Source organism: Ruditapes philippinarum, unplaced genomic scaffold (assembly GCF_026571515.1).
Source record: "Ruditapes philippinarum isolate M1 unplaced genomic scaffold, ASM2657151v2 ctg1892_1_1_1_1, whole genome shotgun sequence".
Lineage (NCBI taxonomy): Eukaryota > Metazoa > Mollusca > Bivalvia > Venerida > Veneridae > Ruditapes > Ruditapes philippinarum.
Window position 1 is genome coordinate 202664 of NW_026867047.1, and position 109230 is coordinate 311893.

General features: G+C 32.8%; 6 protein-coding genes and 1 long non-coding RNA gene across 7 annotated transcripts; 3 read left to right on the forward strand and 4 right to left on the reverse strand.

Moving 5' to 3' along the window:
* The first annotated feature begins 7931 nt into the window (after positions 1 to 7931).
* LOC132734625 (baculoviral IAP repeat-containing protein 3-like) lies at positions 7932 to 13717 on the forward strand. The gene is made up of 5 exons (XM_060721417.1): positions 7932 to 8092; positions 8285 to 8581; positions 9045 to 9269; positions 12718 to 12797; positions 13601 to 13717. Exons 1-5 carry the CDS (start codon positions 7948 to 7950, stop codon positions 13715 to 13717), a joined length of 864 nt encoding a protein of 287 aa, XP_060577400.1. The 5' UTR covers positions 7932 to 7947.
* An 8505-nt stretch (positions 13718 to 22222) lies between these two features.
* LOC132734639 (natural killer cells antigen CD94-like) lies at positions 22223 to 33178 on the reverse strand. The gene is made up of 5 exons (XM_060721430.1): positions 32941 to 33178; positions 28602 to 28768; positions 26620 to 26747; positions 24668 to 24789; positions 22223 to 23345 (listed from the first exon to the last, which is right to left on the reverse strand). Exons 1-5 carry the CDS (start codon positions 33002 to 33004, stop codon positions 23140 to 23142), a joined length of 687 nt encoding a protein of 228 aa, XP_060577413.1. The 5' UTR covers positions 33005 to 33178; the 3' UTR covers positions 22223 to 23139.
* Positions 33179 to 35255: 2077 nt separating this feature from the next.
* Positions 35256 to 42839, forward strand: LOC132734638 (periostin-like). Its single transcript, XM_060721429.1, has 6 exons — positions 35256 to 35622; positions 36042 to 36265; positions 37685 to 37874; positions 38167 to 38268; positions 39258 to 39365; positions 42663 to 42839. Exons 1-6 carry the CDS (start codon positions 35430 to 35432, stop codon positions 42758 to 42760), a joined length of 915 nt encoding a protein of 304 aa, XP_060577412.1. The 5' UTR covers positions 35256 to 35429; the 3' UTR covers positions 42761 to 42839.
* A 2627-nt stretch (positions 42840 to 45466) lies between these two features.
* On the reverse strand, positions 45467 to 75444 carry LOC132734626 (uncharacterized). The gene is made up of 14 exons (XM_060721418.1): positions 75342 to 75444; positions 71945 to 72114; positions 71473 to 71635; positions 70546 to 70712; positions 68199 to 68329; positions 63059 to 63412; positions 62524 to 62723; positions 59199 to 59385; positions 58326 to 58431; positions 57610 to 57747; positions 56668 to 56766; positions 47974 to 48065; positions 46529 to 46653; positions 45467 to 46174 (listed from the first exon to the last, which is right to left on the reverse strand). Exons 2-14 carry the CDS (start codon positions 72105 to 72107, stop codon positions 46111 to 46113), a joined length of 1989 nt encoding a protein of 662 aa, XP_060577401.1. The 5' UTR covers positions 72108 to 72114; positions 75342 to 75444; the 3' UTR covers positions 45467 to 46110.
* Positions 52227 to 55901, reverse strand: LOC132734622 (uncharacterized). Its single transcript, XR_009626348.1, has 3 exons — positions 55791 to 55901; positions 54480 to 54592; positions 52227 to 52994 (listed from the first exon to the last, which is right to left on the reverse strand). It is a non-coding gene; the product is annotated as an uncharacterized LOC132734622 (long non-coding RNA).
* A 5418-nt stretch (positions 75445 to 80862) lies between the features above and the next one.
* On the forward strand, positions 80863 to 97104 carry LOC132734617 (prestin-like). Its single transcript, XM_060721409.1, has 17 exons — positions 80863 to 81446; positions 81752 to 81862; positions 82113 to 82348; positions 82542 to 82706; positions 83251 to 83412; positions 84347 to 84429; positions 85288 to 85435; positions 86047 to 86160; positions 87016 to 87093; positions 87625 to 87720; positions 91228 to 91334; positions 91549 to 91618; positions 92370 to 92576; positions 93337 to 93537; positions 94549 to 94603; positions 94968 to 95089; positions 95824 to 97104. The coding sequence occupies exons 1-17, from the start codon at positions 81122 to 81124 to the stop codon at positions 96166 to 96168; spliced, it is 2625 nt and encodes an 874-aa protein (XP_060577392.1). The 5' UTR covers positions 80863 to 81121; the 3' UTR covers positions 96169 to 97104.
* Positions 97105 to 98985: 1881 nt separating this feature from the next.
* Positions 98986 to 103090, reverse strand: LOC132734618 (glutathione S-transferase A-like). Its single transcript, XM_060721410.1, has 3 exons — positions 102879 to 103090; positions 100839 to 101076; positions 98986 to 99474 (listed from the first exon to the last, which is right to left on the reverse strand). Exons 1-3 carry the CDS (start codon positions 103050 to 103052, stop codon positions 99209 to 99211), a joined length of 678 nt encoding a protein of 225 aa, XP_060577393.1. The 5' UTR covers positions 103053 to 103090; the 3' UTR covers positions 98986 to 99208.
* Between the last annotated feature and the right edge of the window lie 6140 nt (positions 103091 to 109230).

Consider the following 109230-nt stretch of genomic DNA (forward strand, 5'->3'; position numbering starts at 1 on the left):
ATTTTTTTTGTCATTAACTGTTAAATTTACTGGGATCCCAAATAAAAATAGGGATCCCTTTATTTTTTTTAATCATGATGAAAGGTCAAATGATTCTTCCACAATAGTTATTATTCTTTTTTAAACTATTTATTATAGAGCTAATGAATATATTGTTTTATTTATTAGTTGTGAAATTTAAAAAGATCAGTTTTTATTATTTTTATGGTACTTACTTTCATAAGCCTTCGTGATATAATTTCTCGCATCCGGACTCTAAACAGTGATTTTATTGAGCGATAAAATCACTGTTTGGGAGATATTATTTCTTAAATAACACACACTTCGGTCCTTTTCTGTTTAATAGGTGGTTTTAGAATATCTTATTGTTACTTCTATGTCATTGGCCCAAACAGAAGGTTACAAACCTTATTATAAAATATTGACTGGTCGAATTGCATTCTCTATATTTGAAATCATATGCAATGGTTACACGTGATAGTTTGTTAACAACACGTGCGCATTAAACGAATTTTACGTTTGTTCTTTATGACTGAATTATCACTTTTAAATAATTCGAGACACATGTAATGATGAGTAAATAAATAACTTTACTAACAATTAACAATTACTTTTGTTTCCTGACTGTTCATAAAGTCGATGAACGCCTGACCTTATTTTCTTCTACATGCATTATTTTTTTCTTGCGCTTCATTGAGACAGACGAAAGTTGCTGTTTTGTTTTTCCTTATTCGCCTTTTTATTTTGTGAATTTAATATGAGGATATAAAATATAGGAACACAATAATTGACTAGTTAACCATTAAATATATAGAGGATATTTGTTTGTTTGTGTGTAAGATGAAATTTTATTTCATCAAGTGAGCTTTAACTGTATTCTCACGAGTGACGTAGCCACTCGTGAGAATACTGTTTTAAAGTTCACAAAATGAAATAAAATTACATCTTACACAACAAACAAACATATTTTCTTTTTATTTTATGCTAAAAAACAACTTAAAACGAAATTTCCATAATATTGACGTAAATATTTAAATCTGTTTTCCCCATTGAGAGCCCCATTTAGTCGGAATTCTCATTAAAACAAGAAGTCTTGAGCTGAAAAATAAATCCGACAATCAACGTTAAATGACAGCGACAGTATTTATTTTATTTAAAAAAATATGAATGATCGCTTGTTTTAATAATAAAAACAAACAATTCTTGTAGGAGAAAAAGTCCAACCATCCACCCATATTTCTGTTACTTATTGCGAATTTATATTAGACCTGGCATTTTTAAATGTAAGCGGCAGCCATTTTTTAAAGTTGTGTATTTGATGGGAGGAAAATAATTGTGTTTGATTCAGAGGGATATCATTTGGATTTGTTAGTCATACACCTTTTTAAAAGAAAGAAAACATATTTGAGGATTGTAACAGACTAAAAAATAAGTGTTGACAGATGTGAAAACATTCAAAAAAAGCAGCTAGGAAAATGGAAAACTTGGAACTTGCTCAGGAACGCTGGGTGGTTTACTTGTTCTACGAGCTGATGGCTGTCATTGCTTTTCAATTTTTCATAAAGCATACGGCAGTTATTGCTCGTAGGATACTTTAATATGCCCAAATGTCATCAAGAGCAGTTTTGCATGTGGAAGGAATGTATTTTTCAGACTGTAAAAATGAAACAAAAAAATTTAGAGACGAAATTTGGTGATTGGAATTTGAATGAATAGAAGTAAGTTTTCTTCTTTTTATTACTTTTGACATTTAAGTTATTTATCAATTTCAGCTTTGCTTTTTCTTTAAACAGCCTGACATTGTCAGAATTGTTAGCAAAAATAAAATTGAGTTACCACATGGGTAAAATGTTCCCAAGACGACGAAGACAGACGCGCGAAGTTCAATTCAGAAAGAAGAAAACCAGTAAAGACAAAGTAATGACCTGTAGCGAGTGCATGAAAAATAGAATGGATTTCAGCTATGGACTCAAAACAAGTATGGCAGGACATCGGCAGAAGAAATTTCAAGCTCGTAGAAATAAAACAAGAATAACTTATACAAAGGTAATAATAATTGAAGAAATAAGTTGACAATTTTGTAAAGATACGGATCATAAAACAGTGTTCGCGGTTGGTCAAAACTACTCAAGTTCTTACAGCTTTAAAGATAAAACATGAACAATTAAAACATATATTTCCTTGAAAGTTCTTTCAATTAGTCAAGTATGGTAGTTTGCAAACCATAAATGCTGATCTGTGGATGTATTATAATTTTTGTATCGACTCTACAGAGTAGTGGCTAGTGGCTACATACAGGGATCACTTCTACATCGTCTGTCTGTCCGCTTGTACGTCCGTCACAACACTTGTCTGAACTACTCCTCAAACACTTTTGGTGCATTTTCAACCAAAATTTGCGGTTTTGGTTCAATTTATTTTTAATGTTTGTCCGGACTACTTCTGTTATAACACTAATTCAATTTCAGGATTGATCTGAAGTTCAAGAACTTCAAGTACTTTGGCATATTACATGGGTTTACCGATTAAATGATTTTGGGCTGAGTTATTGTCCTATAATACAACGCTGTTTGGCTTGTTAATGATTTTGTGACTCTTGCTACACAGTAGCTGCAACATGCAATTGGCTATCATTAGCGACACATATGATCACTGATCGCTCCTGTTAATGATAATGAGCTTTTATTTAAATCACAAACGATGAAATGATGCTTTTCATTATCAATTTATAAGCACATATCTTTGCAAACTTGAATAAATGAAGACGAAAATACATTTGTTTATTATATATTCATTAGACTAAAATAAAAAGAAACATTCTAACAAGCATCGCACAATCGCACATTGACACATTGACCAACCAAGAAAACAAGTATCATCATATACAGAAGGAGAAACTTGTAACAAGAAACAACGTTAATAAAACGTTTGAGTACACCGCCCAGATCAATCAGGTAAAATCGAACTTGTTGTATGCATTTTATGTACCAACACTTAATATCCCCAGTCTGTTGAATACAATTTTATATAACATTAAGAATTACTTGTTGGGCATTTTGAACGCATATATGTTTTCAAAAGCCAACATTTGATATCTGTTGACAATTACAAAAACACTGAATTCAGGAATTATGGCATTTATTTGATAGATATTCGATGTAATAGATTGAACAGATGGACTGCAATAAATGTATCGAATTTATTAAGATAAATATCATCACAATTTATTGAAATTCTTCACACAGAGACCCTTTTGCAAAAAACGAAATTATTTGGATCTATGTTTTATTTTAAATGCTTATAATGACTTACCTGTAAATATCTTTTTTTTATTTTGAAGCTCCCGCAGCGGTCTGAACCGACAATAGCAAAGATAAAATGTGTTAAAGATGATAACATGATAGCTCAACATGATGCCATTTCGCATATACAAAGTGGTTTGTATTAATTATTCTGTTTGTTCATAATGCAGTCGGAAGCATTTCATGATGGATAATACTTTATTTCATTTTATTGATATATAATTAGATGATTTTTAATAGGTAACAACATTAAGTTTTCATTAAATTTTCATTTTTACCTTCAATAGAATGTTCAAAATGGATCCCGCGTGTTCAAAGGTCACGTTATTATACCTCCATGGCAATATCAAAACAAATACAGTTTGTGCCTGACGTTGAATCAAAAGTGTGGAATGATCATATATATGTTGCCCCTGTCTTCAGACATGAAAACGAACCGGAGAGAAGTCAAGAAGATCAATCTGAACCAACGAGATCTGAAATTCAAAGGGGGGAAATTGTCGAAGCATGCTCACATGAATTTAACACACATGTTGATTTAGCTACGATACAAAATCAAAAGCATCTCCCTTTAGATCTACCAGGGTCAGAAAGAGCACTTCAAAATTGTGCAAGTGGGGGCCAAGTTTCAATGGATGGTGGTTGTTTTGATAAAAGAAAAGTCAGTCCATGTGACAGTGTTCACCCAAAAACCCTACATTGTAACAAAAGTGCTATGCCTACACATTCACAAAAAGATGATTGCAGTGAAGTTACAAATAGAACAGAAACATCCTGTTCATCATTACAAAATGCTATGCAGCCAAGTAACTTACTTGATCGTGAAGTTAATCAAGCTGAAAGTCTAGGGTTTGAGCCATTAATGCATATAATTGACAAAATAGCAGACGGAGAAAGAGTCCCTCCTCAAATAACAATGCGTTATGAATTACTCCGATTTTGCACTTTAAGATCATTTCCAAAACACAATAAGCCGTATATATCAAAAATAGCTCAGGCAGGTTTTTATTTTGCTAACACAGATGATGAAGTTGTTTGCTACTGCTGTGCACGTAGAAAAAGTAATTGGCGCGAGGATGATGTTCCTTCAGAAATACATCGAGAGTTAAATCCTAACTGCAGTTTTCTTTTAAGGAATTTAGAGGTGAACGTTCCTGTACGAATGTCAGAAGTATTAATCCAAGACAGTAATAGATTAACATATTCTCAAATTCTTCAAAATGCCAACCAGACTAGATCAGCTTCTACCAGTGACACAAATGGTTCGACAAGCCTCTCTAGTATAACAGCAAATAAATCTGCTCCAAATGTGACACAGGCCATATCATCACCTGTTGTTTCAGCAAACAGTGAAATATTTCGAAATAGATTGCAGTCAAGAGCTCATGATAATTTTGTAATGACCTCATCAGCGAGTTCATTTGTACTGGAGCACCAATCAAATAGTGTCACAGCTTCAAATGGTATCCATGTCTCTCCAGTTCTGAGTTCAAGTTCATTAAGACCAACGTCTCAACTATCTGCTCAAGGTATGTTAAATATAAGATATATATCTAAATGGTATAGATACTTATGTTTGGAAAAGTCAATATTAACCTCTAAAAGCTCTTTATAACTTTATCTATGGTCATGGTATGCTTCAGAGATCTATATTATTTTTATTCTTTAGAAATCTCAAACATGCGATTAATAATGTTTTATTAATGGATTTTAAGCATGTTAGAATTGTAACAACTGAAGAAAGTATGTTGAATGTATATTTATGTGTCATTAATGTAGCAATTTAATAAAAATAAAATGGTATTTGACATCCATACAAAATACTAATTTATTATAATTATAGTATAACATCAATTGCAAACAGAGCAAAAGAAGCAAAAAGTTCCTTTTTAACAGCGAATATGTATTTTGGAAACTAAGAATTGACCAAAAATCTTATGTTTGTGACAGCAAATTTCTATTTTTGAGACATTATGGGTTTTCAAGTAATGTAATGTAGATGTGTAAATATGTTAACTGAAAGTTCAGGTGAGCTATTAGTATCGAAGGGGGAGGCTCTGGTGTCTGTAGTACGTCGTCCGTCGTTATGCGTCAACATTTATCTTCTTCTCTGAAACTACTGGTCAATTTTCTTCCAATTTGGTCTGTAGCGTCCTTGTGACAGTCACACTTAAACTTGCACATACCATTTCAATTTGCCCCTTTAAGGGGTCAACAGATATAAAAATAAAAAAAAAAACTTTAAACATCTCTTTCTACTGTACTAATTGATGAATGAACACCAAACCTTGTCTGTATTAGGTAGTACTTTATGAAATTTGCTCATATTAACTTGATTGACCCTTTAATGAAAAGGGGCCGCTAAAATAGACAAACATACCATCTTCTGCTGAACTAATTGATTGATTACCAAATTTTTCCCGTAGCATTCATAAGTAGTCTTTTATTCAATTTTGTTTATATTCATTTAATTGTGACCTCTTTTAGGGGCCGCTTAATTTCAAATAGAAAAACAATTAAACATATTCTCCAACCGAACAAATTAATGGATAATCACAAAACTATTTCTGTAACATTCTTAGGAACACTTTAATGTTTGCGATATGCCCTTTTTAGGGGCTGCTAAAGCTAAAATGTCCTTTCACTTTTGGCTTTGTATAATGAAAAGGAGAAAAGACAAGCACTCTCCGTATGGTCTCAACAACACATGCAAGGCATGTCCCTCTTACTTTGACTCAAAATTTGAAAGCAGATTCTCATTTGTTTGCATCTGAAGCCATGCGGTTTAGGTCATTGATTTTGAACCACTTGAGCTCCAAGGTGGGTATTCTAATTTCGCTAGGGACTTTTGAATCTTTCACATAAGGAAACTATCCAGCTAGCTTACAGAACATCGGTGGTTCTACTCGGGTGCAAGTTTGTTTCTGGAATAATGCAATAGAAAGGCACATGAAGTCTTCCTTCACCAGTATAGCTGAAAAGTAGCCATATGTCGTCCTTAATGACAACTGAATTTTAGTTTAGTAATGGGGGTGTTTTTTTGTAAAAAAAACAAAACAAAAACAAATTAAAACATGAAATTTCAATTAATGTCAATTATGGGTTTATTATTTGATTTCTTTTAAATTAGATCTACCATTCATTTTCAGGTTTTCGTAATTGGTCAGAAGACGATGATCCTTGGATCACACATAGTATATGGTCAAAGGATTGTTTATTTGTTAAACAAGTGAGAGGTCAAGAGTTTGTGAATATTGTACAGTATTTTCAGAATGTAAGTTTCTAATATTTTTCCTGACATTTTTGTGTTGGAACTATTTTTTGAAAAAGACTGATTAAAGAATCTGCCTTGTACTAAGTAAATATATCTTCATGTACATGATTTATTTATTTAATTGTGTTTGTAATAAATCTTTTTATTGCTTTGAGACTGCATACAAAACTATCATTTAAGCCAATATGTAGATGCCTTTAAGATATTAAACTGTTTACCTTTTTATTTTAATTGGCAAAATGGAAACTTCCAGACTCGAGGTGCAAGTCCTATCGGTGAGATTTGTTTTTCTTTTTTTTTGTTGTTGTTGTTGTTTTGTTTTTTTTGTCAAAAAAAAATGAAAATTAACTAAACAACAGTGAACAGTTGCTCTGATAATATTGAATACATTCTATGACAAAAATTTTGTGTTTCATTGCAGTTTGTCCATTGCTTTTTTATTTAAAATACTCAATTTTTTTTCTCAAAAGACCACCTTTTGGGATGCCGGTCGGTGAGTCGTTCGGTTTTGTCTGTCTGTAGACGACATGGTTTCTGCTGATTATCTTAAAAACTATTTATCACAAAGTCTTCATATTTCACATAATGATAACCAGTAGATGACCCTGTTTTATTTTAGGGTCATTCTGTCAAAGGCTAAGGTCACAGGAGCCTTCCATGTCAGAATGGTTTCTTCTGAGTATCTTGAAAACTATTCATCACAAAGTCTTCATATTTCACTTAGTGATTGGTCATAACTAGTAGATGACCCCTTTTGATTTTGGAGTCACTTAGTTAAAGTTCAAGGTCACAGAGGCCTTAAATGTCAGAATGGTTTCTGCTCATTATCTTGGAAATATTTATCACAAAATATTAATATTTCACATACTGATTAAATCATAACTAGTAGATGACCCCTTTTTGGTCACAAAATCTTCAAAAGCTTGTCCGCCCAATGACTTAAGAATCCTTTGAACCCCAGTCTTCATATTTGGTACCGAGATTAGTCTTGATTAGTTGATGACCCCTATTGGTTTCAGGATCACTAGTTTAAAGGTCAATGTCACAGGGGCCTTAGATGTAAATATGGTTTCCACTTATTACCTTGAAAACATTTGATCACACTCTTTATTTTTCACATAATTATTGATTTGTCAAAATGTTCAAAGGTCAAAGTTTTTTATATTTCACATATTGATTGGTTATAACTACTAGGACATTATTTTTCTTTTTTTTCATAACTGAACACTACCATGTTTCCATTTATGGCAAGTTTTTATAACAAAAATACCAATAATGTGAGTCAACAGCTTAATATGATGTCATATGTGTCGTTCGATATTTCTTGTTATAAAAGTGTTAATAGGATGTTTATATTTCAATAATTAAGACATGTACTTTCTTTATCAAACAGGGTCTTCGTCTGATGCTGATTTAGAACGCCAAATGCATACAGATGCTGCCCAAAGTGTACTAGAGATGGGCTACACTCCACATGTCATACGAAGCGCCTTACGTGCATTGAGAGATGGAAATGGTACACACATTTAATTAACTTACATTAGAAATTATAATTTGTTTTTTATTGATATGCTTATTATGTAACAAAGCCTGTTTGTATCACAAAAACACTATAAACATTTACTTAGTATTAATGCACAATCATTAATGTGCAGAAAAAAATCTTGTTTTACATGAGGATAAAAATATCATGTTTATATTTTAAAAGATGGGCGAACTTTAAACGCCACAATTTTGATGGAGAAAATCTTCGAGTTAGAAGATGAAGCATCGGCCAATGATGAAAATAACCAACCTGTCCAAGGAACACCTCCGAACCAGTCAAATGCAATTGCTCAAGCACCAGTTACAATTAACAATAACACCCAAAGCCAAAGAGTATTAATTGATACTGGTTCAGCATCATCAAATTCTGCAAGGACTCAGTCGGCTCCAGTAGGGGATAAATCCTCCCAAGCATCCTTAACAACAAATGCAAGCAGTGAAGCAACCAGACCTCAAAATAGTATGTAAAACATTTAATTGGTTTCCCCTTGGATGTGACTAACAAATTATAGAAAGTTGTATATTGTATAGGCTAAAAAAGTAAAATTGTTCGAAGATGAATGAAAATTAACTGACAAAAGGGGCTACAGCTCTTCAGTATATGTATTTTTTGGTAGGTTGTAGAAATAAACAAACCAAACTTTATTCTAAATTTTACATAAATACGATAAGAGGATATACACCCAAGCCTTAAGTCATATTGTAAAATATCAGTATGTTTAATAAAGTAGTCAAAAAATAAAGTATTCAATGTTTTTTTACTTAATAATTGGTAACAAATAATAAATCATGAGTCACAAAATGTGCTTTAAAGTTGGGAAACTGTGCTCAAAAAGTAATTGAATTTTGAAATTAAATGCCTGAGTGAATACATTGTAATCAGTATAAAATTTAAGCAAATGTTATTTAATTTTCTCTTTTAGAAAAGTCACAATTATTGGAACAGAAAAAGCTCAAACAAGAGAATGAACAGATGAAACAACAATCATTGTGTACCAAATGTAAACAAAATGATGTATGCATCGTTTTTCTACCATGTGGACATTTAGTTACATGTGAAACTTGTGCACCTAAGATTAGATACTGCTCGGTAGAAAGTTGCGGGAAATATATTAAAGGCACTGTTCGGGCATATCTAGCAAAAACTGGTAAGGTCTACTTTGCGTTATATTCAATCAATTATATATTGAATAATATATTTCTTTGTAAAATGTGTATTTGTTATGTTGAGAAACCGATATATTATTGGCGGTTTATATTATAGTCTGATTTTATTGACCTGTCAATTATGAATACATTATAGGACTCATTTAAATATTCGATCCCACTTCGGTTTGGTCCGTGTAGTTTACGAGAATTAATGTGGAGTATATTAGTCATGGATTGAAAGTCACGCCAGCTTAATGTGAAGGTTTTCGTTAATTCACAATAGGACAGTCGGTAAAGAGAATGCCTGATAATTGAGAGGTCTGTGGTTCGATCCTAACTGTTGCCATTGTTTTAATACTCTTTATTTTTGCAGCATATTTTAATGGAACAGATTTGTAGTGTGTTTTACGGCATTGAAAAGACATTTATTGATTTTACTCCGTTTTAATTTTAAACATGAATTCTTAAAAAAACATGTTATTTAAAAAGAGTATATACATAACAAAATTAAGTAAAACATAATCAAACAATACGAACAACATAAAATGATCATATATAAATTCAATAATGTTGGAAGTATTACTAAGAAAAAACATGGACCAACGCGGCCTCGAGCTTAAAACACGTGTAGCACTTAGATTATAAATTCGTGATTTACCCTATTGGGCTATAACGCTGGGTACACTTAGTTTAGAGATAGAAATTAAATTAAATTCCATCGTACAGCGTACATCTCACGGAACTTACCGAACATCTCCCGAAGATTAATATACTGTGTGCATCGACCGTGTAATCAGTATGTAATTGACAGGTTAATAAAACCAAACAATACTAGAGTATTTTTTGTATTTATCAAGTGATATAGAATTAATATAGCACATATGTTACGTTACGTAATGTATTATTTCAGTTCATTTCTATGAAATTCTTCTACATAATCATATTACATCTGACTAAAGTATACTGTAAATTTTGATGCCCTTGATTGTTTACTAAACAAGCAATTATCATAGTATTGCAAGCAATCCATAAGTCCCCTACCGGTTAGAAATATGGATTCTAGATTTATAAACCTTGTCATATTATTACGATGTGGGATTTTAAAATAAATCCTATAAGGAATGAAGAAATTGGAGTAAAAAATACCAATACCTCGAAAAAAAATCTAAGTTCAAGGGGGACATAATTCTGGAAATAGTCTTGCTAGAGTATTTAACCTTCCCAAAAATGTTGAGTGAAAATAAGAAACATATATATGAAGTTTGAAGTAGATACATTAAGAAATAAAGAAGTTATTTAAAAACGACAACATTTTTTTCATAAAAATTCTAAGTTCAAGGGAGGTAATTCTGTTACAAATGATTGACAACATCATGTCTTATAATAAACTTTTTTGTAAATAAATCTAAATAACTGTCAACATTCAAATGAGGAAAATAATTTAATTTGCTCTTATTCATTTAGATGTATCTTGCTATAAGAAATAAATGAAAGATATTACTCAAATATGTTCAATATACCGCAGTGGCCAAGTTTGATTTATTTTAACCACAGAACACATATATAACTTACTGCTTTACTTGTATATGTTTTAAAATCTGTGTAAATGTATTTCTCAATCCTATTTTCTCAATTTAAAATGTTCACATTTTTCAGGAATGAAAGAATGAAACAAACAAAGGAATGGATACTGGATGAAACCTATAATAAGGCCTTCACATGTTTATTATTTTTAGATCATAATTCATAGTATCACTGTTTCATTTGCTAAAATTTTAAGCGAACGCGAAGGGTATTTAGAAATACAAAAATACATTATCAGCCATATAAAGACAGTTACACTGTCTTACACTGCTAGTTTAATATCCATTTATTTCTGTTCTGTTGAATAAATAAGTATATTGATGTTACACAAGGTATAATATGAAAGGGTATACACTATTTTTCAAACCATTACTATTATCCAATGATTACACTTTTTTTATTGAGAAAGCTTTTTGTAAATAAAGCTATGTCAATTTGTAAATAAAGGTTCATGTATTTTGTAAATAGTTATTTGTAAATAATGCTATTTTGTAAATAAAGTAATTTTGTCATTTTGTATGTATTGGACCGGCGAGAGCCTGCTAGTCCCCGGGTAACAATTTATACTTCTCAGGATGTATATCTCAGTAGTAGGCCTATATAGCGGGTAGATCCTAGTTTAACTTCTATATGTATTCAATAGTCAGGGTATGTTGTAACAGGAGGAAGGCAGTAATTAGTTCAACATCTCATTTATTCATCATCAACATCATTCATTCATGTATACACAGTCAACAGTAATATAAATAAAACATTTATCAAAATGGGTACATATCAGGAAACCACTCCGGTTGGGTTTGTTTACCTTAGTTACATAGATAAATGTTCTGTACAAGTTTATAAATACTTTTAATTTATACGTTTATTATAGTTATTTTAATATGTGAAATATATTTATTAAATGATTCTGGGTACTACCTCTCCAGATGGATATTTTCTATAAGGCATTGTGCATATAGGTTGCGTCTGTAAAGCGGACAATACAATTGACCAAGTTCAAGACAAAATCTGGGGTATTTATAGGAAAAGGTCACATGACCCTTTGAAAGAGTAACGTGACTTCATATAATGACGTGCTGAGTACCCAGATGTTTCATGTGAGGTATTTGATGACGTCACATTGTCATTCTAGGTCTCCATCTGGAACATTCGGAACTGCCTCGGCTATTATCTATAATAACCTCGGAAACAATACGGACTGAAAATAGTTCTACCACGTGGTTTCAGATGTAAACAGAAACAGAGATAATGTAAAACAAATGTATATATTTGACATCTTATGTCTGTTCCGGTATTCTTATGCTTGAAAATATGTCTGACAACAATTTGTTATCTAAATATGCCCACTGATGTTCAATTTTAAACAAATCCAAGTAAATGTCAACAGGTTGGTTCTTTGTACTTTCGGTTTCTACAACCATAATGATAAATATATAAATAATGTATTGTTTGATTTTGTACCTATGAATTCATTTATTTTAGGTGGACTTTTACTACATATATTGGAAATAAACTTGTTAACAACTCCCAGCATTAAATTACTATTTGTTTACATGTTTAATTTCTTAGCGTAGGTTAGACCGGAATAGCGCATCCGTGCTGTGTATTCATACTATTGTGTTCGAGGTCCTTATCCGACGACTGACGGAAAGGGCCGAGTAGTTGCGATTGCATCTGGAATTCTAATCAGTACCAACTAATAATGGATGAAACACAAGGCATGACACAAGTTTTATGAGTTATGTAGCAATAAATAAGGGATTACAAATAGGCAATATGACGTAAACATCAAGTATTATACATATCTTAATAAATCAGAATAAATATGATAACTGTCAACAAATATTAACGTGGTTTCCGTAGTTATAAAAAGTGTCGTGATGTTTGGACGAAATGAACTTCGTAACATTACCCCCATCCCGCAAAGGATTCAGAGTTATAAGGTAAGTATGATTTATTAATTATATACAGAAAAAAATGGGAATTTATCATGTGTGAATTTCACGTCGTACGAAATTTTATTAACGTTTTCAAATTACTTTTCTCATATAAGCTTTTCATTTATACACCATGGTTTAACAATAATAAACAATTACAAATAAAATACGTGTATTCGTATGATAGGGAACATAGACTGTAAGTCTGAGTGTCTTTGATATTTATCCTAAGTTACAATAATGCACAAATAAACATTAGTTTCAATACAATTTAAATTGCATACATAGTATGAAGTTACGCTTTAATAGGTACATACATTTGTAGTTATTTAAAGAAATGTTTTACATACATATATGATAGTATGAAAGTTATATTTTGTTACCCTGTATGGTATAGCCATACATGTAAATATTTTATCAATTAACAATTAAATTATACAACATATACTGATATAACTGAATTTGGGCGAGATTAATCTTCATGTATTAATCTTAAACACATGTTTAAATTTCAGTAATTACATTGGTTTGTAGAGCATCCTTAATGAATCAGTACTTTTGGTAAGTAATACTATCTTAATTATTAAGTAAATAAATATCAAATTTTCTAATTACTGAATTATTCTAACACAATGAATTCCAAGATTATCAGACTGTAATCATTCATCATAAACAATGTATAGAACAATTTATATAAAATAATACATGCTAAACATTTTCTCATTTATACACACTGTTACACATAAATATAATCATTTACTCTTAATAATCACTTATTCACACAAAGATTTTTATTTTATGTTTTGTAGGATTTTGGTAGACATTTGAGACAGGTGTTGTTTTTGTTGAAGATACTCTCTGGCCACAAGAGTTCTCTAGGCATAGGTATATATGATGGTATGATATCCAACAATGAGTTCACATAAAATTATGGTTTAAGCATGCTAAACTTATGAATACGGAGCAATACATAATGTAGTTATACTACATATAAAAGGCTACTAAGGACAGCTACCTCTCAGCACTTCAAGGTTGAACCACTAGGAGTCTTTCACCTCCATCATTATTCCACATAAATTTAGATATCCGATGGTGGGTACCGCCACAGAACTATACAAGTCATGCCATAATAATACATTCATTAACAATCTTCTATATTATTAATACTTATTCGTTAACTATACTTAAGACTCAAAAACTATCTTTATACTGTCATCATAATATAAATGAATATATGTTAATGATTAATAATCTTGTACATGTAGGAAAAAAAGTAGGAGTCTATCCATCACAGGGCATTAGATACATAATTATTTAATATGAGCCGTTTTACATTTATTCATAACCATAATTGGACTAGATTAGCTGAGAGGAGTGAATATGCCAAATGGTTTATTTTTAATTTCAAACGGCTGCACTTATCTCTCAGATAATACTTTGAATAAAAGTTGTATCATAGTTTGGGGACCTTTCTGTTGAAAAAGTGTCAGAGTTAAATCGCATACATATACATGCACAGTGCGGTAACTGGAGTGCAGGTATCAGTTACCCGCACTCCAGATAATGCCCGTTGATTGGTTCATTTTTGCTGGGGTTTACATATTGTGTCGGCAGAGAAAGGGAAAGGGGCAGAACTATCATATTCAAATGCTCGTTCATTGGTTATTTTTTTCTCGGGTTTCATATTATGACAACAGGGAACGTGCTGTCATGTTTGACTATGATACAAAAGAGAAAGAACACCAAAACACTCGGCAATCTGATTTATACTCGGGGGGCTACGCCCCCTCGTACAAATCAGATAGCCTCGTGTTTCGGTGCTCTTTCTATTACTTATGCTAACAGTCTAGAGTATATCTCAAAACATTCATTATCCAACACAGCTTAACTATTTGTAAGTTAGCTAAAATATATAATATTTAAGGTTCACCAATAAAATAAGCGGTAGCTCAACGTATTATAAAAATTTGAGAAAATCTCTCGTACAGTAAAATATATTAATTTAATATACCTAGCCTACTTTTTGTATTAATTTACATAATAATTTTAAGTTTGAATAGAACAAAAATGTCTTTGTAATATACATGTACAAGTATATTGTTAATATTATGTTAATTTTAGTTACAGAAAGATCAAATGTTTGGACTGGTTCTCTTCCGCTCCCCAGAAATAACAGGTTAACATAGAGTGAAATGGTAAGTATACTTAGTGATAAAGAGTGAAATTTGGATTTGATCTTTCTTTACATATATTTTTGTTTACAATTTTCTAGTTTACTGCTTCTAATTTAGTATCTTCTTCAAGTCCTTGATGAGTTCTTTAATGTTGTAGAATTTAGCGTCTAATACACTCTCTTGTATTGTTGTCGGGTTTGATGGGAATAGTGTTGTTGGTATATGGCATTCATTTCTCAAGTAGTTCAGGATAAAACGGAAGTGGCATGGTTCTCTGTCTATAAATATACAGTTCTTCTGAATATTGACAGGCGAATTTTTTTTAGTTCCCGCCTATGTTTAATTGAATGAATTATTCTTGTTGTCTTTGAATAAGTTGGAGTTTTTCGTAGTCGCTTTCCATTTGGAATGGGTCGTCTGTTTCTTCTTCGGATTCGCAATCACTGGGTATTGGTGTTGTTTGGTATTCTGATATCACTATTTTTGTATCACTAATGTTAAATTGGTTGTCTATTACTTCTTTCAATATGTAACCTTCAACATTTTTATTTGTGATTTGTTCTTTTTGTGGATTAGATTTCCTTAATATGCTGAAGTTATCTGGTGTACATTTTCGTTGTTTTCTTTTGTTATTTTCAGGGTTTTTTACTTTGTTTCTGTTGTTTCTTTTTCATCTGTGTGCCCCCTTCTGTTTGGTGGGGGGGTTTGAAGGGGAGCGGAGTCCCCCTCATTACCAAGAAAATTTTGGACATGTGACAGGCTAAAAATGGCCTCAGGCCGATCTTAGTGGCTGGGTCATATGGGGTTACGTTCATTGAACGCCGCCTTTCCTTGTTGATCTTGTTTATCATGTTTTAGGGTAACTAGTAACAGACGCTGAAAAGCATTTAACTCTATCTCAATTCATTGAATGAGAAGTTGCAGCACTTTGAAATCAGTTTTGATGAAAAAAACAATGCAAAATAGTGATTTTTGGCAATTTTGAGACGTCCCCCGTTGCCATGGTAAGAGGAAATTTACGATTGCGCATGCTGTTACAGAGGCTATGGTCTGGTCAACATTTGTGCCAAGTTTCATCAGTATTGAAGCATTTTTCAGCCGTAAAAAGTTGCCCCGTACTTCACTTCAGTGTTGTTATATTTTCTGGTCCTTCGGGATCATTGATGCCAGCACTATTAAGTGTTGAGAATTTAGTACCGCTCAAGCCGGTGCTAGGGGGCGTGAGGGATGTTGCACTTATTCATTATCCCTCATGTACAGACTCAATCAAACCGCGTCTGCAATTCTTGTGTAATTTTGTTGTGATAAATGCTTCCGAGGGATCACTTTGTTTCCAGAATTTTGTACTTCACAACAGCAGGTGTCAAGTGCCGTGTGGCAGCCGTAAAAAGTTGCCCCTTACTTCACTTCAGTGTTGTTATATTTTCTGGTCCTTCTGGATCATTGATGCCAGCACTTTTAAGTGTTGAGAATTGAGTACCGCTCAAGCCGGTGCTAGGGGGCGTGAGGGATGTTGCACTTATTCATTATCCCTCATGTACAGACTCAGTCAAACCGAGTCTGCAATTCTTGTGTAATTTTTTTTTGATTTATGCTACCGAGGGACTACTTTGTTTCCAGATTTTTTTTTCTTATAGTCCATGCTAGAAAAATATTTCTTGTTTGCTGATGACTCTAACGATTGGTCAATTCTAGGTAAAGGATGTGAGTCAAATTTGACTTTGCCATTGATTTTTTGAAAATCGATACTGTTACAATACTTACAGGTGACAGCCATGGGCTCTGTGCTTGTTCAATCAAGTCTTGTTTTAATAATTTCTGTATCTCTTTTTCTGCAACTTTCCCTTTTTTTGGGGTAAACTATACGGGGTTTTGGACATGAAGCTTTCTCCGGTAAACATAGTGAAATTTTATAATTGCCTACCAATGTCATTTCAATTTCGAAAAAATTTTTTTTGATATTCCCGTCAGTTAAATTTTTTAAAACTTTGGGTTTTTTATCCCTTTGGGCATTCATTAGAAAAATCCCATTTAAAACCCCCTGTTAATGTTTATTTTTTTTTTGGACTGTTTTTTACTTCTAAAATTTTTTTGGAAAAATTGAACTGGGTTTAAGATTTGGGTAGTTAGGTAAATTTTTGCCCTATCATTTTTGGGATGTAGTAAAATTTTTCAAGGTTTTTAAAAAGGGATAAAAGCCTTTTTCTTGGGCTAACTAATCTGGGTTCCCCCAAAAAAGTCATGGTTTTTTTATTTTTTAAAAAGAATTTTCCCCCAACAATACCTATACAATTTGTTGAATAACAAACTGTCCGTGCTGACTTGTGCCCTGCCCTGTTTTTGTTTGGGGTCCGCCTGGGCTCCTTGCCACTGGTTCATGTTGCTGGGTCATATGGGGGTTGCATTCATTGAACGCCACCTTTCCTTGTTGATCTTGTTTACCATATTTGATAAAAATCGACCTGATGTGATGATCGTATTTCAAGGTCTTCTGTTATGATGGTATAACAAGGAACATTTTAATTGGTTACGCTGTAATAATGAATTATTTCTCCATTTAAGTTCATAGTCTGGTCGCTTAATCGAAGTTCACATTTTTGTGTCATTATAAAATCTCTTCCTTAGAGTGCTTATTGTTGGATATCTGCTACATATACTGGTACATCAAAGTTTTGTTCTCCTATTTTAATGTTAACTATAGTTTTTCCATGAAAAGGTGCTTTTTCGCCAGTTATTCCGAGTAATTGGGCATTTACAGGTTGGATTCTTGGTTTGTCTTCTTTTGGCCTACTATCTTTTGGCCTACTATCTATCATTTTCTTTTGTAATATAGTCACTTTAGATCGTGTATCTATTAACATCTTTGTAGGCTGATTTTGTATAAAAGTAGATAAGAAACATCCTTCTTGACTTGCTTGATCTGTAATTTCATTTATTGTCTGTGGCCTCTGTTTTTCTGTCTGCCTGTGGGCCTCAAGAAAGACTGGTTCTCGTTTCCCGACACATTAGTTGTTTGTCTGTTGTGTGTGTAGAGTTCCTGTTAAATTGATTTTCAACGGAAGTATGTTGAAATTGATTTCATCTACTCCGGTCTCTATTGCTTTGATGTCTTTGTTGTTCATTTCTTGTGAAAGAGGAGGGGTAGTTGTTCTGCTTTTGATTCTGTGTCATCCTTTGAAACTGCTGGATTAAGTTTTGTAACGAGTCACAAATAGATTTCAGTTTATCCTGATTGTCTTGAAAGGTTTAGTATCAGATTTTTCATTCCAGTAGCAGCTACAGTTATTGATGGATGTCTTTGTTGGTCAGCTGTACGAAAAGTTTCTAGGCGTATGGCAGTTTGTTCAGCTTCAGATAAGGTTTTTACATTAGCTTCTCTTAATTTCATTTTCATCTCTGTAGTTTGCATTGCATTTATTAAACAGTCAACTGCAATTGTGTCTGTCCATTGTGGTGGGGCATCTGGATAAGCTTGTTGGCTTAACTTCTTAATACTGCGGGCAAGTTCTGAAATTTCTTCACCATTTTAACGTACTCTTGTCCTTATGTGTGTTCTAAAGACTTCTACTTTATTTAGACATCTATATCTTTCAGTAAGCTTTTAATGAGCGTATCATAGTCCTTCTTTTCTGTACCATTTAATTCAGTCAAAAGTGATCTTGCATTGCCACTTAGACAACTTGCTAAGTATAGCCCGGTTGCATTGTAGTTCCACTGATTAATTTCACAGCAAATCTTGAATGAATCAAGAAATTCATATAAATCTTCTTTTCCGTCAAATGTTGGTGGTTTTATCTTCATATTTAGATGATTTTCTGTGTAAGGTGTGTCCTTCTGCTGGTTTAAGAGGGGAAAATCAATTTCTGGATCAGGAAAGGTTTCTCGGTTAGTATAATTCAGTATGTGGTCACTCTTAGTTTGTTGTGGATATTTACTCTTTTTCAGCTTCTCAATATCTTCTCCAAGACTTAATAGCCTTGTTTGTGTTTCTTGATTGTCATTGGACAGGGTCATTTTTATTTTTTGAAGTTATTTCTTCTATTTTCTGTTCTAAGTGGGGGTAACTGGGGATTTGTTCATCTAAAAGGGTTTTTTCATCTGGTTTCTATATCCTTTGGATTTTTCTAAATCCTGGGGCTGATTTTTCCCCATTGATTATTTTATGCAACAAATTTACTTTAACAGGGTTTAGTGGGGGAAAAGTATAAAAACTGTCTGATTTAAGAAAATAGAAATAACCCAAAGTTATAAAAACAAAACGCCCCATAAACCTTTTAAAATTTTCATAGTTGATTAAGGGAAAAAATTTGCATTTTAAAACAAATGATACCCTCCACAAAATTTATTAAAATTCACATTATTTTCATAAAAGTTTAATACTTTGTTTTTTAGGGGGATAGCAGGAGGGTCCCCCAGTAATTTTAGATTCCGGATAAAGGTTTGAATTGGGCAAATTTTATGTATTAGTCACATTTTCCTGAGATCTAAAAGGGAAAGATTAAGCTTTAATCCATTTTCCCTAAGCTGAAAAATCCAGTCAAGATTGTGGGGCTCCCAAAATTCCCCGGGGTGGATGGCCCCTTGTAATGTCCTTTTTTGTTTTTTATAGTTTCATTTAAAAAATTTGGGTTGGGCCCTCCCCTTTTTTCTTTTTATATCCCGCATTTAAAATCCATCAAAAAGGGTTTTCCTTTGGAAAGGGGTATCTGGATTTCCGATTGGGGACAAATTGGGGGGAAAACTGGGGACAACGGGGTTTATATTTTTTTAAAATCCCTCTTGGATGGGAATTTTAAAATTCTCAGGGAAAAATTTCTCATAGTTTGGCCTAAAAACGGGGAGATCAATTAGTTGAACTTCTATATTTATTTAATAGTCCGGGTTTTGTAACAGGAGGAAGGCAAATAAATAGTTTAAACATCTCCCTAAAAATTTTTTCATCATCAAAATCATTTTATTCATGGTTTTAACAGTCCCAACAGTAATATAAATAAAACATTTATCAAAATGGGTACATATCAGGAAACCACTCCGGTTGGGTTTGTTTACCTTAGTTACATAGATAAATGTTCTGTACAAGTTTATAAATACTTTTAATTTATACATTTATTATAGTTATTTTAATATGTGAAATATATTTATTAAATGGGGTATATGCTTAAACATTAAATATAATACTTATTTGATAAAAATAATCTGAATGCTGCGTGACATAATCTCTTTGACATTCATAATAAAATAGCTATTCTTTTCCAATTGTTAAAGCCGCTTTTTAAATTATTATATATATTATTATAAATTTTTATATTATTCAGTGAAATTATTAAGTATGTGATACATTAGAGGTTTTTTGTTTGTTTGTGTTTTGCGTGTTTTTTCTCTCTATGTAATATAATCCCTGTCACATTTATGTTATAATACCTATTCTTTGATACATATTAATGTAGTTTCTTTATTTTTTTGTTTAATGTAATGTACTGACATGCTTATTATATTAATCAGTCTGTGATGCATAAGAGCTTTCTTTTTGATCGCATTGTTATACAATCTTTTGATATTCATGAAAGAATACTTGTCATGTGATACCATTACATGCTGTTTTATATTTTTATAAGATGCACTTCTTAAAATATTCTATAACACTTTACTGTGACACTTTAAGTAGTATACAAATTATGTATTACTTTCACTTTGAAGAGTATTTAAAAGATACAATTTACAACTTAGCTGTAATGGGGAAACCAAGAGTCCTCTGTTCAAACTACAACAAGTGTGTTGTTTTTTTTAGATTTTTCTGTGAACCTATTTTTTGTATCTCCTAGGACCTATACTATATTATCATATGTATTTATAGGCTTAATAATGCTACTTTTGATAACAAGTGTAATAAAAAAAAATTAAAAGTATTATAAAAATAGATGATAAAGGTATAAGTGTTGAAAAAGAACAGAAAGATACATTACATTTATATGCATTTTTCTACAATGTAATTTATGTAGTTTCATAGTTAGTTTAACGTTGTTTTTATGTTGCTTTATTTTTTCTTAAATAAAATTTTTAAAAAAATCAATAAGGATAGTATTTTAACTATTTAGAGTTTTCTTATTTCTGCAAAAGGAACCCTTTCAATATTCATGTTTAGGTTGTCCGTAAAACATACCCTGTGTGACAAAAAATGCTGAATATAAAGGTATTTTCTAGGTCACAAATTGCTGCACACTATTTTGCATTAGGATGTAATATATTATTCTCCAATAAAGAAAATAATCATGTTCAAAAGCATTGAAAAGCAAGGCAATATTCTGCCGTTTATCTCGTCAACAGCTTATAATATGCAAATTGTTATTGACGATAAGTTAATGACAGAAACCAGGACTTACGACTGTTTCATAGAAGCGCAGAAAAAAGATGTACAAAAAAAGAAGTTGAACGGCTATGCAAACACTGAGTAATAAAAAGTAACAAAGATATAAAGTAACAAAGATATAAAGTACTGAAATATGTTTAATAAGCCATAAGTACAAAAATAAAAAAATGTTTTTGCACACCCGTAGGTCAGCGTTGAAACATCTAATATCTATTTTGAATATGAATCTGATCTTAAATATTATTTTTTAGAATTTCATTGTGTGTCATCTATTACAGTTAAAAGACATTTATTGTATTTGAGAATATATTTACAATAGACAAAGAAATGCAAAATGTTTGTAATATTAATATCTGTTATCAGCAATAAATCAATAGAATTCTATTCAAAACATAGACAATTTATATTGCTGATTTTGATTAGAAATTACGTAATTATTTCACAGTTCACAATTACGTATGTTCAGACTTATGCCAGAATGTTTGGTTCCGCCATTCAAGAAATAATGTTTAATGATTTGTCAACTAACTGTTATTCAACTAATAGTCAGAGAACCCATTAAAAGATCACTTTTCGAGCTTGCAGTACCATTCTGTCAGGTCAGGAAATATGTGTATGTGTAAGAAGTTATATACCCCGAATGCCTCTTTTGGTGAACAAGCTTTCGTAGTTTATAGCATGACAACACTATAACAAGACCCATGACAATTAACATAACAATGTACATGTCATGCTTACAATGATTTTTAAAGAAACTCCATTGACGTGCAAAGCTTAAAAACTTAACATTGGAAATTCTTACAAATGTGAGCTGGGGCACTTTTAATAGAAAACTATTCAAGATATAATTAGGAAATAAACTTAAAAATAACATTTCTATTCTTCTGATTTCAGTGAAAAGCATTGCCACACTTTTCAATTTCGGGTCATTTTTTCACAATTAGAATAATCATTCAAAGATGTGGTTCTATCTGTCAATTATTCTCCCTAAATTTTGTGCAGTTTGTCAATTAGACTCAATTAATGTGGTGCTGTCTGCAAGTCAGACTCAATAAATGTGGTGTTTTCTGTCAATCTGTTTCCATAAATTTGGAGCTGCCTGTTAATGGCATTTTGTGAGTAAGTAGCTTTAGTTCTACATCTAAAATAGTATTTACGAATTTTCTAAAATCTAAATTATCTAACAAAGCAAACCATCATGAAAAAATCAATATTGACAAAATGTATTGCACAGAAATGATAAAAGAAATTAAAAAAGCCGGAGAAACTGATAACTTACCGGGTTTTTTGTCTCTACGAACTGTCAATTTTCCTTTATTCTGCCCTCCACATTCCAATTCTCGCGCGCTATAAAACTTAAAATGACGTTGGACTTGGCATATTTCTTTTACAAAAAGCTCGAACATTTTGACATTAGAACATGTTTTGTGAAAATGGTTTTCCGTAATCATGCATATTTTACTAACGGTGGAGTGTATTTCTGTCAAATTTCCATTCATTTACTATACATTTTTTTATCCGCATTCAAATATAGCTTCAGATAAACTATGTTTTGATAATTTCACCATGGAATTGATAAAACAATAATTTCACTTTTCACATAAAAGCATATAATACATACAATGTATATATCTACATATATCTATAAAGTGGTTGAAATACACTGTTTATCTCAAGGATAATTGTATATATTTACAACAAAGGTTAAAATCATATATATCTATCAATGGTTGATTGGCAACTTAATAGAACTGTATCTGATTTATTTATATATGCTAAAAGGTGGGATATTTTGACCTTTCCAGCATTAATATGTAAACTTAAAAATATAAATCATGGTTAAATTACCAGTTATTCTGTCTGTTAGAGGCCCTTTGTTAATGACTGTTGTAGTGTATGATTCTGTAATTGGGTTTGGAGTTTGTTTATCGGTTGAGGCTGAAGTGGCCTTTTCTGTTGTTGTTGTTGTTGTTGTTGTTGTTGTTGTTGTTGAGGTCGTTGAATCAGTCGTCACTAATAGAAATATATACAATAAAATATGTGCTGGTCAACAAAAAAAGCAGACAATCTACTGATATGAAATGACATTTTATCATATCTAAAGATTCAATTTTATAGGTGTCGGTATGATATATAATGTAAAAACAAAATGCTTGAAATATATTGATCATTTGCCGGATATAATATTTATTATTTACAAAATGAATATCATAAATTAATTATTGGCCTGATATATTTCTACAAAATGATTCTAATATATTGATTATTTGCCTGATACATACATGTATATACGAAATGACTCTAATATGTTGATAAGGGGGCGTCCATGACCACATGGTTAAGGTCGTTGACTTCAAACCATTTCTCCTCTCCGTTATGGGGTCGAACCCTGACAGAGACTGGATTCTTTCATGTGAGGAAGCTATCCAGCTAGCTTACGGAACGTCGGTGGTTCTACTCAGGTGCCCGTTAGTGCCTGAAATAATGTGCGGAAGGCACCTGAGTTCTTCCTCCACCAGTAAAAGCTGGAACGTCGCCATTGACCTATACTGTGTCGATTCGATTTAAAACCCAATCAAACAAACAAAAAAATATATAGACTATTTTCCTGATATATATCTACGAAATGATTCTAATATATTGATCATTTGCCTGATATATATCTACGAAATGATTCTTATATATTGATCATTTGCTTGAATTACCGATATATATCTACAAATTGAAATACATTGATAATTTGCTAGAAAAAGAGTATACCTGGTGTTTTAGTATATCAGTGATTCATACAGAAAACGTGTTTTTATTTGTCAAACGGTAATTACAGTAGAAATAATAACATAAAACTCGTGTAAAGCCAAAACATTCAATAATATTAAACAAATTGCATGTCAGCTAAAAACAAACAACAAAAAAAATATTGAATGAGTGTGCGTTCAATAATGAATTTATTGCACGAGTTGAAAAATATAATTGAATTCAAAGAGTTCAATAAATTCAGTAATGAGCTTACACAAATTTAATATTCTGTTTATCACATACCCAAAGTAAAGACCGTTTAAAGTGAAAGAAGAGTAATTATTCATTGACGCGCCTGTAATATAATGTATTGAACTCGTTGAATAAAACAATAGTATGCTCGTCAGAGGCTCGCATAATATGATTTTATTCAACGAGATCAATAAATTTAGTACATGTATTAAACCTACACTCATTCAATATCCTCTATTTATCTGATTTATTTATATATGCTAAAAGGTTGAATACTTTGACCTTTTCAACATTTATACGTAAACTTAAAAATATAAATTATGGTACTTCTTGGTCTCAGTTACCTTTAAATTGTTCACATATGTAAGGTTTCTCTAGTTCACATTCCACATTTTCCAGAGTTCCCCTGAAACTATAAAGTCCGCATCTTCCTGTGTGAAAACGACCTGGACCAGCTGCCCATTCACTGAAATATATTGATCAATATTATTTTTTAAACAACTGGGACAGTTGCCAAGAAGTACATATATTTGATTATCCGATCACTTATTCGGAAATTTTCAAAGTCAAAATAGAGAAAATATGAATCCCTAAAGAAAGCCCAACACGGCAAAATTGAAAATGTTGAAGGCTCGGTTTGATTGAGCCTGTTCGTGGACGGTACTGTCAAGTGCAACCTACCGTCCACGCCACCGGCAAAGTCAAAAATTTTCTGTAAAATTCATTGTATATACAAATGTATGTGTAAAATTAAAAACCCAATCAATTATAAAGCAATAGTGCTAAGTTTACAGTCAGTATAAAATGTAACTACTGAGGAATTAATTATACATATTATATAAACATATAATATTTACATATTATTACAAAACTCGACATAAACATATTATATTAACATATAAATACATGTTATTTTTAACAGAAAGCAAAATAGAAGTATATTACTTTTTGAATACAGTGAATAGAACTGATATAAAATACATTCTATTGTAAAACAGTGAATAAAATGAAAAAGAAATGTTAACATACAATAGCATAAGTTTATTTGTCTTAAGCATCAAAAGCTCTTAAGCATAAACAGATAATTACATAATAGATTAAATACGCTTTTCAAATAGTGCAATTATCTACAAATAAATATTTACAATTAAGTGAAAGTAGAGATACAGAAAAAAATCAGCAAAAAAGCATCAACAAAAAATTGTCTTATTTCATATGTAACATAAACCTTAAACAGGCTTTTGTGTAAAATGGAATGTTTTTTATATCAAGAGCATGCCTCGTAATTATTGTTTTGTTTGTTTAATTCAAAAGTTCTATAAATTTGCTTGGATGTTCGTAAGAATATTTCTTAATTCTTTTTGCATGTATGCAAATCGTCATATTTTCTACGTTTAAGAATAAAATGGAATCCTTCTTCTATGTCAATATAGAAAAGTCCCTTTTCTTGGAATTTGCTTTTCTGAGTTTCTTTACTTTTTCAATCAATAAATCGTTTGGACTAAGTCGTATTTTATAGTGTTCCGTTTGGACAGTCGTGATTTCTAATTAAGTCTGTTACCGCGATGCACGATGGTGAAAGCGCGATGGTACGATGGTTAAAGCGCGATGGCACGATGGTGAAAACGCGATGGTACGATGGTGAAAGCGCGATGTTACGATGGTAAAAACGCAATGGCACGATGGTGCGATGGTACGATGGTGAAAAGTCAACGGCACGATGGTGAAAACGCGATGGCACGATGATGGAAACACGATGGTACGATGGTACGATGGTGAAAACGCGATGGTACGATGGTGAAATCGCTAACATCGCGTTTTCACCATCATACTATCGCGCCATCGAGATTTCACCATCGTACCATCGCGTTTTCATGATCGTACCATCGTGTTTTCACCATCGTACTATCGTGACATTGCCCTTTCGCCATCGTACCATCGTGCATCGCGGGTACAGACTAAATAAAAAGTCACAATTGTCCAAACGGAACACTGTAGTATATAGCAATTTCGCGTCTGAATTTTTTAAATATTCAAAATAATAGACCTAACCAGCGTCTCATGGAAAAATCAAGTACAGGGTATATTTATGAAATACTAAAAAATAGAGAGATTAACTTCTTTTTCATGTTTCTATTTTGAAAAGTTTACTTTTGTATAAATTTTTCTGTGTTTTGTACATCCTACTTTAGTTTTGATAAGTTATTGTAAACAATGTAACACATTAAAAAATAATGCATTTTATAACCTTCAAGTGTATAAATCTGTATAAATATATCAATGGAAACAAACGTACGGTATGTTTGCATATTGCTCGTCATTATCCAACCACAGCCAGGAGTGCCCAACTTCACGTATTCCAATCCACCAATAGAGTAAGTCCCTACTACGCACATGTCTCCTCACTAAAGGTTTCAACTTTCCCTGAAATACATCGAGTAAAAAGAAAATAGCATACACACATGAACCATGTGTGGGTGATGATTTAAGAAAAATATGTCAAGTTTCAAGTAAGTTGTAAATAAAATTTTTAAGTTAAACATTACTTTTATGAAAATATTCTATGATCACAGGAGAATTTTTGAAGTTTCTTTTTTGCCAGTCAAATTTTATCTTATCTTTTGGACTGACGTTTCTCAATGACTGAGCTATTACAAAGCAGTGTCTGCTTTTATAACGATGCAAAAGCAGGAAAAACTGATAAAGCAAATATACAAAACAACAATAATATGTCATGTAATCATGAACATACAAAAATACAATATGACAACAGAGCATGTAAAGAGCATTTGTTTTTTATCAGGTGAGTTATTTGAAAACATATACAAATTCTAATCTTAAACACAGAGTGCTAGACATTAATTTGGCAACTTCATAGAACATTGTATACCATATTTTACCTAGTGATTCTTACTATCCCACTGACCCTATCAAAGCGAAGGACAGATGCTTAACCAGCTGAAAAACTTACTTTATAATTTCCTTTTATATCCTCTAAGAAATAAAATAGACTTCTAACCTTTATCATAAAAATTACACATAATAACGGAAAAAAAGAAGAGTCATGGCATTTAAAACACTTTTACTAAACTTCACGTGTGTTTGCCTAATTTCTTCAAATTTAAAAACGACCTCATACTTCAGTAGAATAAGTTAAGATATTAAATATTTTATACTACATGTATTACAAATGTATACAGTAAAACATTCAATGCATTTAGACCTTTGCCAATTAAGTGTTTCTGGTTTGAAGGAAAGTTGCCAATATAATTGAAATAAGTACCAAGTTGTAAGTACCTTTTCAATTCACCTTCGTTTTTTTAAGTGTCAAATCATCAACAAATAACAATGTATCCGTATCATGAATTTGTAAAGCCATTTTGGATATATTATAATCAGCGTTGTTAGTGTCATTTCGAGGCTGTAAACAGTCGCCCCGTATATTCAAGATGTTATATTTCCTATCCTTAAAGATCGTTCAGCACGACATTATTTTTGTGCTTGTGGTAATTTAGTTCTTTCTATTCGGGTATTTTCTTGTTGGGTAGTTCCAGTATATCTCACTTGAATACTGTTGAATCACTTTTATGGTACGTGGCCTGCTTTTTAAATTTATCTTATCTGTGATATACAGGCTTCATAACCTCTGATCCCTTTCAAAATTCTATTTTATTTAGTTCCGGCCTTTGTTTTCTCGTTTAGGGCACGAGGCGAAATTATCCCCCCTTGCTTTAGACAAATGACATGCCTGGAGAAAATCAGATTATTGACTGCAACATTGTACACGTATCATTTTTAAAATGATTAAAAACATAAACGTAATAACCATAGCACCTTCGGTTTGTTTGTATGATTTGGTTTTACTGAGCACCAAAACATATGGTCATATGGCGCCGAAACAGAAATGATGATTTTGGCCAACATCGGGCGTTAAAAACTGAAAGTAACGCCAGGGGTCAAAACCATACCTGTGGGAGCTTTGAGATGCATAGACTCCAGTAATTCAAAGCCATTTAGTAAACTGCCTCTTACGACCACACAGAGATAAATGGTGGATGCAATTCTGATGCCTCAACACGTAAAGGCAACCCTTCAGCCAGAAGACGCACCAGTAGATTTGGCTATTCTGAATGCAAAATGATCCGTCAGGATAAATTTGACTAACGGAACCAGACGTCATTTGTGATGCCATTCATAATTTAATGTAATATCCAGTAACTGTACAAGCATAAGGGAACAATCGCAAATTAAACATTCATAAATATTATAAACACTTACATTTTCTTCTTTGTCGTTAACACTGAGAAGGTCAGCATTCATACTTATACAGGAATCGCGAGCTTTTTGCCAAGTTAAAAATGGCTTCGCTTTCATGAACTGTACACACGTTCTGTGAAGCTTTTCCCATGGTGGGTCGCACTTTGGTCCTTCAGTGTCTGCAGAAACTGTAAATATATAAATATATGTATATATGTATACGGATTTGATTCATTTATTCCTGTCATATCTATACATGTATATGATATTTGCTAGATTATTGGACACATTTTTGAATAGCTAAAACTACCAACAAAGAATTACGAAAATATAACATTCGTGTTCATGCTACAAACGAACATGAAAGGGTCACTTTAGGTGAAATTAAGATAGGTTATTTTTATTTTGTACAATATCAAGTTCGGTCCCCTGCCAAGATCAAGTAAAATATAAGTGTATTACATGAATATGAACATGCCGCTTATAAACATCCAACACACCAACGAGTGTTTCTATATTTAGCACAACATGGTTTTGATTGGTTTTTAATAATAATGTCGGAGTGTGGATGGTTGTGAAGCATTGGTGAAAACTTTGTGTTTACGATGCACCAACACAAAAGACGTCATATGGCGACTTTCAAGATTTTCTGCCGAAGGAAAACCCGTCATGTGTCCTACAATGCATTATTGCAGATATGAGTGGAAGCACCGAAGTTCCGAAAGCTACATGTAGCTGGAGGCGTCCTCACATAACGACTCCGAAGTCCCTGGCGGGATTCGAACCCACAGCGACGAGGGACAAGTGATTAGAAATCAACGGCCTTAAAAACACTCGGCCACGAAAATTGGTTCCTAAACAATCAGATTGTCAAATAAATAGACTTCGACATTGTTTTAGAGGAAGTATTGAATATATTATGATGTGTCAAGATAAGATATTGTAATAAAAGTAATTCAAACTGAAAGATAAATCATACAATTAGTATCTGCAATTGTTTTTGCTGAACATGAATTTCATAAAAAAATAACAAATGAAATTCATCTTCAAGAATTTTGCATACACGATATTTCTCTCATTACTAAGTATTACTATTTGATTTGTGCTCGCGACCGGTTTTATTCATTTATAAAGTCGAAATCGTTTTAATGCAGTTTTAGATTAATCATATTGAATCTTTATTATATTCTTTAAATCCAATATTGAAAAGAAGTCTATAAGAGAAAAAGTACGCAAATTGGTATGTTAAAGTGTGTTTTTGTTTTCGGTTGTGTGTGTGTGTGTGTGTGTGTGCATGCGTGCGTGCGTGCGTGTGTGTGTGTGTGTGTGTGGTTTACCATTTTCATGCATGGTGTTTATCATACACTCAGTATAATTGTCATGCATTCCGTTTTTAATTTCACGATACTTGACTCTTTTTTATACTTTTTCTTTCCTATATACATTTATAATAATAATAATAATAATAATAATAATAATAATAATAATAATAATAATAAAGACTTTATTTAAAGAGGCAACATAGTTAGGCACGCCCAGTCTTCCCTATGAGGCCTCTATCAAAAATGTACATATATACAGTTACAAACAAAGATTTATATAAACAAAGAAAGAAAACTTAATGTATACAAGTTATACAACATAGAAAAGTAGAAGTAATTGAAAAATGCAATAAGAAGATGAATACAAACATTTTGAAAGTATGCAATTGTACATTTTATGAGACATACATGTATATATGTGATATTAAAACATAGCTAGATAATTTGGTGCCCACCAGAGAACCACCATTTAAGATAATTAGTTTTGAATTTTTGTAAGTTGGAAGAATTTCTTAGTATGTTTAAAGGGAGGGAGTTCCAAAATTTTGAGCCTGAATATGATAGGGATTTTCTGCAGAATTCAATTTCTTGGTTTGGGGACTAAAAGAAGTTTTTGTTCATATGATCTTAATGATTTATTTTCTGTATTTGTAAAAAGATTTTGCATATAATCAGGGAGAAGATTGTTTAGGGACTTGTATACTAAAATGGCCTTTTTGTAATTCACTCTATCAGAGAATTTCATCCAGTTCAATTCAGAAAATAACTCATCAGTAGGCGCATCAAAATCTTTATCAAGTATTATTCTTGCTGCACGTTTTTGAAATTTAAACATGTCGTTTAAGATTTCGCTTATACAAGAGCAACACATCTCGACAACAACCAAAATGTTGTTGCTCTACAGAGGTATATATACATGTGAGCCGCGTCACGACAAAACCAACATAGTGCGTTTGCGACCAGCATGGATCCAGACCAGCCTGCGCATCCGCGCAGTCTGATCAGGATCCATGCTGTTCGCTTTCAGTTTCTTTACTTGTTATACGGTCTGTAAGCGAACAGCATGGATCCTGATCAGACTGCGCGGATGCGCAGGCTGGTCTGGATCCATGTTGGTCGCAAACCCATTATGTTGGTTTTGTCATGACACGGCTCATGTATGTAGTTTTCGTTTGATTTTTTTTTTAAAAATAATCATAATCATATCATTTGCTATTATGAATGGAATGAGAAAGTTTATGTTTTTACAATATTTCTTTAAAAAGAAAATGGATCATAAACGTCTGTGAAAAGACTTAATTTACATAATATACTCCCTTTTGAATGAATCTAATTTTAATTTTAAATCAAAATATGTACGTTTTTGTCTGTTTTATACCCTGTCTCTAACCTGTGGTTTTGTTTATGTTGTGATTTATTTGTGTGTTCTTTTTAATTTTGTGTCTTTTTTAATTGTCTCCCATTTAAAGAATTTCTCTAGAAAGTAACGGAAAAATAACAAATCTTCATAAATCAACATGATATAGCGCTGAATTCTGAATATATTGTTTATGGCATTTCCACTCGTCTGCTGAAATTGACAGGCCTTTGTCACACCAAAAAACCACTTGTATAATGCATTTAATATTGGAGTCTTCAAATATCTCATGTTAGTCTATAATTATTTCCGTTCTGTAACAGTGTCCAATTACTGTTTACAATAAGAATATCCTGTTTTTGTACATGTATATAAAAATAGGTTTTTATCAAATGCACCAAAATGTCCTTATCATTGAACGTTGTGATTCTTTTTGAAAAGAAAAAGCCTTTTACGAATGAGATGTTGACTAAAAGAACTAAAAAATTAAATTTTTGTTTATATGAATGTGATTTTGCCAAAATAAATATTAGGCATACATCTGTACTGGAAAAAAACACTGTATTTCGGTTTAACATACTAAACATTAAATAATACGTACAGTTTTTATCTGTTTTTTTTTTTTTTTTTTTTTTTTTTTTTTTTTTTTTGAGAAAAAAAAAAATGTCGTAAAGAAATAGCCTGAATTTTGATTGTTTGTTTCCAACACGCTAGTTTCCACTTCACTAGCCCCCCCCCCCCCCCCCCCACAAAAAAAAAAAAAACTTTATTTTCAAACAGATGAAGCAAATAAGCATTCACGTTTTAATTAATGATTAACGCATGCACCACGATAACTAATATAATCTACATGTAACAATATCTATAAGAGTTCACAACAAGCACATTCATGTACATGTATAACTTGCACATGTACTTAGAAATATTCTCGTACAATGTAAGTATGTTAAAACTAAGCCATCTGTTTAATTACATGCACTTAACAAAATACAGGATAGAATCTCCTTTAAAGTGAAGATAAAACTGTTATAGAAAAATAGAAATTACGCCTAGTTACAGAAACACGTTGTTCTACTGCTCTAGAAAAAACTCGTTCTAAAATGCCAGAGAGCTGCTTTGCAGAGGTAAAACGTAAAAATAAGTGCACGATAAATGAAAATATTACGAATTTTAAAACAAGATGTCATAATGTCATAACATGTGAACTACTGTCCATCAACATCTGTTATTTTTTTAGTTCATTATGTCATCATTTAAATCGCGGTAAATGGTGTTACACTTCTTTTTTTTCATGTCATGTTTCAGTTAAAGTTTCTACATGTTATGCTGCTAATTTAAAATATAAAAACTATCTTTACCTCGAAACGCAAAATTTAATTTTTCAACAAACAGGAACATTTAGAAAATGATGATTGTTTCACACGTATGCACAAATTTAACGGACTATTGTTGCTTTTTGAAGAAATATGTAAAATGTTGTTCTGTTTTCGTAAACATTTAGAGATTTAAAATATTTTGCACACAAATTTTGTTGTTTAGGTGTATGAATAAAATAATATTTTAACACTGGCCACATGAAAATATGCCATTACCGTGAAATAAGTGTTGACGCGGAATTAGTGATGTTGAGTTAAATAGAAAAAATAAACACAAACGATAAAATAGGGATTTCTGAGTTTACCTTCTGTATATTTACACATTAAATTCCACACAAGTATCCAAGCTAACCACGTGTTTTTCGACATTTTATTTGTTGTTGTTTTATATGTTTGATATTAATTCAAATTATTAATGATACAAAACGTTTGTTTAAACATTTATGCACATTTCAAAGTAATTCCACTGAACATAAAATACGTTTATATCGTGAATAAACGCTGGAGACAACTGAAGTTTGTAATGCATGCGCCGAAATATTTTGAGAGCTGTGTTTATTAGATCATAGCTGTAACTTTCAATCGCTGTTTCATAATAAAACAGCTGCTTCCGTGGTATAATTAATGATTGTATGGGTCGCCTTTACGTTAATTAATATGCCAATGATACATATCAATTTCATAAGTTAATTCTGGGACAAAATAATACCGGTATTTTCCGGTATTTTTGTCCTATTGTCCCTTTCTAGCCCTTGACTCACTTTATTGGTAATTTTGTTATAGAAACTTGCCATAATTGGGTACATGTAAGTGTTCAGTTATGGAAAAAAGAAAAAAAAGAGACTTACTAGTTATAACAAATCAATATTTGAAATATAAAGAGCTTGACCTTTGAACTAGTGAGCCCATTATGACTAATAATTATGTGAAATATGAAGACTTTGTGATAAAAGTTTTCAATGTAATAAGCAGAAAACATATTAACAATTTAAGGCCCCTGTGACATTGACCTTTGAACTAATGATCCCAATATCAATTTACATCTTCTACATATACATTATCCAGTATGTGTATTATGAAGACTTTCTTATAAATAGTTTTCATGATAATGAGCAGAAACCATGCTGACATTAAAGGTCCCTGTGACCTTGCCCTTTGACATAGTGATCCTAGTATCAATAGGGGACAGCTACTAGTAATTACCAATAAATATGTGAAATATGAAGACTTTGTAATAAATAGTTTTCCAGATAATGAGCGGAAACCATTCTGACATTTAAGGCACCTTTGACCTTGACCTTTAACCTAGTTTCCCTAAAATCAATAGGGGTCATGTAATAGTTATAAACAATCAATATGAGATATATGAGGACTTTGTGAAAAATAGTTTTCAAGATAATAAGCGGAACCATTCTGACATTTAAGACCCCTGTGACCTTGACCTTTGAGGTAGTGACCCCAAAATAAAAGTAGTCATCTACTAGTTATGACCAATCATTATGTGAGATATGAATACTTTGTGGTAAATAGTTTTCAAGATAATAAGCGAAAACCATTCTGACATTTAAGGCCCCTGTGACCTTGATCTTTGAACAAGTGACCCCAATATCAATAGAGGAAATCTACTGGTTATGACCAATCAAAAGGTGAAATATGCAGGGTTTGTGATAACTAGCTTTCAGGATAATGAGCGGAAACCTTACTACAATTCAAGGCCCTTTTGACTTTGACCTTTGACTTAGTGTGTCCAAAAAACAATAGGGGTCACATATTAGTTATGACCAATCAGAATGTGAAATATGAAGACTTTTTGATATGTAGCTTTCAAGATAATGAGCGGAAACCATACTTTTAAGCCCCTGTGACATTAACCTTTGAACTAGTGACCACAGCATCCATAAGGTTAATCTAATAGTAATGACCTATCAATATGTGAAATATGAAGACTTTGTGATAAATAGTAAACAAGGAAATGAGCAAAAAACATTCTGACATGTAAGGCCCCTGTGACCTTGACCTGGTGACCCAAAACTCAATCTAGGTCATTTACTAGTTATGACCAATCAGTATATGAAATTTAAATACAAGATAAATAGTAACCCAAAAAATGAGCGGAAACTATACAACCATTCGAGGTCCCTGTGACCTTGACCTTTGAACTAGTGATCCCAAAATCAATAGGGATCATCTTCTAGTTATTACCAATCAATATGTGAAATATAAAGACTTGTGATAAATAGTAAGCAAGATAATGAGCGGTAACCATTCAAACATTTCAGACCCTTGCGACCTTGACCTTTGACCTAGTGACCCCAAAATAAATATGGGTCTTCTACTAGTTATGACCAATTACTATGTGAAATATGAATACTTTGCCTACAACTGCCATCCTTTTATTATTTTACAAGCTTAAAATTAAGTGGGTAACTAGCTATTACGTGACTAGTTAACCTCTTAATTAACTAGTTAGTTATATGGTTATCTGGTGGCATAAATATGCCACCATATAAAACTTTATCTCTCTGTACTTTCTAAATGGAGTCATTTGTGACAAATTCTTATCACGTGTTTCAGATTTAAAGTTATCTTAATTTAACGAAGCGCTCACGTTCCGAAGTATGAGTGAAATTCGTTGCATAACGAAAATACCAGTCGTTACGATTCTATATACTGAGTACATGTTTGTAAACACTTTTCTGTCATATGTAGACAATCGGGTGGTAGATCAACAGTTCGACTATCAAAGGGCATCTATCGAGTGTTTATAGACAGTTAAAAAAGGAATTAGAACAGAATGAAATTTTCTTCTATTATTTTTGCACTTTGTTTGCCATACTGTTTTGCTGAAAGCAAAACTTCTAGATTCGTACTTAATAATCACAATGCTGACGGAAAAAATATTGTAAAACTTGCAGAAGAGTTAGGAGCTACAACTTTAGTTTCGTATATAAAGGCAGCTGGTCTAGAGAGCACTTTGACTAGGACAGGTGAGTTTTCTGTACTATTTTTATTTCAAAGGTGGAGAAAACAGCATGGAATTATGAAACAAAAACTCGAATTTATAGATAATTTAAGAGCGATCAATGCATTTACTTTGGTTAAGGAAGATATTTGTAATGCACTATGTGACAAAACACTGTGGTCATAATAAGGGAATCGTCATTCAAAAAAATGTATTTCAACGAACCTCAAAATACAAGAAAAAGAAACTAATATCAGACGAAATAATAATTTGATTATGATTATGTTAATTCATTATAGATAATAGAGGATTTAGGGCAAAATCTTATCTTTCCACAAGTTTGATACATACACTGTACATGACACAATTGACCAAAGAAGCAATGGTCACTAAAACCGTCATTGTATGAATTCCAAGTCTAAATTTGTATATTTTGTTAATAAGGACCATTCACTGTGTTTGGACCAACAAATGCAGCATTTGAAGCTCTTCCTGCTGACGCCAAACAAAAGCTAACGACTGACACAGAGCTTCTTAAGAAAGTTTTGATGTTTCATGTTACAAGTGGAAAAGCATATTCTAGCCAACTTTCTAACAACCTGATAGTTCAATCACTTGAACCATCGCTTAGTATCAGAGTCAACATTTATGGCAATGACTCTAAGAAAGTACGTAGCCATTATTTTTTTATTTAACAAATAAAACATGGTCTTGAGGGAAATATGCAAGTTTACGGACTGATTGGTCAGACTAAGGAAGGTATATTGCCCGAAGCGCAGTTGAGGGACATATACCTTCCGAGGTCTGACCAACCAGTCCGTAAACTTGCATTTTGCCCGAAAGGCCATGTTTTATTTGTTATATTATACCGAATCTAAATCCTTTCATCCCTTTTGTTGCTGTCATTTTTACTATAAAAATTTGCTTTCAAATAATAATTTATTTGTTCAGTGTGTGAAATAACTCAATCCCTAGTCGGTTTTTTATTATCATTTTCAAGCGATACAGCAAAAAACATCATGCTCTTCTTGTGTTATTCAATTTTTGATAATCAAATTAAACAGGCAAAAAAAACCCGAACTTTAAGATTTTCGCAAACTGTATAAATAAAATTTATAATCAATTTAAAGACAAATCATGACTTTTGATCAACATGTAATAAATTTATGTGAAACAAATTCAGTAAAAATAATTATTATCAACAAAATAAAATATTACAGCGCCTTTGCATGCGCCCTTCTATATTTAATATGACGTCATCCAGTCCATATAAGAATTATGGACCGACCCCGGTCTGTATGCGGTTTATGGACCGGATGACGTCATATTAAATATAGAAGGGCGTATGTAAATGAGGTATAATATATACCTTTAGATTTTATTATGTTTATTTCTATAGAGATAGCACAAAACTGTTCATCCTTTAAACACTTCATGAGTATTTCTTTCTTTTGGGTGCAAGATACTTATATTACAATTAAAAGTCTTACTGAGACCTCTTTTCGAAGGACTTAAGGTCAAAACCAGCAAAAAAATCGGGGGAAAGTCGATTTTTGTTCCTAATAGTTTCGTCTTTAGTTTATGGAAAGGTTATATATGTATATAAGAAATAGGTACATATTTATTGAAGAAATAGTTAACAGCTTTTGGCTTCGGTCCATTAAATGTTTGCAGGCTAACTGATTAGTCACTTCAATGTTATGAGGTCCAAAATACTTTGTGCTGTTTCAAATATTATACCGCACTTTCCTGGAAAATAATGATTAAAGTTTGAAATTAAATTTTTTCATTAACAAACCGTTTTGTAAAGTGTACTGAAAATTGTTGTTTTTATTACATGTTTTTTACCAGTTTTGAAATTCTCACGGTTACAGGCCGTTCAATTTAGCGGTCTGACGAAAACATAATTGTACCCTCTCAGGCAGTCACTTTCCCTTTTTGTCGGACTTGACGTCATCCTGAGAATTATACTATTTCAAATCACGCTAGAGTAACATATAAGGTATACTCCTTTTTTAAAACCGGATTATGTTCAAATTACATGTACAAAGAAGTTTTAAATGCAGATTTTTTTATAACAAATCTAGGTTGTGACGGCAGATGGCGCTGAAGTAGTAATGGCGGACCAGAATGCGACAAATGGCGTCATTCACGTAATTGACAAAGTGATGTATCCCTTACCTAGTGAGGATATCCTAAATAGTTTAGTTCCATACAAAGAACTAAGCACACTTCTGTTTGCTGTTGTGCAAGGGCAACTAACTGGTCGTGCACCTGGTATGAAATATCTTTTGTACTTTTTGTAAAATAACTGTGTGAGTTTAAAACAATCCATATATATACCAGCATGTAATTATTTAAGAACATAGTATATTGATGTATGTATACGCTATGGTGTCTACTTGCAATATGACCTCCGTCACTGCTTTCTTTAGATCTTATATTGCATTACAACTTATATTTTATTACTTCACTTTTATTTGCTATCAGCACATGAAAAGCTTTTTCATTATTCTTTTTTGTAAAAGTATAAAACAATTACTTTACTTGAGTGTTATTTCATATCCAGGAATCGGATCATTTACCCTTTTTGCACCAACCAATGCGGCTTTTGACAAACTCCCACCAGGTGCATTTAGTGACCTTTTAAGCAACCAAACAGCACTTGTAGGTGAGCAAACATAATTTGATGCTACGAAATATTTAATTAATATAGGAATGCATTTTCATGAATCTAGTTTGAGTGTAAAATTATATTTGATCTGACTGTCTAAGAAGTATTAGTCGTGCTTCAAAATGTTTCCTTATTTGAGACAAACCTACTCTATACAAGGAACATTTTATTATGCTTTTTAGATTTTTGCAATCATTTTTCTATGCCCGACAATTCTACCATTATTGTTTTTGTGTGTCAACCAACTTGTTTTCTTGTGTACATTATTATGTCCATCAATTCCGCTTTAGGTTTTACCTGCGCCTATTATTTCTACGATTCTACCAACAGTTTTTTCTATACCCATCAATTCTACCAAACGTTTTCTTCTGCGTCTATGAATTCTACTAATTGTTTTTTCTATGTCCATCAATTCTATAGGAAGCTTTTTTTTCTTCTTTTCTGCGTCTATCAATTCTTCCAACAATTTTACTATTTAACATCTTAATAATCTATTTCGATAAGTTCTATCAATATTTTTTTCTATGCTATCAATTCTATGCATCCGTTGATTCTACCACAGTTTTTTTTTTTCTGCGTCGCTGAAATCTACATTTTTATGTCCATTAATTCTACAATAAGTGTTTTCTGCGACTGTCATTTATACCACCGCTTTTTTCTTCTAATCCGTAAGTTCTACCACAATTATTTCTATGTCGATCAAATCTACTTTCTCTCCGTCAATTCTACCATTTTCCTGCACTTTTTTAAGTCCCTCAATTTTACCATAAGTTTTCCTGTGCCACTCAATTCATTTATGTCATCACTTCTTATGTTCATCGATGCTATATGTCAACTTTTTCTTATATAGAATACAATATTTCAAATAACATTAATTCAGCTTATTCGATCTTTTTAATATATTTCAATGTTTCAACTTATTTTACATCAGACGGCCATGTTTCAAAAATCAGTTGTCATCATGATTACAATAATCTGTTTTAAAGATGTCTTGAAATATCACGTGGTTGACGCATGTATCTACAGTGCCGGCTTTACGTCTAGAACAGCACAAACACTTGAAGGAAGATCTGTGGCAATTAAAGTGTCGTCTGGTATGATTTTACGTTTTACCTTATTTCCGTCTATTTTCAGTTGAAAGAACTGAATATAAGAAGAGTTTTCATTGGTCATTTTACAAAATCAGTTAAAAATGAAATTTGGGAATTTCATTGGCCATTCTTAAATAAAATGTAAAGGATAGCTCTTGTCATTCTAATACAGGTCTAAACTGCAGTGTGTAAAGGACAGTTCTTGCCATTATGAAATAAAATGTAAAGGATAGTTTTAAAATAAAATTTACAGGATAGTTCTTCAACTTTCTAGTTAAATAATCAGGTATTAACGCAAAAATTACATTTTGCCTTCTAACCTGACTTGTACATCTTGGATTCTTACTATTACATTTTGCATTATGACATGCACACAATGCATTCTGGCTTGCACATCTTGCATTATGACTTGCACATTTTGCTTTAAATTGCATGAATAGTTCGTTTTTGACTATCTTCAAATTTGTCTACGTTAAAGTTATATGTTTGAAGTTCAGTTTAATTATAATGATCGTAAATTGTCTACATTTAATGTATACAAAAATAGGAAACCTATGTTAATCGATTATACATGTATAGATAATACATTGAAGCACGCACTGTGTGCAATACAACAAGGCAGGCTCTTATAATTCTAAAATCATTGATTTGAAAATGTGCAACTTGTCAATGTCAGCTGGAAATATAATTTGACCCACAGAGTTTCAGTAATAAATGCAAAGTTTAGTATATTTGTTTACTTTATTTCCTCCATAGTAGAAATGGAAATTTTAAAACAAAGGGACGTAACTTGGTAAACTGAATACGGACTATACCGAGAATATAAGTGTAGCGTCACCTGTTAGCATAATATGGGTGTCGAGTCGTATTAAGCTTGCTTCATTCGGCTTTCGGTTATGCGTAATTCTACATTATGACATTCGTCATTCAAGCTGAGTAAATATACCCAAATACAAACAGTTGCAGGTTAAGTTATTGAATCGACAAATGAATAATAATTGATCGTTAAACAACGATATCAACATACAATTAAGCAAGACGCACACAGCATAAAGGATAATGTGCATGTAAAAAGCAACATGTAAAAGTCGGAATGCAAGATGTACAAGTCAGAATGCAAGATGTACAAGTTAGAATGCACGATGTAACGTAAGAAAGCAAGATGTAATTTTTGCGTTAATACCCTTCCATACAATATCGTAATTAATCGGTCATTTCCGGAACGTTTTTATTTCTTTCACAATTTTCACAATCTTCGGTATTCAATAATATTTAACCGTTTATAACCGGAATTAGAACAGTATGAGTGATTGTAAATAATCTAATGTCCAAGATTTTGAAATAACCGATTTGCTACAATATTGGCCGATGTTAGCATTATTTGGCGGGAAAGCATTATAGTAAGACTCCCTTAAGGTGACAACAGACACTTTCCGTGGTACTCACATTAATGTCATTTAAACCAACTTATTTTAGTAATAATTGTTATTTATTTAATATTTGTGCATTAAATGTCGCTGATCATCATAAAAAATAACATATTTGAAAAAAATGCCTTTGTAAATGATTGATTTTTAATAAAAATCCTAAAATTTTAAAACGTCATATCAAAGTCATTTTTTATTTTTTTATAATTCCCTTTCATGTGCTTTAAACCGCATGTTAATTGCTTGATTATTAAAAAAGTTATGCCGATTCAAAGTTAGTCCGACCCGCATCAAACGAAGTGTCATAAATCGGCTGTTCTCTCTGGGACCCCTACGTTTCACGCTAAATAATTGCATAATACACAAATATCGCACCAGAGAGGGTCACAGGTTGCGGTAACATACTCTAACAACATTTTATGACCCAGTGACATCTGACCAATTAAAAAGTTGCTGATTGATATCAGTTTATAACAGAAATTTCTACAAATCTTAACGTGATTTACTAGTATCGGTCGCACATGTCACGTGACTTTCGGTAAAATTTGAGGCACTCGGTGGGGGGAAATGGAACGTATTTGCGCACCGCTAGCGGGGTATTTAATTGTTTCACTTTTGAAGTTTCATCAGCATTATTATTATATTATACCAGTGTCACTCTGTCTGTGTATTCGTGTATGAAATTCCGTCAAAATATAAATTAAAATAACAAAAAACTGAGCTTCGGACGGTATATTTAAAGGCCACGGTATATGTACAAATAAGAACGGGATATTATATATTTTTTCCTCCAAATTGATATAAATGCTTCACATATTTTAATAGAAATACAAGGTATCACTCAATCATTATGATCTGATCTTCTTGACTTCTATTATCATGAAAATCATCTATGCACGGTATAGATATCCAGTTTCTACTGGGATATACAATAAATTCCATACTTTGTCCCAGGTTTATTAGAACTGTGTTCGATTTACTGGCGAACAATTTATTCAAAGCATTCACTGATAATATATATTAATATCTTTTTTTATTGATTCATAGAGAAATAATCATCCTTAAACAATCTAAAATGGTTTAGAAATTTGTCAAGGACACCGTACCACAAGTCATATAGGCGTTCACATAAAAAATGTTGTCTGTTTTTGTTGTTGTTTTACTTGACATTGTTAGAAAACGAGGTTGAATGTAAAGCAAGCCGTTGAATCCGTACAAAAGTCCATAAACTCAATGTAATATCTATCAGTTTAACGGGACAGACAAATTATTTTCACACATTATGGATATTTTAGCAACTATATTTTTAATCAACCCCGTGGTCGTGCGATTTGACACTATGCTTAATTATTTATGTTTCATACATTATGTTACGTACATTGGCCGACAATTTCTTATTTTATAAAAAATGCCAAATAAAAGGTAGACGATATTCATAAAAGATGTACGGTATTTGTACGATACATGAATTACGAGCAGTATGGACCGGTAATTCACTGATATATGGAACTACCGATTTCCCTCATTGATGCCTCAACAGGGGGCGGAGCGTTATCGATAATTGACAGGTTACGCGAATAGCAGGTAAAAATGGTACAGGTACCGTTTTAAAACGTTTGAAAACACATTTTTCGGACTAACTGCTTCCAAAATTAAATCACGAATGTGTTCAGAAAAGGTTGATAAATCTACTAAGCAAAAAATCTCATTTTAGGTATTTTCAGTGATAATTGACTACGTTGTCACCTTAAGTCGCAAAGATTTATTAAGAGAAAAAAAAGATCAATGTGTGTATTTATTTCTTTCTTTCAATTCTTTTTTAATTTCAAACGAATGGTACATAATTATATGACAAGTCATTTTTCTCCTGCAGGCGATGTTATGGTAAACAATGCAAAAGTTGTGATGACAGATATTCCTATGGCAAATGGTGTTATTCATGAGATAGACCATGTTTTGTTACCACCATAGTAAAAACAGAAGAGAATTTTAGTATATGTATATATGTAAATATATTTGGCTTTGACATTTATACAATAAATATATTACAAAAGGGCTGCATTGTTGTATCGCTTTGTAAAAGATTCACTGTATAAAGCAAACAAGGGGAAATCGTGAATTATAAATACATTTAATAAAAATTGTAAACTTGAATCTTATCTGTTAAGAAACAAAAGCCAAATCTCAGACCACTAGCACCCGTTTTAGTTAAATACAATGAAACAAAATAGGGAAAAGTCGAAATTGTTTGCTATGGTATTGAACTTATGGAAACTTACAATAACTAAAATGTATGGAATCAATTTCAGATTAAATGCAATTTATTATTGCTCATACTCTAACAGTGTATATACTGAATTTCTTGTCATCCTTAATGTAAAAGAAGGTTTGTTAGAGTTGATAAATTACTGATAACATGACTGTATCTTCGTGGTTCAACGTGGTGCACCATCTAACCTTAAATTAAAAAGTGTATGATGCAGTCCGAATCAAAGCATTGAAATCCCGATGATCTTTGGAAGTCTCTATGTCATTATCTTTGAAAATCCCAATGATCTTTGGAAATCCCAATGATCTTTGGAAATCCCATGTCATGATCTTTGGAAATCCCCATGTCACGATCTTTTGAACTTCCATGATCTTTGAAAATCGCCATGATCTTTAATTGCCAGGATCGTTGGAAATCCAAATGGTCTTTGGAAAGCCCCATGCCACAATCTTTGGAACTCCAATTATCTTTGGAAATCCTCAATTTTTATGGAAATCCCATGATCTTTGGAAATTTCCATGCCACGATCTTTGGAAAGTCCCGTGCTATTATCTCTGGAACTCCTATGGTCTTTGAAAATCTCCATGATCTTTGGAAATTTCCATAATTTACATCATTCATATGCATGAACGTGTGAACCATAGACAGTTTAATGGCAAATAACTCTTGATATTCTTACAATGTATGTCCAGTCAATGGGATATTTATATATTTTGATAATGAACAATAACGTATATTACTTTTTTCAGTACATATCACATCATATTCATCAAGTGAAAAGTTCATATTGTATAATATAAGCCAGTATGTATCAGAAAAACAAATGAAATTAACACAATGTCCTCATTGGATATTTTTATTTCAAATAAACAAGACAAACATTATTTGAGCCGTGCCATGACAAAACCAACATAGTGGGTTTGCGATCAGCATGGATCCAGACCAGCCTGCGCATCCGCGCAGTCTGATCAGGATCCATGCTGTTCGGTATCAGTTTCTCTACTTGTACAAAGGTTTGTAAGCGAACAGCATGGATCCTGATCAGACTGCGCGGAAGCGCAGGCTGATCTGGATCCATGCTGGTCGCAAACCCACTATGTTGGTTTTGTTATGCTGTCTGGAGTTATACTGGTCGCAAACGCACTATGTTGATTTTGTCATGGCGCAGCTCATTTTCCAATTTGTTTCTACAACTACGATTCACATGTACAGTACCTTATTCATCCAGTTTTTAAGAAAAGAAAACAATCCACCTCAACCTATAAACGAGGACCTTTAATTTCTTAAATGGATTTGAAGAAACAATTTTTGCACGAATCTTTAATTAACCTATATGTATTTTCAGACTATAAAGATACTTGATTTTTCATATAGTCTATCAAAATGTGTTAAAAAATCAGATTTTTTCTATATTTGTAGGTGCAGTGATCCCTTGCAAAACTTATCATAAAGACCGAAAATGTGAAACATTCCGAATAACGTAGTTAATAAGCGTTGATAAGACGCTCTACGAATGATAATAAAGCGTCTTGAAAAAAAACACCATTATGAGAAGAAGTACATTGTCAAGCACTTAATATCTTATAAACTTTTTTGAAGATAATGGTATATAAAGAATAATAAAATTTAAAACTGATGACTGATACAATGGCATTTTAAACGACAATTTAACATACATATAACACACTTAATATGATAAAGCACATAAGAAAAAAAGAAAACAAATACATCTAAACTGATCATAAAATATCCACTTTCAAAAATCTTCATAACTAACCATTATCAACAAACATTTTTTAAGTTCCTAGATTCTATGTTAAAAAAAAATATGAAGAACATTGTGAAAATGTACGGTGACAGTTTGTTTATTTAAAAATAGCCGGCTGACGATAACAAATAGTTAAATTATTTATATTACAAATATACGCATAAATTTGACAGCCTGAAACCTAATTTCGAGCCGGATCTTTAAAAGCGTTTTTCTTATTAAAAAAGTATATTCGGCGCTTCCATACATGGTTCGTCTTTACACAATGTGCTTATACTGACTAGATTCACATTTTTATTGAAAATATGTTGTTTGTTGTTGTTGTTGTTGTTGTTGTTGTTTTCAGTACTCTTGTCGATATTTTTATTCATTTTATGAGTCGTCTTTTTATAAAGAGCGTGAAAATGAAAATCGCCAAATCTATTACCTTAATAAATGTAAAATGAAATGAAATATGGATAAAACAAAACAAGACAAAAAATAAGTGTGTGTAAAAAAAATAAAATCTGTAAAGGTCCATTAAAGTTACTTCTCTGCGAATTATACAGAAAAATAAAAGAAAAATGCATAATTCATTCACAATGAAATATATCAAAATCTTACTAGCTAATTCTTAATTATATTCCACTTCGTGTTCCATAGAAGTGTGCGCTAGACAGAAACTTTGCAGTAGTCTGCTGATGACGTCATGCATGATGACATAAATAGAAAGTGGATATTTCATTTTGGACAGTATATACAATGTAAAAAAGTCATTTTTCTGTTATCGTAAGAAAGTTGCAAGTTAAAATGTATGTGCTCCAAAGTAAAGTACAGTGATCGGAAGAAGTACGTTCTTGTAATCGCACGACAGGATACACATTTCAAATTGTAAACTATCTGCTCGCAAGACAGGGTACAGTGATTTCGTTTATACACTGTCTTTGTGTTATGATAATTATGTTGAATAGATCTATAGCTTTAAATTTTCAGAATTTAATTTAATAGGTTTTAATGAATAACGTTTCAAGAATGTTAAATATAGATAAATTTAAGACACTAGTTATATTCCTACCTTTTCAATATCGCTTTTGAACAGTATTTTCTATGATCGGTGATAAAGATCGCACTTCAGACATTCAAAAAAACTTACTGTAATCACGATGAAGATCATACAAACTGTTACAGAAATATATATTAAAAAAGAAACTAATTCATAAATAAATGACAGGACTCATGATATAAATTAGCAGCGCATGCGCAAAATATTATTGTTCGTTCTGACATCATCAATATATGTTCCTATCATTGAATGCTCCCAGGCGTGACAATTTCTTGTTCATCCTGTCCACCGGTGCCGACTTCCAAACTGAAAAATTCAAAGAGACATAAAGATCATTGTAAAATAATCCACAACTAATTTCGAAATAGATTTTGTGTGCATCAATATAGAATAGATCTATTTCCTAAATAGTTTAGAGGTTAGGTGTTGTGTTATTTACGAAAAATTTGAGACGGTAATTTTTGTAGTTTACCCTCAGAATCACGGCAAAATATATTTTACTGTTTTATGAAAAGCACTCAATAAAGGGTATCAGTATTTCATTGCATACTGCATGCACTCGCAGGGTGGCCAGGCGCGTTTATTTACTGGTCCCTTCACTGACGTTCAAACCCAACCTGATTTTCCCCAGACCGATACTTTTATATAAGTCATACCTACACTTTTTCAGGTTCGGCAAGGTCTTGAACCGAATGGTCCGAGTCCAAAGGCGCGAATCCTTCCTTACTGATAAGCCAATACGTGCGTACGTTACCCTTAAAAGCCATCATCAAGTCATGGTCGTTCTGAAAATAAAAATTGAAAAAAAAAATAAAGTGTTATTGTTCCTGTATTTAAAGATGTAAATTAAAATATGTTCCTTGTGCATTTTTATCATACTTATAATACTACATAACTTGAACTCATCATAAATAAGCATTTACAGCCGAAACACCATAAATGGACTTATCCATCGTTCATAGTGGACAAAACCATTAATTATTTTAAGAAAACTTTCTTCAAAATAAGTACTGACTAACTGAATACCGAGCAGAGCAGACTATGATCAGATCATACAGAAGTACCGACTGTTTTTAATAAGCACTGGTCACATGTGTAGAATATGACCCGTGTCACAACAAAACCAACATAATGGGTTTGCGACAAGCATGGATCCAGACCAGCCTGCGCATCCGCGCAGTCTGATCAGGATCCATGCTGTTCGCTATCAGTTTCTCTACTTGTAATAGGGTTTGTAAGCGAACAGCATGGATCCTGATCAGACTGCGCGGATGCGCAGGCTGGTCTGGATCTATGCTGGTCGCAAACCCATGTTGGTTTACATAAAGTAAGTAAATAAGTATCTGTTTCGTTAGAATTTAATTTAATTTGAAATTTTGAAATGTTCTATTTTTTCTTGCTGACATACAAGACCCAGTTTCTTGTCTTTCGAAGCAATATTAAAAAAATTATTTGATGGTCTTAGCCGGTTGTTCTTAATGATTATGTAGCTAGTGTACTTGCAAGAGTTTCATATACATGTACATGGCCTGTTTTTTTATCATTGATCAAGAGATAAGATGCCTTAAAGGATCTCCATTGAGGTTCAAAAACATAAAACATAAAAGTTGAATTTGTTACATAAATCAGCTGTGGCTCTTAAAACAAATAGATATGCAAAAGATGATTAAGAAATATACTTAGTATTTTTCTGCTACTCTTTGTCGGATAAGTGTGAAAAGCGTTGCAACGCTTTTCAATTTTGAGTCATTTTACACAATTAGAATAATTGTTCTGGACAAACGGAGTGTGCGAGTGAACTGAAATTTTGCACACAATTGTTTGGCTTGGACCTTCTTCAAATAAAACATTAATCTACAAAAAACAGTTCGGAGATGGGAAAAAATCGGAGATGGGAAAAAAACGTCAGTGGAGTCCCTTTAACGTCGGAATTGAGAATCTACAAGGATTTGATACCAGCTATAATATACATGCAGAATGCTCATCCAAATAGTTTGATCAGATTTCTGGACAGTATTCAAAACTCAAAACTGGACACGTCTTTTTTATAAATTAGGTTAAGAGAGGGTATTGGTTAGAAATATTTCTTTTTATAAAGTGCAAACCTTTTCTTGAAAGTTTTCCCTCTGACGAAGTACAAAACCACCAAGTTCTGTTAGAATGTTAGCTGTAGTTTCGCTCAGATGTATTTTACAAGCTGAAAAATGTTAGTGAGAAAAATATTTATCACACACCCGTGCAGATTTAATGTCAGGTAAGGTATATATTATGACGTTACGTCATTTGCATAGTTGAATAGAATAATTATTATCACATACCCGTGCAGCTTTTGCAACTCCATAAAAGTGATAGCGTAACACTATGAGCGCGTTAATGAAAAAGTGATTCTTTTTTACTGTTAAAAGTGCTTATTTTGAATATGTGATAAATAGAATATGATATTCGTAAATGGTATTTACTTAATTTATTGAACTTGTTCAATAAAATAATATTTTGCTCGCTAGAGGCTCGCATACTATAATTTTAATACACGAGTTTGATAAGGTCAGTACTGAACAATGCCTTTTATAACATGCTCGCCAGAGCCTGCATAATATAAATTTTTTCAACTCATTCAATTAATTCAGTATTAAAACTAAAGTTATTCAACATCCTCTATTTATTGACAACTAATTTAAATACAAATCAAAGTGCTGAAGGCACTGCAGTTGGGACGTATGAAGGATCAAATAACTATTTTTTCTATTTCGGGGCAGATAATTCAATGAGTGAAGGGTGTTGCCGGTTGATAAATATAAAGTGCACAATTCAGTAAATGAACAGTAGATGATACAATTATTCTATGACACACATGTTAAATATAATATTTAGGTTACATGTACGTGTAGGTCCATCATAAACCGTTATTGGCCTTTTTTGACAAGAGCAACAAGTGAAATTAGAGCTACCAGAGGAAACTGCAAGCTTGACTATTTTAACACATGACATTATAAAGGGAGACAAAGCTATGAAAAAATAATCAATTGTGATATATATCAAATTTTCTGTATCAGTATCAAGTAAACACTCAAATGGTCAATATTTTTTGCATCACATTATATGAATGTGACCATGTCATTAGAACTTATAATGGCCTTTGTTTACTGCAATTCTCATGCTAATCTCTTTCACTGTATAACGTTTATTAAGTTTCAATCAAATTCCTTCAATATTTTAATCCTCTCTCTGAACAGTATCATGAAATATATACGGAGATAATTCAAAAACTAAGTAATGTAGAATTTTGGTTATTTGACAAAAGACTTCTGCTCACTATATAGTCTCTACAACTGTATTTAGTTTGAGTGTGATATCATTGAAAAGATTTACTCCAGACAACCATTATTTTAAAAGTTGTTGTACATGTATTTTAAGAGATGATAATTGTAAAATTAAGCTAGAAACTAGAACTCCGCGAATCGGATGTGTCGCCTTGTGAACAATGTAGTTTAGGAGAAATGGCCAGGACAAAAATGAAATATGAAAAATAACAAAGGGCAATAACTAAAAAAATAATAAGTGCAGAGCAGCAGTTTCTGAACACTGCACTTCTTATCAATAAGATCTATCATTCTATGATGGTTCAAGTCCATAGCTTTCATACTTGAGGAGAAATGACCAGGACAAAAATAAAGAAAGAAAATCAACAAAGGGCAATAACTCAAAAAATAAGAAATGCAGAGTACCAGTTCTTGTGCACTGCACTTCTTCTTAATGAGATCTATCATCCTATGAAGTTTCAAGTCCATAGCTTTTATACTTAAGGAGAAATGGCCCGGACAAAATTAAAGTATGAAAATAAACAAAGGGCAATAACTCAAAAAATAAGGAATGCAGAGTAACAGTTCTTATGCACTGCACTTCTTCTTAATGAGACCTATCATCCTATGAAGTTTCAAGTCCATGGCTTTTATTCATTAGAAGAAATGGCCTGGACAAAAATAAAGTATGAAAATTAACAAAGGGCAATAACTCAAAAATTAGGAAGTACAGAGTACTGGTTCTTGTGCACTGCACTTCTTCTTAATGAGATCTATCATCCTATGAAGTATCAAGTCCATAGCTTTTTTAGTTGAAGAGAAATGGCACGGACAAAATTAAAGTATGAAAATTTACAAAGGGCAATAACTCAAAAAATAAGAACTGCAGAGTACCGGTCCTTGTGCACTGCACTTCGGGTTATTAAAAGAAGCATGCATACCAAGTTTGAAGTCAATCAGACTTATAGTGACTGAGTTATGCTCCGGGACGCCGACAACGACACCGACAAAAGTAACCCCTATATGTCACCTTTTCAAGGCGACACAAAAATTAGGGTTATTTGAAAAAACACTTTCTTTCACTTGATTATTTTCGCTGTGTAAAAGTTTAATCAAATTTCATCAACTCTTTTTCCAGTATTTCTCTGGACAAGCATAATTAAGTACATGTATAATAAAGGTAGATAATTAAATAAGAGGGCCATGATGGCTCTGAGGTTGCTCACCTGTATATACCCCCCCCACCCTGCAGGGCCAGTTTTAACCCAAGGGCTTTTATTTGAACAAACTTGGAAGACATCCATAAGAAGATGATTCATGCTAAACATCAAAGCTCTAGCTTATTGGGTTTTTTTAAAGAAGATTTTTTAAGTTTTTACTAACACATACTGTTAAAAACAATGACAACCCTGGAGCAGGGCCAGTTTTGACCCCAGGGCTTTTATTTGAACAAACTTTGTAGACACTCACTAGAAGATGTTTCAACTTATAATATAAACTCTAGCTATTTGGGTTCTTTAAAAAAGATTTTTGAAGTTCTTACTATATGCATATAGGGAAAATCAATGATCCCCTTGGGCAGGGCCAATTTTGACCCCGGGGCTTTTATTTGAACAAACTTGGTAGACACTCATTAGAAGATGTTCATGCTAAATATCTTAGCTCTAGCTCTTTGGGTTCTTTAAAAGAAGATTTTTTAAGTTTTTACTATTTGCATTTAAAGAAAATTAATGACCCCCTGGGGCAGGACCAATTTTGACCCCAGGGCTTTTATTTTCACAATCTTTGTAAACACTCACTAGAAGATATTTCATGCTAAAATATCTTAGCTCTAGCTCTTTTAGTTCCTTAAAAGAAGATTTTTTTAAGTTTTTACTATATGAATTTAAAGAAAATTAATGACCCCCTGGGGCAGGACCAATTTTGACCCCGCGATTTTTATTTGAACAAACTTGGTAAACACTCATTAGATGATGTTTCATGCTTAATATCTTAGCTCTAGCTCTTTGGGTTCTTTAAAAGAAGATTTTATAAAGTTTTTACTATATGCACATAGGGAAAATCAATGACCCCTGGGGCGGGGCCAATTTTGACCCCAGGGCTTTTATTTAAACAAACTTGGTAGACACTCACTAAAGGATGTTTCAAGCCAAATATCTAAGCTCTAGCTCTTAGGGTTTTTTTAAAGATGATATTTAAAGTTTTTTTCTTTCGGTTCCCATGGCAACCAGAGTTCAGCATGGAATTAAATTCTTTGCACAATTTTTAAAGGTGACAGCCAAAGGAACATTCTTGTGAAGTTTGGATGAAATTAGCTTAGTGGTTTATGAGGAGATGTCATTTAAAGTAAAAGTTTACGGCCGGACGAAAAGGGATCACAAAAGCTCGACCTGTCACTTTGTGACAGGTGAGCTAAAAACTAAGGAATGGAGTTATGGTTCTTTGACACATTGGAAAATTCGAGTCGTTCAAGTTGATGTAGATTCAGTGATAGTTTGGAATAAGCATTTTTAACTTAAGGGATATAATTAAAACATGAAGCAAGGTAGAGTTATGTTTCTTGAACATTGCACTTCCTCTTAAAAGTCTCTATCACTTTGGGAAGTTTACATAAAATCCCTTCAATACATATCTAGTTATATTCATATTTCGGACAAGAGTGTGAAGGACAAATGTCTTCCTAAGTACAGACTATGTTTTTATCAACTAAAATCTCAAAATCACCATTAAAAACATATTTTCCTCCCATGAGCAACCTTTTTCCCCAAAAGTACAAGTCTGTATGGAATGAACACAGATATTTATCCATAATATTACTTGAGTCCATACCGACAGATGGTTAAGACCGCAACTTTATTCCCTCCCTTTCAGGAGCATAAATTATAATAACATGCTAAATCTCTGTATAGTTCTATATCAGATACCAGTATGATGAACCTTACTTTTGTACCATTTAAGTTATAGCAAAATTCAGCTTTCATTGACATACAGAAATGGGTCAGCCTTTAGTCCCCTCTTAATGAAAATATAAGGGGACTTATAACAACAATTTATTCTCATAGTTTCAATTCTCAGGTTTATTACTTATCATTACACCAGGCAAGCTAAGATACATGATAAAACCACAGGCACTATATACCACATTTACCCATATACGCTCATAATACTATATATAAAGAATAAAGGTCCCTAACGAGAGAAAAATATCATGCAAAACAAACAAGAACTGTTCGGTAAAAATACACCAGATCACTATTTTATTTTTGTGGTTGTCTCTAGGAATAATGTATCCTATCATAAACACTTTTTACTTCATCGAAATCCTACAAAATGCTCCAAAATACGAGCAAGTTTCCAAATTTCACTGAAATGTCATTGCATGTCGTTTTCGACGTCCAAGCGATGCGTGTAAACAAAGGTGAATTCTGGTCAATTTCTACAAAATCAACGAATAACTGTTAAGATTTCGACATACTTTCTTTAAGGCAACTTGTATACAGTCAAACTGCGATGTCTTTACTTCACAACTGTCCGACGATAACGCTAACAAGCTAAAAAACTAAAAATAATTGACAGCTCCGTTCCATAAAGTAACCATTTCCTACATTACCGCACTGAATATAAGGTAAAGTAATGATTGGTTAAGCGGGAAATCCGAGTTTTAACATTTTCCTTCAACACAATGTTCAGACTAGCCCTCTAAAATACTCCAACTAGTCCAAAGTGTTAATGGTGCCTATACAGTTATGATCACTACATCTGGAAACTTGAGATTCCCACCGAGTGTGATGCTTATCTTCATTCGCTTGACAGTGACACATGTCCACCTTAAAAAAAAGCAATAAAAATTATATGAAGTGCAATAATTTGCAAAAAAATGCTTATCTTATTTGTCTCTTCTTACATTTATAATGCAGAGCACTAGATTTGTGTGTCTGTCATACAAAATGACTTTCAATAATACTATTTAAATATATTTGAAATACAATTTCTTTAATAAATACTCATAGTAATACTAAATTCCTTTTTTGTGATATTTTTTCTGACACATATGTGCAGACAGTACATTGTGTACACCGGTCTTACTGACCTGTGTGAAACCACTCTAAGCATGATGGAACGCACTACTTTTACATGGCAGCTTTAACACCGAAGTGATAGAACAAAACGGAAATCGTCAAACTATCAAATTTGCACTTGCAATATTTAACTCTGAAAAACAATGAGCCCTTGAAAGCAATGAACAATATATTGTGTTTTATTAATAAAATTGTCATCCCTACGCAGACTTCTTTATGTCAGAGTTATTTTTACCCTCATTTGGGGTGAGTAATGCGTTGTGAGAGACTGGTGTGTATACAATTCAGACAGTATACAATTAATTTGTTTCGACGGCATACAATTTAAAGGTATAATTACTTATTGGCTACAAATAAAGTAAATAATGGTTAGTTTAATAACCAATCTGAATGTTTCAAAGATTATCCCTTCAAACTTTAAAAACAGTCTGTCAATTAAATAGATCTTAGCAATAAAGGCACACTAAGAAGAAAACTAGAAATGTGTCCATAGGACACGGGGATGCCCCCACAAGCCACTGTTCTGTCAATCTTATGACTCTAGGTCAAATATTTTTTGGACTACATGTGCCACAAGTTGAAAACTAAAATCAAAAAAGGGCCATAATTCTCTATAATTTGGTCGCAGCAAAAATTCCTTCCTTTACTACCATCTACACATTAAGGTTGTTCATCCCTGGAAGTTTAAGCAAAATCTGCCATCCGGTTTAAGAGGAGTTGCGTTCACAAAATTTCTACATAGTATATAATGAAAAAATCAAAAAAGGGCCATAATTCTGTTAAATTTGGTTGCAGCAAAAATTTCTTTCTTTACTACCATCTACACATTAAGGTTGTTCATCCCTGGAAGTTTAAGCAAAATCTGCCATCCGGTTTAAGAGGAGTTGCATTCACAAAATTTCTACATAGTATATAGTGAAAAAATCGACAAAGGGCCAAAATTCTGTAAAATTTGGTCGCAGCAAAAATTCTTTCCTTTACTACCATCTACACCTGAAGGTTGTTCATCCCTGTAAGTTTAAGCAAAATCTGCCATCCGGTTTAAGAGGAGTTGCGTCCACAAAATTTCTACATAGTATATAAGTGAAACTAGAAATGTGTCCATAGGACACGGATGCCCCCACACGCCACTGTTCTGTCAATCTTATGACTCTAGGTCAAATATTGTTTTCATTAATTTTTTTTGGAAAACAGCTTGGTTTGTGAAATATACATTAAATATTATATAAGTACCTGTTGTTTGTAATAATCTTCTAGTCTTTCTTTAATCTTATACTGTACTTTTTTTCTAGCTACATGTACCAGCCTTTCCAAGTGAATATTAAAGTAAATGATCTTTTATTTCCCTGAAAATATGAATTTAGAGATTTCATTTTCAAATTCATCTAATACTACTCTCTTAGTGTGTGTATATACAATGTATATATGTGTCTATACAATGTATATATATGTTCACACAATAATATGATTGTGTACAGCATGTAATGACATAATTAAAATTTGAAAAATTTATGATAATAAAATATTAATAATATTTCTTCATATTACTCCACAGTATTACCACTAAAATAGAAAATGTTCTATCATTTTATTATGATATTTATTTTTTACATGTAGATTTGTGAAAAAAATGTGAATATCAGTAGTGTCAAAAATTGTTAAATCATATAAAATGTCTAATTAACACTGATAAATTACTTCAACCATGTATTGAGAACAAGTATAGATCATTTCCAACAGTCTTGCTGTTGTGTTGACATTTTCGCGACATGGTTGTGTGTCTGCCTTGTAATCAAGAGGTCTGGGGTTCAAATCCCTTTAAGTGCCTGAAGATTTTTCAGGTTAACAATTATCAAGGTGGCAGTGATTTTTTTTTCAACTTTCAAAACAACCTGTGGCTTTATAAATGGGAAACTATAGCTTGATTAATGAGAAAAGAGGAAAAATTTCAACCACTGAAAATGGAATTTACCCATACATTTAAAAAAAGTGTAATTCAATTTAAAGGGGTTCCATTGAGGTATTTTGTCATGATGGGACTGAAATATTTTTTCCAGATAAATGTACCATTTGATGAATGTTTAGAACACTAATCTTTGTACAAACCTTTAGATCATTTGCGCACTTCGTTTTTCCAGAATAATTATTCAAATTGTAAAAAGATGACCCAAAATGAAATGGCTAGACTTTAAATAGATATATATAATAATTTATAAAGGTCAAAATAAAATTATTCTGAAATATTTAAGAATGTGCCCCATTTGGTAGAGACGTAACGGCCGTGACAATTAAGACAAAAAAAATTGTAGGCGTATATGCCGGTTTTCCTGTAAAGGCAGACATCTGTGTAATATCAATTTGTAAAATCTGTCGATTTGCAGTCTAAGTATGGTCGAAATGTCTTGGGTACGAAAGACTCGAGATCTCCAAATTACTTCGAAATTCTTTACGAAAGTTTTAGTCCTCGGAAACAAATTGGCATCAATAAATAAACTTAATATTATTATTCATCAAATTCATAACATATTTTGCTTTATAACTTACCTTATGAGCTTAACAGGCTGATAATTATGCTCGTGAAGTAGGTCAAAAAATATACCGGAAGTTGTTGGATTCATTTAACCTAATTATCGGCTAATTCAGAGACGAATAGATGATCTACATTTCTATTTCAATATCCACTTTGCAATTATAAACTACACAATTTATCCGATAAATAATGTCTTTTTCAAAAATTTCTGGAATATAATACAAAAAAATGTGATGATAAGGCGGATGAGTAAGTTAAATATTGCAAGCCGTCAAGCACTATGACCCAATTAATTTACTGTCCCATTCATAGAATTATGTGACCTTTCAAATTATATCCGCTACGTTTCTAATACCGTAATTCAAGCTCAATTGCACATTATTTTCAAAAAATAAATTTCTTGTCTCCTCTTCTGTTCGCAATAAATCGAAGTTTTCAGAAATTCAGAGCACTATTTTTCACTCGCGGCGGTTATGCGTCGGTCATGGTCGGGTGATCACTATGAATTCAGCTTACGTTGATATGTTAGAATACAATATAGCATATAGAGTGGCTATGAAACGTCACAGCAGTGGGCGTTACCCTGTATGGTTGGAAATTTCGGGTTTGTAAGTGCACTAGTTGGGACTACGTCCCAACTAAAAAGCATTTGTTTTCAATGTTTGATAATAACAACATGAGTAAGTGATTTCCATTACCAAAAAGCGAAAAGAAAACTGAATAAACGAATCGACAGCACATATGCATATTCACTATATAGCCAATCGGTTTCGACAAAATATGTTTCGATATATAGTTTTAAAAATATATTTCTAGTTCTACTTTTGTTGGCATGGTTACAAATGCATTGATATTCATGACATTAAATAAGAAACTTCGCAAAAAACATACGTTTTCCTAGAGCCTCCATTTTTGACGCCACATTGACGGCTTCACCGAACACACAGTAATGTGGCATCTTAGTTCCTACCACACCTGCTACCACGGAACCTGAAATAATTGTCATAATTTTCAAGATTCGACCAAGAGATAAAAAAAATGTTTACATAGTTCTAGTCTCGATGGTTGGAGAGGAAAGACGCAATTCAATTTGTTTTTAAATAATCTTTGTTAAGTTATTAACTGCAGGAATGAAGCATAATTACTTATAACGTAAGAAAAAAACAGTGGGCGTAGAACGACCAACTATAGTTGTTCAAAACCTCCATATTCATGCTAATTTTCATCAAAATTTTGAAAATGTATTTCAAAGTAAAATATTGCGAAGTGACCAAAGAAAGTATAGTGTACATTGAAAAGGGCACTTACAATCCATGTTAAATACCAGAAAGAGGTCATATATGCAAAAGTAGCCCTTACTGCGTTAGTAACGCAGTAGAAATAAGGTGATAAATACTGCAAAATCAGTCATTAATCGCACATAACGTGTAAATTACTTTTTGGATTTTAAATTTTCTTAATTTTTTTCAAAACTTTTATTTCTGTCAAGTTTGATTCTCTAGAAAAATTTTGGCTCATCTGATAGCATGCATCTTTAAAACGTGTTTTTCTAATAGCGTACCACTGGCTGAGTTTTTGAAATTATTTTCGTAAGCGAGAATAACCATAAAATGTAGTTGGATAAACGCTATTGAAGACAGTTTTGAGAAACAATCGGTACTTTTCAAATTTAGGCCGCCTTTTAGGGTGAAATTCTACGTCAAAGACTAAGCAAATGTAAAATCCGTGATCTGCAGATTATGATTAGAAGGTTACAAACTCTTTGGTTGTGGTTAAAGATGACTCGTCAATACACTTTAGAATGCTTAGAAAAAAAGTAGTACATGTACTGACCACTATGGCAGCCGATACGTAGTCTGACGTAAGTTCCGGGTATGTGTGGAATCTCCATCCGGTTCACGTGCTCCAGAATATCCAATGAAAGAGAGGCAATCTCAGAGGCGTGCAGTTTTCCGTTTGGGTTTGGAACGCCTAGATAAATTGAATGTTTTTACTTTGTTTAATTATGTAACGTCTTATAAAAATAAAGAAAAGTAATTTATATGATAGAAAAGGGAAATCTTTAAAGAACGTCCAAACCAGCAAAATTGAAAATGTTACTCGGTTTGAATTAGTCTGTATATGAACGGGACTGGTGGTCTAAGATACTGTCCATGCCCCACACCCCGGCTTAAACAAATTCGACATTTAACATACAGTAGTAAGATTTTTGAATTCAGAAACATTTGAAGCTGTGCTAATATGGCGGTTATCATTGAATCTTCAATGTCACACATAAGACTTAGTGTCATTTAATGAAAAGCGACGTATTGCCTTTTAGTGAAAAAATGCGTGAGCCTGAAACAAAAAATAAATGGCTGAAGCCATATTTAGTATTTCTGAGATTACTTACAAAAAAGTACCAAAGAATGGACATTATGTTTAAATACCAAGAAAGCTCAAATATACGATGATTGCGCCGATTATTCCCGATAAGCTCACGCCAGTCATATTCAACAGTCAAAACATTTAAGATTATTTGAATTAGGTTTCAAAAAAATGAGATTTACCTGACACAACAAGATAAGCATCGCCAATCGTTTCTACTTTATATACGTCATATAGCTCTATCCTGTCGTCCAGACACGAATAAATGGTGTTCAACATTTCAACGATCTATAAATAGAAAATTAAATTGTACTCTTTAAAACTGGGGGAAATAAAGTATATATATGCTATATAGTTTCCAAAAGGTTACTCATCGTACTTTGCTTCTGTTTGGTTATTGGCAATTAGTACTATTATAGAGCTTGCATGGAAGTCAAAATACTAGTTTGTTTGCATTTTTTGTTACTTTTTGTGTCAAATAATTTCAAATTCAGCGTTATTTTCCCCAGGTGTTAAGTTTGTTTGCTTAATTGGGTTTACATCATACCGACACCTTATAGGTCATATGGCGACGTTCCAGCTTTACTGGTGGAGGAAGACCTCAGGTGCACTTCCTTGCATTATTTCAGTTACGAACGAGTACATGTACCCGAGTAGAACCACTAATGTTCCGTAAACTTACTTGATAGCTTCCTCACATGAAAAAAAAAAAGTCCCTGTCGGGATTCGAGCCCACAGGGGTGAGGGGCAAGTGACAGATGATAAGAATTTAACATTCTTTAAACCTTTATCTTAACATTATAAAACTCATGCTTGCCCTTTTTAAAGAAAGAAAAAATATTTGTTTCTGAGGCATAAGGTGCCTTTAAAAGATTCCGAAAGTTGTTGTAAACAATAAAAGGTAATTTCTGAAAAAATATTAGATTTGTATTCAATACAATAAAGAAACATTTCATCGCAGGTCCCGCCTACCTTCATCTAATAAAAATACATCACTGTTACCTAAGTACCAATAAAAATGGGTATGTTTTAATCTCTGTGGATATTACATGTACCTGGAGAGGTGAACTTCTTGAGGAAATCTGTGTAAAGCCAACAATATCACTGAACATTATCGTCGCGTGCACAAATTCCTCTGTCGTCACTTCCTGGTTCTGCTTCAATTGTTCTGCCACCTGGCGGGGTAACATCTGATACAAGAGTGTGTCCGTCCGTTTCTTCTCCTTGCTTAGAGCTTTTGTTCTGAAGTATAAATAACAAAATATTGAAAATTATTCAAGATGTTTTATTCTTTATAATGATACCATGTTGTGAAACAGTTTAGAAATATTTAGACACTATATACATGTACCAATAATGCTTCAGTCACACTACACCGTATAGCGTTAACGGACGTCCAACGCATAACAAAATTTTCAATCCGTCCATGTCCGTTTGCATGCGTTTCTTTTCCGTTTATCATGCGGCGTTTGCGCTTCTTGTCCGGCGATGTCCGTCGGTGTTCGTTCCGTTCGTAGAAAAGTTTGTTCAAAATTTGGCACGTAAACCATCGGATAAAGTTGTCCGTCAGATGTACGGTAACCATGCCCTGGTATGTGTTTTGTTCGTTACTCGTACGTTCTTTATTCTGTACTTGGCAGGTCCGAGTCCGTTTTGTCCGGTGGACCTGATTCACGGCAGGACTACTAACGGACATGCAGCGGATGTAACGTATGTTAAACGGACGATAACGAACAAGGGGCGTATAAATAACAGACATGAATCGATGGTCCACCGCACAAAACTGATGATGAATAAAACGAGGTTTCCCTGGTTATAACTGTCATATATTTTCCTGCATTTCAAGTTTAACGACCTTCTGAAACTTTGATGGTTTGAGTAAATGATCCACATATCCGCCTGCAGTATCAAGCGACCGTGATCCAGGCACGTCTTGACCTGTTGGATGCGAATGTAGATATTGTCGCTTATGAAAATAGGAGAAGAAGGAGGCGACTGCGGAGGTGGTGGTCAAAGGCTTGGCTGAGTCCTGAGAGACGTCGAATGTTTGGTCTCTACGATCAACTTATGATGGAGCTGCGGAGAGAAGACCAGCGGTCATTTACGAACTTCATGAGGATGCCTCCTGAGATGTTTGATGATATTCTTGAACGAGTGGGTCCCAGAATAACAAAACAATATACCACATACAGAACACCTCTTGACCCTGGAATGAAGTTAGCCGTTTCACTCAGACATCTCGCGTCAGGGTCAATTTATTCCAACATTCGGTTTTTATTTGCTTACATGATTATTTCTTCTTTTAAAATCGCATTTTTATTTACATTTTCAGGTGTGCAGAGCAATTATGGACGAGTATGTGGACGAGGTCATGCCTTTGCCAACAACAGCTGCTGACTGGAAACGCATTTCAGATGGCTTCTTGGAAAAATGGAACTTTCCTCACACTTTGGGTGCGTTGGATGGCAAGCATATTGCCTGTAAGTGTCAACCTAGTTCCGGGTCCACATATTTCAATACTCCATTGTCCTGCTGGCCCTCGTTGACTACGAAGTTACAAGTTCTTTTGGGCCGACATCAGAGGCCGCGGTGCTGCATCTGATGCTCAGTTGTGGAACAAGTCCGGTCTTAAAGCTGCAACTGAGGACGGGAACTTGACCTGCCGGACCCCGAACCCCTGCCACACGACACGCAGGATGTGCCATTTTTACAGACGGAGTTTCTTCCTCAGTAACTTCAATGGTTTCTTGTTCATTATCAGGGGGAGGAGAGGGTGACCTTGGAGTATTCCTCCGTCCCCTGGCATTAGTAGCCTTGGCTTTTGGCATTTTGGATCACGTTTGTGATCTTTGAGAGCGTGGAAACTATTATGACGAAACGAAAAAAATATCGGACTATTTATACCAGTTTTGTCCGTCACGTGACCGGTAGAAATACGCTCGTCGAACCTTCAAAGAACGTTTTGTCAGTTCTTCATTCGCTCCGTGTACGTTTTGTGCGGTACAAATCCGTTACTAGTAAGGTGATGTCCGTTATTTGTACGTCGTTCATCCGGTATATGTGCGTTGATCGTTCGGTCATTGTGCGTTTTGTACGTTTTATGCGCCCCGTACAGCGATCATGAGAGCACCGAGCAGCAGCGGAAAATGCTTTGCATCACCGGATAACTTTCAGCTGCATTTTTCTTTGCGTTTGGCGTCCGTTAACGCTATGCGGTGTAGTGTGACTGAAGCATAACATCCAAAATTGCGGCGACGACAAGACTTTGACTTGCTCTTTCTATCTACATGATCTATCTGTCTGTCTATTTGTTTGTCTGTGTGACAACTTAAACAATTGCCTTAACGTCTTCATTCAAATAGTATTTCAAATGTCTGTCTTCAAACAGTTACTCTTTTTAGTGTACTGAACTATGACTCTGACCGATAAATGACATTGGCATTCAATGTTCAGGCTTACAGGATATTCCACCATAATTTCATCCCTTTTTTCTTATTTGAGATGATTGCATTGTGTTCTTCTTTTGTTTTTGTTGTAGTTTCTTTTTTTCTTCATTTTTGTTTTTTAATTATGGTTTAATTAATATATGGACTTAACTTTCGCTGTTTTCACTTATTAAAGACTGTCATGTGAATCTTATAATGACTAGTGTTTAATATACATGTATTTAATTCATATCTATCAAACTAATTATGCTTATTTGAAATAAAGAGTATACATGTCATCTTATTTATTTTCAGTCCTACCCTTCTTTCTTTTATATGAGACATAGGAAGTACATCTCCAGGGAAGATGACACTATCTAAATAGTAATAAAGGATGTTTTATGTTATTATTCAATTCAATTTATGTAAGTTTAATTACAACATGGACTCTTAATGTCAAATGTTCTGCATTATATGACTCGTAAATGAATAGAAATTTCAATTATCAAATTTCACTATACTAAACGTGAATAAATATGCGTTATGTAAGCTAAAGTAAGTTAGCTTATGTAAGTTATGTAAGTTAATTGACGTCACGTCTATTAACATGTTATTGTTCAACCGATAATTGCTCATGATCTCTGTTCATAAAGCGCGTACTTAAGCCTTAGAGTAGAATTCAAGCATTGTACATTGTTTTTTTTCTGGTGTGTGTGGGGGAGTTGCTGTAGTTTTTATGGGGGTTTTTGTGTGTGAGTGTGTTTTTGTGTTTTTTTTTATCATTTCTGTGGTTTGTTTGATTTGTTTTAGTTCAGGTTTTGTCAGACAGGCAGACAAAGAGGCAGACCGTACTAGATTACTTTAAATTGAGTTGCCGTTTGTCACCTTTTCAATAAAGAAGTTCAATGCAGCCATCCGTTTCGGGTGGCAATGATCATGTTGAATTCATACATACCTGTCTGCTATATGTATAGAACATCGTTGAATTTCAACCGTGAGACTGTACACCGCATATATAATTATAGGGCACAAGATGAGGACGGCGCTGAAGATGATGCAGATGATAACGATATTGGTAAGGTCCGTTTTTTGCCGTGCCTCTAGCAAGCCGTCTATGGTCAACGCTAATGAAACTTGTGCTTCCTTAATTATGTCCTGAAAAAAAAGTGTTTTTCTAACAATATTTTTTTTAATATTTCGTGCAGCACTAATTTTCTTGGTTTTGAGGGTGTTCTATGTGTTACCTCTCTTTCTTTCGAGATTCGATCACAATAATATTATCATAGAAACAATATACTTCTACTGGTAACAAAATTATTAAGAAATATTTCATTAAATTTAAATATGGCTTTATACCCTGTAAAAGAACTAAGAAGTCACAGTGTTTTGTTTAAAATGAAATCAGTTGAATTTTTGTCTTTTGAAATCCGTAAGTTATCAAAAATGTAATTGCCGAATATGAAATAGTACGATATAAGTAACATATGTACCTGGAAATACGTCATGTTTTCAAACCAGTATTTGGCCTCGTCAAGGGAACCCATTGTATTGTCGTCTGCTCCAGTATTTCGGGATCTGATTTCCGCTCGTTTGTTCTTTATTGTTTTCATGATTTCGGGATTTTCTTTAATTTTCGCATCATAAATTTCCTTGGCGATCTGAGAGTATTGTCTTGCAGCAGCAAAGGAAGCGTTCGACGTGTCCTGACTTTCAACGAAGTAAAGGTATTCCTCCCTGGTCGGGAATTCCCCGAGGGTATAAAAGATAACACCCATGGCCCGTTCTCTGCCGAGGTATTCCGATGCAACAAGCAACTCCTGATATGCCACAAAGGCTTTCCACACCTAACATGATAAATAAGAATAAATAGACTGTGAGTATAACCAGTGGAAATAACATTATTCAAATTCAAATTGAAATTAATACATAGGTAAAGAAATCAAAGATAGTGGTGTTCCAATTTCTTCCCAATTAGATATCGGTTATTTCTTAATTATTTCAAAATTCTCATAAAATGTCTATACTTTAAAGCAAGTACATAAGACATTTATCGTGCTAGCAAAATAAAGTTTTCTTTGTCAAAGCTTATTCGTTAAAGGCTTATAGTGCCTCAGAAATCCATACTTAACTATCTATATAACATGTGTTTAGTAATGTTTTAATAATTGATTTAGAGCATGTTATATGTTAAACAACTGAAGAAAGTAGCGCTAAACATGCAGTTATATGTCATATAGGTAGCGAAATGTAAATAAAGTAGTATTTCTACTTCCATACAAAATACTTATTCTCTACAATTATACTAATTGCCTGCAGAGATAAAGATGCAAAAGATAGTTCATTTATATAGCAAATGAGTATATTCTTGGAAACTGTAACGAAATACAAAAAAACAACAACAGTCTTTGAGAATCTAAAATGATAAGATTTCGAGGCATAATGGGCCTTTATTATTTGCCAAATAATAATTTGCATATACTAGCTTCATCGATTTCAAAATTACTATGGACAACCATTGACCACCACAAAAAAGTACTAAGTAACATGTCACGAAAACTGTAACTTATTTGTATGTGAGAAGTTAGCAGTTAACAGTGAGCTAAGCAAAAAGGCATTACGATTTATATAGGGAAATCAATGACCTGCAGTTATGCTCAGCTGGGTAAGCAATATAGCAGAGCATTCCAAAATAAAGTGTAGAAATGCTTTGCTGGTATGCTCAGCTGGGTAAGCAATCTAGGAGGCCATTACTAAATATAGTGTAAAAATGCTCTGCTGGTATGCTCAGCTGGCTAGGCAATCTAGCGGGGCGTTCCAAAATATAGCGTAAAAATGCTCTGCTGGTATGCTCAGCTAGCTAGGCAATCTAGCAGGGCATTCCTAAATATGGTGTAAAAAATACTCTGCTGTTATACTCAGCTGGCTAAGCAATCTAGCTGGGCATTCCAAAATATAGTGTAAAAAGCTCTCCTGTTATGCTCAGCTGGCTAAGCAATCTAGCGGGGCATTCCAAAATATAGTGTAAAAATGCTCTGCTGTTATGCTCAGCTGGCTAAGCAATCTAGCGGGGCATTCCAAAATATAGTGTAAAAATGCTCTGCTGTTATGCTCAGCTGGCTAAGCAATCTAGCGGGGCATTCCAAAATATAGTGTAAAAATGCTATGCTGTTATGCTCAGCAGGTTAAGCAATCGATCGGGACATTTTAAAATATAGTGTAAAAATGCTCTGCTGTTATGCTCAGCTTGGTAAGCAATCTAGCAGGGCATTCCAAAATATAGTGTAAACATGATCTGCTGGTGTGGTCAGCTGGCTAGGCAATCTAGCAGGGCATTCCATAATATAGTGTAAAAATGCTTAGCTGTTATGCTCAGCTGGCTAAGCAATCTAGCGGGACATTCCAAAATATAGTGCGAAAAATGCTCTGCTGAATTGCTCAGCTGGCTAGGCAATCTAGAAGGGCATTTCTAAATATAGTGTTAAAAATGCTCAGCTGGCTAGGCAATCCAGTAGAGCATTCCTAAATATAGTGTAAAAATGTTCTGCTGGCAAGCTCAGCTGGCTAAGCAATCTAACAGAGAGTTCCAAAATATAGTGCGAAAAATGCTCTGCTGGTATGCTCAGCTAGCTAAGCAATCTAGCAGGGCATTCCAAAATATAGTGTTAAAAATGCTCAGCTGGCTAGGCAATCCAGCAAAGCATTCTGAAATTAGTGCACAAATGTTCTGCCGGAATTCTGAGCTGTCTAGGCAAACTAGCAGGGCATCCTTAAATAAAGTATAAATTTCGTTGGTCTGCAACTGATTAATTGGCACTCGTAGACTTTCTGAAATATATAGTGCCAATGCTGATAATGACAAGTGTCTATTTCTTTGGTCTTCGACTGATACTGGGACGATCGCAGACTTTCAGGAATTTTTGGTGTTAATGCAGATAATGACATTTGTGAATTTTTAGGACCATCCAGAGTCCATTTCGTTGGTCTGCGAATGTTTCTGGAACACTCGCAGACTTTCAGAAATTTTTGGCGTCAATGGAGATAATGACATTTTTACTTCAAAAGGACCCTCCTGAGTCTATTTCGTTGGTCTGCGACTGATTCTGAGTCACTCGCAGACTTTCAGGAATTTTGGTGTCAATGCAGAAAATTATATTTCTGATTTATTGGGACCTTTCTGAATCCATTTTTTTTGGTCTACGACTGATTCTGAGGCACTCACAGACTTTCAGGAATTTTTGATGTCAAGGCAGATAATGACATTATTTACTTCTAGGGACCATCCAGGATCCATTTTTTTGGTCTGCGACATAATCTTGGACAGTCACAGACTTTCAGGAATTGTTATTGCCAATAGAGATAATTAGATTTATGACATTTTTGACCATCCAGAGTCTATTTCGTTGGTCTGCGACTGATTATTGGGCACTTGCAGACTTTCGGGAATTTTTGGTGCAAATGCAGATAATGACATTTTAGGGTAAAAATGCTCTGCTTATGACTAAGGGGTCCTTAAAAGTAAAAAAGTCATGATCTGCAATAGCACTAAACATCCTGAAAGTCTGCGAGTCTCAAGGAATCAGTCGCAGACCCAAGAAATGTACTCTGGCGGTTCCCTTAAAGTCAGAAATGTCATTATCTCCATTGGCATCAAAATTCCTGAAAGTCTGCAAGTGTCCCAAAATCAGTCGCAGACCAGCGAAATGAACTCTGGTGGGTCGCTAGAAGTCAAAAATGTCATTATCTCCTTTGGCACCAGAGATTCCTGAAAGTCTGCAAATGTCCCAGAATCAGTCGCAGACCATAAAAATGGACACTGGCGGGTCCCTAGAAGTAAAAATGCCATCATCTCTATTGGCACCAAACTTTCCTGAAAGTCTGCGAGTGTCCAACAATACGCTGCAGGCCAATGAAATGGACTCTTAAAGGTCCCTAGAAGTCAAAAATATGATTATTTCCATTTGCACCAACCATTCCTGAAAGTCTGCGAGTGTCCAAGAATCAGTCGAAGACGACCAAAATGGACTCTTGAGGGTCCCTAGAAGTCTAAATTGTCAATATCAGCATTGGCACCAAAATTCCTGAAAGTCTGGGGGTGTCCTTCAAAAAGTCGCAGGACACTGAAATAGTCTCTTAAAGGTCCTTAGAAGTCAAAAGTATCATTATTTCTATTGGCACCGAAAATTCCTGAAAGTCTGCGAGTGCCTCAGAATTGCCTAGAAGTCGAAAATGTCAATAAAACTTTGGCAACAATAAATCCTGGAACTCAGAATCAGTCTGCCAACTGAGCATTCCACCAGAGCATTTTTTAACTATATTTCGGAATGCCCTGCTAGATTGCCTAGCCAGCTGAGCATTCCACCAGAGCATTTTTTCACTATATTAAGGAATGCTCTGCTATAGTGCCTAGCCAGCTGAGCATTCCAGCAGAGCATTTTTACACTATATCTAGTAATGCTCTGCTAGATTGCCTAGCCAGCTGAGCATTCCACCAGAGCATTTTTTCACTATATTAAGGAATGCTCTGCTATAGTGCCTAGCCAGCTGAGCATTCCTGCAGAGCATTTTAACACTTTATTTAGTAAAGCCCTGCTAGATTGCCAGGCCAGCTTACATTCCAGCAGAGCATTTTTACACTATATTTCGTAATGCTCTGCTAGATTGCCTAGCAGCTTAGCATTCCACCAGAGCATTTTTACACTATATTTAGAAATGCCCTGCTAGATTGCCTAGCTAGTTTAGCATTCGAGCAGAGCATTTTTACACTATATTTAGTAATGCCCTGCTAGATTGCCCAGCCAGCTTAGCATTCCAGAAAAGCATTTGTTCACTATATTTAGTAATGCTCTGCTAGATTGCCTAGCCAGCTTAGCATTCCAGCAGAGCATTTTTACACTGTATTTAGCAATGTCCTGCTAGATTGCCTACCCAGCTTAGCATTCCAGCAGAGCTTTTTACACTATATTTAGTAATGCCCTGCTAGATTGCCTAGCCAGCTTAGCATTCCAGCAGAGCATTTTTTCACTATATTTAGGAATGCCCTGCTAGATTGCCTAGCCAGCTTAGCATTCCAGCAGAGCATTTTTACACTATATTTAGTAATGTCCTGCTAGATTGCCTAGCCAGCTTAGCATTCCAGAATAGCATTTGTACACTATATTTAGTAATGTCCTGCTAGATTGCCTAGCCAGCTTAGCATTCCAGCAGAGCATTTTTACACTATATTTAGTAATGCCCTGCTAGATTGCCTAGCCAGCTTAGCATTCGAGCAGAGCATTTTCTCACTATATTTAGTAATGCCCTGCTAGATTGCCTAGCCAGCTTAGCTAGCCAGCTGAGCATTCCAGCAGAGCATTTTAACACTATATTTAGTAATGCACTGCTAGATTGCCTAGCCAGCTGAGCGTTCCAGCAGAGCATTTTTTCACTAAAGGTAGGAATGCTCTGCTAGATTGCCAAGACAGCTGAGTATTGCAGCAGAGCATTTTTACACTATATTTAGGAATGCCCTGCTAGATGCCCAAAACAGCTGAGCATTACAGCAGATCATTACCTTCCCTATATAAATTGAAATGCCTTTTTGCTTAGCTCACTGTTCACTGCTAACTTCTCACATACAACTTATTTACTTACTTTTTCTGCACGTGCCTCCGTAATTGACTTATAAAACCACTTTATAAAAACTTCAATCCAGTCGGAATATGTGATCAATTCGTCGTGAAATGTCACTTGAAGGGTGTCAAGTTCATATCTATATTGAATAAGGAAAATATACAATAATTAGATGTGAGTATATATATGTACAGTTTCCATTTCACTGTCCTCCATTCACTTTGGTTAGTCTACAAAAATACATTTACATCAAGTCATGAAAGAGTTTACACGAAAAGGGAGTTAATTGTTGGTGTAACGTGTTTAAATTTTGAATTTTACAAAGGCCGGTGCTAGGGAGTACACAGTATCATACATTCACCAATATAAACTAGGCTAAGGCTTTATCAAACTGAGCAAGTATTACTGGCCGTATTAGACAATGTTTTAAGTGTCCACCTTTGGCCTTATTTTACTTCCTATCTAATATGATCGATTCTTGAATTTGGCAGTCCAATTAATATTTAAATGTGTGTATGATTGTTCAGAAAAAAGGATATTGTTTTGTTGATATTTTTACAAATGTTTTCATCGTGTAATATACGGTGTTAATATAATCGTAATAACATAAAATATGCTTATTTTCATGATTAATTTGTTCATGGTTTATGTAATTTTTCTAAGGAAGGTCTAAAGTTTCGAATTGTAACAGTAAATATCCAAGCGGAATGAAAAACAACAACATTGAATCATATGTTTCATAATCATTGTTTACATCATGTAAGAAAATGCGATGTTTACATTTGCGTTATAACAAAAATGTGTTTATTTTCATGATTAATTTTGTTCATGGTTTATGTAATTTTTGTAAGGAAGGTCTAAAGATCGAATTGTTACAGAAAATATCCAAGCGGAATGAAAAACAACAACATTGAATCATATGTTTTTAATCATCGGTCAACATCTTTTGAAGTTGAAATATCATTGACCTTATGTTTACATCATTGCACTTCACATCGAACACACAAAAAACATTTGATCGTGGACTATCATGTAAAAAATGTCTAATAGGATTGTCAATCGATAAGAATGTCACGTGTGACAATATCTCGTGACCACTTTTTAAAAAAAAAAGCAGACGACAATGCAATTCATCAAACAGATAAAACAAACATTCTTCAGGCAGTTTGCTAATGAGCAAAATTTTTTGAAAATATATTGTAATGAATATGTCTTAACGGTAGCAAATTTTTACTGAGGAATAATGCCTAATGCATTTGAAACGGTCTCCTGTGACGAAAGAAAATTGACTCCTTCGCAAAATATTCATGCTTAATGACTAAGAACTCTTTCAACATTGTTTTTCCAAACAAAGTATTTATTTAAATGTGTCCAAATAAAACGTTTCTATTGTTTTCATCAAAAATAAAAATAAAAATGAAAAATGTAGCCACTGTAGACTAATCAATTTAAAAGATGTTGTCATATTGTTGGACAAAAGAAATTGACTCCTTCGCAAAATGCTGTGAAAATTTTGATACTATACAGCTTCTGCACAGCAATATAATTTTTGAGAGAAGATACTGGATGTTGATGAAAGGGTATTGCTGAAGTGAGGTCTTATGATTGAGAAGAATTGATACTGTTGTATTTTGAAAAGCGGTTAATTTTGCAGAGGTTAAAATATTTTTACAATGTAGAAACAAATGTTACTGAGAATTAAAATATACTGTGCCCCCTTTAGTTTACGGTTCACCCTTTGAAACAAGAAGGAAAATAATGAACTTACAGTACAAAAAGTGTCATGAACTGTAATATTAATTTTAGATAGTTTTTGCTGAATGACACAATAAAACAGCAACATATTCAAACAAATCAGAGTTAGTTATCAAAACGTAGATCTTAGGTCGGCCATGTGATCATTTAAATCGCGATAAATGGTGTTACACTCTAGATTTTTTATGTTTCAGTTAAAATTTGTATTGCTCAATTTTAACATTAAAACTACCTTTACTTTGTAACGCATTTTGTTCAACAAACAAGAACATTTAGAAAATGATGATTGTTTCAAACGTAAGCACGCATTTTAATGGAATATTGTGGCTTTTTGCAGAAATGAGAAAATGTTGTTCGGTTTCACCTAAAAATCTACTGATTTTAACCATTTTGCATAAAAACATTGTTGTTTAGGTGTATGACTAAAATATGTCAATTTTGACAATTTTAATACAAGTCACATGGAAATATGACATTACTGTGAAATAAGTTTTTTGATGTAAAAATTAAAATTTTGTTGAGTTTTTTACATTTGAAATAAATTCTCCTACCTATCCCTTTTGGGGTTTTTTTAAAATGTTTCATTTGGGAAACGAATTGGGAAAACTCGAACTCCCTGAGTGACGTTTGGCCCCAAAAGGCAAGGTCTGCACTGCTTCGTCTGTATCCTGGTAACGCTCAAGCAGAAATCCCTTCGTTTCCGGTCTGATTGAACTCAGATAGAGGGCACTGCCATCTCGCTCGCGCTGAAGAGCACGTATCATGTATGCCATATCCAAACTGAAAATATTTCAAACCAAATAATACACAAAAAAAAATAAAAATGAGCCGTGTCATGACAAAACCAACATAATGGGTTTGGGAACAGCATAGATCCAGACCAGCCTGCGAACAGCATAGATCCACCCCAGCCTGCGCATCCGCGCAGTCTGATCAGGATCAATGCTGTTTGCTATCAGTTTCTCTTCTTGTTATAGGGTTTGTAAGCGAACAACATGGATCCTGATCAGACTGCGCGAAGGCGCAGGCTGGTCTGAATCCATGCTGGTCGCCAACCCATTATGTTTGTTTTGTCATGACGCAGATTGCTTACCACTTGCTTTATTTGATGACTGATATCCACGCTGATTGAAAGGCGGGAAAGTTTGGTTATTTGATTGAGTATTCGCGAAATATGCAGATGATAGATAAATTGGCGGGAAAGAGATTGCTATACATTTGAGCTTGTCATAACCTTCAATTTTCTAGAATAATCATTCTCTAACTACACTTTTGGTTTTATCATAATAAAGAGTAATATTAAACTTATAACATCAAAGGGCAATGCTACGTTTGCTTCCACGTTGCACTTAGAATTGTTTTCAGGACAATGCATTGCCTTGACCACTGATTGGAAGAATCGGGACAGAATTTTCAACTGACAGACATTATGTATTAATATTCTTGGCCTTGTGGTGCCATGTTCTGGCGACAACATGGCTTGATTAAATTTAGATGGTAATATTCCATTACACAATTTTTTAATTTTAGATAAACAAACCTGAACAGAAGCGTTGAACGTATGGTGTTCGAGTAGAGGTAATTGTTCAGCGTTGTGCCAAACGAGTTGCCTGTCAGACCAACCAAAATCAACACCGGAATTAGAATAATTGCAAGCATCTTAATCATCTGGTTACGTTGCCCGGCTGTTGTTATAGGATCTCCTGCAGAATGAAACAAAAATGTTACTTTAAATAGTAACAAGTGACGTCAGTGTACTAAAATAGAGAAAACCGTGCAAGTGCTACATCTTTCTATATATAGTAACATACATGGGCTATTTATAGTAGCGTAAATGAGTGTTCATCATTTCACGCAAAAGGAGCAGGAAAGGGAACATGATTTTTTTTGTTATTTGACTACGAGGTCGGTTTAATTTAAAGTTTGCAATTATATTACTAATGTAACAATTATCTGTTGGTGCCCTGAGTTATTATGCAAGCAAAACGATGATGTTTATTATAAATAAATACCTCGGCATGCATTTTGACATCGATTTCCGGTATTGTTAACATTGAGCATGTCCATAATGGCTGCGTTAAGTTGTGACGGAGATAATGACGCCATCGAACTCGACATTGACGTCTGCATCTTGCTCGGGTGTATAGTACCCTTACTCTTTAACCACCAAGGCATTTTGATGCTGAAATGAAATGATATGTTTCATTAAATATAAGTATAATTATTTCTACTTTGTTTGGATCTCCTAGGGTCTTCTAAACTTCCAACTAAATATTAATTTGACTTGTCTTTTAAGTCACTGGTGGTCAGGTGGCGTCTTCCCCAAAGTAACTTGCGAGATTCGGACTCAAGGCTGTAACGACTTCGTTGTTCGAAATCAGAAACAAATGCCATTTGGTTCTATACAATTATCAGTCTATCTTCAGAGGGGTTTACAATAAGCATTCGAGGGTTTATCATACCTCTATATATTATACTGAATAATGATATTTATTTATTGATTATTTAGGGTTATTCTGATACTAACTTGGATATACTGAATAAAGTGGCTCTTTCCTGGCCTCGAGTTTTTAAATTAATCTGTCTGAGTTCTGTCTCAAATCTAAGGATTTTCACTGGGCAGTGGACATTCTGTACACTGTTTCTGACCAATCAAATACCTGAGATCTGACTTTGAGTTTGGAGAATTTCTTTTCAACCTTAGGACCAGGTCTCTTTCTTCAGGAATACCACCCAAGGTGTCTCGTGTAAATTATTCCATCTGAAGCACGAGCAACTTGTTAGCAGTACAATCAACTGTCAATGGCACCATATAATAACTTGAAAAATAATCGATACAAACAAGTTCTTGTTATCGATTTCCCTTGAACCACAGATACCTTATTTTTATCGATCTATAAACAGTTTCGTTTTGCATATTCTCCAGACAGTTCGCTGTCAGATGTTCGTGAATTATTACCAGCTCGCAAAGGGTTTTGACCCCTCGCGTTGCTTAAAGTTTGTAATATCCGAAGTTAGCCGAAATCATCTTTCCTGTTTCCTGTTTTTGACCTAAACTGTGTTGATACGCCGTAAAACCAAACAAAAAACAAACAAATTGGGCGCAAAGGACCCAATAGAAACTGGAACCATTAGCCAGGCGTGTTAAGTAACAGAGACATTGTATTCTCTTTAAAAAATAGATGGTAATATTAAAGAAACAACATCATGTTTCACGTTTATAAATTTTATAAAACTATTTCATTTGTAAGAGCTTTTTACTCTTTAGTTATATCATATTAAAAGCACATAAAAAGTGTTTATAAAGGTTTTTTGCAATATGTTTGTTATAAAAGGCATATAAAAGTTACGTTGTCACATAGAATGACTCTTTTACTAAACAAGCCTTGCTATTGCACATAATGCTATGTTGCAATATTTTATCTAGGATTTAAAAAGATTAGCAATGCTTTCGTGCATGACCCATTCGCTCTTACGGATACATACGAACACTTTTCTTTCAAGAATCTTTCTTTTTGAAATTCCAAAATAAAAAAAGTAAACTGCATGCAGCAGATAAACAGCTATATACACTTTCAACATGTCACTGTATTCATATTGTATGTTAGACATATCCTGTAAATTTTGATATATCATGTTTGTTTGATATATCTCTCACGCGGTACAGTTCCATGCCTCTTACTTTTGTGTCATGTTCGAATGATAGTGGGAGTTTTGTTAAATAATTAAGTAATCAATGTACATAAAGTACAAAAGTAATAAAAAATAAGAAAAAATATGCAAAATTAGCCCCTATTGTTACAAGTGGCAATGAGCACATTACACACTTTATTCATTATTTAGGCAAAATATAGAATATAAAACTGAAAACAATCATAGCATAATGTAAAGTTGTAAAACGTTTACCTGCGCACTCGCTATTTTCACTTGGATGGTCATAATGTCACTTTAAAAGGTATTCGTAAACAATACCAGCCAAATATACGGCTCAGCATAACAACAAAATGAACATTTCATATATATCTAAAACTTATTGTATTCGTGCATTATTGTTTAATGCAGCATGCCTTCAGATTCATACTAGGGGCACTTTAAACAGAAATATCTGGAAAGATAGTTAAGAGATATACTTGAAAAAAATAATGAAAATCGTATTTTTATGCTTTTGTTAGCCCGATTTGAGTTAAAAGCGTTTAAACGCTTTTCATTTTGGGTCATATTTTTACTATTTGAATAACAATTTTTTCTGAAGAAACAAATTGCGCGAATGATCTGAAATTTTGCACAAAGATTAGTGGTCTAAACCTTCATCAAATGATACATTTATCTGGAAAAAATATGTTCAGTCCCATCATGTCAAAAAACCTCAGTGGAGTCCCTTTAACTTGATAATGATATAAAAACCTTTTTAACTATATCTAAAACACTTTCTAAATGTTTATAAAAAAAATAGCAGGGATTCAGAAGTCTGTTGCATTTTTAAGGTATCTTTTTCATATTTTTTTCTTTTCCCTAAAAATTTTAATTTAGAAATATAAACATTAAAATTACTTCTTATTATTACATGTTTTGCAGTAGATTACTGAATTATAACGGTTGATTATATTCTGATAATTTCACAGTAATGATTACCAAATATAATTTCACAGTAGCCGAACTATATATGGCGTAAAAATAAAATATTTATCATTAATGAATGCTTTTTTCAGAGGAAATGTAGTCAATCATAATAAAAAATGTACGTGATAACTGTAGTTCGTAAATATTTACGAACGTTGTGCTGAAAAACATCTAAAATCTAAAAATAATCATGGAATTATATTTTGCTTCAACATTGTGACGTCATTATTTGATGACGTCATGAAGATAAGAGCATGACGTTACGCGGCAAAAATCAGTAAAATGGTGTAAAAATCGTTAAAAAATCATGAAATAAACAGAAAATTTGTTTGTTTTACATGTAAGATCAAATAATATTTCACTCGTGAACCCCAGCTATTATATTTTCACTCGTGGCTACGCCACTCGTGGAAAATATTGCATCTGGTGTTCACTCGGTGAAATATTTTTCGATCTTACACTGAAACAAACAAATATCCTCTATTTATTAATTTATTGAGGAACTTTGTATATACATGTAATTGATACATATATTAACAAAACACATAAAAACAATGTTCTCAAAGTATACTTGTTGGCAAGCTCACGGAATTGACTTCATTATAATCAAATTTAAACTTTACTTTATGTTTGAATAACGTTTTATATATAATTTACTTGCAAAATAAGTGACATAACAATGCTACAGTTTCTTCGCTAATTTTTTTCCGATAAGAATATAAGGTGCGCCAAAATGAACATTTGCGCGAACTACAAAATTTACAAAATGAAATATAAAATAATACTCACTTTTATTCTTTTATATATTTTTCTGTAATAATTCAGTTGTTTTTATTCCCTAAAAATCTATTATATTATCAAAACGGGTTTGTTTCTGGAAACTTTTCGTTTACCTTGTTTCCATGGCAACCTCAAATTATCACATATTGTACATTAACTGCTAACAAAAGTTTACAACTCAAGTAATCGATATGTCCATCGTAATTTTAGATTTGTGATTTTACGAAATGATCACTGATGTGTTATTTTACATCAAAATATGATATGATCAAAAGAATAAAACAAAATGACTTTTTTCTTTCATTTTTACAATATAAAATAATTTTTAAAACGCAAATGAGAAATATATATATATACTGAAATATATGGCTGCTTGATTACGTAACGTAAATTACGCACGTTACGTATATAATAACTACCAATTTCCAAGTAATTTTGTAAAAAATGTGAAAAATAGGCGTAAAATCGTCAAAACAGAAGCCTCATGTAGAGAAAAAAAAACCAGCACGATGTTGACGCAACATTTCTCGTGCCTTGTACAGCTATGAATATGTATAATGCCAGAGAAAACACTTTTTGGGGAAAAAAACAATAGAGTGATATGCGTTATATTCCGTGCCGTTGTATCTTTTCAATTATTTGTTTTGTTGTTGTTGTTGTTTGTTGGTTGTTATTTTGTGGGGTTTTTGGGCTGTTTGTTGTTTTGATAGTAGTAGTTGTTGTTTGTTGTTGTTGTTGTTGTTGTTCTTGCTGTTGTTTTGATGTCGTGGCTGTTGCTTTGTTGGTTTTAATTTTGGTTAAATTACACATTAGCACTATAATGGTCATAGGGTTTTCGAAATTTTACATTTTCCTGCACATGTGTATCAAAATTTAAGTCTAAATCCTACTAGTTACTACCTATAATTGTCTTCAGTAGAAAGATTGTCATGGCGATAAATGCTAGCAAATACAAAATAATCAAACTTTTACTCAACAGCCGAGGCAATGACGATATTGCTATCAAATTGTTTGGTAAATAATGAGGTAAATAATGTAAGGTATAAAAGAAAACATATGTGGATCCAAAAGCAATATGGTCGTAATATGATTTATGGATAAAGTCTAAAAGAAAATTGTCGAGACGGGAACCTTTATTCGTCCGTTCAACACGGCAACCCCTACACACCCACCCCAACCCCACCAGGCACCGACTCCAGCAGATCTCTATGCATAAATAATTATGAAAATGCATTAATATGGCGGAGCTCAAAATCATCACATCTTGAGTGCGAAATTATATGTCATTCTTTATGAAAAGGGCAATCCCATACATCCCTTACTACTAGTTTATAATTGTTTGTACCCAAAAAAGAGAAAAGAATTGACGAAAATTAACAAAATGGAACTTCCCATTATATGTAAGACTTTACACTGGATAAACAGCAACCGACCACCAATTTAGAAATTGAGGGAATCGAAAAACCTAAAAGTACTTTAAAGAATGTTGTGCTAAAAATATTCAAGGATATCTGTTTTCAAAAAAAAAAATCTACGGGGAGGAGTTTTATGACCGCCACACAGTTAGATAATTAAATAGTTATCGGTACTGATTTGATTGTTTCATTTATTAAATCAGATGTTATATACTCATATCTCCAAACCAATGATAAATCAAGAAAGCGTATATTGCATAGACTGACAAAAGGATTGTGTCTAGAACTAGAAATTAAACGTGTGTATCTCATTGTAATTTAAATTAAGACCATAATTCAGACAAAATAAACCCAATCACTTTTACTGAATTAATACATGAAAATACAAGAATAATTGAACACTGTCTTTTCCGTCAAACTCCGGTCAAGTACGTGTGAACTATTATTTACTTCTTAGTAAAAGAATGGCTGCAGGCATCCTCGCAACCCACGGTACACATTCCGTATATACTATATATTTAATATTAACTGGAATACGGTAAATAGCCTGGGTTACCGAGCATGGGCTGAATGGTACCGAATGAAGACAATGGCTTACAGAAATTTACGGAAATTCACGAAGTTTCACGATATGATGGGTAAGTAAAGAATGTGTCACTATCATATGCGATACAGTGACGGATGATGATACAGTAATGGGGGGACAGGTTACTAATTGTTCTACACTATGACATCAATACATCAATTATCTATCGTAATAGCCCATTGTCATCTTGTGACCAAATGTTTCAATTTGTTAGTGTAGAAACACATGAGTTTTGAAGACATTTATATACTTTTAAAAAAGCACATTTCATTCATTAAAGTATATTTCGATAATAAAGATTATAGAAATACATTGAAAAAGTTTACAAAACGTATATGCATGTAAATAGTTTAGATTGTTGAAAGAAGATACAAGAGAAGCTGGTCATTTTTTTTAGTCTTGAAACAGTTTAAACGAGTTTTGAAATAATTGAATTCATTCAATAAAAAAACTACTACTACAACGTTTATTTATTTATTTATTTATTTATTTATTTATTGAATCATTAATAAACTGGTTCATTTTTACATTTATTAATTCGTTCGTTCGTTTATTCGTTTGTTCGTTCGTTTATTCGTTCGTTCGTTCATTTATTCATTTATTCATTTATTCATTCATTCATTCATTTTATTTTAATATTATACACACTTCTTTTCATTTATTGTGAATTTTATTCTTTTTGAAAGTATATTTCGATAAGAAATCCTAAAAAAACATTAACAATATTTAAACTTAATGTTGAAAGTGCATGGGTAGTGAATAAATAACTAATTTGGTTTGTTTTAATTCTGTAAAAGCTCGTCAAAATGAACTCTCTGAGTTTTTAAATAGTTAAACTTATTAAAATTTAATAAAACAACAAAGATTATTTTATTTGTTTGTTTTTTTTTGTTCGTTGGTCAAAGTTTGTTTATATTTACATTTTTAAATCACACACTACCGTTTGATTGTGTAAATGACAAAATTGTCACCTAAAGAGATTATAAATATCTCTAGATCAACAATAATAATAGCAGCAGCAACAACAACAGAACAGCAACAGGAAACCAAGATTTTTGAGTCAAAGATCAAAGTCATATTGATGGAAGAAACTTATGTTAAAAACTCGTTACGTAAGTCATTTGTCTTATAAAACCAATCATTTTTTTTAACAAAATTATCTTTCGTTCTGATTTACCGTTCCCATACGCCATGCAGGTAATCGTGCAAAGTTACGCCACATTGTTCAAAACGAACACCAGGAGAAGTATACGAACCCATTTAATTTTCACAGTAAATTAAGTTGACAAATAAAACATGAATAAGGGTCTAAGGTTGCAAAAACTTGATCAGTTATATATTCACAAGATTATTCTTGAGAATGACTAACTCTGGCTTGACAATTATACACTTTCCTTTTACATTAAAATAGGATGCCTTAGGAAGCCGATTCATTTACAGTGGTGCTCCTTTCAACCATAATTGAGCCGCGTCACGACAAAACCAACATAATGGAATTGCGATCAGCATGGATCAAGACCAGCCTGTGCATCCGCGCAGTCTGATCAGGATCCATGCTGTTCGCTTACCAACCCTATTACAAGTAGAGAAACTGATAGCAAACAGCATGGATCCTGATCAGACTGCGCGGAGGCGCAGGCTGGTCTGGATCCATGCTGGTCGCAAACCCACTATGTTGGTTTTGTCATGACGCGGCTCAAATATTTGCACAAATTCTGCGTTTATAACTGCTGCATTATTTTCACATGTCCATATGTCTTCGCTGTCGATTATAGCACGGTGTGAATATGAAAATTGTTACGAATATAATATAATCGTATTTTATCAAATTTATTGACTTTCTTTAGTTTTGGGAGTAGCTTCACAGTTCAAAATTTTTGACAAAATAAATGTTTGCATGTACTGCATGTGAATGAAAACTTATATATCTTATATTTTACTGTATATACAACTCTGCAAAGCAACTTCAAATAAAACAGTGTGTGCTTATAAACCATAAAACCACCGTCTAAAATTAGTTAATAAATGGCACTGTTGCGGTGAAATTTTCTTGAATATGACCAACAGAAAAGAGGACGAAAACCTTGCATAAAGCTATCGATGTAATGGCCAGATGTGATATCATAAAACAATTTTGTAAATTAAGCGCTAATGTACCATTAATTGTTTTAACAGTTATTACTACTTACTACGACAATAACAACATCAACAATTATCATCATCATCATCATTGACTTAATATTAACATAATTACTGTTGTTATATTTTCTTCTTAAATTGTTGTTGTTGTTGTTGTTGTTACAACAACAACCATCATCATCATCGTCGTCGTCGTTGTTGTTATAATAATAATAATAATAATTATTATTATTATTATTACAAGTATTATTATTATTATTATTATTATTATTATTATTATTATTATTATTTTAATTATAATTATTATTATAATCATTATCATTATTATAATTATCATTGTCAATATTATTATTCTTATTATAATAATAATTATTATTATTATTATTATTATTATTATTATTATTATCATTATCATTATCATCAATTATTATAATTATTATTATTATTATTATCATTGTTATTGTTATTGTTATTGTTATTGTTATTGTTATTGTTATTATTATTATTATTATTATTATTATTATTATTATTATTATTATTATTATTATTATTATTAGGGTAGGGCCCTAGCTAATGTTAGTTTTAACTTTTTTGCTCAAACCAATTTCTAAGTACATGGCATTTATGCTTAGCATAATGATGCTTTATTGTGGTAATATATCATGTACAAATTGATATAGAATAAAATATAATAAAACTAAAACTATGGAATGCACGTAAAGTTGTGTTTATGGTTTTGTTTTTAAGACAAATCGATATCATAAAAAGATATAAATTAAAAGATAGGTGTTTTACTATAAATATAAAATATAATTCATAGATAACAATATATGTATATATAATAACTCATTAGCTTACATGTATATTTGTTTAATTTTTAATTACGGCAACAAATGATGAAATTAAAGATTATTCGTTTAGATAAGTCATTCATTTTTTTCTTTTGATCCAAAACTTCGTAATCTTTTTAAAAACCGCTTTGTAGTGAAAACAATATGAAAAAAAAAACACAAAAGAATGTGACAGTTAAAGGTATATGGTTTAAATGTTATCGAACTGGCATCTTTCAAATCGAACCTGTAGGCTATTTAATACTTAGATTCACTTTGTTATTTATAATGATAATCGATTTCGCGTGATGTTATCGATTAGTCTGTCAATCAGTCAATATGTCATTTACAGCATTTATTTGTTTAAAACAAAGTGATATTGTTTTAAAAGCTGGTCAGTATTAAACAATGCTTAACGTGTGTGCATCAACAAGATCGGATTCAAACTTGTGACTTTATTTTTGCTAGGACATTTCAATAAAAGTGATCGAGGCAGCGGGAAGTTATTCAAAGGATTTTGGGATACAAATAACATAATCGATTATAAATTAACAAGAATAATTTGAAATTATGGCATGATGGCAATATATATGTTTTATATTTGGTTATCTGCAACGATGAAATATATTTCCACCGCGCTTCATTATTTAGCTGATTCAATTTCAAATATTCCGGAAGCGAGTGAACCGGAATTATAAGATAAAGAAATACTTCATTTTTTAATAACTACACTAAAAGTAAGACTATATCCGTTATTCTTGCGCGTAGCTCTGTGATATTATAATTTGTGTGTTATTCTATAAATAAAAAGACAAAAAGATGGCGAGTATAAACAGGGACTTACGGGAGGCCCTTCTTTCCAAGACAAAGAAACAAAGATTCAGGGTTCAAATGTTAGACGCTTCACAAAAACAACTTAGAGAGAGTATTGAGAAAAATCTTCACATTAAACAACACGCGAAAACCCTCTATAAAGGAACAAGAAAATGTTGCCCTCAAGTGAAGTGCTCGAGAAATTGTGCCAGCAAGACAATGCACGAGCTGTTTCCGTTTATCCGGATCATGCGCCGGTATAGTATAAGACGGAACTTGCTAGCCGACGTCGTCGCCGGCCTTACGGTCGGAATTATGCACATACCGCAAGGTAATGGTCATTTTAGATTCTTTCATTTTAACATGCCAAAATAATGGTTTTTTGTTGTTTTTTTATCTATGATTTGAAAGCTATCCTGCATTTTCCTGTTTATTCTTTTCCTTTACAATTGTTTCCAAAGTAGCCATATAGATAGCATCACTATTTTGCCCAATTTTACAACTATTTTGATTAGTGTCATTTAAAAATACATAAATATCAAATGGATTATTTGGAGAGAAAAAAACACCCTTTCGTATGTTACTACAAACATTGATTGTATATAACCATTTTGGACCTATATTCGATTTTTACAGGAATGGCTTACGGTTTTCTATCCCAGTTACCGCCAATTTACGGACTCTATACTTCGTTCTTTCCCGTACTCCTGTATTTCTTCTTCGGTTCCTCTCGGCATGTTTCGATCGGTGAGTGTACATATTTTCTTCTGCTTTTTTTTCTCAAACCAACTAAAAGTATTGTCAGCTTAATAGATTTTCGTCTATTTCTTTAATTAAGAGACATAAGCATATGGCTGGTTTATAGTTGACGTTAAAAGATTTATTTCTGTACGAGTTATCTTTGACTGACTTATGTTTCAATGTTTGACAATGTAAATGAATAATTTATATGGTGTCAATGCATGGCCAAATCAGTCATCGTTTTTTAATGTTTCAGGAACATTTGCTGTGGTCAGTTTAATGGTTGGTCAAGTGGTCAACAAGGGCTATCATACTCACGTTGGTGCCAAAGTTCTTATGTCAGATAATGCGTCCGTGACGGAATTACTAAGTACCAATACAACAATATCGCCCAACCCACAAATAGAACCGCTCATCCAATCAGATGGTTACGCCAACCCAATCAAACTTGGCCACGCCCTCTCCGTAACATTTGTCGTCGGTTGCATGCAGGTGAGTCTTTTTCCTCATATACTTTCATTTTTCCAAGTTTTATAGTTAAAAGTAGGACCACAATAATGACATTGCTTAATAGTTAGTTTGTCTAGCATTTATTCTTAGAACTTGCTAAAATTTCACCTGTTTACACAACGTTAACAGATATTCCTTATGAAATTTAGTATAAATATCTTAAATTCATTTTCAGCTGCTGATGGGTTCTATGAGGCTCGGATTCATGGCATCCTTCATGTCGGACCCATTCATAAGCGGATTTACAACCGGTGCTGCCATACACGTGTTCTCGAGCCAGATAAAACACGTATTTGGTGTACACGTTAGCAATTACTATGGACCCTTTGCTCTTGTCTATGTAAGTTTTAAAACTACTTCAATTATTTTGCTATTAAAGTCAAGATGAAATACGTACGGGATATCTGTGAATGTCACATTTTTTGGCATTAAACATAAAATTTGCTAAATTTATAACAATATTCAAAAGTCAAATTTCTGGAAATGTCAATAGATATAAAGTGTATTGACACAAAAACATATTAAATATAAAAAATATAATATAATATAAAAGACTTTCCCAATGATTTTCGGGTTAAGCAAGACCCAAGATCTTCGCTCTGCAAGGGATTGGGGAAAATGAAATGGTTAATTTCCAGCTTTTTCCTTCCAATGAGGGTTATTTTATACCCCGATGATTCTTGGTTTACTACATAATATCAGAGACATAGATCTTCGTCTCCGATAACATTGCAATTGCTTTGCGGGATCAGTTGGAGAAAAAAGGTCATTTCCTCTATTGTCACCCGCATCCTAAGTATACGTACGCACAAATTACTCTAGCTTATGCCTGTTACACTTTGCGTTGCAAATTATTGTTTACCTATCAAAATTTTCCATTTCAGTTCTACTCGGAGTTTTTCGTGAATATCGTGCATACAAACATGGTGACCTTCACGGCGTCCTTGACCTGTATACTCATGCTGGTGCTCATTAAAGAAGGGATCAACAACAATAGTTCATGTAAATCACATCTAATCATGCCGATACCCATAGAACTTGCTGTGGTAAATATCATTATTATCATTATTACCATTATTATCATTATTATCATCATTATTATAATTACAAAATTTTTGGGTTTTGGGCCTTATATCATTAGGATCAGGCTAGACATGTCTAGTTTTCTCCTTGAAAACGCGACATAAGTTACCACACATGGTGCTACAAGTGTATCATTAGTTATTTACCCTTGTGTTTCAAACGTAACACTAGTTATTTTCCCTGATGTCACAAAACAGTTCAGTAAGTCAAGTTCCTTCACAAGATTCTGGTTGCTTTTCCTGATGTTATTTAATATGTTTTGTGGATTAATATTGTTACTGTGTGTATACCTCACTTGCAGAACATTATATATGTATATAATTATGCAAATAAAACAATTTTCAAACATCAAAGAATATGTAAAATGTGTACTGCAAATATTTGTGCACATTATGTTTAATCAATAAATTGTATGCATTCATTTCTTCTTAGAATTTATAGAAAATAAATTTCTAATTACCTCCCTTTATTTACATGAAATGTTAAATTGGGTTATATCTTTATAAATAATGCTTATTGGAACTTACAATATTGACAAATCTTAATTTGAGCATCATATTTATGAAATAAAACCATGACAACATTTGTTACAGGATCTTTAAGTTGGTCGAGTTCCCTCCCCTTAAATAATAAACAAGGTTATAGTACCCTCCCCTGATGTGCTAAACGTGATTCTTTACCTCCCCTTATATTCAAACTTGACACTGGTTTCATCCCATGATGTTCTTTGAGAATATCAATTTATCGATATTTCCTGGGGATAAATAACTTGGATATCTGGACCAAATGGATCTACTTTTGAATACCCCTATAATTTTAACTCTTAATGCCACGTGAATTAAATAATTGAGACAACTTCTTTAAAAGATCAGTAAATAGTTGTTATTTTTATTTTAGATTTCAGTCAGTACAATAATATCTTACTACACAAAGCTTGGAAAAGACTTTAATGTCGAGGTCGTAGGAGAGATACCATCAGGGTACGTATACATTGAAATTATCTTTTTTGTTTTTCTATTAGCAACTTTGCAAATACACTGTATCTAGTAGCTAAAAGTTATCTGGGAAGGGGAAAATCCCTCTGGAATAGTGATTACAAAAGTAACTGGATGGAGAATAATTATTGGAGATTTTAGGTTTGAGTCTGTTCATGAGAGATGTTGCATGGTCATGGCAATATTTGTCATACCCCCTAGCACCGGCAATGCATATTCAACACTGAAATTGTTGGAGTCAATAGTGCAGACTTATCATAATAATATCATAATTATAGCAACTTTGCTATATACTTACATGTAGTTATTATTTATATACATTTCGAACTTGTACATATAGTAAAATGTGGCGTTTTTACATTGTTACTGCAAATCGTTCAGCAATATTCATTTATTATTCTTGGGTTCTTATTTTCCTGGGTTTTTTTTCTTGAACAGATTAATCAACGAAATTTTATCTCGCCTGCTGTAAGATTATGTTGCATTACTTAATATGCATTTTACTTTTTTACAAAAACACAATTCACGAAAATTAAGAAACCATGAAAAGGTCCTTTGAGACAAAACCACGAAATTTCATGCCCGCGAAATTTAGTGATATCACATCATGTAAAAAATTACGATTTTAAAACAGTCCCAAAATGCTTGGTGATATCGGACATCAAATTCGAATTGATCAACGTAAAATTCCATTGTAATATAATTAAGTGACAAGCACAGTATTCTTGTTCCACGGTATCAACTTCTCAATTTCCTTTTTTTCTAATTGTCAAAGTTTTATATAAACAACACAACGATTACGTAAAGTAAACAGTTTCATTTAGAATATTAATTACTTTTCAGGCTACCGAAACCGGATATATCCAACCTGCAGTATGTACCGGAAGTTCTGGGGGACGGACTCACGATTGGTTTTATAGCTTACGCTATCAGTTATTCAATGGCAAAGATTCTAGCAGACCGACACGGTTATCGTGTAAACGCAAATCAGGTAATTTATGTTTTGTCTATCCGTTTGAAAAAATAATAAGGCTTTTAGTGATCATATCATGATGATGATGATAATGATGATGATGAAATAGTTGTTGTTGATGATAATGATGATAATGATGATGATGAGGATGATGATGAGAATAATAATAATGATGATGATGATGATGATGAAAATGCACATGCGTTGTTGTCACTGATGATGATGATGACAATGATGATGATGATGATGAAAATTTACATGTATTATTGTTTCTGATGATGATGATGATGATGATGATGATGATTTAATCAGATCTTATCATATTGCTTATTTTAACAAACAAGTATATGTAACATGCTTAGTATGATCAAAATAGCTTTCAGAAAGCAAGATGCTAATTTGTAATTATCACTTTGTTTTGTAATCCGGTCGATGCTAACTTCTTCGCCGATAATGATCGTATGAGTTTACATATAAACAATTCCACTAGCCCTGCGCATGCAGAATGGTCATATGATGTTGCAGGATGCTCACTGTTGAGAAAGAAAACTGGTGACGGCTAGACAATATTTAGGCCATTACGAAACATAAAAAACATTACCGAAATCTGCTTTTAAATTTTATTATAGGAATTGGTTGCACTAGGAGTGTGTAATTTCGTGAGTTCGTTTTTCTCATCCTATTGTTGTGCGGCCTCACTGTCTCGCAGCCTCGTTCAGGATACCGCGGGTGGAAAAACTCAGGTATGCAAAGTCCCCGCATCTATCTCTATCTTATTCGACTCTTTCTCTCTCTGTATTTATAGGAACTGATAGCTTACGGGATTTGTAACTCTATCGGGTCAATTTTGAACTGTACTGTTAGTGTCGGGTCTTTACTGGACAGCCTGTTGCAAGACTCGGTTGGAGGAAAGACCCAGGTCTGTATAAACTGCCGGAATAATGACCGGGCATCATTTACTTTTAAAATCCCAGTTCGTTCTCATCCATTCAAAGAATGCAAAAACCATTCTTTTAGTTGGACCGTCCTCGGGGCTTTTTAGTATTGGGGAACTTTTTTCATATTTCTGAGTTAAGATATGCCTGACACATTTTCAACATATATGTATGTCCCTTTATTTCTTTTATCGGGATGGCCTCGTTTTCAATCTATATACCTTAAAGTCCACAGATCTTCGTTTGCAGTACTATACTTAAGTCATAACAAGGTTAACTTGTGCATGTATTTTACATTTTATTTATAAGTCCAAAAATAGATATTTATCGAAAATGTATAAAAGGGAGGTAAACCTTGACAAAAGACGAAACTAAAGTTAAACTGTATTATCTAACGTGGAAGCTTGGCACTTGCCGTTCCTGTTAATCATCTTAAAATTTATTCAAATTTGCATCTGTATTAACTTAAAATAAATTTTATCAAATTAACGTCAGGTCATTATAATCATTATTGTTGGTTAAACTGAAAAAAGAATATTTTTGTACAAACATGGCTAATATCTAGATGCGTAATATGTAATAATATTAAAGGGGGTAATGCGATTTGTGTTAACTGTCAGTACCACATATGATACATTTTTCAGTTCTGTATTTATTTTACAGGTTGTTGGCTTGGTGTCTTCCATGGTTGTCCTGGTTGTTCTTCTTTACATTGGACCTTTGTTTGAATCCCTACCCGAGGTATTTATAATATTTTCAATTTTTCATAGTGCACGTTTGTAACGTCGTTTTTTATTGGATAATTGCGACGTTTAGATAATTTATGTACAGTAACTGTTGATGAAGTTATTTTCATTTTCCCAAATAAGGAAAGGTTATATGGCCAACGAGAAAGTACGATATATAGCTGTGCATAAACGGTTGCTTGGTATATACTAGTATTAACACTCACCTAGCGACTCAGGCCATATAATCTAGCAATTATTTCTAAGAAAAAAATTTTAGTTAGTCAAATTCACTTCAAGAAAGTTGTACAAAATGTACATGATAAAAATATTAAGCATGAACGATATTTGATAATTGGACGTAATATTCAATTGAAACTAAGAAAAAAAATATTTGCACAGAATCCGCAAATCAGCCATGAATAAGAACGAAGTGCATTTTTTGTATTTCAGTGCAGTCTGACCTCTTTAGTCATTATTGAAAATGTACTTGCACATTTGAACAGCTATGAGTAAGATTGAAGAATAAACTTCTTTTTCATTTCAGTGTATTCTGGCAAGTATTGTTATTGTGACGTTGAAGGGAATGTTTTTGCAGTTTCGAGAACTTAAACGATTGTGGAGACTCTCAAAGAAAGACTTTGTAAGTGTTTTGAAATACAATCTAAAGTTAAATTGGAAATGATAACGATTAAAACCGTTTGGTTTGATTATAAATGCTTTGTCCTTATGATATCAAAAGAAAAGTTTATTCATATTGTTTTTTTACTTATTTTATTATTTCATGCTTACGAAAAATAACTCACTTTATAGTCAAACACTTCACTGAAATCCACTTCATTTTAGTGTCGCTATGCTTTTCTGATCGTTAAAAAATGACTTTATTATATTGAAAATTTAATATCGGTAAGGCGGTGCTAGGGGGCTCAAGAGATATTGCTCTTTTTATCTCTATCATTGCTAAATTCAATAAAACCGATTCTGTGATTTCCATCATTTAATTTTGTTTCTATTGTTCTCGAGAGATTTTCTTTTCCAAGAAATTTATATACATGTATATATACATTGTGTATATCATACTCACAAAACTTGATACAAGTTTCAGAGTGAAAGCTGGGTGATTTAGATAGCATTAAATACTTTTCTAGTATTCTTTTCAAGTATCTTTAAAGAAGCTCCGAGGAGGTAAAAAAATGGCTCAAAACATAAAATTTGAAAATCTGTCATACATTAAGTGGAACACATCAAATGGAAAACTCTGCTAGGGATAATAAAGAAAATGCTCAGAATTAAATTAAAAATTCGATATTTTTGCCGTTTTTAGCCAGATTGTTCAAAGTGAAAAGCGTTGCAACGCTTTTCAGTTTTGGGGTTAATTTGCACAATAAAAATGATGATTCTGGAAAAGCGAGGTGATCGAATGATCCCTTAATTTGCACACATGTAATTGATCCAGACCGTCATCAAATTGTACATTAATATCGGAAAAAATATTTTAAGGCCCGTTTTGTCAACAACAAAAAACTTCAGTGAAGTCCCTTTAATATCGTACAGTTCAAAATTGTCATTATTAGTGATTTGAAATTCTAAAATGGCACTGTTTCATTTAAAAATCAATATTATATCAAATACTGTCTATAGATACACACTACTTTCATACAAGTTTTAATTGTTTCCTTTGAAGTCGAATGCCATCATCGGCAAAAGTTATTACGCTGTCATAACTTTAAAATTAAATTAATACCAATAAAATAGAGCGTTTCGGGTCACATATTTATTGATTTATTTAATCACTAATTATAAACGGCGTTAAAAGTATCATAAATGCAGTTATATTGAAGAATTAGCTGGACCGTTTTTACTATTATGAATAATTGAAAAGTGAACTGTGGCGTGCGTTTCTCAAACGACTTTGTCAATGATCCCGCAGCCCCTAGGGACAGAAAATTGATATAGGTATAGTTCTGTAGAATAGAGAATCTATGAAAATCCCGTTAACCTGTTTTAAGCTCAACGTGAAGCTTTCATTATGTGGAAACACCTGCAGTGTGGAATTGTTTCAATTTAATTCTTTAACTAATATAGGCAAATTTGTCTGCGATAAAGATATTACCAGTATTTATTGTATATACAAGCTGGATATGATGGTGACAAAATAAAAGTTTTATTCCGTTAGTCAAATGGATATACTTTTTGATCCGTGCTAAAAAAATAATGTAAATATATTTTCAAAAAGTGGATAAACTCAATGACGTGTCATGTGACGTCATTAAAACGGTTTGCAAAAGAGAATGGCATTACAACAACGTCATGGAGGACGAAGAGGTAGTCTAAATGAATGGGTTACTTAATATTTTATTCAAGAAATCAATTTTCAAAAAGCTCTATGTAAACGCATATTGACAAAACAGGTGGATGCTAGATCTAGGGAAATAAAATAGGAAAACATAATTATGGCAAACATACTCATTATGACGAATATCTGCTTAACTCGACTATTTGATTATTATTATTATTATTATTATTATTATTATTATTATTATTATTATTATTATTAACAAGGTGCCTTGTGATTTGTGAATGGGGTAAAGGTGAATTGTGAAGTTGGTTGTCTAGCTCTCATAAAGGTTTTTTGAGTTCTTACGGTGTTAACGGGTTGAACCTTATGTCGCGAAAATAAGGCACAATCTCTTAACTGTTTTCAATCTCAATTTTATTATTTGATGCTTAAACTCTTTAACTATTACTGAAGCATTCAAGTTTCTAATCAATCGTAAAAACAATTTGTAAATGGCGTCATTGCATAGGCCATAGAGTACCAACTGATTTCTTTTAAGAAATCCAAACAAATGATAATAAAATTGTTCCTTATCTCTGCAAATAATAAATTGACACGTATAAGCAAAACACATAACATAGTAACACTAGAAATGCAGTGAAGAAGCAGTGAGCAGGAAATAATGATTCCCGAGAGAGTTTAAAGTCAATAAATAGGCTGTTTAAAAAAAAAACGCTTCGAAATATATTCCCAATTATTTTATATTATTTTATTCGTGCTTGACTGATTTTTACGGTAATAATTTCAATCGACGTTAACAAATCAAACATATTGTACGTAATCTCTAATTTCAACAGCATGTATATAATAAAATATTAATAGAGATACGATACCTTTGAATCGTTTCCATTTTCTGTTGTATCGATCGTTTTCAAATGACTTCTCATTTATCCAAAAAATAAATTAATGTACGTTTCAAAGTACATGTATTTTCAAAGTGAAAGTTTATACATAATTATAATGGAAATGTTTGACAGCAATTTAAAGTTGCATGCCTCCAAAGAGTCAAGTAATAATTTACATGTTACGTGCGATTAAAGTCTGAATTTGCAGTATTCATCACCATATTTCTACTGCGTGACTAACGCAATAGGTGCTATATATTTTTTGCATTATTTGACTTTTTTTTGATAATTTGCGTGGAATTTTGATAATTTGTCGATTGCAACGTGTATATAACTTTCTTTGTTTGGTCCACAATATTTTACTTTTGAATAAATTTTCAAAATTTTCATGAAAATAATCATTAATCTGGATGCGTGCTGCTTTAATTAACTCTTAATTAAAGGAAGAACTTTACCCGTAGTTCACATTTTGTTTATTTCAGCCATGACTACGAGACTAAATATTATACATTGTTGATCACAATACGGAATTCTACTGAACATGTACACAGCTGTCCAAACTATATAGGAGACGAGGTGCTAGCCAAGTCTGATATAAGTTTGCAGCTGTATATGAGTTCAAATAGAATCAGTATAGTTCTCAACAATGTATAATGAACCCTTTATGTTACACAAACCCTAAAAAGTGCTAAGGTACGAGTCGGCAGATGAGTTAAACTTCTAACCTTGCACGCGCTAGCTGCGTCACATTTAAAGATCTAGTGAAGTCCCTGGTGTGAATCTTAGTCACATCGGTGCAAGGCAAATGATTCTGCGTCACGGAATCTTACCACTCCGCGAGCAGAGGCCACTGGTTCTTAAATAAATATAAAAGCTATTGCCAAGATAAATATTTGAAGTTCACTGTATTTTATTTTCTTTAAATGGTTATGAAAAGAAATTGTTATTATTTTCCTTTACATTTCAGGCAGTTTGGATGGTAACGTTTTTAGCTGTAGTAATTTTAGACGTCGCCCTCGGTCTTCTTATTGGAATTGTCTTCTCTCTCTACTTTGTACTTAGACATTCTCAGAAGTAAGTGTCCTTTTCTTACTAATACGTTGTTACGGGCATTATCTTAATTAAGTTCCATTATACCCCAGAAATGCGATCAATCTCTTTTTTTTTCTTTTTTTTTTAATGTATTACAGTTTCAAAATATGTACATGATAGTATTATTATTATTTTTTTAATTCATTTTTTTAATTCCACATTTCTTATACAGTTTTCATATTTTTCCTTGTTTCAGACCTCAGATGAGCCAGCTTGGTCAGCTACCGGGAACCAATGCCTACAAAGATCTCAAAACTACTTTATCGGTAGGTTACTGTTTTTCAAAAGAATTGCTAATGAGATTACAAAAAAAGAAAGTTGTGTACATGCAGTAAAAATCATTTGTTTATGCTTTCTTGAGAGAAACTGACTATTATTTATTACTTACATATCTATTGACTATATGAATGAAGAACATTTTTTACATTATTACATTCTTTTACTAAAGCTAAAATATATTTTCGGTATGATAAAAAAAAACGCTATGCGATTCACTTTAAAAATGTATTTCTGTTAACGAATACCAGTAAAAATAGCAAAAGACATCGTTAAAGATACTAGTATACTATGGTCAAATTTGATTTAAGTAGCTGCACAGTCTCTTTGTAAATATAAACTTTGACTTTTTGACTTAGCACAAACTAATTACTTAAAGGTGATCACAAAATGAATAATTATACTAGTATATAGTGTCTTTAAAAGAAACTGGCAGTTTTTAAGGAAAGACCAACTTTACTTGACCTGTTATGGGGAACGCAGCTTCCCATTATATAGTTATTCATTCTTTTATTCAAATTAAACTCTTTCAGTAAGAATTTAATAAATTTATGAAAAAAAAACTGTTCTTAAATATTTTACTCAAGGATAAGCTTAGTGTATCCTTAAAAAGAAGATACGTTCAGCGTAATACGTATTCAAAAATGCACCGACTTGTAGGTATAGGAATACCTTTAACTCATATAAAAATATACTTCTTTTTTAACAAATGAAAACAAAATTATTTTCTTTTACCCCCAGGTTAAGGAAGTTCCTGGCATGAAGATTTTCAGATTTGAGACGTCTATATACTTTGCCAACGCTGAGCACTTCCGGGACAAACTTTATGAGAAAACAGGGTTGGTTCCCCGCAAATTGTTGAAGCGTAAACGTAAAGCTATGCACGATATTTTACGGAGGCGTACAGAAGAACTGGCACAAGTCGAATATGAGAGACAACAGCGAGAGGTATGGACATTTTTTATAAAAAGAAAAAAACGAATTACCCCCCCCCCCCCTTGTCGCCATTTTGAGAGGCACTCTAAATATCATGCAATTCTCTTTAATTCCGTCATCTTCTTGTAAGCTGATAAAGAAAATCCTTTCTGGCATAAGTGCCACAATAGTATTTCTTTCCTCTGTATTTTATATTTTGACAAATGTCCATTTTACCAAAACCCATGTCATTTCACAGTTATTTATAATGGGTAATGTCCTATAAACTGGCTGCCTAAAATGAAGATCGGTATTTTTCTGTTAATTGAAGCTATGTTCTGCAGACGATCAATATTTAGCAAATGAACTTCCAAAAATTAAAAGGTGATAAATCTAAAAGTGCTTTGTCTCAAAATTATTTGTCCTTGTTTTTGATAGGCTTTTTATTTTAATTTTTTAACTAGTGACATACCTTAAAAATTTGCATGGCCAATTAAACACAGAAGAGAACATTCTAACAGAGGCGAACAAAACTGATTTAAATAAGATTTTAGATAATGAACAAACTGGCATGTATAGTTATTTACTCACAAAATGTAACATTTTAAAACAAAAATGATAAAATTAATAAATGTTCTAAAGTAAATATAATTAATATCCATTTATTCAAATTTCAGTCTCTACGCCACGCCCAAAAGATGAATATGAAATCATGAAATGTAACATTTAAAAATGATTAACTTTATAAAGGTTCTTTAGTAAATATATGAATATTCATTTATTCAAATTTCAGTCTCGGAAGATACGAACAACAATCGAAATTGTTACGCCACGCCCAATTGATGAATATGAAGAGCAGGTAAAGAAGACGGCGGAGAATAAGTTAATTATGGATAGGTTTTCGAAGGCGTGGCAACCACCTATAAAAATATTAATTATAGATATGTCAGTGGTTAATTACGTGGACACAGTGGCTGTAAAACAACTCTCAACGGTAAGTGGGGTTTCTTTATAAGGGGTTAATTAGTATACATATTATATATTATGTGTGCAGAAGCTATTCAAATATTAGACATAAAAATAACACATGTTTCTTAGGGTAATAGTCCATATACATGTATGCAATTATTTCAGTTCAAGTTGCTAATATGCACTTTTACCCGTTATTTTTATTACACCGAACTTAGTAAAACATTTTAACGCGACCAGGGGAGAGAACTAGAACTAGAATACTACGTTTTCTTAAGATTACTCGCCCTTGGGGAATATTGTAAGCATTTAGACTGCTGGCGGCAATAGATTTAACCCATGCAAACAGTGCGGACCACGATCAGCCGACACATCAATGCCATCTAATCATGGTCTGCACTGTTCGCTTTTCAGTCAGTAATTATTTTTAAAAAATCCCCAAAATTATAAATGGTTCAGTCCATATTGCAAGATGGACAGGTCCGTGTATGATATTTAGGGTGGTAAAGATCAAACTATATTGTATTGTAAATTGTAAACGTTTTTCATTGTTTTAACTGCTACCGAAAAACATTTCAAATAAGACATACAAATTAAAGTTATCACCATACATTATTTGTGATCGAAACCCCCATCCCCTACTTAATTTATTTTATTATTATACATTTTAGTATTTTATTTCTCTTAAATTTCATTAGAATTGTTATACATCAGACTAGTGAATTGTTTTATATATAGACTTTTAGACACATTAGTAGGAATATGAAAACTTAAAATGATATATCCACAACATTCCCAATTCATTTATTATAAGTGTATAGTATATACTCATATAAGTATGTAAATATGATCTTTTATTATATTTACCTATAGATGTAAGCTTTGCTTACACGTCTCTTATAATTCTATATTGAATGGCATATGTACTTACCAGTTTTATTCATTTTTATTGTGATATATGTGATGTACATGTGATGAGACGTAAATAAAATATTTGAATTGAATTGAATTGAACTGATCCTGTTTTATCTTGCAGATTGTTATGGACTACAAAAATGTTGGAATCAAAGTCTTACTCGCTGGTTGTAAGCGTATGTATTTTGGTTGTTATTTAAGGAATACAGGCTTCAGAAAGTTGTTACCATAATTTACAAATGTAAAAAAATATGTTTAAACAGAAAAAATGTCTTTACTTTGTTGTGTACACATATAAAGGCGCCAGATGAACGCGGCGTCCATTTTTATAATTTTCTGTATATTTTCTAAGATAATTAAGCAAAATCATTCAATACATTAAAGAAGACATGTCAAGCTCTTCTCTCTTATGTTATGGCCTTATACCTTTTCCATATTTCCTCTTTACCAAACCATGTATTCCTTTCATATTATAATTATCATTTCATGTACATTTGTATTGTTTACGATTTTTGACATAATGTCTGATTCTGTTTATAGCTGATGTCCGAACGATGTTACGTAATGCTAAATTTTACAAGACAGTGGACTACACTTGCTTGTTCTATACTGTGCACGAGGCCGTCGTTATTGGGCAAGAATTAGTGGACGCCGAAATAAGGGTTTGTTCAAATTTTGTTCGTTTTGATAAAATTTGCCAGACATTTTTGAGGTCTTTTAGCGTGGAAGTAAAACGCATTTCAAATACGCGTCAATTGAATTCAATTCATCAATAGCCTGCTGGAAGCAACTGATTTGATCTACTTCCATTTCACGGCGACTGATCATAGTCGGCACTGTTTGCTATTCAGTCAGTACTGATATTGAATTTTTCACTAAAAATAATAAATGGTTTTGTCCATATTAAAAGATGAACAAGTCCATTTAAGATATTTAGCGGGAAAAGGATTGATGGTCCTTCAGCACTACCGATCACTGTATAACAAATGGTATTTCTTTATAGCACAGAATGCTTTAATATTTGTTACTTTAATAAGTATTAATACTGAAAAATAATTCAAATTTTAGAAAAAAAATTCAAGTGTTGCTCCTCATAATAAATATACATTTATATCCGGATTAATGGCAGTTTTTCAATTATCCGCTAGCATATTCTCGATATTATAAATCTTAAAGTTCTTTTGATTTCATCAAGCGATTTCCCACTAAATAGCAAGAGCAAGATCGCCATAGCATCATTTATATTGTATATGCGTGTCTGGTGTGTTTAGATATTTTAACAGCATTATATCTTAAAAGATAAACGTGAAACATTGTCTTGAAATAATTAGTTTGGGCATCCTCGCCAAGAACTGAATACGACAAATGTATCCAACCAATTGTTTATCTTTTACAGAAAGCTATACCAAAGAGAGAAGATGTGAGATTAATGATTGAGCTAAACACCAATGATGCAGACAAAGAAAAAGAGAGTGACAAAGAAATTTATGAAGATGATGACGACGATGACGATGATAATAATGATTCGGGTGAAAAACAAGCGCCCGTACATTCAGATGACGAAGAATGGTTTGATACGTCACCAGATGATATTCAAATGCGCGCAATAACGCATGCATCGGTGGGAATTTCACATCGGGACTCAAATGAGAGACAAGCTTACGGTGTGTTAAACAGACACGGTTCAATTATAAAAGATGAAAACTTTGAAATGATTTCCCTAAAGGAAAGTGTAAAGTGAATGTAATGAATATTTCAATCAACAAGTGCCTTGAAAAAGAAATTGTAACGAATGTTGAAAGACGTTAATCATTCACAAGATATAAACATTATATATCTGTGGCAACAAGTCAGAGTCTTTAGGTATCTGAGGACTAAATTAATTTTAAAATTTGATGGTATGTAACCAGACGTTTTGATCTCTGTGACAACGATATGCAACTATTCAAACATCTGAATATTCTGTTAACATGTTATCAATTAAAATGACACCAATATTATACAACTTATTTGATTTGTTTATTGCAATTTTGTGCGAATTTCGCGAGATTTTTCAATTTTCTAAAATTTGAGTTGCGTAAATGTAAATAATTTGAGGATGACTTTCTACACGTTCTTTTCAGTCAGTATGGACGGTATCCTAAAGAGATACATGTATGTATGATAGAACTCTGAGTACAAGATTGTGTCTAGCATGTATCCAAAATCCTTAATGATGTACATGCATAATTTTATAACACTAGCTAGACAAGTTTTGTTTTATTAAATGCAACTTGATGTTTATATTATATTTTCTTAACTTTGAATAGTCCGTATTCAAATTTATACAAGTTTTAGCAACGTGTTTCAATTTTGCTTACAGCATTTGTATTTTAACTGCTTTAATAAAATTCTAAAATATACTTGAATTGCTTCTGCTGTTTCATTTTATGTTTACATACAACCTGTTATCTAAACAAGAATCTGTGATTGATAAACACAAATGCCCCCGCGCTCACTGTTGTCAATCATTTAACTTTAGAGAGTGAAGTAGCTAATTTGTACAGAAGAAAACCAATCATGTGTAGAAATCTGTAATTGGCACCCTTGACCTTGACCAACTGACCCCTACCTCTATCAAAAGGAAGAATATCATGCAAGTTATTCTCCTACCAAATATGAAATAAATCTGTCAATAAATAATAGCTGCATGGGCAAAAGTGTAAAAAATCTATTTTTAGCACTGGTGACCTTGACCTAACTGACCCCTAACTCTATCAAAAGGAAGAATATCATGCAAGTTATTCTCCTACCAAATATGAAATAAATCTGTCAATAAATAATAGCTGCATGGGCAAAAGTGTAAAAATCTATATTTAGCACTGTTGACCTTGACCCAACTGACCCCTAACTCCATCCAAAGGAAGAATACCATGTATGTTAACTTCCTACTAATTATAATACAAATCTGTCAATAAATAACGGCTGTATGAGCAAAAGTGTAAAAATCTATTTTTAACACTGGTGACTTTGACCCAACTGACCCCTACCTCCAACCAAATGAGAATACCTTAATTTTATGTTCCTACAAAATATACAAGACATCTCTGTCGATAGAATAAGGTTAATACACCTGTAAAAGTGTAAAAAAAATCTATTTTTGACATTGGTGACCTTGACCCAAATGGCCCCTTACTAAAGGAAAAGGAAGAGGAACTCCCTTGGTATGACTATTATAAACATGAAAGACATTAAATTAAAAAAGGCTGTATGAGCAGAAATGTTTAGATTTATTTTTTTTACACAAGTGACCTTGACCTAGAGACGCCTAACGCCACAAAAAAAAATAGAGGACCGTTAAAGGTATCCACCTACCAAATACGAAAGATATCATTAAATGAATTAAGTTATTAGGTGAAATTTTTTGATAAATCCAACTTGGCGGAAAAGGGTAACCATACAAGGCCCTATTTTCAAAGTGATAAAAAGGGAAATTACTGGGAAAATGGATGGCACGTTTATATAACTTGGCAATATCATGTACATTGTATTGATAAGTAAGTGTGAAAATTATTAAGCCATTAGTTCAGATAGAACACGAGATATTTCCAACTTGCCGGTTTAGGTTAACCATTATTCATTTTCTAAGTGCTGAAAAGGGCCATAACTTGGTGCAAATGGAAGTCATAGTTATGTAACTTGCCCAGATGGATAAGTAAGTGTGTAAATTATGAAGCCTCTGGTACAGGTAGAACTTAAGAAAAATCCAACTTGCCGTTCCAGGTTAACTTCGTACAGACAGACGGACGGACGGTTTAATTACTATATGCCTGGGGGCATAAAAAGGGTGTAACATGAATCCGGAATATAACGGTATTTAGTTAGTGGTTGCTTGGTTTCGATTCTATATAGTTAATAAAAACACTGAACATATAATATTAACAGTTGAAAAACAGTATTAAAGACCACTTTCGAATAAAGATCACTGAAAATTAAAGTCAGTCCTCGACTACGCTGCTTAGATCGACAAGAGTTACCTCGAAATAAAGACCACTTGTCTATATAAAGGTTATGGTCGGTTTATAGCGTTTTATGCTCATTCGTCACAGGTTTGACAGCACCCCTGTATCATGTTACTGTAAAATTTCTTGTACTTTTAAAGTTTGATCAACGCTTAAAACTGTTCAATCGAGTTTTCTTTCTTTTCTTAACCAGCACTATAAATGTAAAGTTTGACATACCCAAAGTAGCCTCGAACCCTAGATATATGTTCAGAACCAGGCATTTTAAGCCACCATGAGCCCCTCCCCGCCAAAGCTGACTGATTGATAGGATATGACAAAAAACTTCGATTCTGAATTTTAGGGATTTAATTATATTTATAAATCATTATGCACCAAACAGTGAAGAGGCGGTCAAACTATGGAAATGGTCGAACTATGGAAATGCGGGCTGGACTGGTTGCATTATTAACATGTTAAATGTGGCCGTCTTATGTATAGAACACATTGAGGTCGCTATATTTATATTTTGATGGTATGGGGGGATATAGGTTTTCAAAAAGTTAAATACATGTACATGAAATTTTATTATTATTTTATTTCTGGAAAAAAAGTTTATATCAAAAAAAGAAACCTGCTTTAGTAGAGGAAAATGTTATCCGTTAATATATAGATATCATAAAGATTATTCATCAAAAGCACAAAGAAAATACAGTTTTAAGTTTTCTCTTCTTTCTAAACTGTCTAGACCGTTTATTCAAATTTTTAATTTATTTCCAAAATTGTCATCAACTTAAAAGTTTATAAATCGCTAAGGATTGGCTTTCCCTCTCCTTCTTTCCAGTGGGGTGGCCACGTGGCTTGGACAGATGGTCGTTGTGTAACCCTTTTGTAGTACTGCATTAGAGCCGGTTGATTGGGCAGCTTGGCACCGGATCTAATTAAGAACGCCAACACAGGATAGACAAAAACGTCCGCCATCGTAAATTCCTTGCCACACAAGTAATCATTATCACCTAAAATTGTGTTCCATCGGCTTAATTCTTCCTTCGCCTTTTCGGTGTGCTCTGTGAAACAAAACATTCTTCAATGAAAAACTTCCATTGCTGTATGCAAAACAATTTGACATCCATTTTTGAATTAAATTCCAATAAGACCAATGTGAAAGACACATTTATTTCATGAAATATATATTATTATATTGAGAAAGTAGCTAAACTTTTGTCATTGTAAATTTCACATGCCGTTTACAAATTAACTTATTCAATATTCAAATGAGAAATCCCATTGATATGTTTCTTTTGGTTACTTGGTCGCTGTAAAGGTCAGTGTAACCAGTTAAAATAACAGCACGTGACCGTCTCTGCATGATTGAGCTATTTAAGACACACTAAAATGCATCTATGTAGAACGATTGTCATTCTAAAAAAGCTGACCACATAAGGCATCACATATTTTGAGAAATTTGAACCCACAAATACCAACTACGAGGGGCAAGTGATTCGAAAGCAGTGACCGTAACAACACAACTTAGCCATGAAGGCCTCGTGTCTTGATAAGTCTTTAAGTGTGCCTCTGAAACTGATGATCGGTCCTTAACGCATGATTACCTTCACAGAGACGAGACAAAGAGTGGAATAAGTTTTCTGATGTCAGATCACAAGATGAAATGAAACATTATGATCATATACTGAAACTCGCCCAATTCTTTCTATTTAAGAACAAGATGAAAATTTCTAAAGTCGGTTCTAATTAATACAACATTGTTACAATATGTCTATCTATACTTTATTAGATTGTGGGATTTCACTGGTCTCAAAAACAAGTAAATAACAGATCGCAATGGTGAATTTTAATATACATGTACTCTTAAATGTTGCCCCACTTTTTCATCTTGATAAAAGCATCTATTTCACTAACATGCTTTCTTGAATAATAGAACTATTTTTGCAGATAAAATGCGTTTATAATTTTATGTAATAATATCTTCCATTTCGAGCATAAGCTTTATCTTTTAACAGGCGAAATTCTATGTTTCCCTTTCTCGCAAAGTAGGAAGTTTCTTTAAGAGTTTTCGGTCAGGGGAGGGAACTAGAACATTACATGTTCTAAAGTCTCTATATAAATACTCGCCCTTGGGGAATATTGCCGGGTGATGTTCATTTCCAGGATGATATATTGAAATAACACTTTGTGACGTCACATTTGTATAGAAAAATGTGACGTCACATTTGTATAGAAAAATGTGACGTCAAATTTGTCTGCATAGAAAAATGTGACGTCACATGTGTCTGCATAGAAAAATGTGACGTCACATTTGTCTGCATAGAAAAATGTGACGCCACAGTTGTATGTATAGAAAAATGTGACGTCACATTTGTCTGTATAGAAAAATGTTTACGTCAGGTATAATAAAGGTAAATTAGCCAACCTTCAAGGTATTTCTTATCCCATTCCTCTTCCTTGTTCATCCAGCGGTAATAGACAAGCTTCTCTGTCACGTTCGTTTGCAGATTCGGGGATTCGAACATCCTCTGATACACTTCAGCTCGCTTATTGACATCCGCTGGTAATAGTTTGTTCGAGTCCTTGCTGTATTTTTCCTCTAGGTACATGCATATCGCACCCGATTCGTTCACAACAAGATCACCGTCTTTGAATGTTGGCACCTGAAAAAAAGGTATTTAATCGTCTAAGAATATTTAAATGTGAAACGTAACACTCGGAAATATTAAAATATTACCACGAAATAACGAACTGCGATGATGAAACCCGGATTCAAGCATTTAAGAATTAACGATACCTAAATGGAAGATATTAAATTTCCATGGCACGAAATAAAACTCATATTTTCTGAAATACAAGTGTAGCATGACCTTGAATAATGTATTACACTATAGCTATCTCTTGGGGACTATTAGTGTCGATCTTTTATGTGCTTCTGTTCGGCAAATCGACTGACTATCAAAAACACGATCGAGAACGAGTACAAAATAGCGCGTATGTTATGTACAAGTATTTTTATAAAACAAAATTAAAACGCATTCCTTTACTAAAACAAATGACTCGGGCATAATAATTATAAAGAAGTAAAGTAACGGACTCCTTATTCGGTGGCAGTGGGTTCGAGTCATGCCAGGGGTATCATTCTCTTTCAACTGTTGACTGGAAGACAAGTCCAAACACACACGAGGAAGATTGGCAATACAAATTCGGAACGCCTCGCCGATTTTTATCAAGGCCGAGAATTTGCAGAATTTAAAAGGTTTTTAGATTGTCCTCATTTCTTGAACTCAAACTAATCGATATTATATTTTTAACGTACGTGTCCCATTTTTCGACATAAGAAATTATATCTTAGCCAAGTCTATATATAAGATAATACCCATTTAACTGCAGACCAAACTGATAACATCTAAAGGCAAAAGTATCGTTCTTTTAGTCAATGTCATTGCATGAACAGTGTTCGCATTGACACGTTTTTTTGTTGTTTTGTGTGTGTGTGTTTATTTATTTAAAATCAACATGACATTGGCCTCATAGATACCAGTATTTTTCTTTCTTTCCTAAACATACGCTTTTATATATTCATTACTGTCTGTGTGTTTACTGTTTGAAATTATATTAATTACATTTTGTCCAACGAGATCAGTTCATGTTATTCATAGTCTGCAATACATTTTATTTATAAATCTGCAAAACTTGTAACTGAATACTATTCCGTTTAAATCAGCGTATCATATTCGCTAACGTTATTATGTAAATAGTCAAAACATAATTTTAACCACTTAAGTAGGTTTGCGTTTGTTAAGATTTGTGCTGACTTACAATTACATATATTATAGTTTACCTCGTCTCTAGAATTCATAGAGATCTGGACTATATTGACTAACATATCAATTAATGGACAATGATATTGTATATTTCATGTATTTTGACCATTTGATTATTAATAATCATACATGTTTGTATAGAATAGATGTCATGCTGGCTCATTTCTAAAATTAATTTAATGAGTATATACATGTATATGTTCATAACTGCAAGTACAACACCACAACACCCAACTCTGTCCCTGCATGAAATTTATGAAGATTTATATACTTGCAAACAGATTCAAATATTCTTGGGGATATAAGTAATACATAAATTATAAACAAAAAAATAGAAATAAAAAATGAGCCCACATTAAATTCATCTGCTACCGCGAAAATACAATCATGACCAAATACGCCCGTGTAACATATAAGCTACGCAGTATGCTTGTTCGAAGCTACTTAAAATCAATATACTGTAAATGTCATTAATTTGTAACATTCGATTTATAACGGCGGTTTATGCATTAATTCAAAACTAACCGAAATTCATCACTTACTCAGTTAAAATTCACAAAAAAAAGTAACCTAAAATAAATGCATTTATTTTCTTTTACGTGTTCTATTTTGTAACCTTTTATAAATGATTTACTGACCTGGCCTCGTGGATTATACTTCAAAACGTCACCCTGTTTATGCTCCTTCTTCGAGAACTCTATCTTTGTATTTGGTAATCCCTCCCAGAGCCCCTTCTCCGCTAACACAAGCATTGGTTTCCAACATGGTGCTGAACCAGAGCCCCACCACAAGTGCATTTGTTTATTCGACATTTTCGTGTGTGTGTTCTTGCAGCGATGCGAACAGTGAATAGCCTTGCGTTAGAAATGAATATGGCGGGAAAAATGTAGTAGTGAAGCGTATCGGTTACATAATTGAAATGTGAATAAGATGTTTAAAGCGGCGTACCTACAGATGATTGATATAAATCTTTGGGGGAAATTAAACTTGAGAAAAGCGTGTTTGTTTCTTGCTATTTTCATCATAAATTTGTTTTGATTATTAAACAGGTTAAATATCGTTGTTTATTCTAAGTTTAACACAGACAAATTTAACAATTTAAAATCCATCTACGTTTACAGTTGTCATAATGTAATGTGTAAGTTTTTTTAACAGCAAAAATGTAGTCAATTCATAAAGTTCAGTTTTAATACCTGTAAATGTAGAATAAAGTGAGAAAGTATCCTATTCAATACTAGAATAATTATTACACTAAGGAAATGCAATAGAAAAAATCAAAGCACTGAATGTACTGATGGGGAGGCTATGACAGAATGTTTCAGACTTATAGTTTCTTTTCTTTTTGCTTAAAATGTGCTGTTAAAAAAGAAGATATGCACATTGCGCCATTTATCGTTCAGCCATTCATATAAATGGTTAATATGGTTGACTATTCATTTTGTTAATATTCCAGAACATTTCATTGAGGTCTACATTCGGATTGTTAATCATGCAAATTTTGAAAAACCTAAAAACCATTTATAAATGACATACCAGCAGGTATGACGACTGTTCATTATAAGATCATATAATACCATTTTACAACTGACGGTTCCTTATCAAAATATTCTAGGACTGTTCATCATAAATTCATAAATACTTTATGCCATTTTAATATCATTGAATGATAATAACAACTGCAAGTTAAGCAACTTTTTAATTGAACATAAAAATAATACATATTTACATGTACCATAATTGAGATCAGTAAGACACTGTCTTGTGATGAGTATTAATATTCATGCTCTACGGACAGAAAGTTGTCTTCTCCCGAAGCAAATCTCGAATAAAATCACGTTTCAGAAAATTATTCCCATTTCATTACTCGTCGCTGACTTTGACGGTTTCGGATAATATTAAAGCTAAATATTTCTTGAAAAAATACATATCTGCAAAGCTTATTCAAAATTGAATCAACCTAAGTGAAAATTGATCAGGAAGTTATATCTTCTTTTTTTATCTTCTTTTTTTACCGCCAACACTCAACCAACTTATGGATTTGAAACCTCACTAGCTTGAAAAGATGAAATATATACTGCGGAAAATCTGTTGTTAACAGACTGTGCGGTTATTACGTAGGGTTTTCCTTGTCGACCATTTCCCGCAAATAGATGAGAACATCGAAGCGTCAGTGCTATGAATGGTGTTATAAATAGCGTGTTTTGGAGGTTTTTGTTGAAACTTCTCCAAATCCCTCCAGAGGTATGCACGTCGCGGAGAAGGCACACGGCAGGTCAAGGTCAAGTCATCTCAAGTACCAGAGGTGATTGGTTGACCTGTCGTAACTTACTCTGGAGGTTTGACGCTAATGAATGCCGTTTTTGTTGTCGTCAGTCAGGAAGTTGATGCCTTGACAGTACTGTCGCCTCCTTTACCACTAACGAACGAAGAATGGGCTACCAGGAAGATTCTGCTTGAAAAAGACGTCCCCGATGCTATAATCTCGGACATATGGTTATTCCGGTGCCGAGAATGAATGAACTTAAAACACACACTCTTGTTGAAAACAAAACAATAAAAACAACAACATATTCTCTGTAGTAATTTTTCAAGTGTTGTAAAATGAAAACGAAATTCGTCTTATGCCGCCAATTCTTTTTAGAACACAAACATATAAGTTCTTTTTATTTGATTTATTCAAATAAACATTAATCACTTCAGCGCGCGCAAATATCATTTTCAAATTAAAATTTCGTAAGGTATGTTGATGAATTTCCCATGCTCGACTGTAAGTCATTCGTATATATATGCGTTTTTTTATTTTAAAAGTTTCTTATTCTTTAATATTTTTATGTATCTCATAATCTGTGTTGAAAATTTTATCACACACGAACTATCAAATTATGATTCGTTGCCCTAGAATTGAATAAACTTTCTAATTACACAATACGGGATCATTCATTTGATTGAAGACTGATCTTTGCGTCTTTCTCTGAAATAATTATTTCCTTGTTAAAACATATATATTTGACCACATATTTCTGTCATTTAACTGTTCACTTTACTTCCGATTTTTGTTGTACCGAAACACATGTTTCTATTTGTGTTTTCTATTCGAAACTATAATCAGTTTAATGGGATCACCACCGGGTAAACGACTACTAGGTACTTTGGTCATGTTTTTTACCCCAAATATTTGAATGTTTCCATTGGGAATGAAATGAGCGTAGATAACTAAACTGCTGGTTGTATAAATCCCTGACCTGTCTAATTCTAATTATGAGATTAGTGGATATATTAAGACTTTCACTACAAAATATTCCTAAACAAAAGAGCACATGTTTAAATTTATTCCTTTACAAATAAAAGATCAGAGTAGGGATCTGTCAATTGCCAGACATATTTTTAAAAGATACTTTTATGTTAAAAGTTTGAATTATGAATTATGTAAGATGAAAATATAAGTATTGCTTGTTTTTTTTTTTTTTTTTTTTTTTTTTGCTAATATCAAATGTAATCTTGTGGTGAAATTTTGTCGGAGGGTCCTTACGGATTTTGTAGTTAAATAGTTTTTTTATTTTTTCGGCGATACATGGTTTAAGAATATAATGTTTTCAAACTATATGTTCATCACCATTAGTGAATTTTTAGTTAAATGTATGCAAAATATTTACTAACAGCTATATGATATAGCGGTTTATGAGCGTTTTCCGCGTACAGCCTCCTAAGGTGTATTAATAAGTTAGTTTTCCTTAGTTATCACGCAAGCATGATCCATGTCTCTGATGTAAGCGACAGTTTACCATTATTTGTCTTTAAAAAATATTAAGGACTATTGATGGTTTATAACAACAAAAGAACATGCATGATATTGAGACTACGGTGTTGCAACGTTCTAGTTAATGACCCGTCATAAACAGTTGGTCGCTGCGTAGTAATTGGAAAATTGTTATCAAAAATAATAAAGAATTTTTGCCACCTAATTAAAGCATTTACCTATAAATTTTCATTTATGCTTTTTGTTTAAAAAATATTGATAAAGTTATTATATAGAAGGGTTTTCATACCAGAACTATTTATTACCAACGTACGTATGCCTAAACCTGATTACCGCGGCAGTATGACGTCACGGAGTAGTGATTTTGAAAAAATAACAAACAAAAATCAAGAATTTTTCAGAGAATTATTATCTTTACAAATTACAGATATGAAATAAAAGAATGAAAATATTTTCATATTGCAAATGTCTGTGATGAGTGATGAGTCAGCTTAGAAAAAATCAAAGTCTTTTTTTTGCCTATTACCGCGGGCAGAAAAGATTTGACGGACGGTTTAAACTTGATCGGCAACCTCCCAGTAAGTTATTAAAAACTAGAAAGGTAGAAATTAGCTAAGCTCGTGGACTAGTTTAAGTTTTCCGGAAAAGGCAAACTTTTTTGGCAAAAATGGGTATAGATGCCTTTTTATAAATGAAATTATGAAATTCCCATGCAATTTTGCGATTTAAGAAAGTTAACAATGGTTTAAGAGGGACTTTTTTTTATAAGATTTATAGATAAGGTATATCTGCCTGACTTATCGCGACCTTTCGTGATCTAGCCGGATAGCTTCCTCAAATTAATTGAATATGTGTCTGAGAATATTTATATTTTCTGCATATACTGCAAACATCAACTGATCAATTGACAACTAAATAATTGCCTGACATTCGCTTAACTTTATGAAATAGCAAAGCGCTCTTAAAGAGACTCACTCCACTGCTGTTTTTTTTTTACATTACGGGACTGGAAATAATTTTTCGATTTTAATTTTCCGTTGATGTAGGTCTAGACCAAAGACTTGTGTGGAAAATTTCAGATCATTCGTTCACATTGAAGACAAAATATTCTTATTGCAAAAATGACCGGAAGGTGAAAACGCTGCAACGCATTTCCATAATATCAAGCTAAGAAAAGCCCAAAATGTGTTTTTCAATTCATTTTAGTTTACATGTATTTCTTAAGCATCTTTTGCTTATTTTTCTGTTTAAAGTGACTCAGTTGATGTATGTTAGAACATCAAATTTAAAGTTTTTAGGCTTTTTGACCTCAGTGGAGTTCCTTTAATATGAAATATAAACATAGGCTTTCCTGTGTCCTTTTTACTCAAAAGTTTTATCCTCAGAAACTATATCTAAGATAAAACTTCACATCGGAATTGCAAAATAGGTAAGTGTTAAACAATTACAGAATTTAGTGATTGAAATTATTTTTTGTCCAATAAGATTGTAGTTTTTCAAGTTAATAGTGCCACATTTACTTTGGTAAATCGGCTAACAATTATTCAATATAGTAGAGCAACTGTTTATTAGAATAATTTCAAACATCATTAAATTGGTCAGCGTTCATAAGTAAACACTTAAATGCTCACCTATACATCACTTAACAAATAATTAGCATATATTTTAAATAGGTAAGCCTAGGTGGATTACCACGCCTATGTTACGGGATGGTAGTGTTACTCCACCCTCCAGACCCCCCCCCCCCCCCCAAAAAAAAAAAAAAAAATAATAATAATCAAGATAGTCACTTTCTGCAATTGTATACATGTGTCTGTAACATTCATATATTGACCAAGCATTTTTCCTAGTACCTCCCAAGGTAGCTAGTTATATGAAACAAATCTTTAAAGGCCCATTAAGCCCAATAAATAATATTATTTTTATTTCAAGACAGTAACTCACTGGTGATATTTTGCTGTCATTGCATTTTGGCATCGAGTGCAGTCACAGTGTATAGAGTTATTTTTTTAGAGTTATCTCCCCTCAACATGAGGGCATGGATTTTACAGCTCGTGCAGAAATAGTGATTAAATGCAATTTTAAAAAGATTTATAGATATTTTTTGGATATATAGTTTTATAAAGGTAATTTCTCTATGCCGGCGAAGAAAAATAAACAAAATAAAGATTCCAAACGGAAAGAGAAGAGAAAAGAAATTTCTCCATTGTTTGAAGATACAATTACACATGATTTGAGAAAAAAGTATTTTAAACGGTATGACTACACATGGCCGACTAATCAAAAGTTTATCAATTTATTGTCTGAAACATTGTTAACTATTATTAATGGTTTAAGCAAATTTATATATCATGCTATAGCTTTAAGAAATTAATCCAAACAAATGTGATCTGTATTTTATTCATATGTTTGTAAGACTCTTCTGATAAAAATCCATGTACTTGTGTTGTTTGTGTTTATATATTTTTCACTTGCTATAAATATGTATTTGTTTAATGCAATAAAGTTTTGTAGTTGAAGTTGAAGTATAAGTATTTTCTATGGAAGGTAAAATACCACTTTGTTGTCATTTTGCTACTTTAATGATATATTATACATGATTATATCACATGCAAAGTTTCTTTCTTCATGTAATATGCCCTTAACATGCTCTCAATTCATTAATAAATGAGTATTAAAGACCTCATGTTACTTATTTCTTAATAGCAGTCTGACAATACTTTTTACTATTACATGTAGTTTTTTTATTTATTTATTTTTTATATTTTCAGTCGAATCATATCTGTATCAAAAGTCATGCAAGACAACTCTATTTCACAAACTCAGCAGTGTAATGGTTAAAGGCACATTATGCCTCAGAAAGACATTTTTTTTTTGAAATGTCAAACATGTGTTTTATAATGTTTAAATAATGGATTCAGAGCATACGACGGAAGAAACGCTAAAAGTGCAGTAATGTGTTGTAAAGGTAGCAAAATGTAGACAAAGTAATATTTTGACCTCCATACAAAATACTTATTCAATATAAATATGCCAATTGCGAACGGAGCAAAAGAAGAAAAAAGGTAGTTCCTATATATGGCAAATGAGTATTTATTTTTGGCAACTGTAACAAAATACCAAACGTAAATGTTTCAAACGTAGCAAAATTCTGAGGCATAATGAGCCTTTAAAGAACATTTTCATTTGCTCTTATTTTTACATTATATGTATAGAATAGCATCGTATATACC

Excerpts from the sequence above, each read along its gene's own strand:
- LOC132734639 (XM_060721430.1), bottom strand. The coding sequence starts at position 33,004 with ATGTCGAAAAACACGTGGTTAGCTTGGATACTTGTGTGGAATTTAATG. Across the intron at positions 28,769-32,940 it reads AATGTGTAAATATACAGAAG|TTTCTGCAGACACTGAAGGA; the intron begins GTAAACTCAGAA and ends ATATATTTACAG. Across the intron at positions 24,790-26,619 it reads GAGCAATATGCAAACATACC|TGAATGGGCAGCTGGTCCAG; the intron begins GTACGTTTGTTT and ends AATATATTTCAG.
- LOC132734626 (XM_060721418.1), bottom strand. The coding sequence starts at position 72,107 with ATGCCTTGGTGGTTAAAGAGTAAGGGTACTATACACCCGAGCAAGATG. Across the intron at positions 71,636-71,944 it reads ATGTCAAAATGCATGCCGAG|GAGATCCTATAACAACAGCC; the intron begins GTATTTATTTAT and ends TTCATTCTGCAG. Across the intron at positions 62,724-63,058 it reads AAAACATGACGTATTTCCAG|GACATAATTAAGGAAGCACA; the intron begins GTACATATGTTA and ends CTTTTTTTTCAG.
- LOC132734625 (XM_060721417.1), top strand. The coding sequence starts at position 7,948 with ATGTACTTTCTTTATCAAACAGGGTCTTCGTCTGATGCTGATTTAGAA. Across the intron at positions 8,093-8,284 it reads TGCATTGAGAGATGGAAATG|ATGGGCGAACTTTAAACGCC; the intron begins GTACACACATTT and ends ATATTTTAAAAG. Across the intron at positions 9,270-12,717 it reads GGCATATCTAGCAAAAACTG|TTATAAAAAGTGTCGTGATG; the intron begins GTAAGGTCTACT and ends TGGTTTCCGTAG.
- LOC132734638 (XM_060721429.1), top strand. The coding sequence starts at position 35,430 with ATGAAATTTTCTTCTATTATTTTTGCACTTTGTTTGCCATACTGTTTT. Across the intron at positions 37,875-38,166 it reads ACTAACTGGTCGTGCACCTG|GAATCGGATCATTTACCCTT; the intron begins GTATGAAATATC and ends TTTCATATCCAG. Across the intron at positions 38,269-39,257 it reads CAACCAAACAGCACTTGTAG|ATGTCTTGAAATATCACGTG; the intron begins GTGAGCAAACAT and ends TCTGTTTTAAAG.
- LOC132734618 (XM_060721410.1), bottom strand. The coding sequence starts at position 103,052 with ATGTCGAATAAACAAATGCACTTGTGGTGGGGCTCTGGTTCAGCACCA. Across the intron at positions 101,077-102,878 it reads AGTATAATCCACGAGGCCAG|GTGCCAACATTCAAAGACGG; the intron begins GTCAGTAAATCA and ends CCTTTTTTTCAG. Across the intron at positions 99,475-100,838 it reads GGATAAGAAATACCTTGAAG|AGCACACCGAAAAGGCGAAG; the intron begins GTTGGCTAATTT and ends TTTGTTTCACAG.
- LOC132734617 (XM_060721409.1), top strand. The coding sequence starts at position 81,122 with ATGGCGAGTATAAACAGGGACTTACGGGAGGCCCTTCTTTCCAAGACA. Across the intron at positions 92,577-93,336 it reads ATGAGAGACAACAGCGAGAG|TCTCGGAAGATACGAACAAC; the intron begins GTATGGACATTT and ends TTCAAATTTCAG. Across the intron at positions 93,538-94,548 it reads CTGTAAAACAACTCTCAACG|ATTGTTATGGACTACAAAAA; the intron begins GTAAGTGGGGTT and ends TTTATCTTGCAG.